Raw genomic sequence first — 111,581 nt, forward strand, 5'->3', positions numbered from 1 at the left:
ACAGAGAAATCACTTCTCTTATTATAAACCTGCTTTCTCATCTATACACTAAGGGGGTTGGACCAAAATATTACTAAGTCCTCTCTAGTTCTGATATTCTAGGATGGTCAACAGCTTGATACACTATCCCAAAAATCCCTGGAGTGTGGCTAAGCATTCAAATTTCAAATGCTAGTGTTAGGACATAGATTGTATATCTTTACCACCAATTATACACTATGTTCTTGGAAACTATGATCAGGTATCCATCCATCTTTAAAGTCTGTTTGCCATTTACCTTGCACAATCATAGTCTAATCATGAAGTTTATTATATGTAACTAAAATTGTGGTTTCTGATTCTTCATTGTCATACTGAAATTAGCAGAGTTCACGTTCTAGGAATATGGACTAGCTTACAAAAAAAAAATCACAGATTTAGAGCTGGAAGAGACCTTAAAAAACATTTATTTAACTCAAACCTCTCACTTTCTATAAAATAACCAACTTAGACCATACTGAATGAACACTAGTAGTACTGTGGTCAAAAGAATAAGACATTACATCCAAATTTAGATTAAGCCAAGAGCTTTCTTCCAAAGTTATATATGTTTAACAAACTGGATGAAGCAATTTAAGTTAGCAGTTCTACAAATAGTCAAATAAAATATAGGGTAAACAGAAGGGAGGCAAATTTATTTTGGACCCTTTTATGGAGATTTTCGATATTTGTGATTTTTCAAAGAGAAATACATGAGGAAAAGCAATGCTAGCACCACATTAACAGAAGTGGAACCTTTTTTCCAAAAATCTGAAATAGCAACAAATTAGGAAAAATTCAATTTTACTCATTAAAGATCTTCACTCTAAACAGATGAGAACACAGAAAATAAATATAACAAGTATTAAACCAAAAAAAATTCATCACATTATTACAGGTTCAGGCTCATCTGGTGATAATTACTTTTCAGGAACAACTATTAAAATTATTCTGCAATCTCCCTGTTATCAACACAACAGTAATTTATTCTTATTTGGCTGTATAGCCTGAGACCTTTGACCTATGCATTAGGTCTGTAGGAGGAGTTGCTTTGGAATGCACAAAATAAACTACATGTGTTAAATTGGTATGTTAGGAATTCATTCCATTAATAAAAAGTGTTTTTGCAGACTTAGTCATTTTTGTTTGAGTAAAATAACTTGTTCCCTTCCTAAGTCTGTTGAGCTCACATGCTAAAGGTTATAACATAGAACAAAAATTAAATTTCTGATATCATGGACTTGGTATTTAAAAAATAAAATGTATGGAATCTTAGTAAAACAAAATTTCACTGTACTTGACTTATGTAACTTAATAACAAATACACAATGACTGAGTGAAAACAAAAATATAATTGGGAGACCATAGGCTTTCAGTTTGGAAGGACTTCTTCAGTGGTTAGCCAATTCAGACTTTAGCTTAGGTAAAGAGAAAGGAAGTGAATTCAGAAATAAAATTCTACAAATTAAAATATGAAAAAAGCTGATAACTGAGCCAAGCATCTGAAGCCAAACACTTTTCTTGGAAAACACCCCATGAAAACCTAGCAATTTGGGACAATTTGAAAAACTGTGACTTGGAAAATCCCAGGTCACTAAACAAGAGTCCAAGCCACTGGATTTGAAGCAACAATGGTAAAGTCAAGGGACCATTCTTCACTAATCTGGTTAAGTCTGAAGAGTGAGTCTTGGTATGAAATCCAATCACAATGATGCAATTTCCTAGACTCCTCAGGTAGCATACAATAAGCCAAGAGAACACAAACTGCTTATTAAAGTTTGCTTCATAAATAACCTAAACACAAATTAGTTGGTTGAGATAGTATGAGCATCAACCATAAAAATTCAGTTTGATTAACACACTTCAAAGTTCTAAATGACTAGTTTTGTCCCCTACCAAAGAAAACATTTAGATTAAATGGTAATATTATAATAGGGACATCATCCCAATGAATTCAGTGTGTTCCTATATGGTTACTAATTTTGTTTATCAACATTCATGTTAAATTCCTTCACAAGTAACATGACATATTTAGAAAGATATTTCTTCATATAAGGGTTTTCGTGTTTACATATGTCCTGGCTACAGTAGCAACAATAAGAATTTACATTTCATTAACAATTGTGCACAGTATTAAAGGGATATTCACAAGGCTGTCCTTGATCCATTTAAGTTCAAACCAAGCTTAATGTAACAAATTTTTCTTTGAAGCTACTTCTAAGAAATTCATAGTATGAGGAAAATAGCCATATTTTATTTGTATTTAAGATAAATTTTTGCTACTTTAAATCATGCCCAAAAGCAGGAAAAAAAAATCTACTCTTGACTACCAGTGAGGGATCTATTGTATTTGTCTTTAGAAAAAGGAAAAGGAATGTCTAGCCTAACTCTAAGACAAACTATGTGGTTAGGATGACAAAGAAAAAGAGTATCTATATAACAAAAGAATTTGAAACTGCAATAAATTAGTTTAAAGAAAGGATACAAAAGGAGTATCCACAATTTGATCATGTGAACGGAGACTTGAACTATCAGCATCTTGTGTTTTGAGCCTAATAGACCAGGGCATGACAAATTTCAGAAGACATGACACTTGAAATACAGAACTTTATTTAGAAACTGTTTAAAGTAGAAAAAAACCCTGTCAAGAAAGACCAGGTGGAATATGGTTTCCCAGTAAAATGGAATTTTTAGGGCAACAAAAGTCTAAAAGGCCACAAGAGAGAAATAGCACCACTGTATTTTAACAATGGCGAGTTACTTGCATTTTTGGCATTATTATTATTAATTAAATTTGGGTTTTCCTCAGAATTCCACACAGATTCATGCACTACACAACAATTTTATCATAAAAGCTCGCCTTCTACACACATTTTAGGACACCAGAATCTACCACCAAAAACAAATTGATACAAGCACATCAGGACTGATCAATCTCAGTAGTAGGTGACTGAGAAATCTGGCAGGTTCCTACCAAACAAAAAGGATGAAACAGGCTGAGGTGCAAAGCAAAAGATGGGAGTGTTTAGGAATGAAATATTTTAAATATTAATATTTAAATTAGACATGGTACTGTATTTTCTGCAAAAAAAATTAACATTTAGTAACACACTCTAATGAAATTTATCTCCAAGGAGATTAGTGCACTGGCAACTATTCAGATACAGTGAGAGCTGTGGACAGCAGGTACCAAAAAAAAAAAAACCAAAAACCCAAGGCCTTACAGATCACAAGGTAATCTCAGCCTTCACAGATCACTCTCCCTCTACCAGAGGTCCAGAAAGAACGTGGAGCATGATCACCTGCCCATGGTATGTCTTGTTCTCAGCAGCATGTTTTAAGGGGCAGAAAGAAGAGACCCCAAAAGGGGAACATAAAGGAAAAGGAAGAATAAAAAGTTAACTAAAAGAAAACAAGACAATCTGCTCCCAAGTAACATTCATTTCTAGGGAGGCGTTTTTGCTTTCCAAAAGCAATCTTTAGGTAATATAAGACCAGACACATCTTGCTTTCTAGAAAACACAATGCACAGAAGATTTGGAGTAACATCGAAAAACTGATACAGAAATGCTCAATGAAAACAATTTTGAGCTCTTCAACTCAATCATACATCTCAGAGCCAAAAGACTCCCTCTGATTGTTAGGCAAAAATCCAGCCTATTCTTTCATGGGGACTACCACTTAGCATTACCAAAAAGCTCTAGAATAAATTTCTTTACTTTGCATTCTGATCAATTTCTATGCCTGCAAGTACTAAAAGAGCACCACAGGCCTTCCCAGACAGTCATGTATAAGGTTAGGCGCTTTCTAACCACAAGATGAAGCACAAAGAATCCTGTCATATTACATTTTATAATTTGACATAAGGAAACATTTTTAAATACTCTTAAGGCATTATTTATTTAGTTCTCTGTTGAGATTTCACATTAGCTAATTCATTTTGTGAGTCATCTTCACATTTCTCTATTCTGAGCCTCCATTTAGTATGTTATATAAAAACAATTTTTCAGGAATCAGTATGTTTACCAGCAACCAAAAAGTGAGCTCTCAAGATCTGCCTCTTTGTTCCCTAAGTGAACCAGCTAGATGTTAATACTGCTTTACCACAAGATAAAAGTTCCTAACTCAATACCCATTGTAAAAGGAGTGAAACTTCTGCAAAGTGCACTTTAAGAAGAGGTACTTTTTGCTTACGAAAAGAAACCAGTGAGTGAGTCCTCTAAAAATAATAAAAGGGAGTATTTTACAGTTAAGCACATGATTTGGGGTGAAGAATTCAGATGTTGCTTCTCTACTGGTACAGTACATGGGTTATTAATACTCTTCTTGCTCCTCTTGCGGACCCCCTTCATCAGGTATCACAAAGCCTTCCTAAAAGAGAAGGAAGGGAAAAGATGCTTTACTCAGAATGTTATATAACTCACATTAAATATGACTTTACATGTTACAGTTATTTTCTCACTCAGCAGTAAGTACTTCAAGAATTATTATTTTATCTGGGACAATTCTGAAGGACTTTGACAAAGAATGCTCTCTATCTCCAGAGAAAGAACTGCTGGAGTCAGCTATAGATCAAAGCATACCATCTTCCTTATTAGTTTATTTATGGTTTTATTGGAGGGGGGGGGGGTTATATGAGTATTCTCTTACAACAGTGACCAACATGGAAGTATGTTTTGCATACTAATACATGTATAATCCAGATCAAATTGCTTACCATCTTCAAGAGGGAGGAAGGAAAGGAGGGAGGAATTTGGGATATTATAATGTCTGAAAACATTAGCTAAAAATTGTTATTACATGTAATTGGAAAAAAATCTGAATAAAAATAGAGGGGAAAAAAGAATTACCATTTTATTCATTTTACAGATTAACAAAAAAGGTTCAGAGATGCAGTGCAATTTGCTAAAAATGACAAAGCACTAATATATATATATGCAAGTCAGATCTTGAATTCAATTCTTCTGGATCAAAATTCAAAATACATATAACAACATTTAAAAACTGCACCAAGCCAACAGTTCTACTGGGTATCAACATTAACAATAATTACAGATCACATTGGGGCAGCTGGGTGGCTCAGTGAATAGAGCCAAGACTGGAGTGAGGAGGACCTGAAATCCAATCTGACCTCAGACACTTCCTAACTGTAACCCTAGGCAAGTCACTTAACTCCAAATGCTTAGACCTTACTGCTCTTCTGCCTCAGAACTGAAATTTAATAAATTTTAAGACAGACGGTAAGGACTTTAAAAAAATTGTATGAAACAAGGTCCCAAGATAACCTCAAGGAACTCCAGAGAGGAGGGGAAGGAGGGAGAGAATCTGACATTGCAAAATGTCAGAAAATAATTGTCAAAAATTATTTCTACATCTAACTTTTAAAAACTATTAAAATTATAGATCACATTTATATATCTCTATAAAGAGAAAAACTTCAAAATTTGAAAAATTATTTATATCAATCATTTCACTTCAGCCTCAAAACAATCCTATGAAGTAGTTGCTATTATCTATTTTACACAAAAAGAAACTGAAGCCCTATAATGAGCATGGGGGTCTCAAGCTTATAAGTGCCAGAGACAAGATTTGAATCCAGGTCTTCCTATCTCTTAAGTCCTGGGTTCTATTTTTATCACAATAGCTACCATTAAAGCGTTCTTTGACTTCAACACCAAGAGACTATTGGGATGAGAAAGGCCTGGAAGAAAAAAATCTTTTTAAAAAGAATATAACTGCTAACTATAAAATTTATAGTCTTAATTGGTATCTGTGTATAGAAATTAAAAGAAAGGGCAAAGAAGTGGTGAGCTATGATGTGGAAGGGTACATATGTCAATTTTTTGGCAAGTTGGCTAATTTTGCTTAACTGCTTTATCTCTCTTTTTCTTTTTTAGAGAGAAAGCTTTCTGGAAAGGAGAGAAAGCAGGACATATAAATGTAAATGCCCAATTTTCCTTGTATTTTTGTGAAAGAAAAAATTTAATTTTATAAATTTTTAAGTTTTAAGTCTTTTGAAGTACTTCAGAATGTCTTAATGTCTTAATCTGTTCTAAGTTCATCACCACTATCAGTAGATAGCTAACATGCTTCAGTCTTCTAGAATCAGTTGGTCATTTTGTTGACCAGTTTTTAGGTTCTTCAAAGTTGTCTGTTTTTATAATATTATCATTTCCAATGTGGCATTTGCCTAAACCATATTATATACTCAGTATGTCTTCCCTTTCTAAACTGGAAAAAAGGAAAAGAGAAAAAAAAACCAAAGACAGCCAATGTCTACAAAGGAGATGAGATAATTAAATCCTCCTTCTTCATTCAACAACCCATAACTGACACTCACATCTGTGGCATAGAGAATCTCCACAATCCTCTGCAACACTGGATCACTTTCCCCTTCGTTTTCCTGACAAATCAATTCAATATTCCTTAGCTTTCCAAAGTAGAAGTCTCTCTCTTTCTCCAAGTCTTCAACAGTGAGTTTCAATACATTGATCTGTATAAGAGATAAAACAAAATAAATGTATGGCATTAGCATGACAATAACACATCTGGTAAAAACTTAAGCTTCTTCCAATCTATTAGTGTTCTCTCCTACAATTTTGGTATTGGATAGAGAAATGGACTTGAAATCAAGAAGAGTAGGATTGTTTTTCTCAATTAGCAAAAAACCCCTACATTCTCTCATACCCACACTCTCCTTCTGAAAAAAGAAAGAAAAACAAAGCCCCTGTAACAAATATGTACCATCAAGCAAAACCAATTCTATCATTGATGCTAATACAAAAAAAAAAGGTTTCAATTTGTTCGGAGTCCATCACCATTCTGTCGGTAGATGGCTAGCATGTTTCATCAGGAGTCTTCTAGAATCAAGATTGGTTATTTTGTTGAACTGAAGTATGTCCTTCCCAGTTGCCTGTTTTTATAATATTATTATTGTATAAACTGTTTTCCTGGTTCTGTTGTGAGCCAAGTTATATACAGGTTGTGATCTACACTGTTGGAAAGAATTCCCACTCCAATGCAATTAGATGACCTTATACATTGACACATTACTTATCTCTTTGTATGTTACTTCTCTTTAGAATGTAAGCTTTGTATTTCCAATGCATTCTTACATGCAGGAGATATTTAGTAATATTTGTTGAATTTAGTTGAAATCAGACACTTCATAATAAATAAGTAAATAAAGATACAAGATAAAAATCTGACAAGTATTTAACTCTACTTCAGAATATTACATTGTCCTAGACTTGAACAATTATGTGAAAACACATGAACTTCCACCCAGCTTAAATGTTCTCAGACCTATCCAAATTCACAACAATAAGCCTCTATTTTAGGAGAGTATGCTACTTGCCTCTCTCCCTGCTTAATGAGCTTCATAACATTCGGTAAAGATACTGAAGTAGAAAGTAGGAAAAGAGAGGCACTCATTCAATGAACAAATATTTATCCAATGCCAGTAATGTATAAAACTGTGCAAAAATAATTAGAACATAGTTCCTTCCTAAATGCAGCTGAGATAGTGCTTGTATATATAAATATAGAATAATTAGGAGCTCAGTGGATGGAGAGCCAGGCCTAGAGATGGGAGGTCCTGGGTTCAAATCTGGCCTCAGACACTTCCTAGCTGTGTAACCCTGGGCAAGTCACTTGACCCCCATTGCCTAGCCCTTACCACTCTTCTGCCTTAGAGGCATTACACAGTATTGACTCCAAGACAGAAGGTATGGGTTTAAAAAAAAAAAAGAATAATTACAATGTAAAGTATTACAAAGCTGTTAAGACATCAAGAAACAGTAAATACTGGTCAAATGTAGTGACCAATCCTAACTCAGAGTTTGATGATGAAGTATATTTTTCCCTTTTCTGGGTATATAAATGGTAGTCTATGGGTAAAGAATAAGGCATAGGCTGTCAGGTGTGATCAATGTATTATTTGTTTTGCTTAACTATACTACTTTTTTATAAGAGTCTAATTAGGGCAGTGGAATTATGAAATGATAGCCATGTTAAAAAATACCAATAAAACGTTTTTAAAAGTATGCTGTAACTATTAAAAGTACACAATAAATACAATTCAGAATAGAATAAATAAAAACATAATGGCAATCTCACCTGTCGTCTGCTGCTACACTGTCTTCTCTTCCTAATTCTTATTTAGGTTCCTGAATCCTCCAAGAGTCACAACATGGTCAAAACTGAATTCATCTTCCTCTCCCATGCTCTTTTCCTCTCAACCTTCTGCTGATAAGTCTTTCTCCTCATTCCTATATAGTCTTAAAGACTTCCTGTCCTTTTGTTCTCTGAACTGTTTCCCCTCAAAAATTCAATCAGTTCCCAAGTTTTAAAAAATTCCAGAATCTCCTCAATGCCTTTTTTCCATTCCCATTGACACTATCCTGATAAGGTCCTCATTATTTATGAAAGACTATTCCCAATTAGCCTCCTAACTGTTCTCTCTACACCCAGTTTCTCCCCTCTTCAGTCTGAACATTTACCCTGCTGCCAAAATTATCCTCCTTATGCATCATTCTAATCATATCACTACCCTCCCTCAAAATGCAAGTCCCTAGAGCTTTTAATTTAAGATTCTCAATAATATAGCTTTATTTCACAAATCCTCTGTTCCTGTCAAATGGCTGCAACAGTTTCCTATTCTGATCTTGCCTCCTCTAGTCTTCATATGATAGCAAAAGTTGATGCCAGTTCCTGGAATGTAATCCATCTTATAAAAAAAAACTTTTTTTAAAAAAGTCAATAAACTGAAGGTGCTAGTTGTAGAAATTTTCAATATATAAAAGCCCCTCATTACTACAAATTATTATGTTTTCTATTAAAAAAAAGAAAACTGATCATCAAATCTTTGACATCTCTCATTTTTTATATTTAACTCCCCTACTGCTGACTCATCCTCTCTTTTCTTTCTCCCTCTATTTCTTATCCCACATCTGATTGTCCTATGCAGTTAATTCAGTAAGAGAAACAGGCTACCACCCAACCTCCTTAACACAGTCAAATTTTTTTTTTCTGATCCAAATTTGTTATTTCATCAATTAAAGGAAATTCCCAGTAGAGATATAATTCCTATCAACTTTTCTGCAGCTTACAGTCTGGAATGATAGTGACACATGAGGTTAGTATTTATTAAGAGGTAGTACTTAAAACAAGCTCATCCTAACATGAAATTGGAGGTTCCCATAGAACATCATTTCTCAAAACTTCCTTGTATCTAAGTGGACATAATAAATGTTTGCTGAATTATAATGAGCATAACAACCTGAATGACAGAATATTTTTCATCCATTTGACTCTTTTCTGTGTGAATAGCTAGGCCAAACCATTTACCTTATTATATATCTCACTTAGGCCATTCTATACTGTTCCAGAATTTGAAGAAATAAGCGCCTATGAATAGGAGCAACTACAAAACACTATCTATAGGGAATCCCTCTTCCATCTGCATTCTACACTGAACATTTTCCATGGCAGTGAAAAATAACTTTGTCAAGTATTACATATACCTGTGTTGGGCTTTACTTGATATTAGTATTAGTAACTAGTATTTACATAGCACTTTAAGGGTTGTGAAGTACTTTACATATATTTTCTCATTTGATCTTCTCAAAACCCCTGCAAAGAAGGTGTTAGTCAACTGTACAGATTTTGGCATTGATTCTAAGACACAAATTAAAAATTTTATTAAAAAATAGTATAGGAATGTTCAAAAGATATCTAAGCATTTAAAGTATTACTCATGGTATTCACAAATCTAAGAGAGCTTGAAAAAGCTTCTACCCTGGAGTGAACAGTCCAGAGAGACAGAATAAATTCCAATTCAAGAAGGTAGGGTTATGTATATTTAAACTTTGTCTCTGACTTCAGGATAGTACTCTTTACTTTCCTTAACAGTTAAAAAAACTCAAAAGGACATTCTTTTGTCACTAACGTCTATATCCTATCGCAGACTTGGCAAACCTTTTAGAGATCACATGCCTAAACTGCACCTTCAAGCTGCTGTCAGCCCTGCATTACCACAGAGAGCAGAGGAAGTGCTCACATTGGGCTGCTGGGCAGAGGGGGGAGGCATGCAAAAAATGTCCTCAAGCTGTGGTAGAGAGGGGAACAGAGCCACCCGATCCTGCTTGCCTGGACACCTGTGCCACATCTTTGCCAACATGGTCCTATAGTGATGATCACAGTGCAAAGTATGTAAAAGGCACTGAATACATACTTTGATAAAAGTGGGAATAATTACCATGACCATTGGTGTCCAGTATCTTTGACATTCAGGTTTAGCCATGAGGCTCTGTAGAGTACTGGACACAACTTATTCTGGGAGGTCCTAGGTACAACTAAAGCCACCCTTGCCCCTCAGAACCAGAAGACAAAAAAAAAGGGAAAAAAGACAAATCTACCAAAAGAAGCTAAGAATACAGTCCAGGAAAAAAAAATACCTCCCCCTCCCCCCCCATTCCAGTACCCCAAGAGCCACTTGCAAACTTCAGGGTCTCAAATCTCTAAACTTAAGTCTCAAAAACTCCAAAACTTGGGGCATAAGTTGGTAATAACATTAAAGCCTCACAATACCAGCTAGCAAACAGAAGATATTTTGAAAAAATTTGAAAAGACCATTGTTAACCTTGCTAGAGACCTAGGAACAATGCCCTAAGCTACTTTTTGGAGGTAGAATTAATGATCCTTTTTAATGTTTTCAGTTTCTGAGAACATGATTTCTGTTCCCTTCTTTACCTGTACTTTATTACTGCAGGAGTTCTTAACCTGGGGTCCATGGACTCCCCAGTGGTCCATGAATAATCTTGAGAGGGGAAGAGACCATGAACTTGGATGGGGAAAAAAGTTACACCTCTATTTTCATTAACCTCTAATTGAACTTAAGCTTTACCTTCAATTATTGAAAGACATTCTGAAAAGGAGTCCATATGCTTCACCAGTTGGCCAGGGTTAACAATCTCTAATTATACATTTGTACCCTAAATGTGACAAGGACCAGAAAGCAAAAACTACTGGTATACTGGTATGAATAGCTTCCTTAAAATTCTCCTTATACAATATCATACTGTAGGGCCTTAGAGCTTCTAAGCATCACTGCATCAATTCTCTTTTTCATGAAAATGAAGTTTAATTATGGAGAGAGCTAGGTCACACAGAATATCAAGCCAGGCCTAGAATTGAGAATACCTGGGTTCAAACGTGGCCTCAGATACTTTCTAGCTGTCTGACTCTGAGCAAGTCACTTAACCTTGATTGTATGGTCCCTGTCACTCTTAGAACTAATAGAAATAAGGTAAGTAGTTTAGGGGAAAAAAAGAAATTTAATTATGGTACATGTATGTAAAATAATTACAATACTGCAAGAAATGCCAACTATAAAAAATTCAGAGAAGCAAGGAAAAGCTTAAAAGAACTTATGGTCACACATTGGATCTCATCATTACATGCATGTTCTACTTCCTTTAAAAAACTCTGGCATTCCTCTATCCATCCAATGCCTAATGTAATTTCATCTCTCTGTATGTCTTACCCTTCCTAAACCCATTATTTCAGGCCAATTAGCCCTTTTCTAATTTTACTTTTTTCCCCCTCTCCAATCTTGACTCAATAGTTAGTCAATTCAATTCTGCACTACCATCATTTAATCCTTGCCAAACCTCAGTTCTAGATTATTCCCAACATCCATTACCTACATCCCTACTCACATGCTAGTGAATGGAGCTGGAAGAAGTCACTCAACCATGCTGACTAGATACATAATAAATTCATGTTTTCCAACTTAAACTGGATTCTCATTACAAGGCAATTCTTTTATTCCTCAATAATGTGATTCCCTATCTCACTACCCCCCCCCCAATACTATTATCAATGCTTAATCTTTTCTCTCAAGCCTCCCAAATCTCTCTTCCTACCCTACCACCCATCCACTAAGGACCTTACCTCTTACTTTAATGAGGCAATTGAGTTATTCAATGTGAGTTCCATTCTCTCCCCTTCTCTTGACATCCTCCTCCATTCTCTTTCCTTTCCCCAAGGCTCAGCAGAGAAGAGGTCCTTCTCCTTGCCAAGGCCAATCTGTCTACATGTGCCTTGGTTCTCTTCTCTCCCACCCTTTCCAGCAACCTCAATCATTTTCCTCCCCCATCTTTTAACATCTCCAGGCTACTTGTTCATTTTCCTACCACCTTCAGACAAGGCCAGGTCTCCTTCCTTCTTAAAAAAACTTTCAGAGGCTTGTACCATCCTGTCAAGCTGTTGCCCTTTATATCTCTATACTTTCTCAACCAAACTCCTAGAAAAAAACTGTCTATACTCAGGGCCTCTACTTTTTCTCTTTTCACTCACTACTCAATCTTTTTCAAAATTAGTTTTGATAATACCAGATCTAAATCGCTCCCTCCAAAGTTACCACTATTCTCCAAATTGCCAAAGCTTATGATCTTTAGCATTCATAACTCCTCTGCTGCATTCAATACTATCAATCATTCTTTCCTCCTGAAAAACTCTCTTATCTAAACTCTAATCACTTTCTCTCAATTTTCTTCTTTCTATGTAACCACTAATTTTCAGTCTCCTTTGTTGATTTACCATAATCCTTTACTATAGGTGTTTCCCAAAGTGTTTCCCTAGGCCCCCTACTCTACATTCTCACTTAATGACCTCATCCTTCCTATGGATTTATCATCTTTATGTCAATGACTCATACAGAGACAAAGATAAGAGAGCTATCTTCAGCCTCAATCTCACTTCCATATCCCCATTTGCCTACTAAACATTTCAAACCAAGTGTCCCAGAGACATCTCAAACTTATCATGTCCAAAACTGAAATCTTTACCCCCAAACTCATCCCCATCTTCCAAAGTTCCCTATTCCTATCAAAGACACCATCTTTCTTTCCCTAAGATTAAAAACCTCTTAGTATTATCCTCAACTCCTCAGTTTCCTTTCATTCACATATCTAATTAGTGGTTAACATCTCTTGCACCTGACCCCCTCCCTCTATTCAGACAGCTACAACCTTAACTGAGCCTCTCCATCAGCACTTGCCTAAATTATTACTGGTTCCCCTGCCTATTATCATTCTAGAGACTGCCACCCAAGAATTTTCCTTAAGCACAGATCAGCCAGATCATAACTCACCCTGCTCCCCTAACCCACTCAATCAACTCCAGTGGCTGCCAAATCTCTAGGACCAAATGTAAACTCCTTTAGGTAAAAAACTATGCAAACTTTAGGGTCTGGTGTATTCATTTTGTTTATATCCCAAGCACCTAGTCTAACCTACACAGGAGGTGCTTAAATACTCGTTGAAATAAAATGATTATATAACAATGTAAATAGGGAAAAGTAGTTATAATGACCAAAACATATGATCCTAGAGAAGACTTGAGGAAATATTTCTCCTTTCCTGCAGAGTTCAGAGAGTGTAGAATATTGCATAAACTGTCACATTTGGCTAATGTGTAGATTGATTTTGCTACAAGGCATGGCTTATCAGGGATAAAAGGAAAAAGGGGAGATCAGATGTTGATTTTATTTTCTTAAACAAAAGAAAAAATTAGTACTGATTTTAGTTTTGGAAGCCACCTTACCTGCTGGATCAATTCTGCTGACTCATCATCTCCATTTCCCATCCCTGGATTCTTTCTGACCATACCAGGGCCTGTCTTGGAAGGTGCTGTAGTTCTCTGTGTAGAAATGGGCCTCTGTGGAGCTGAGGGAAAAAAACTTAACTTTTAAATGGAATGGAAAAAAAAATAAAATCACAACAATAATTAATGGGGGCAGCTGGGTGACTCAGTGAATTGAGAGCCAGGACTAGAGACAAGTGTGCTGGGTTCAAATCTAGCCTCGAAAATTTCCTAGCTATGTAACCCTGGGTAAATCACTTAAACCCCATTGCCTAGCCCCCACCATTCTTGTGCCTTGGAACCAATACCCAGTATTGATTCTAAGACAGTAGGTAAGGGTTTAAAAATAATAATAATTGAGGAAGGAGTATTATAATAACCAATTCATTTATGCAGGTATTCAGTGAACAAAACTCATAGCATAAAGAAAGTCTGCCTAGATGGTAATGAATACAATAATCTCTATTGAAAGCAGTTTTTTTCTTGTAAAATACTCATCATTAGGATAATGGAAGTAGTCATCAGAAAGTACAGCACAGGATTTACATCTGAAAAAGACCTTAAAGATCTCATTTAGCCCAAACTGCATTTTGTAGGGTGGAGAAAGGGCAAATGACCAGACCACAGCCTCACAGCAATATGGCAGAACTAGAATTTGAATACAAGCTCAATACAACTTCAAATCCAGAACAGTGTTCCTGTCACTACCCATTGACACTCTCCCATATCTGAGACACACACACACACACACACATATATATATATATACACGAACTTGAAACTACTCAGCCAACTGTACAAATTAGAAGCAGTTCCAAGGAATTGATGCAAAAAAGTCAAGTGGAGAGAATACAACACTTCTAGAAGCATCTCATGCAAAAGAACTGATCAGTTACCCTGCCAAAATTCTTAATTACCCTCCTGGTTCATAATCACTCTCTTTGAGAATGGCCGGGGCATATTATTTTCCTACAGCAGAGAACATAAAGTCTTGTGTCTGTAAAGCCAAGGATCAGAAACTGAGCCAGAAATGAACTTCACCTAGGTAGATACCAGAGAGGCCCAATTTGAGAAATTAGCTGGTCTCTCTAACATTACCTTCTTTTAACTGCAATATAAAGTAGCATAACCACTCTGAGTTATATCAAGTGGACTCCTTGACAATTTAGCTATATATCTCTCTAAGCCTTTTAGTGATGTTTTAAGTCTTATCAAATCTCTTTATTTAAGTATTCCCTAATTTTGCTATCTGGTCTGCTCTCTGTGAAGACACCAAATACAATGAAAAGAAATAGGAACAAAATGAGAAAGGTAAACAAGAGTCCTATATGAGCAAATCAGATTATTTGACATAATCAAGATAACTGCTTATAAATTTGGAATATTATCTAAGATATTAATTTAGAAGAATCCAGTCTTTTTCTTCATATAAAACTGCTTGATCAGATGTAAAAATAGGCAATGACTACCCTATAATATGTACACTTAAACTCAGAACAAGGAAAAGTTAGGTGCTTTTTTAAAATCCACAATAAGCAAATGTGTTTTCACTCAGCTGCTTTACCCACTATATATACCTACCCTGAATGAGCTAGATTTTTTCCCCCAAATTTCAAAGTTAATATCTGGAATGTTAAGGAGTGGATGAACTTATATAACTTCCTGTTCTACCCATCAGGAGCATAAGAGCACAAAATAATTTTAAGGAACAAGGAAGAGCTTGAAATTCTTTATTACCAGACCATTCTTACTAGAGTCCCACCTAGCATGAGACGACTTGCCATAATGACAACTGTACAGCCTTTGATATCTCCAAGACTTATAAATTTGAACTAAAGAGCCTTATTGTATAACTGATATTCCAAAGGTTAGTGCAGTACAGTAACTCTGCTGACTCAAAGCAGCATCAAAAGCATGTAATGTAAAAAATGGAGATTTGAACTCTGGACTCCAAACCCCAAGAGTCCTTGCTAGCTCCCAGGATGCTTTGTAATCGCACTGAATTCTCACCTGGGCAAGAACACAAGTTATTATTTAAAGGAGTTCTCCGCCTACTGAGAGTCTCTTTTTTACTTCCTCTGCCCGGCAGACGCGTCTCTCATGATGTGAGTGAAATTGAATTGGGCCTCTTGGCCCACCTAGCATGTGCCTTTCTTACTTGTATTTTCTTAAATTCTCAACCTTTAATAAAACTCTAAAAATATAATACTCCTTGCAGAGAGAAACTAATTTCTACCTGCCCCAGCTTCCCCTAAATTTTAACTGTTACAGAACTCTACTCTTACCTGCACCACTGGAACCAAGAGGTTTTTTTGGCTTATTCAAAACTGGAGTCATGAGGGAGGGGGCTACTGCCGTTTCTTGGCCTTGACGAGCTGCTACAGGATCATAGTCTTTCCCATCATAGTTTGCATCAAAAAATTTCTTGAACCATTGAACAAATTCAAAATTGTCTTGAAATTTTCCTTTCACTAATTTGTCCACAGGAATTATCTAAGGAAAAGAGGGGGAAAAAATTAAAATAGTTTAGCTCAAGATATTAAAGAATCAGTATACAGAATCTACAAGGAAAAAAAAAAGTCTTCTAGTGAGATGGACTGCAGGCAGATCTTGCCATAAGACTTGCAACTATTACCTCTAGACCCCTAGGCACTATTATCAAATTTGATGATATACATACACCTTTAAGGACTCTGCCAGCCACCCCACCATTGCCTTCACAACTTCTACACTTTTATTTCATTTGCCCTTGAACTGAATGACTTTTTTTAAATGTATTTTCCCCCACAATTAGAATGTGAACAACTTGAGGGCAGGAGGACATCATAGTTTCTTTCAACTGTATTAGTGCTTCAAATACTACTAAGAAAATAGTAAATACTTTATAAATGTGTTATATTCATTCATTCATTACAGGAATTAAGGATTAAAGCCCTAGTATTATAAAACAAGCAATTAACAAAAAAGTCAAATTCCATTAAAATCCAAGGCACAGGTTATTTCATTAAGCTGAAACCTAATGTATCAAAAACTGCTTGAAGTAAATAGTACCTTTGCTGGAGTTCATTAATTTTTTACCACATAAAGAATTTTATAAAAACTCAGAGCATAAAGGGAGCTCAAAGGTCATTTAATCCAGCACCTGCTAGAAGCATATTCATCCCTAAGTGTTCATCTAGCCTTTTCCTTAATTACCTTAGTGACAGAGAACACATCTTCCCTGGGGGCCATTCTATTGTTAAAAAGCTGTTCCAATATTGAAAGGTATTTTGAGTACCATTAACTCACTGGTCCTAGTTCTGACCTATGGAGTTATAAATAAAGTAATCCTATCCAATCCACGTTTTATATCTGAGCACATCAGAAATTTTAAGACCATAAACTTGTCCCCTCTCTGATTTCTCTCAATGTATTAAACACTGCTTTTATGATATGTAATAAATAAAATCTGACCTATATCTAAATTAGAGGCAAGTTGTTAACAATTTGAAATAATCTTTCTTTTTCCTTCTCTGGCAATTAATTGGTATCTTCACTGATGCTGAATTGATAGATAATAGTTTTACAAAAGGAATTACCATAAGATTCCTTAAAGAAGTAGGCTTCCCTGGCATATTTATAATATTATTCTACAAAAATTAAATTAAATTTACAATCAACTTTAGAGGTAATAACTCAACACATATTTTTCCATTTTCTCTATCCTATGTTTCCATGTGCAAACATCACCCCATTGATCCAAATCCTACCCATTCTCTAAGATACAATTCAAGCGGAAAGCTCTTCCATGTTGTCTTCCTCATTTGCCAGCCATCTCTAATCATCAACAATATATGAACTAACCTTATTGCACTTACCTGAAACACAGACAGAATGTAGTATCTGAATTGTGCTTTACCTCTCCTATTAAATATTAAGCTTCTCAAGATCAAGAATCTCATTCATCTTTGTAGACAGAAAGTACAATGGTATAATTGATTAACAGTAAACATTCACTATTTTCACTCTACTTAGTGCTTACTGAATGGACAAACCCACTACATAAAGAGATATTTGTCCTATAAAATTTATAAGGAGTTCTAATCCTGGGAACCAGGAACTTGGATTTTTATTGGGATGGTTTTTTCTTGTTATTTTGAAAACTGTTATTTCAATATATTTAGCTTCCTTTGTAATTCCACATATTTTACTTTATACACTTAAAAAAGTTGGGGCCACTGAGTAGCACAATGGATAAAGTGCCAGACCTGGAGTCAGGAGGACCTGGGTTCAAATCTGACCTCAGACACTTCCCAGCTGTGTGACCCTGGGCAAATCACTTAAACATAATTGCCTAGCCTTTGCTGATCTTGTCTTGGTAAAAAAAAAAAATCTTGGTAGTTGGTATTCTAAGATAGAAAGTGAAAGTTTGTTGTTTTTTTTTAACCCTTACCTTCCATCTTGGAGTCAATACTGTGTATTGGCTCCAAGACAGAAGAGTGGTAAGGGCTAGGCAATGAGGGTCAAGTGACTTGCCCAGGGTCACACAGCTGGGAAGTGTCTGAGGCCAGATTTGAACCTAGGACCTCCCATCTCTAGGATTAGCTCTCAATCCACTGAGCTACCCAGCTGCCCCCCGAAAGTGAAAGTTTTTAATTAAAAGAAAAAGAAAAACATTACTCTGACAAGTTCATTGATTTCATCAGACTGTCATGAAATACATGGTCTATCTAGAGACACAATAGCATAGTGACTCAAGGGCCAGCCTTATAGTCATTTACTCTGAAACATATTCAGATATGTGACCCCAGGTAGGTCACATGGCCTATTAGGAAGTTAGGTAACTCTTTTAGCATTAATTTACAGACTTGCAAATATGCATTATAAGTTTCTCATACTTGAAATTACAGGTCGGGACCATAAAAATATACCTAGGAGAATCTGTCTCTAACAAACTCAAATATACTAACAAAAAAGTTGTCTGAGAGCAGCTAGGTGGCTCAGTGGATTGAGAGTCAGGCCCAGAGATGGGAAGTACTAGGTTAAATCTGGGCTGAGATACTTCCTAGCTACTAACCCTAGGCAAGTCATTTAGGCCCCATTGACTAGTCCTTACACTCCTCTATCTTAGAACCTGATCCTCAGTGAAGATTCAAAGACAGAAGGTAAAGGTTTGAAAGGAACAAAGTAGTCTGCAAACATACTATTCCATGGAAGCTATTACTCTTAATGATCCTTATTAGGTTCCCTGGTCTCCTTTAACTCGTAGAAAGGCATCTATGATAGCAGGGATGAGGAAAATAATATACACACCATCTGGGCAGCCTTTTTCAACATTCCCAAAAACAATATGACCCATCTAACTTAAGTAAATTGGGAGTCTATCAGATTTAGGAACAATCACATTATTAAAGCCAATAATGTTTTAATATCACAATGACTTTTGTGAAATTTGTTGAATTACATGTCTGCCAAATTTCACTTCTGGGATGAATGCCTACAATGAAGTTGATATGAGTATTCTGCATAAAATAATGAACCTGGGCAGCATGGAAAATTCTTCTACATTTCCATAACTAGCTTACCTCCACCAAATTCACAGATTAATATAGACAGTACTAATAAAAATTAAGAGCACACACTCAAATGAAAAAAAATATGGTTCCAACTTACTTTGTCCACACCCATCCTCTTAAAACCTGCTTGGAGAATCTTGAAGTTCTGAATATATTCATGTTCCAGTTTTGCTTGAAACTTCACTTTCTTCAGAGCAATGGAACCAGGGAAAAGCATATCCATAAACTGACAATAAGCAGCCCCTGACCCAAAAGAAGAGTACAATCATCATTCAGTCATGTTAGTCCCTTCATAAAGCTTATAAAATTATAAAGTTGAAAGAAACTGAAGTTAAGTGGCAGGCACCCTCTCTCTTATTTTTCATTTTTTCATTTTCATTTTCATTCAATTCAACATTTTCAACAACTGATTTCTCAACTTCTTTTTGAGCACTGTAAAAATGGAGATTTGAACCACGGACTTCAATTCCCAGAAGTCTTTGGTAGTTCCCAGAATTCCCTAAAATCTCACCCTGAGTCCTCATCTGAGTGTGAGAACACAATTTGTATTTAAACTGACTCCACCTACTTCAGCTATCTCTCTGCTTCCACTGCTAAGCACACCCAGGCTCTCTACCTAGCAGGCAAGATGTAGGTTGCACGTGCTTTCTTATTTTGTATTTTCTTTATTTTTTAATCTTTAATAAACCTCATAAACATAATACTTAAAGCAGAGAAACTAAATTTTAATTATAACAGCGCTTTCAGTGATAGAGAGCTCATTGCCTGATGACACAGTCTATTATTTCACTTTTGGAGAGTACTATGGAAATTTCTTCCTTATATTTGGCTATAATTTGCCTCTATGAAGTTTTCACTAATTATTCTTCATTTTTCCATTAAGAAAAGAAAAATTTCCATTAACGAAAGACCAGAGAAAGTTTCCCTCACAATACAGGATAATTAAATTTCTTCAATAATCAGATATTTTAACTTATTCACTACTCCCAAGTTATTCTGGACTTACCAAGTATCACATGAAAATAAAACCCAACAGTAAAGTAAAAAGCTGGCTGGAAAAGGAAATAGGTACCAAAGTAAAGGTTTATTAAAAAGAACATTCTGAGAAGACTAAAGGGAGAAAAACCAATTCAGAAACCATGAACTGACTATTCCACTTCTATTATTTTTCAAAGAACAATGACAAAAGGGAGCCAAAAGAATTTCAGGGGCAACAGTGAACTCTTGAAATGAATCCGAGATCAAGAAATTAAAAGTATAGAAATGTCATATGAAGAGATGTCACAGCACAAGAGAACGGCCCAATTCTGTCTAAAATTTTTGCTGAAACAAAATGAATACATTAAAAGCCATCTCCATTAGCCTCTTTGGAAATAATGTAGTTGATGTTCAGTTGTTTCTGTTATGTCTGACCCATCATGACCCTTTTGAGTTTTCTTAGCAATTATACTAGAGTGATTTCCCATATCCTACTCCAACTCATTTTACAAATGTGGAAACTGAGGCCAATAGGTTAAGTGACTTGCCCAGGGTTCACATAGCTAGTAAATATCTGAGGTCAAATTTGAACTCAGAAAGATGAGTCTTGGAGTCATCTTTCCTGTCAGTATATTTATGGTTTTATTGTGGGGTTTTGTTCTTACAATGATGATCAATATGGAAGTGCCTTGCATGACAATTAAAAAAAATTTTTTTAAAGAAAGATGAGTCTTCTTGGCTCCAGACACAGCACTCTTTCCTCAGCTCCAGACACAGCACTTTTTCCTCTGCCCCACAAACCTGCCCTTTGGAAATAATAATAGCAGCTAGCATTTAGATAGTGCCTACTATGTTTCAGGCACTGTGCTAAACTCTTTATAAATATCATACAAATATGAGGCAGTTAGGTAGTGAAGTGAATAGAGTGGTGAGCCTGAAGTCAGGAAGATCTGAGTTCAAATTTGCCCTCAGACACTTACTAGGGAAAGTCACTCAAGCTCTGTTCACCTGTTTCTTGAATTGTAAAATGGTCATAATAATAGCACCTACCTCCCAGTGTTTTTGTAAGGATCAAATGAGTAAAGTGTAAATCACTTAGCAGAGTGTTTGGCACATAATAAGCAATATATAAATGTTAACTATTCTTATTATGATCTTGTTTTAAAATTTTTCTCAACCACCTCCCCCAATGCTATATTATATTATATTATATTATATTATATTATATTAGTTATATTAGTTCTGTCTGATGGCTGAGCAAATACATGACAAAAACTATGAATTCCGTTAACACTTTAAAATATATGTAGATTTTATTAATCATAACATTATACATATCAAAAAAGATCAATACATACAAATGTATTTATTCAATCTACAAAATGGCAAGGTTACACAAAAGGATTCATAGCCCCTTGCAGTAACTCCACAGCCCACAGGTTGGAAACCATTGAATTAAACTATTTACCCTTCTAAGAAGGAGATAACTAGTTCTAATGGAAGAAATGTAAGTTGAGCTGATCCTTAATAAATGAACATTTTTAAAAAGAGGTTATTCCAAATGAGGGGCTGTCCCTTGATAGGGGAATGGCTGAACAAACTGTGGGATATAATGGTGATGGAATACAATTGTGTTATAAGAATTGATAAACTGCTTGATTTCTAGAAGAACTGGAAAGACCTATATGAACTGATGCAGAGTGAAATGAGCAGAACCAGGAGAACATTATACATAGTAGTACCTGAAACATTGTGGGACAATCAAATGTAATTGACTTTGCTACCAAAAGCAATGCAATGATCCAAGATGACTGAGGGACTTATGAGAAAGAACGCTATTCACATCTATAGAAAGAACCATGGGAGCAGAAACACAGAAGAAAAGCATATGATTTATCACTTGTTTATATGGGTATATGATTTGGGGTTTTGGTTTTAAAATGGAAAGAATATGGAAATAACCCAGTGAAATTTTTTGTCAACTCCAGGAAGGGGGAAGTGCAGAGGGGAAGGAAACAATAAAAATCATGAAAACATGGAAAAATTTTTAAAAATAAAATAAAATTTTTAAAATGTTACCAAGTTTACAAAAAGAGGTTATTCCATAGTGAATAAAAATGTGTACAAAGGCATCAAGTTACAATAAGCACTATATCCAGAAAGATTTGCCTAAATGAAGTTTGACTTCTCGTTGTTAGCAGACTTGAGTGGAAACCATGTTGTCTTGAAAGCCAAACAAAGGAATTTAACCTTAAAGAAGTTGGCATTCAAGTCACTAATGGTTGTTGAAGAGGGAGTGACATGATAGTATTTTAAGAAAACTCTTATAATTCCACTACCAAATGAGAACATAAAGAGGGGAAAATTTAAAAGACAGAGACCATTAGAGGATTTAGTAATCCAAATGTAGGAAATGACTGAATTAGGGTTATTACCAATGAAAATGGAAACAAAATAATGGATAGGAGAAACTTCACAAGACTTCAAAAGAATTATAAATAAAAAATAAAAGAGAAGGAAGGAAGGAAAGAAAAGAGAAGGAAGAAAAAATAACTTGAGATTTTTTTTCTAGCCTGGAAAGGCAGAAGGAGGAGCCAGTTAGGAAAGAAGATGCTGTTAAGATTTTGTTATATTTAATTTATGATGACTGAAGAGGAGGGGCAGGCACATAGACATGGAAATAAAAGGCAGGACTAGATTAAAGGTTGAAAATATTCTTGGTACTCAAAATCAACACTCACATATGCACACATGATTCAGACCCATGTAAATCTAATAGAAAAGGAACTAATACATGAATAAAAATAGAACTGACTCTCTAAAGGTGGACATTTAACAACATCGTGTGACCAGAAATTCCATATCTGCCTAGAAATAACAGCACCTTCCTCCATGGCATATGATCATGAAGTAAGACAGATCTTGTTGTTAATCATTAAAAAGCAACTAGAACCCAGCATTTAAAATTTGGTGCCAAGAAAATATTTATTATTTTGTACATTATCATTTTTATCCTTGCTTTTATAAAATTATATACACAGAGAGAGAGAGAGAGAGAGAGAGAGAGAGAGGCGGAGAAAAGAGGACACATATATATATGTACATATATATATATGAGACATATTTTTGTTCACAGTACCTAAGTTTAGAATAAAGCAAACAAGTAAAACTTGGTGTTAGAAATCAATTTTCCAGTACCTAGCCTTTGTCCTTCAAATTCTTCATAAAAACCCGTTTGGATAATAGTATTCCAGGATGGCACTCTGCAAAATATCACAATAGGGAAACTCTAGAATATAATAATGAATATTAAGCTTGCCAGCCTTAACTTATCCTCTCTCCCGAAATGAATAGAAGCCATCTATGTTCATTGGTGTTTTCAGAACTAACCCAGAGTTGAGGTTAGTAGCTGTCCACAATCAGAAAATGCTTACTCACCATCAAAACTCAGAGAAAGTCACTTGTCATTCATGCTTTTCTATATTCAATACTGAAAGGTTTTACTTGTGAAAAGGATCGAGTTTCCTTGAATTTATACTTATCTTTGAAATGTTAAAGGTATATATAACAGTGTGATCCAACAGTAATATTACCGAGGCACTACAAAGCATTCAATTCATTAGTATTCCCTATTTTTTTCTCTTATGTCTATTTATAGGCAAACCTACCAGACCTTTAGCAGAATGCTTCCTTTATGGAAATGTTGTTTCATTTTTGTTTGGTACTACCATACTGGTAGCAAACATCTCATTTTCTAAAAACTACCATAAAACATAGAAAAACTTTCAAGGTATTCCAAAACAGAGAACTAACTACTTATAAATGGATTAAAGTCCATCTATAAACTTCTATTGAAGACAAACGTGTTAACATTTGTATATATAGAAAAATTTCTATTTTAAACAATTAAAAGTATAAAGAATTACCACTTTTATGTATTTCACATATCTCTAACAAAATACTTGCAATTCATTACTAATACTAATATCCGGTAACATGATTTATTTATATATAAAAACAGGCCTTGAAAAGTCCCTGCTACTTGGGGGAGAGGCTTGAATGAGTTAAGAGCCCATCAAAGGCTAAATTGCATAACATGCACTAAATCTGGCAGTATTATGGTGAGCTCCTAGGAGCTAAGGAAGCTTTAGTTTACTGAACTACCTATGGAGGGCTAAACCAATTCAAGTCAGGAAAAACTGATCAAGCTAAAGTTTCCATAATCATCAGCATTTGGATTGGGCCTATGAGTGGCCAGGCCAAAGACCCTGCCAGATCAAGACAGAGAGTAGTAATATCCAAAACAAAAGTATAATCCTATTAGATACCCAACAATCCTGAGAATTAAGCATGACAAGTATTACTATCCTCATTTTTAAGAAGAGAAAGCCAAAGCATAGAGCAATAAAGTAAATAGCCCTCAAAAGCACAGCTAGTCAGGTGCAGAAACCAAACTAGAACCTCGATCTCCAAAATCCTAAGGTCCAGTATTCTACCTACTATACTACTGCCAACATGCTACAAATTCAACTACCCCAAAATGATATCACAACCAAATGTTCTGACATTTCATTTTCAATTAGAAATTTTTTTTTAATTAAAATTGAACCATTTCTATAGTATCAGTCTCAGCTCTGTGTTTCAAGATATACTGAACATCTCAAAAAAAGTGTGTTATGGAAACATGAAGTACTCATATGTACAGACAAATGGCATTCTTGACTCAAGTAAGGAAAATCTGGGTTCAAATTCTGACACTAGGTTTGCTGTCTTGTTGATCAGTTGTTTCAGTCTTCACATCCAATCCTTTATAAATCCATTTTGGGATTTTCTTGGCAAAGATACTAGAGGGGTTTGCCATTTCCTTCTCCAGCTCATTTTACAGATGAAGGACAGATGCAAACACAGTAATGTCACTTGCCCATTGCTTAGGGTGATACAGCTAAAAAGGGTCTAAGGCTAGATTTGAACTCATGAAGAGGAGTCTTCCTGATTCTAAGCCCCATGATCTATCCATTGCACCAACTAGCTGCCCCTGGTCTAATCCTAGGCAAATAATTCAACATTCTAAGCTTTAGAATATCTCATCTGTAAAATGAGAGGCCTGGACTTGTTGATCTTTAAAGACCCTTTTAGCTCCAAATCTATGATCCTAAAAAACAGAGCCACTTTCATTCAATGTTTTAGGAAGCCTTAGTTTCAAACAATGACCCTAAAAGACCTGCACTTTAGCTACTTAAATGTTTCTTGGAATCAAAGACAGAATGGAGGGAGGGTTGATGAACTCCAAAGTCTCTTCCAATACTAAGGAAGGGAAAGAACCATGTCAGTTCTTAATCTGTAAAACTTGAGATTAAAGGACAGTAATAGGATCAACTAATGAAAATGAAGCACAGGTACTACTAACAATAAGAAGAAGTTAAAAATGTATTGCCCTCAGAAAATTACTCTCAAATTTACCATGGAGATGATTTCAAAATAGTTAGAATCCTTTAAAGATAAGCAATTACTGCCCTTTGATCCAGCCATAGCACTGCTGGGTTTCTACCCCAAAGAGATAATAAGGAAAAAGACATGTACAAGAATATTCATAGCTGCGCTCTTTGTGTTGACAAAAAATTGGAAAATGAGGGGATGCCCTTCAACTGGGGAATGGCTGAACAAATTGTGGTATATGTTGGTGACAGAATACAATAACAAAAAATTTATAGCAGCATTTTCTCTTGGAAGTATGGAAATTTAGTGGGAAATAGCTAGAGAAATTGTAGGTAAATGAACAGAGGCATTTGGGTGGCATAGTGGAGATATAGGGCGGTAGAATCAGGAAGACTCCAAATGTAGCCTCAGACACTTGCTAATAACCCCGTGACCATGAACAAGTCATCTATCATCTCAGTCGGCCTCAGGTTCCTGATCAGTAAAAATGGGGATGATAATAGCACCTGCCATGAAGGGATATTGTGAAGATCAAATAAGGTAAGATCAAAAAGAGGTAACATGCAAAGAGCTTTGCAAACCTGAAAGCGCTATATAAACCCTAGTGATGATAATAATTAAGACATATGACAAAATATTACTACATCATAAGAAACACTGACTATGAAAAATACAAAGGTGGCATAGGAAAATTTATATGAACTAAAACAAAATAGAGCAAGCAGAACCAGGGAGATAGTATCAACAATGAACAAAATAGTGTTTCAGCTTGGTCCTAAAAAAGAACGAAGAAAATACTCTTCTTCATTGTAAGGGTAGCAATAAGATACTACATATACACTTTTACTATCAGATGTTGCCAAGATATTTTCGCCTTTCTTTTTAATCTTTGTTACAAGAGAAAAGATTGCTGAGTAAGAGAAGAGAAAGAAACAACTTCTGAAATGGTGATACAAAAACAAAAGGTATCAATTTAAAAAAAAAAGAAAAAACACATATTTGTAAAGACAATCCCTGCTCATGATTTGGTCCTAACATGTAACAGAAACACATATAAATTAAATTAAAAAATGACTATAGAGTATTAAGAAGATTAAAGTTAGGGAAAACCTCTTCTCAAGAATTCACATGGAAGAAGCTTTGAAGAAAAGCAAAGTCCAAAAATGAAACTTACTGATGCCTCTCTGAAAGGCAAGCAAGAGGAAGTACTATAGGAATGGAGCATTTTAAAATACAACTGAAGTGAAATGACAAATATGGTAGATATTTGCCACAATTAACTAAGAAATAGGAACAAAGATTTCCATAGGCTATTACGTGTTTAGATATATGGCTTGACCATGACTGCAAATATTTCAACTACTCCATGATAAACACAGTAGTTGTGTCAAGAGTTTGCAGCATAGTAGGCAATTCATTTCAGAGTACTAACAAAATTAGGTATATAACAGATCAAATTTTATTCATGTTTTATATAGCCTTGACTAAAAACAATCTGTTATTCTGGAAGTCTAGACATCGCTCTAGTTTAGAGGATCTATCATGAGATTCCATAAGGCAGGAAGATGAATTAAGTTATCTTCAAAATTAAGGACTTTACCTTACTTAAACCAAACTTAGAGGTGGCAAAGAAATTAAAGAGAAATTGAAGGGTTTTTGAGACCACTCCATAGAATAAAGGTAATATAAGGGAAAAAAAAGATATCTACTATTTCTTATATCTCAAAAGCACTAAAGCCTTGGATATTATAATACTAATACTTTCTATTACCACTGACAGGCATAAATTCAAATTTCTAAATGATGGTTATTAAACCCATTCATATGTTTAAGTAAGATCTAATATTGTCCTTTAATCAAAAAAGGGAGAAATCTAAACTTTGGAGTATGAATTAATGTAAAACTAGAACAGTAATACAATCAACTTTAAATAAAATAAATCAAATAGAAAAAAAATTGTAATGACATTTTATTTGGGGAGTCAAAAGAGTGTACAGATAGCCTTAGAATGTCACTGCTTCATTATCTGGCAAAAAAATATAATCACCACCAAGACTAAAAGAGTCTATGTAAGAAAGTATATTACAGAACTTGCCTTCAAAGAGAAAGCCTAACAGAAATGGAGGGGAAGAAACATCACAGGATCATAGATTTACATTGGGCAATAACTTCTTATAGGATGCAAACACTTGAGAGAACTACTACAAAAAAAAAGAATCTTGATTATATTTTTAATGTCAGCAGCAAATTAAGCTACTTGCTCCATACTAATTAAGATGATGTCTTTCTTACCTGAACATAAGTGTTCAATCTTTGTCAAAGTCAACTGCAGAGATTCATTGATCCAGGCCAGCATATCATGTCGACTCAAATTATCGCTAGTTACTGAAGTTGAATACACGTTAACCGCCATCTTCTATAATATGGGGAAGAAAAAAGAAAAAGTTTTACAATATGGTAATCATGCTAGTCAGAAAATTTGCTGGAAAATGTCTCACACTTCAGCTTGCACATAATAAAGATTGACTAAACCACTGAATGAATACCTAATTAACTGGGTCCCAATGAACAGGTGTTTGCTTTACTTAAGATTCCAACTAGAAAGTTCATATTCCTACAACCCATATGTACCTAATTTACAGCATGAGAATTGGACTCACAAATTTAGAGCTTTTATCTAGTTCAAACTCCTTATTTTACAAATTAAGAGACTGAGACCCAGAAAGGTGAAGTAACCTGGTCAAGTCCACACAAGTGGCAAAGCTGCAATCTGAACCCAGGTGTTCTGACATCAAATATAGAAATCTTTCCACTATACCAGTATGATTCAAGTTGCTTTTATAACCTGAAATAAATCACATACAACTGATCAATTTGAAGAAGTTAGATTTTGATATGGTCAATTAAAAACCCTAAACTTACAAAACAGTGAAAAAAAGGAGTGATTAAAGGGTTCATGAACTGAAAATGACTAATATCCAAGAATAACTAACATTCTCTACTCAAAAAGTAACAACCAGAAGAAAATATCAGTCCTGTCTTCCTATCTATGAAAGAGCTAATAGCATTTTTTGCAACTAAAGACCCAGAACACTATGTCCATATTGACATATCTAAGCAGAATATCACCAACATGAGCATTTACGGAGAACTCAAACCCAAGTTTTACTTATTATGGCAAGGAAGTAACATTTAGTTTTTATAGGTTATGGCTTTGCAGCCTAAATTATCAGATTAAACCATGCTGGAAAGACCTTATATATAGTTGTTAGATTAGACTGCATGAGCTTTCTGAATACGGGTCTAAAGAAGTACAGAAAATTTTTCATCAGTAAGCTGACACAAGTGAAATGTTTTAGTCACAGCAACCCATAGAAATCAAATTTAATTTAGGATATCCAAACTATCATGGTCACTACCCTACTAGCAGCTACCTGTAAACAGTAAGATGTTTCAGCTAATTAGTTAGAATTAGTCACTTAGCAGTTAAGATGACAATTACAATCTGAAATGGCAATTTATAAAAACAAATAATCTAAGAAGCAATTCTATATAGTATAAATAATGCTGAATTTAGAGTAAAAATGCCTGGATTTAATCTTGCCTTACATACTTAATAGCTGTAACCACAAGCAACTAATTCACTTCTCTCAGGAGCCTCAACTTCCTTATCTATAAAATAGACATAATATTTTGCACTATCTACCTCACTGGGTTTCTGTAAAGAAGGGCTTTTTGTATATTCACATATACTAGAAATGTTGCCAATTAATTTTTTGAATTTTTATTAGTTATTATTAAAATAAATCAAAATAATTTTGATTATTTTCTTCCTCAATAATTAAAGTTGTTATTCCAGACAAAACTAATTAACAAGGAAACAACATAGATAAGGAATGCTTTTTTTTTTATCATATCCCCTCTTAAGTCCTATTAGGCCTATCTTTGCCCACATCTGATCACCTTTATTAGACTACATGTTCCTTCCTTAAAAGCAAGAAATGGGGGCAGTTCAGGGGATAAAGCTGCAGGTCTAGAGACATGGGAGGACCTAGGTTCAAATCTGAAATCAAATACTTCCTACCTGTGTGACCCTGAATGAGTCACATCTCTACTGCCTATTCCTTACTACCCTTCTGCCTTGGAACCAAAATACAATAGTGATTCTAAGGCAAAAGGTATGGATAGTCTGGAGGATACACTCTTATTTACAAATTTATGCCTCAAGTATACAACATGTATGATTCAGAACATCATGCAAGCTTAAAATTTAAGCAGATGAAATCCTTGTCATATGTATTCTGTCCAATATGCAATTAAGTACGTTTTAAATAGCCTTCCATCTTATTTCAGATGCTTTCATCAGTAGTATAGTAATAATTAAGTCACCTGCAGTACAGAACAAACAATCCCTAAATGTAGAGTATTATATTCCATGTATACAAATTCAAAATATATTCAAGTAGTCAATCAATATCTCAAATATGCTGAAGAGAAGGTTAGAGGTGACTGATGACCTGGATTTCTGCCTTGCCTCTGTCTACTACAGGACTTTGCCATTTCTATTTGATTCACTTTCCTTACCTATAAAGAGAAGAGAACTATTCATAGTTGTTCATATTCATAACACTTTATGGTTTACAGAAAACTTTCCTAACAACAGATAGTTGGTTTTAGTATTACTATCATCATTTTATGTCAGAAAAGTTTATATAATGCAGTATAGTGCAATGAGTGCTATAACTTAGTCAGAGGACCTGGGATTAAAATCCAGCATTGTCACCTTTAAGACCTTGAACAAACAACTTCATTTCTCTGGGTCTTAGTTTCCTCATCTGTAAAATAAAGGGGTCAAGATTAAACTACTTCTGTGATTCATTCCAGCTCTAAATCTGTAATCCTATGAACAACCCTGTGAGGTCAAGTAATACAAACATTATCCCTGCTCTATAAAATGGGAAACAGGCACAGAGGTTAAAATATTTGTCCAGGGTCACATAGCAGCTAGTTTTAAGAGTGAACAAAACTTAAAAATAGCTCTTTGACTACAAAATCAATACTTTTCTATATCTGGTTTACTTATACCACTTATTATAGAAGAAAATCATAAATATCAAACATGTAATCTTTTGATATGATTTTGGGATATGGCTAAGAAAATGTTCCCTTACCTTCCTTACATTCTGTAGTATGCCTATTAGGAACTAGTCATTCAAGTCGAGATCCTCCCCATATTAAATTCCAATCATCTATCCTTTCTTGGACAGTCCCTACTCATTCCCTAGAAAGCCTATCCCTTGACTTCCAGTCCCTGACTCTCATTCCAAGGCTCAAGGTTGCCATGTGGCTGAAAAAGCAGTGTGACAATATGGAGTCAGGTCACCACAAAAAACAAAAACAAAAAAACAAAAAAAATAGCCTTGTTCATTACCAGTGTGGCCTTCGTCAAGTCCTTTATACTTCATGAGTTCCAATTTTCTAAACGGTAAAATGAGCTAATTTGTTTAAATCAGGAGTTCTTAATTTGTGTGTGTCATGTACTCCTTTGGCAGTCTGGTAAAGCCAGACTATGGACCTTTTCTCAGAATGTTTTAAAATTTATAAAACATAGACTTTAAAAGTTATCAATATATTATTTCAAGAACTCCAAGTTAAGAATCTGTAGACTCACTTCTTAAATACCTTCCACTTTAAACCATTATGGGTACAACAGCCCCGCCCCTCACCCCCAAGTAATTCCTCACACCCAAGTAATTCCAACCATTTAGCCTCCCTGGGGCAGTCCCCTACCCACCCAAACTGAGCACAGCAAAACAGGATCCTGTCTCATACTTCCTGTTTCAGTTCTAACCTCCAGCAGTGATTCCCTACCACCTAGAAAGAAAACTCCCTTTCATCAGAGCATCAGCCTAGAGTCTCATCCATTTGTACTGCAAGTTCAAGGAGCCAACAATATGGAGTCAGACAAAAAAAAAATCGCTAAAGAGCTCAGTGAACAGGACTAAAGTGGTGATAATCCCTCCGTATGATGCCCTTGTAAGATCACATCTGAAGTTTTGCATTCAATTCAATGAACCACGTTTTAGGAATAGCATTGATAAAGTAAATATTGAGAAGGGTGGTAATGGATCTATGAGTTCATACCAAAGGGGGCTCGACTGAAGGAAATGTGGATCTTTGGTCTGGAAAAGAGAACGCTTAGGGAAGCCACAATAAACATCTTTGAACATCTAAAAAGTCGAAAGTTTGATCTCACCAGGCAAAATTAGGTGATTAACCGGTAAAAGTTACTGAGGCAGGTTTAAGAGTCATAAAAGAAAACGCTTTGCAATAACTAAATCCATCTAAATATGGAATGAGCTGCCTCCCAAGGTATTACGCTGCCCCTCAACAATTGTCTTCAAGCAAAAACTGGTTGACCACTCATCAGATATTTAAATTTGCCCAGGTATGGCCTCTAAGGTCATCCCAACTCTGATATTCCTTTTCTAAAATTCCAATTATGTGATCTAATAGGAGTATTCCCGACAATCCTACATAGCACATGCTTCCTACTGCTATGCTACAGAGGCTGCCTCACTGCAGGGAAAATCCCTTCTCTGATTCCCCTCCCATTCTTCCTCCACCCTCTTCCCCCGCCATTTCCCCCATCTCTCAAAGCCATTCTATTCTGGCTAGTGGCACTCACTACACTTCTACATAATCCACCACTGTCTCCTACCCCCGAATAGATCTCTCTTTCTCTCAATTCCCTTTCCTTTCGAAAATTCAACCTTGCTTACACCACTCGCACGCCGCAGTGCGACCCCAACTTCCGGCCAAAAATTCTTCCTCACCTTCAACCCCTCCCCATTCACGATCCTGCACAGACACCGTCGCGCATGCGCAAGAGAAGGGTCAAGGCCCGGCCCCTCCCCCACTTCCCCCTTCACAGGCTCCTCCAGCGGAGCCTCCCGGAGCCCCCACAGGCCGTGGCTCTTCCCTTCACTTGCTCCGCAACTCGAGCACCCGCCCTCCTCGGCTTCCGCTAACCGACCCAAACAGCGCCCCCGCCCCACATTCTCACCACCCACTCCTCACCGGCTTCTCGAGGCGCCGCGTATCCTCTCGCCAGCCCCCCAGTTCCGTCTAGGTCTTGTTCAAACCGCCCGACCCCGCCCGCGCGATGACCTTATACGCACCCCTCTTTTCCCCGACGCTGCGACGTAACGGTGCGTCGCCCCGCCCGACCGGCTTCTGGGAGGAGAAGAGGAACGGGAGAAAGGGGGCGGAGCCTCAAGGCTCTCCCAACAGAAGCAAAGGCGGAGAGGGCGGGAACAAGACTGTAGAGCAGCGAAATCACGTGGCCCACGACAGCCAATGAGATCCCGACCTCAATGCAACTGTGGACCAGCCCAGAATTCTCACCCTGGAGCACAAGGTGTGGCACTGACCCCTGAATCAAAGATGCTTAAAGAATCCCATGACAACCTTGAAACAATGCCGATTCACTGAAGCTCAGAACTGGAAGGATGCTTGAATATCAAATTCAACGAATTTAATATAATGATATGTTGATATAATAGAATAGAGAAGCAGCTAGGTGGTGAAGAGTTTTTATTGTCTGACCTGGGTCAGGAAGACCTGAGTTCAAATATGACCTCAGATATTTACTAGCTGTGACCTGGGCAAATTACTTGTTTACCTCAGTTTCCTCATCTCTCAAATGAACTGGAAAAGAAACCAGCAAACCATTCCAGTATTTTTGTCAAGAAAACCTCAAATGGGACAACAAAAAATTGGTACTGGTAGGACAATATTAAAAAATGATGTGCTATGATAACATGATTTATTATGGATTATGCTGTTTTATCACATTGTATCACAAATTGTAAAACAAGGAAAGCCAAGTAATTTGATTAGAAATCAATGACAACAAATTTTAAGCCAAACCCTGGGCTAGGTGCTATAATTATGAAACCAAAAGTTAAACAATCCCTGCCCTCAATGAAATTATACTTTGTAGGAATAAATGACTTAGATATCTCCAAATGTATACAGAATAAATGCAAGCTAATTTTGGAAGAAGAAAGCACTAGCAGCAGGGAGAATAAAGGCCTACTCTAGAATAAAACTTAAGCTGGCCTTGTAAGTGGTGACAAAGAATGGGGAAGTTCTAGGAACCCCCCTACAAGGGAAGGAGATAGGATAGAAATTGTATTGTGTGAAGAACAGAAAGAAATCATATAGTACAACACCATTTTATAATATAGGAAACAGACCTAGAGAAAAGTTATTTGCCCAAAGTCACACAGCTAAGAATCAGAAAATCTATATGAAGGCACAGAGAAGCTGGTCTTTAAATCCTCCTCAAAACCTCCTCAAAAAACCTCCTCGAAAGCACAGAGGAAGAGAAGGAGCTCCTTTTCTTCTGGATATTGGAGGTTGTGGTGGTCATGAAGGTGGATGGAATAATTAAGTCCCAGAGAAGGGAATTTTAACTCAGATTCTCAAGTTTTCCAAGTCTGCTTCATTTGAGGTCTTACAGGGAAACAAACCCCTTCGAATTAAAAGCTTATTTAATAACACTACTTTTCTCAGACCAATCCTAAAGATCCCACAGAAGAATCTTTATGAACTCCACACTAAAGACATAAATAAAGATAAAAGAATATGGTATTTGGAGTCAAAAGATCTAGGTTCAAAGCCAAGCTCTGCCTGTAAGACAATAGAAAAGTCAAGAAAACATTTTGGACTTCAATTCCCTCATCTACAAAAAAAGGGAATCACAGAGGTAGTTTCGACTACTCTCCAAGAAGCCTTCCATTTCAATTTCTATAATTCTATATCTATTTCCCTGATATGCTTTTTTTTTTCCAACCCTTACCTTCTGTTTTAGAATCAATACTATCTTTTGAAACCTAGGCAGATTTAAACCCAGGACCTCTAGTCCCTAGGTCTGGCTCTCAATTCACTGAACAACATAACTGCCCCATTATGATTTTCTTTTAAAGGAATTTACCTATATCTTTTGTTATAGGAGAAAGATCTTCATTTTGAGTCCATGTTATAGGTAACGAGCTAAGTTATATTTACCACAATGCAGAAATTATAGAAGTAGAAATCTAGATTTCATAATTATGATCAAGCAAAACCTAGAAATCATTAGTATTCTGATAGGCCAAGTAAAGTCAGAGTGACAGAGAAACAATCCTTTCCATCTTGTACATTCCTCTTAGGCCATAAAAGTCAAAGAAAGGATAGATCTATAATCCCCATATTTCTTTCAATGTCATAAAACTATTTCCTTTAAAGTCATAATTTCAAAGATAAATATATCTGTTCAAACAGATTCTATAGACAGACTAAGTCAGGTTACAAATTAAACTATATTTAGAGAATTCAAAATTGGTTGACTAAGGGAGAAAATTTCTGTCACCAGAGTCAGAGAAAGTTGAGAATATTCCTCTAGCTCCATATCTAAGGAATATTTAAAGCTTTAAGTAAATTTTCACATCCTCTGGGACTTATTTTGGTCATGTGAGGTTAACCATGAATCTTTTTTTCTTTTAAACCCTTACCTTCAATATTGGAATCAATACTGTGATTTGGTTCCAAGGCAGAAGGGTGGTAAGCGCTAGGCAATGGGGGTCAAGTGGCTTGCCTAGGGTCATACAACTGGGAAGTATCTGAGGTCATATTTGAACCTTGGACCTCTGGTCTCTAGGCCTGGCTCTCTTCCTCTCTTTCTATTAAAATGACCTGAAGTGGAGCAATGTTATACACAATGAAAATAAAAAGAACTCTCAAACAAAAGCTAAGCAATTGTGGTGATCAATCTTAGGCTCAAGAAAAGAGATAAAGAGATGCATTGCATACCTTCAGTTGTAAGGTGGGGGGCTTTGGGTATGAAATAATTAACAAGTTTTCAGATGTGGTCACTGGGTAAATTTTTATTTAATTTTTTCGACTAAGAAAAGATTTACTGGGTAGGTGCATGGTAATACAGCATTACAGGGTAGGTATATGAGGGGGAGATCACTAACATAAAGACAAAAAGTATTAAGGATACAATTGCAGCTCTGCCTCTTGCTCCTTGTGCCACCATTAATAAGTCATTTAAATTTTCTAATATTCATCTGCCAAATGAAACTGCTTGCTACCAAATATAGAGGATGGAAAGAGCAGTGAGCTGGCATCCTATTAACCTGGCTTTCAGATCTCTATAATTTAGCTAATCAATGCACCTTCCTTTTTCTTAGATTTCCCATTTATAAAATGTCCCTCTTTTCACTAGGCCACATAATCTCATCTCTTTTCTACCCTACCCTTGCATTTTTCCAGATCCAAAACCAACATCAAATGAATACTACTGGAAATCATCACTACTGGAAAGAATGGAAATCTTCTCTCCTACAGCTGCATTCCCAATGCAAGTAACTTTTCAAAATGTGTCTTTTTGGCCCATTATTCTGCTATGTTATCTTTCCCTACTGGAATAAAAGTTCTTTCGGCTTTTACACTTATATACCTGGCACATTACACAGTAGCTTGCACACATAAGCATAAAATGCTTTTTTCATTCATCCAAATGGTTAGAAATTAAATCACTCAGTCCCTTCTAACTGCAAAGGGCCCTGATCTTAGAAGTTTTTCATAAATGCTCTAAACTCATTCCTTCCTTTCTACTAACTTGTCAAATTCTTTCAGGGTTTTCTTTCTTCCCAAGATTCCCTGTTTTTGTGAGCTAAAAAAATAACCTTCCCTATGATTGAAAAAAAGGGGATGGAGGAGAGGAAGAGAGCTTACTCTCCAAGTAATTTATTATTCAGCTAGGATTTTTTTAACCTTGAGTACTTAATATGTTTAGGCACTGGGTTGGAATGCTGAGGATGAAAGATGAAACAAACCCTGTTCTATAAGAACTTACATTCTATATATCGATATCTTTACACAAACAGAATGAAAAATATTTTTCTTCTCGTTTGCAGAACACTGATGTCTAAAGTAAATCATTCTGAATCAACTTTACTTTTTCAACTAGCATACCAAATACCTTTGGGTATCCCCAAACCAGTATGTCAAAAATAAAACTTTCCTCTACAACCGTTCTTTTTTCTTACTTCTCTCAAGGGTACCAATATTATTAGTCAAGATACATCATCCTGAACTCTTCACTCTCCATCTCCTTTACATTATTCTCATTTCTACCTGCAAATTATCCTGGTCATCATCCCCTTCTCTCCCACTCACAGAATAAAAACCCCAATTCAGTCCTTCAACATTAAGGACTACAAAAAAAAGTAATGCCTGCATCCCTGCTCTCCTCTCTACAATTAAGTTCCTCACAGCTGTCAAACATATTCACAAAATTCTATTACTCAGTTTGAGGAAAGGTAGTTGTTACATATTGTCTCTGGGTTAAAAAACATTCTCTTGTGTCCCTTTAACTCAGCACAACTTAATTCTAAATTATGTTGCCAAGCTTTGAGTATTTTGATCGCCTTCCCACAGGATAATCCAGTGACTTTGCCTACCTGCATTTCCAATACATTCCATTTCCCAGCTGTTTTAGGACAGGCTTATTCCTGTGTTTGGAATTAATTCCTACATCATATGCACATTTAAATTCCTTCTAGGTGTAACTATTATCTTTGCTTCAAGCTCCTCTTGCTTCTACCCTTGATATTTAAAATGCTTTGTATTATGGCGGCTCAGTGGATAGAGGGCCAAGCCTAGAGATGAAAGATCTTGTGTTGAAATCTAGCCTCAAACTTCTAAGTTGAATGACACTGGGCATGTCACCTAACCCCAACTGCATAGCCTAAACCACTCTTCTGCCTTAGAACAATACTTAATATATATTCGAAGACAGAAAATAAGTTTTTCTAAATGCTTTTACTTAATTCGGTATAGGTTTCATTGCTAAAAGCTCAAAAGCCCTTTGAGCATAGAAATTATTTTCATTTATTTATTCCCAGAACTTAACCTACAGTACCTATCCCGTAATAACTATTCATAGTATTGCTGAATGACCATTAAATGGACTTGGGCGACATCTAGACTTCTCTAATCATTGAGCAGGGGTGGGGTGGGGGGGGGGAGAGTAATCTTGTTTCTAATCCCACTTGGTTTATCCTCTTGATTTCTTTCCTTAGTTTGGGTTTTTTTTTGTTTTGTTTTGTTTTTTTGCACCATCTCATTGTTTCTGGCACTATTATGAATGGTGTTATAAGTTTCTGGCACTATTATGAATGGTGTTATAAAAATGGATATCCTTGTTTTGCCTCTGATCTTATTGGAAAGGCTGATAAATCCTTATTAAATATAATGTTGATTTCTTTATTTAGATAGGTAATACTTACCATATTAAAGGGTTTTTTTTAAGTGTTGCATTTTGTCTATCGATAGGATCATGACTTTTTATTGTTCATTTTCTTTTGGTCAATTATGTTGATAGTTTTACTAATATTAAACAAATTACATATCTAGTAGAAATTCAACTTAGTCATAGTATGCAATTCTTTATATATTGGTATTTCTTTGCTAATGTTTTATTTGAAATGTCAGTCTTCAAAAGCAATAGATCAGAGAAACCTAGGAAAACTTGTATAAACTGATAAAGTAAACAGTAATACAATATAGTTTATGTAATAACATATGGCCAAACAACATAATTTTAATTCTGATCAATGCAAAGATTGAAGAAAACTGAAGAATGGTAAACTCAAAATGCACAATGAACAAACTCCTCTGCTTTAAAAGAAAAAAAGGAAAAAAACCTTATATATAGTATATTTCAATAATGGCCAACTCTTACCCCATTTGGGATTTTTAGTAAAAATATTGGAATGGTATACAATTTCCTTCAGCAGTTCATTTTACATTCATTTGATATTTTCTTGGCATGGTTTGCCATTTATTTTTCTAGTTCATTTTACACATGAGGAAACTGAGGCAAACATAATGAGACTTGCCTAGAGCCACACAGATGATTAGCATCTCAAGCCAGATTTGAAACCAAAAAGATGCATCTGACTCCAGGCTGGGCAATCTATCAAAATGAGCTATATCTCAGCCCAGTTATGGAAAACTCACTAGTTATAAAGAGTTCACTATCCCAAGGGAAAACAATTTTTTTTTACCTTGCTATCTTCTCAAATTCTGCCCGTAGCTATGAACTCTGCCCCCCAGGAGTTAACTTGTTCTAAATACTTTCAGCTTTAAGACACAATCTTACCCTAGTAATCTTCTCTCCTATTGCACTGCCAACACCACACATAGAATAATTGCCCACATTATGTTTTTTCTGTGAATTCGGCCTCTTTATGAACTTATGAGGATGAAGGCCTACTTTGGAATCCCCATGTCTCTTCTTTAAAATCAAATATCTCATTATCTTTCAATGTCTCAATCATATAAGGATAGAACCATTCCTAATGGCAGATACTTGTATATTACAACAGGAGGAATGTGTGGTTTTTTCTTTCAACTTTTTGAGCAATAGGTTTGTTAATGTTATTCAGGGACCAAAAATGTAGTTGTGACCTTTGTAGCATAGTTCAAAATTGTTTTGCAGAATGGATGAACAACTTGGAAACCAAAGACAACATTGTTAATGTGCCAATTTCTGACACAACACTGCACCAATGTGTCAATTCAATGCTTTGGGAGTCAAAAAAATCCAAAGTTGCTTTAACATGAATCCATAAAAGTAATCTGGGACATTTTTTTACATGACTGTTAGCTTAGGTTTTCTGACTTTCCATTCCTAAGCAACTGTTGGCTTTAAACATACACGAACTGGGATGTGGCTGTTGTTCTTATACATTCAAATCAACACATGAATCTCTTGGAAATAGAAGATTTTTAATGAATGTAGTGACTAATGAAAATTATAGAGGTCAAAAAAAGCAGCTTGCTACCAAATCCTGACAAAGTTAACACAAATCAAGAAAGGAAATGCAGCATACCAATTTGGACACGATTTCAGGAATATACCTTGGTTGTCTATTAATACTTATTATTATGGTTCTCTCTTCATTTTTGTTGTCCAGTTGGAGAATTCAATTGAACTTCAAATACCTTCAAAGAAACATGCCACTGAGATTCTTCCCATTAAAGTGTTACCATCTAATTTTGGCTGAGTCAATTTGATAATTAAAACTTTACATCCTTCTTTGTTCATAAACTCTTTCCCTACTTATACAAGCAAAAGACAATCACCAATTTGCTCCTTTATTTACAAAGCCATTAATATTTAATTCTTTTATCCTTTTGGAGCTAGACATAACATATGGTATGAGTTATTGGTCTAAATAGAAGTTTTGCCACAATGGTTCTAATAAGTTTTAGTCAAATATTGATTCCTTAATTATATGGCTTTATCAAACTCTAGGCTGTAAAGTGTTTGCGCTTCTGTATTTTGTAGCTGATCTACTCCACCTATCTTCTTGCACTGAGGAGGTTTTTTTGCTTTGGGTGGGAAGAATATGGTTTTAGAATCAACATGTAGGGAAATGGATACCCATTATTATTCAAAAGATCAGAAATCAGTAACACACAGGAACAAAAATATTTATAATTCTCTTTTAAGTGATTGAGAAACAAGTGGGGAAAAGTTGAACAAGTCATGGTATATGAATTAACAGAATACCATGTTATGAGGAATGAAAAAAGGAATGGTTGCAGAAAAGACTAATGCAGAGTATAGAAAGCATACAACAAATGATTAAAAAAACCTGAAAGGCAAGGATTCTGATGCATAGAAAGACCCTTATTCCAGAGGTCTCATTATGAAATATGGCACCCAACTCCTGAAAGGGAGGTGTTGGGCACAAGGCATAGTCGCATATCTGTGAACACTAACAATGTGAAAAAAATTTTTTTTTTGCTTAACCATGCATAATTGCCTCATGGGTTTGGATTTCTGTTTTTGCTAAATAAAGGAGGGGAAGGAAGTATGTGAGATGGGAAGAGAAGTATTTGTTAACTGAAAAAGTGTGGCATAGATATGTTTTTGTTTTTAAATAAACCTTACCTTCCATCTTGGAAAGAGAATCGTTAGTATCATTTCAAAGGAAGAAGAGAAATAAGGGTTCCACAATGAAGATTAAGTGACTTGCCTAGCTATTACACACCTATAAAGCATCTGAGGTCATATTTGAACCCAGGACTTCCCATCTCTAGGCCTGGCTATATTCCCAGATTCACCTAGCTGCCCTGGCAAAGATTGTTAATGCACTGAGGAGCTGAAACATCCTTTCACAGAAGGATCTAATAACACCTCCATCAACTAAAAGCCAAAGACTGGTAATACCAGGATGATTTGGATGTCAGTTCAGCCACCATATTCCTGGATTTAAAGGGAATCAGGAAGTTTAAGTATCCTCTTTTTACAAAATGAGAATACTAAAAACAGGACCAAAAGCAAGTTAAAGGTCACCCAAGCAAAACCAAGCAAAGTATTTCAAACAGACTGGAAACAGCATTTTTAAGAGAATGCCAGAATGATCAATCTGGTTTCAAAACCTGTCTAACGGGGGCAGCTGGGTTGCTCAATGGATTGAGCGCCAGGCCAAGACATGAGAAGTCCTGGCCTCAAATGCTTCTTACCTGTGTGACCCTGGGCAAGTCATTTAACCCCATTACCAAGACCTTACCACTATATTACCAATACATAGTATTGATTCTGAGCTAGAAGTAAAAATTTTAAAAAAGCAAAACCTGTCTAAATGACAGTTCAATGTGCTTGGATAAGTCATTATTGCTTTGAATATTCATTTTCTAAGAAAGGGGGAATAATACTTGAACTTTTACATATTACTACAAGATGTAGCACTTCATAAATGAAAATTGTTATAAATAGGATAAAAATGACTAGATTACAGAATTGAGTTCCTCTAATCTAAAGCTCTTGATTTAAAAGAAACTGAAACAAAACAAAGCCAGTATTCAAGGGATCATTATCTGCAGTTCATAGGGACCTTAGAAATAAAGTAATTCAACCTCTCCTTTTATAGTTGAAAAAAATCAAGACCAAAGTATATATAAAAAGACCTTCTGAATATCATTAGAATGGACAACAGTAGATAAAATTGCTCTATCAAGTGATTATATGACTCTAGAGTGCATAGTAATGCTTTTAAGACATGACCACTGTATAATTTGTTCCACTGAATTATACATGTTTATAGGGAGTTTGGGGGTTTTCTTTCCTCGAGGTGGAGTATAGAAAAGTGACAAGTAGGTGCTAACTTGAAAACAAACAGAATTTTTAAAAAATTAAAAATAAAGGCAAATTTTTAAAAAATTCTTCTATCAGGGCAAGTCAGCATCTTCTCTGAAACTGAATATCAAGTTTACCTATAGTTGACCTATACCACCTCACTTGCCTAGGATCATACATGACGATTAGTGGACGTTGTCTAAAGACTGCAGCAGGTCCTGGAGCAGGGTGCTCATCAAGGCATCAGCACCCTCCTGTAACAAAGGCAATGATTACTAGGTGTTAAGAGCAAAGGCAAAGTCACCGGAGGGGCTGTGAGGTGGCTCAGTGCACTAGGCTTAGATAAGCAGAGGTCCTGGACCGAAATCCGACCTTAGAAATTTCTGTGTTGCGTGATCTTAGGAAAGTCACTTAAAATTCATTGCCTTACTATCCTTCTGCACTTAGAAGTACTGATAGTGGCTCCAAGCCAGAAGGAAGATTTAAAAAAAAAAAACAATAGAAGTAAAAATAAAACATTCCTAGAGACATAGTGAAAACTATGTCCAAAGTCCCTGGAGCAATCGGAACACAAAAACTGTATACACTTGTATGAAGAAATCCAATCATTAAAAACTAGACTGGGAACAATTCTGACCAGGAACAAGGGTATTTCAGAAAATTTTTTTAAAGGACATAAGTCTTTCTCTGGAGGCAGAGTCCATTATGAATAAAACACCTTTTCTCAAAGATATTAAAATGAGAATTAAAATTTTTTGAATCTATGATTAGATGCAATTAGTTACTATCCAATGATCTTTTCCTCATCATTGTAGCATACCCATTAGACCTTAACCTCTCACCTCCAAAGTTTGTCCATGTTCCTTTTTGGGCTTTCGAGATCGTGCTTGTTTGATCTGTTTCATTTTTTCTTGGCCTTAAAAAGAGTATAGTCTGTTGTCTGCACTTGGTATCCAAAGGCAGTAAACATCTCTGATGAGCTAAGTTTGAGGAGAAGAGCTTTTAATTGAGCTAAAGAGGTCATTTAGCTCATTAGAAAAGAGGTATTTGCTCAACATCTCTCAGTAACCTAGAGCTGTCATGGATTCTAACTCCTAAAGGAGTCCTACATTACAAGGCAGACCATCTACAGTATTTTTCCACTGGCAGAATTAGACTCTGGAGGACTGAGCTCTACTAGTTATTCTCTTGGGCAACTATCTTTTCTCCAGAACTCAAAATGAGAGGACTGGATCAATCATCAGTAGATATCAGTTCTGAGGTGTCTAAAGTTGTTTTCCTCAATGTATGTAATCGACCATACACTGCACGGAGGTAGTTGGTTGTAACCTCTTGAAGATCTTCAGTGAAGATGTCACTTATATTGATAAAAAAGGCAACTTTGCATGTTCCTGCATTCATGCACCTGTGATAGATGTATATACCTGTAGTTTTCAAAGCATTTGCTTTTAGAGAGGGGAAATGGAAGACAGAATACAAAGCAGGTGCCATTCCTTCCCATTAGGGACAGACACCCCATAATAATGTGTCTATGAAGCTTAGTGTCCCACTAATAACCCTCTTTCCCTCTCATCTGCCCTGAACAGAAAGTCATATCCATGCATGTTCCCTTCGTATGACAGAAAGAACAAAGGAGACCATAGAGAAATACTGATTTTTAATTAAACCATTATAATAAGGTAAACTCTAGACATTCAGCAATTTCCATTCTAAAAATTGAGAAAACTGTTTAAACAAGGCAGTTTTTCATTTGTTATTGGGCTACTGTTACCAAAAAAATTATGAAACACAACAAAAAAAAGAAAGAAAAATTGTCAACAGTAATGTCCTTATTCTACAAAATAGCACCAGTAAAAGGTCTTAAAACCATTACAATAGCATTTGTGAAATGCTGTTTCCCCAGTTGCTTCCTCCCCTTAAAAAGGTACCCCAAAATGGAATTAAAAGACAGGTGTCATGGCAGATAAAAATTTTCTGGAGGAAGCCTCAGGGTTATTAGACTTTCCATCTTTTAGATGAAAAATAAAAGCAAAAGAAAAATGTGCATCTGAACCCTATATATGACCAACTGTCCAGAAAAAGGTATTGTAATATAGGACAATAGGATATCATGCAATTAACCTCAGAGACTACAGACAATGCACCTGGCAGTTATAAAGCAAAGTGCCACCTAGGTAAGGAGAAGATGAAGATTTTTTTTCTTCCTATACATTTTGAGAAAGCAAGTAAGAGAGCAGAAGTGACAAGGAGATTAGTGATATGGAGAGATATAATATACACTTCATTTCACTGACTGCTCAACCTGGGACCTAGTGGCTACAATATGACACTTGAGATGGACCCAAAATCCTGATAAAGAATAAGTGTGTCTGTTTACTTTTCCAGACCTGTATCCCCCCCCCCCCCCCATTTAGGGCTATCTTGCAGTAGGAGGAGGACAATAAATAATTTGGGTTTAGTTTGTGTCAACAATTTTCTTTAAAAGCACTGGAGATGTGTCAGGACCAGCCCTGCTGGATTCATCACTTTCCAAAATGCCTGGAGGTATTTCACGGGCTTTGACTTGTACCCAAAGCTTTCCAAAAATCATTATTTCTTGGTTATTGTTTTTTTAATATTCTTAGGGTGAGGGAGTTTTTATTTTTTTATTTTAACAAAGTAGAAAATATTTGACTAAAGAAGGACATACAAATTATTCTTAATAATTAGAAAAACCATCATATGCTGCTAACAGTACTTTGAGCTCTATCTGTTCAATAAATCAGTCTGTCAATAGTTTCAATAAGCTACATTTGCATCTTTCCCATCAGGATTATATATTATTGAACAAGGAGCAACAAACAAAAAAAATTTTTTTTAATGAAAAGCTTGACACCTGTGTTGTCTTATTGATTCAGAATATGACCTAACAAGACTTGACATGTACTTTAGCCATCATTTTGGGAGGGAAAAAAAAAGAAAAACTAAAAATTTCTATTTCAAGTGTAGTTAAAAAAAAAAAAAAGCATGATCTTGCCCCACTCAGCGGCCACAAAGTAGTAGGACTTGTCTGTAGGCTTCAGAGAAATAGTTTGCACAGGTCTTCAGAAGGAGTGAGCCTCAAATAAAAAGAGTCCCACTGAGCAAATGGGGAAAAGTCTGAGGTACATGTAATGACTGATGATTTGGGTCTTAGTCTGACCTTATTCATCACAGCAACAAAATCGAAGAATAGCAAAGACTAGAACTTAGAGGGGATGATGAGCAGTTCTACCATCACTGATACTGGTTCTTCCCCAATGTCAACCCTCCACCAATGGTCAAATCCCCTTCCACCTGTAAGTTCCAGCCCATGTGTTATTCACAGGCAAAGTAGTCCTTCAGTGGGGCAAAAAGATGTCGGATAACAGGGACGCTCCAGGATCTGCCCAGCAACTTCTGTCGAGCACCTCGACCCATGTTTGACACGTCGGTGTAATGAACAGGAAAGCCAAAAATTCTGGGAGCAGGAACAAGGCAAAACATGGGGATGTGAGAGGCAGCAAAATGTATTCCCCCGTGACAGGTGCCAAATTTTCCTGGGTTAAGAGCATGGTTAAGGCAAGGTAAGGGTCCCTAAAGATGCATCTATACTAAAATTCCCAAAATTGATCTGGCCAAATCTTAACATGTAAAACACAAGTTTAGAATATCATTTGGAAGTTAACTCAATTGGATAAAACAATTCAGTTTTGTGGGTCAACTAATATCCAATCATTCCCCAAAGGCATTATATCTTATATCAGCAAGAGCTAACAACTAAAATTAATATAGCTCTTATAATATTTGCAAATGCAAATGCAAAGCATTATACAAATACTAGCATTAATGATGGTAACAAATAACATTAACACTTACTATATGCCAAACACCCTGCTGAGCACTTTAGCTATTTTCTAATTTAATCCTAGAGGTAGATGCTATTATCATGTGAGGTTTACAGATAAGAAAACTGAGGAAAACACAGATTAAGAGACTTGCCCAGGGTCACAGAAAATAATTGCCTGAGGTCAAGAGCTCAGGCCTTCCAGAATCTGGGTCCAAGTGTTCAGATTTACCATATCTCCTGCCCACTACAAAAGTAATATACCATAGTATCCATTAAGATATGACTATTTGTAATTGCCTTTTTTGTGACACTAAAGATAATAAAGTGGCAGAGTCAGGTTATCTGGGCTCCAGTTAAGAAATTAATATTCTATAATGAAACATGTCATTTACCTCTAGATAAAGAAGTGGGCTCATTACAGATTAGGGGGGGGGGAGAAATAGTTAATAAGGAATGTTTTGCTTGACTATGCATATTTCTAATGGGTTTTGGTTTTCTATGTTTATCAATGTATGAAAAGAGGAGTGAGAGAAAATGTGAAGTGGGCAAATTTTTTAAAAGGGAGAGAGATATCTATGATAGTAAGCATATCAATTCACCTCCAAGAATAGAAGCTTCTTTAACTATAAAAACAATGTGATTGGAATAAACATCTTCATAAGGTCACTACCACCAGAGATGAGGAGAGATCACATGCTCCTCTGACCCAGATCCAAGATTGATAATATTTTATCTAAAATCCTAGATATCTGCCTAGCTTTAATGTAGTAATGAAGAGAGCATGAAAATAATATGCACCTGCCCTGGTATCTAAACACAGAGAATGATCATCAAGAAATCAGCAGCCAAAGACAAAAAAATGCTGGTATCTTGGAAATCTGTATTTGGTCACTGCCAAATGGGAAGCTAGCAAACAGACTGACTATATGTTAATAAGGCTTAATGCTACTTGATATTTTCTCTTTATATACTTCAAGCAAAATTGGACATCACCATATACTGATTATTGGGTCATTCCCATTTCATCCTTGATCATAACATATATCATATCATATAAGCTCAAATAGAGAATAGGTCTTCATATTACTTGATATTCTACCTTTATATACTTAAAGCAAAACTAGCCATCCATCACTCTACCTTAACTATTGTAATATTCCCAAATTATCCTTCAAATCTTCAGTCTACTTGTCTTAAATGAGGCTTCGTCCTGGTCACCCTGGCTCCTAGGAAGTAGTGATCTAATTAAACACATGTCCAAATATGTACTAGTGATATGCATGGAAGCTTTGTCTTCCCAAATAGGCTAAGTTTCCCAAGAACAGAGACCCACCCAGAGTCAAAGGGGGAAAATAAACTTTGAATGAAAGACAGGATGGGATGAGAAAAGGGAAGCCCAGGAACAGATATGCAAGAAAGTGTCAAGCAACTGGATTTTCTTGCATACATTTCACAAGTGTGTAGGTTAGGAAATCACCAATTCTATCATTTCAACTACACTTGACCCCATTCCAACCCACCTTCTCCATTTCTGTCTGGGCCTTCTACCATGAGTCTGCTCACCTTTCTAGCTCTGTGCACCATAATATATCTTCTTTGCCATTCATGATTACAGGGAATTGTTGATTTTTCCCCTGTTTGATCGAGTTCGACTTAGTTGTTATTGTCTGTACTTTCTTTAACTGGGGAATAAAAACATCAGGTAATGAACAAAGAAGACTACAGAGTGAGCATGGGGGCAAAAGAAGGTCTGATCCAAGTGGAAGACAAAGCTTTATTCGGTTAAAAGTGAGGAAAGTCTGAAAGCATTGTCTGGACAATTCCAGGTCAGGGAGAAAAAAAAAGGATGAAAGCCAGGCAAGTCAGTCACAATCAATAGAACTCTAAACTGACCCAATTTACTGGAGCAGCCAAGACCCTAGGCTAAGTTAAGCCATTTCTGTTATCTTCTCTGATAAAAGAGAAAGAAAAAGCAACTCAGGGTTTCTGATCTTCAAGAAGGTTCTATGTAACAATTCAAAAATTCAGCTCTAGAAATCATTCAGCTAGAAGCCAACAAAGGAGTTAATGTGAAATATGCCTTATTAGTCTGGCCAGACTTTTACAGGGCATACAAAAGAAGTGGGGACCATGGGAAAAAGACAGGGAACTCACATTAAGGAGTCCAAAGGGATATCTCTTTCCTAAGGGAAAGGACCCATAAACATCAAATCCTTAGACCGATGTACAAGGGCACACAGATATTCATAATGAAGTAGATATTGTTTCAGAACAATCTTACCTTCGCTATCCTATTGTACTCCAGGCAGTCCTGAAGCTCGAGTTTATCGGTCTTTGATGCTATCACCGGCCTGGGAACAGGCAAAACTCATTATGTTCTACAACTCACAAATGAATCTACTCTGCTTCCAATTGCTTTCTAAGCCACTGATCGCTTTATAGACTTATAAAGGTGTTAAAGAGTAGCAAGCAATGAAACAACTTGTTAAGGTAGCCCAAAAGCCACATCAATAGAATAGGCTCCAAAAGAAGATGGAAACACACATCAAGAATGAGTCTTAGTAGCAGTTTTTAGAAGACACAACACTAGAGCAAAAAAGAGGAATAAGGGCTGTAAAAAGGACTTTGGGGAAGGGAAAAGAGTGGAGGTCATGGGTAAGTGCTGGTTTTGTTGAATTGCTTGAAAAGATAAAAAACAAAAAGCTGATATATTGAACTACCTCAGACTAATTCTAAATTCCTATCTGAAGGTCTTCAAGTGGAGATTGCATATTCACTTGTTAGGGAGAGCATTCTGAAACACAGAAAAGGTCTGGGACAAAGCTTCTAAATTCTGAAAGAGAAGGAACTATGTGTGGTGCAGGAAAAGGAAATGAGGATTTAGAGTAAAAAGGAATTACACTATCTAGCTGATGATACAAATGGTTCATGGTATGGAGGAGAGAAGCAACTTTGTCCATAGCAAAATATAGGAGAGGGTACTACTACTACTACTGATATGAATGCATATATATATATATATATATATATATATATATATATGCACATGCACACATATCAGTAGTGTATATATATGTGTGTGTGTGTATATATACAAACACATACATATATACATACATACATACACACACATGAATCCCAAGAGTTCTTAATAAAACCCAAAGGAATAGGGAATAATTTGGCAAAAGAAGAAAGAATTTATGAAATCCTGGTTCTGTTCTCAATAAATCATGATGACTAAATCATTCTCCTTACTCAAGGCCTCAGTTACTTCACCTAAAAGCTTATATAAGGTTCATAGAAAATGACATCCAAGAAGCATGGAAGGTAATTTACATGATCCAAATCAAACTTAGGTTGAAAAAACTAATTTTCAGAACATTTTTCAACAATAGCCTGAGTACTAAAACCAATCCCCCAAATTATCCGTTATTTATACATACTAGGATTCTATGACCATAAACTATTTATTCGTAACTGGAATATAAAAGATGCTAATTCAAACTAGATTTTAACACTAAGAAATGAGAGATTTAAGTCTTAGAAAGAATGTCCTACCATTAGAGGGAAATAGCATTGGACATTTACCAAAGACAGGCTTCTTCCTATCAAAGGACAACAATAGAACTCTACACAAATCCAAAAAACTAAATAAATAAATAAAGCTCATAGAACATCCTTCCCTTTTTTGTGATTAGAGAAGATGAACATTCATACTATGTTCTTCCTCTGAAATTCTTAAACAACAAAAGGACCAAAAAGGGGCAACTGGCATAATTAAGATTCCAAAATTCTTAGTGATGGAATAACATTCATGTTTCAGGGTTGACTATTAAAAGTGACAAGCAGAGGGGGCAGCTGGGTGGCTCAGTGGATGGATAGCCAGGCCTAGAGACGGGAGGTCCTGGGTTCAAATCACACCTCAGACACTTCCCAGCTGTGTGACCCTAGCAAATCACTTGACCCCCATTGCCTAGCCCTTGCCTAGCCCTTATAGCTCTTCTGCCTTGGAACCAATACATAGTATTGACTCCAAGACAGAAGGTAAGGGTTTAAAAAATAAAGTGACAAGCAGATCACTGTCTCCAGAGACAATAGCTCTGATATACAGTGGAGTAAAAAATGTGAATCTATGTTACACTTGCAAAACTCTACTATAATCTTCTACAGCTAGAAGTAATAAATTTAATATACCCCAGAAATGAAAGCTGTGTGACAGAAGGGCTCATTTTCCTTAGGCCCAATACTTAGAACACAGTAGGAACTTGTTTTGTTAAATCTCAAATAATAGGCCATTACCTATAAATATCCAAAGATAACAAATATAATAATGAGGTAGGTACTAGGTACTTATTCTTTCTCTCCAAAATAATCACTGTGATCATCACAAATAACATGTTTCACATTCAGCAACAAAATATTGCCCTGTGAGCAGAATATATTTGAAAATTAGCAACAGCATGAGCATTAATTAGCCCAGGACATTATCACAATTCAAATTCAAGAGACTTGTGATCTTTGATCTTTCACTACATTAATCATATAACTCACTGAGACTAAGGATGATATAATGGTCACTAATAGTAAACAGGGCAAAGCTCTATGGATTGCTAAGAACAACTGATGAACTGAATATATTCACTCATCATGAACCATGATGGTTTTGATCAAAAATACTCATCTGATCAATTAAGTAAGGAATTCTCTCCTCATCCTCCCCAAAAATATTTTCTAAAATGCCTGAAGAGAAATAAGATTTGAATAAATCATATTTAAGCTCACATCTATTCCTTCTATACTGCCCACAAAGAGGGTAAAGAAGTAACAAGTTGCAAATGCATCCCATTGAGTCAAAACCCCTGACAGAGGGTCAAACCCAGGAAAAAATTCTATTTGATTAATTCCATCCTCAAGGCCTTACCTTGCCAGTTCACTTGAGAGTTTATTGTCACAGATTAAAGAGCTACAAAATAGTACTGTTCCCTATATTACCAGGTCTAGCAGTTAAAATCGCTAATAAAATTAGGTATAGGAAGCTGACTAATCAAAAATAAAGGAAAAATGGGATGTCAGAATTAAATCAGGGGAAATTAAATGACCAAAAAAAAAATATATATATATATATATAAAAAATTTCAATCCATGGAATGTCACAAAGTCAGGGTAATCCATACCATAATATTATCATAGTACTATTCCAATGATAAAGACTTCTATTGCTGCATCATTTAAGAGCCAACAGTCTTATAATAAAGAGGTAAATTCAGTGGACAACAGATAAAAGTTGGTAGTCTGACACCAAAAAGAAACTCTAGCTTTATTTCAAGTGGACTGTGAAATAATCATCTTTCCCCACCTCTATAAAATTCAATAACCCACACAAAAGAGGTGATGTCTGTCTCATGTCTCTCCTGTCAGAAATTTACCTATTAGAAAGCTAAAATATTCTGCAGGTAATCTAAAATAGTGAGCAGGGAACAAGGAGTGGGAGAAACATGTTTGTATATTTTCTTGAGGAGCCTTACTAAACCGGGAACCTGAGTAAAAAATTCATTATCTGGCCCCCAAGGAGTAGATATATAAAACCTGAGAAGGCAAGAGATAACTGGTTACCTGTTCATCCCAGGCAGGTTGCCCCAGTAATAGCGGGCTCGATGGGCAGCTGAAACTTTGATGGCATCAATCATTACAGGGTTACACTGTAGGTGAATAGGAGATTGTAAAAAAAAAACAAAACAGAAACAAATAAACATCAAATTGGATAAATTGGGATCAATAAGAACTAGAAAAGAAAAGCCTTAAAGGCAGATTCAGGGGCCTCTATTGCTGACTCCAAGGAGAATGTATACACAAGTACTTTCCAACACGGAAATGTTAATAATTATTATCACTCATAGCACTACATAGGACAGGGCATGGAAAATATTGTCACAATGAGTTCTAAAGATTTATAGCTTAAAGTATAACAAGGAAGAGCAAGGGAAATATAAGGCACACCAACTAAACTATTTGTCTTGGGGGTCCAGGATGGAATTAGAGGGATCTCAGAAGAGATCTTCAACAACAGTTGTCCTCTGTTTCACCTTAAAAATTATCAGTGGGTGGAGAGGGGGATATAATGAGGTATATTCAAAGGGCTTGTAAATTTATCTCAAAGAACAAAAGCATATTATAACAAGCATATCTTTGATGGGAAGTAATCTCACCTGTGGTAATTTAAATGTTACATCATCTCTTTGTACCACTAACCAACATCTGAAGATAGTTTAAAATCCCATCCCACAATTCTTTCTCCTAGCTAACTAGATTACTCACCTCTAAAAACCTTGAGATGTCCCTCTTATCATTGACCCTCATGGCCACAACATTCTCAAACATCCAGAAGAAAGGGCGTTCATCCCCTTCTTTGGGGCGAGTATAATTGAGCAAATGGTAGAATTCAAAGAAGAGCCTTCCTGTGCCTTCTGTTGTGGATAGAAGAGAAAGAAGATTGGAAAAAAAGACAGAGAAGATCCCTGAATGCCAGGTCTCTCAATTAAAGAGTTGCACCATCTTTTGTATATGGTAGACTCAGTGAAATACTCTCTATACTTTTTTTTTTGTAATGTTGACTATCTGTCTTAGAAGAACAGTAAGGGCTAGGCAATGGGAAGTTAAATGACAGGTCATAAAACTGAGGACATATTTGAACCAAAGACCTCCTATCTCCAGGATCCACTGATCCACATTCTTAAAAACCTATAATTGTATACCAATGTTTCCCTTCGCAATATAAACATTAGTTGGAAATATTTTAATATAACATAATAAAATTTAGAAACAAAAAGAAAATTAAAGATGATTTTCTCTAATCTTTGGCCATAAAAAAGACCCTTTGACTCCTGAATCTTTTACATATTTAGGAACTATTCCATTGCTCAAAACAATACAAATATGAATCAAGTTCTGGCCAGAAAGAAAGCAAATAAAATAAAAAAGGTAAAATAACCTTTGGCCAAGCTTTCCATTGATTTTTCTAAGTGAGCTTTCACCTCTTTCCTAGGGAATCAATTTCTTCAAAAACAAAATGAAAAAAGGAAATACATCGTTTCTTCCATTTCAAAAATTCTATGCAGAAATAAATTAATGCCTACTTAAGGACCTTATAATGCTACAAGAATTTCTTCAATTTTGTATTTTCTGTTCTTGTCAGATTAGTCCAAATATGAGAAAGTAACATTAAAATTATTATAGTGTCTGCCTTCTTACAAGTCATTTTTTTGGTGAGGAATTTAAGAAGTTAGCTATAGCATTTGGGAGCATTTATTTGTTTGTGGTCCACAGATAGGGGACATTTCATAAATTTTTAGATTATTTTTAAGGATTAGTCCTTTAAATCAAGTATCATATTTTATTTAACCATCTCCACTCTCATCTACAAGGCACTACTTTCTAACTTTTTATTATCACAAAATTGAGTAAATGAAGCAAAAACAAAGAAACCAATAAACACTATGACTACCATAATATAAACTGAAAGAATCACATAATTATGCTGATTTTTTTCTTTAAACATATAATATGGATTATATCCCTGGGAAAGTGGGAATACTGAGAGAAATATTGGGGACAAAAAAGATCAATAAATTTTTCTGACAACTTTAATTGTCATATGGAATGGCTTTGAGAAGGGAAAGGAGGAAAGATGTGGAAAAAAATTAAGCATATAAAAAGCAAATATATTAAAAAACATTTTTCTTTTTAAAAAGAAACTTTGGCCCAGGTAAGAAAAGGGTGCTAAATCTATTAGGGAAAATAAAATTCTTTTAAAATATAAAAAAGGGGCAGTCAAAATGATGGAGAAAACACACAGACACATTTGATATGTTCCAAATTAGCCTCCAAAATCTATGAGGCCTCAGAATGAATTCTGGAGCAACTTAAACAAGGTAAAGTAATTTTTCAGGCAAAAAAACTTAGAAGATGCAGAGGAGAAATAGCCCACCAGTGTGGAGGTGGAGTAAGAGTACCAGGACAGGGTCCACCACAGCAATAGGCCCTTAGGTACAGCTAAAGCACCAGCACTGGCTTCCAGAACTCTTAGCCACAGATGGTAAGAGGGGAGCAACCAACTACTCACAAAGGTTATGACACGGATCACCTTGTTGGCTCTGGAGGAAAGACTCTTGTTGTACTGCCAGTACACAGATCCAATAAACAGTCCTGGGGCACAGACTCAGGGGGAGGAGGGACAACAGAAACACACCAACATTTGGGGCCATGGGGGAGAAGGGGATGCTGGGTCAGTGTTGCAAGGTGGAAGAATGTAGTTACTCAAAGAACAGTCCAAAGCTTTAGAAAGTATTAAACACACTTCTTTCATCATACCATCTTGGAAGAATTGAAAAAGTAGGTAGATAATCAGAATCAGCTTTGAAGTTAGCTACACAAAGAACATGAAGCTTGCAACAGTGTACTGCTGCCTTCATCTCAGTTACAGAATGCAACTTAACAGTTTTTGAAATTAAATGACTGGAAAAATGAGCAAACAACAAAACAAGAAAAAAACAAAATCAATTATTTTGGCGACAAGGGAGACAAAAACACAAACTCAGAAGACAATATTGCTGTATGCAAAGCCTCCAAGAAAAATATGAATTGATCAAGGCCAAAAAGAATTAAAATAAAAGCTCAAAAAGGATTTAAAAAACTAAATAAGCAAGGTAGAAAAAATTAGGAAAAGAAATGAGTGATACTAGAAAATTATAAAGAGTCAATAGCTAGGTAAATTAGGAGGCACAAAAGAAATTAATACCTTAAAAAACATAAGCCATTTAGAAAGAGTCACAAAAATCCAAAGAAGAGAAGAACTCCTTAAAAAAGTAAAATCAGCCAAATGGAAAAAGATGAATAAAAATTGACTGAGAAAAACTTCTTAAAAAAGAGAACTCCTTAAAGTAGAATTGGCCAAATTGAAAAGAAGGTACCAAAGCTCACTCAAGAAAATCAAGCCATAAAAATGAGAATTAGACAACTGGAAATTAATGATTCCATGATATATCAGCAAAGTCAAAGGAATGAAAAAATAATAGAAAATGTGAACTATCTCATTGGGAAAACAATTAACATGGAAACTAAATGCAGGAGAGATAGTTAAAGAATTATTAGACAACCTGAAAGTCATGATCAAAAAGACCTTAGACATCATTTTTCAAGAATTTATCATGGAAAATTGCCCTATTATTTTAGAAACAGATGGCAGAATAGAATTTAAAAGAATGTAACAATCACCTCCTAAAAGGGATCCCAAAATGATAGATAACTCTCAAGAATATTATAGCCAAATTCTAAAATTCTCAGTTCAAAGAGAAAATATTATATATAAGCAGCCAAAGAGAACCAATTTAAATATCATGGGAGCACAATCAGGACAACAAGATTTAGCAGCTACTACATTAAAGGATCAGAGGGTCTGAAATATGATATTTTAGAAGACAAAAAACTAGGATGACTTCAACCAAGAATCAATAACCTAGCAAAACTGAGCCTAATCCCTCAGGGGGGAAAATGGATATTTAATGAAATAGAGGACTTCCATATATTCCAGATAAAAAGAGCAGAGCTGAATGGGAAATTTGACTTTTCAAATACAAGATTCAAGAGAAGCATAAAAAAGTCAACAGGACTACTATTACTAGGTTTAATCTCAAAGAGATTAAAAAGAAAAAAAAGAAAAGAATGTTCCTATATGTACAAAAATGTTTAAAGTAGCCTTTTTGAGAGGATAAAAGAAATGGAAAATGAGGGAATACCCATCAACTAGTGAGTTGATTGGTTAAGTTGAGGTATATGATTATTATACAATACTACTGTGCTATAAGAAATGACAAGCATTAAGAGCTCAGAAAAAGCTGGAAAGACTTACACAAACTGAAGCAGAATGAAATAAGCAGAAACAGGAGAACATAGTACACAGTGAAAGGAATACTATACAATGAATACTGAATAAGTTAGCAATTCTCAGCAACACAATGATGCAAAATTATCTCAAAGAACTCATGATAAAAAGTGCAATCTGCTTTTCCAGAGAAAAAGAACTGATAGTCTAAATCCAGACCCCAAAAAACTTTTTCACTTTTTGTGATTAATATGGAAGAGTTGTACATAATAGTACCATGTAAAATCTATGAAATTACTTACCATCTCTACTAGGAAAGTAAGAGGGAGATTGGTAGGAAGAGGGAAGGAGAGAGAATGACTCAATATTCTTTGGAAAATATTGGAAAAAATTAAAAGAAAAATAAGAAAATTGTTGGGAAATATTTATACCTGTGAGGGGAGAAATTAAAAAATGAACCTCACAAATATCAGCTTTCAGTATCTTTGCCAAGACAGATTCAAGAGGGCAATCTTTGTAATGAACCTCAAACTTTTGACTTTTTTTTTTTTAATGAAACTCACTTCCTTGGGAAACCTACCAACCCACACAGAAAAGTCAAAAATATTGGATCTCACCATACAAGCCCTTCCTGGCAGGATTCACATTGGAAAGATCATTGCATGGACTTCCACCAATAAGCAAATCAAATGGTCCCCATTCATCAATCTGCAAAACAAACAAGTACAGTTAGTACAGTTTTATCAGAATATATCTGAGAAACTGGGAAAAGATTATAACCATAAACCCTGGAAAACAATAGGCAAACCAGGATTCCCTGCCACATTCCATTTCAGAAAGACATATGGAATTCTTTCTTTTAAAATACTGCCCAGGTTCAAACAAGATAAAAAAATGAAATAAAAAATAAATACTGCCCAATATGAACAATTAACATTAAATAAACGCCTACTATGTGTCAAGCTTTGTGTTATAACTAAACAAGAAGCTTATAAGTACAATGCAAGCTACATAGAAAATAAATAGAACCTGGAATTTGGAGGGGTTAGGGAAGGCTTCTTGTAGAAGCTGGGTTTTAACTGAAAGCAGGGAAGTCATTATTCAGTGAGGAGGGAAAGCATTCAGGGTATGGGGAACATCCCAAGAATATGCCCAGAGATGAGACAGAGTCTCATTCATGGAATAACAGGAGGCCAATGTAATTGAATTTAGGAGTACATGTTAGGGAATAATGTATAAGAAAACTAAAAGAGTAGTAAGAAGATAAAGGACTAAGTTATAAAGCGTTTTGAATGCCAAATGGAGCATTTGACCCTAAAAGTAACAGTAAACTACTTAAATTTACTGAGAGAACTAGAGGCAGGGGAGAAAGAGGGTAAAGCAGTGACATATCCCTTAGGAAACTCACTTTAGTGGCTGAATGGAGACTGAATTCTGGAGTGGCAAGAGACTTGAGGTAGGCAGAACCCCCAGGAGGCCACTTCAATAATGAAAGAATATGGTGATGAAGATATGCACTTGAGGGTAATATTATGATACAAAGGGGTTTATAACAAGAGATGTATATGAAACATAGTATTCCTATTAGATTCCAACTCCAGTAACACATATAGACTTTAAAGAAAAGATGTTTCTAACTACAAAGATATACAACTATACACCACAAATACACCAAAAAGGATGGAATACCAAAACACAGCCTTGTGGAAATCCAAGAAAGAAAGCTGGTCAGTTTCTAGATCCAAATGAAAAGTGTCTAAAGATTAAGTCAAAAGATCCTCCAAATAGTCCTACTAAGTTAACTTGAACCTAAAGTTGGGTAGGATGGGGAAGGAGGAGAATTCACTCACCTGACGCTTTGTGATGTTTCTGACATCATGAACATATTTGATATTGCCTTCATGCTTGACTGTTCCAACAGCAATGGAATCCTCACAGATCTCTGAAGCAATATACTTGTCTACCTTGATGCCTAATTCTTTTAGCACTAAGTAGCCTGTCAAAGGCAGAAGAAAACAATGAAGCCTCAATTTCTATTCCTGTCCTACAGGGGAAGGGTTGCATATGATTAAGATAACCAAATAGACCAATGTAGGATAATATAATGGTAGAGCTTGAAAGCCTCACTGGAAGCAGAAGTGACAAGAGGCTTGCTATAAATTGGAGAGAAGATAGAAATCCAAGAAAAGAATAAGTTCTGAATGCAAAGTGTTTCACTGTGAGCCAAATGACCAAGTGGCAATCTGAGGCACATCTTCAACTAATAAACTGCCAAATCAGGAAATTATCTATTAGAACATGACATGTTAGGAGAAGTAAAAGAAACAACCCATAAAAGCACAAAGTAAATGTAGCTTCAAGCTGTAAGGACATCAACTTTTTCTTCCATGATTTGACTATGAACTAATTGGGGAAGCTAGAAGGGCTCATAGCAATATGTATATGGAACATGCCAAATCATCCAAAGAGAAGTGAGAAATTTCTGACAGTTTTTAAGTAGGAAAACATGACCTCTGGTTGCTTGTAGGTCAAATACATTGATACTGGACTTGGGTGACCATGAATCCTCTTGTGCTAATATTTTTCTCATTTATCTAAGCTTCTTCTTGAAAGATAGGAGCATTTACTCAACTAAATTCCAAGAATTCTAAGCCTGCAGCTTGGGAGGGTCTGGAAGAACAAATGTTCCATTAGCATAGCAGAAGCCAAGGGTCACCCTCATGGAGGGGACTATGAGAGTTCAGATCAAGATTCAATTGAGAGTAACCTTGTATGGTGTGCGATTAAGGTAAAAGAGGAGCAAATGGGTGGAAAGAAGGTATCAAATAAGCACAAATATTTCCTCCAAACAGAATATGAAATTCTTCACTTGTCCAAAGGTAGAATTCTTGCTTTTGTCAAGTGTTCCAATTACATAAGAGATCTATATTTGTCTCCTCTTAACTCAAAAGGCCTAGGTCAGCCTGTCATTACTCGTAACCTGGACAAATGTTTCCTGCCTATTAGTTAATACTCAAACATTCCAACTCCTACCATGCTTTACATGGGATGTTTTCCCTTAGGTCTGCCTAGAAAGACTAACTTTTTCAAGACTAAGCTTATGTATACCACATAAAAGAATCCATTTAAATCTCATCCCCTGTCTTTTGAAGGGCTTTTACATGATTGCAAATAACCATCCAATAAATTTTAAGCAGGGATTCTTTACCTACAGTACAAAGGTATAGTACATGTTTAATCATTTTTAAAACTTTTATTTCTTTTCCCTTTTTAGTTTTATTTTTATTTATTTATTGATATTTTTATTTAATTAATTAATTTAGAGTATTTTCCCTTGGTTATATGAATCATGTTTGTTCCCTCCCCCCACTGGCCTCCTATAGCCAACTGGGAAATTCCACTGGGTTAAGACTCTTTTAAATGCAGTTAAAGATCTAATTAAGGACTAGCTAAGGTGTCCACTAATTTTGTCAAGCCTCCTCTGGCAAGCAGGCTAAGAGATATGCCATCTAGTAAGGACTATCTAATGTAAATTTTTTGAAAATACAATGGGTCATTTTTATTACACGCCCTAACTTAATTCACAAAATCCTAAATAACTTCAGATGTTTCCCTCATTTTTGCTAACAAAGGAAGTCTCAAAATTAACATTTTTTTTAATCAGTTCTCCCATACCCACTAATTAAAGACTGGGATTATGAGAAAGAACCAGTGTTCCTACCAAGGGGATAGAGATAAAGAGGTCATCATCTTCTACATCATTCCTATATCAAGAGGAAAAAAGGTCAGAAGCATTTTCAGGAGACTCACCTGTGGCTATGCCATCAAAAAGGGACAAGACTCTGATTGGTCGTCTCCTTGATGCAGGGACAGCTGGATACAATTTTGGAACTGCCTATCCAACAAAATAGTAGCAAAATAATTAAACAGGTACTGAAAACAATTGGGTTGTATGTCTCTAATAGAAACAAGCTACATTCTGAATGACAAGATCCCAGTTTCTTAATCATATTCTCAACCAAATTCCTAGTCTTTTATTCAGTAACTCGTATGTAAGGAAAGAATCATTTTCAGATGGTCAACTCAAAAGTTCTGGTATAAGAAAATCCACATACTGCGTCTTCTGAACAGATACCTGTGAATAAACCAGTATAAATGAACGTCAGGAAAGTTTTTCCCCCTCTTTTCCTTAGATAGGAGCTTTAATGACTAACCATTGTTGGTAGAGCTGGGAATAGGTCCAATCATTTAAGCAAAACCATTTGTAATTATGCCCCAAAAGTTAAGCAAATGTATATACCCTATTGGCTTGATCCTCTGGAATCATGAGAAAACACATTTCCCTCCTCCAACAAAGCCATAATGTACTTTTTCAGACAAGGATAATGTGAGTTTTTGATGATTGACTTCTGCTTTGTTTATGAGGGCAGAGACTGTCTTGTGCCTCTTTTTGTATTCTCAATGCTGAGCACAGTGCCTGGCACAGCACAGAAATTAAATGAATGTTTATTAATAGTATGAGGTAGCATCATTGAGGAAAGAACTACATTTTCCCAAAACTGTGTTTGGTAGGCAAACCTGGTATACCTATTACTTTCCTGAGTTTGTGGTTATTACCTTTTTCTGGTCTGTGGGGTACATTCTGATATAACCAAAGTATATCACTATTATATTTTCTAGAATGATGAATGAGAACCACTCTTGATTTGTTTATTGGTAGAAGTCAATGCAATATCAAATGTGAAATTTGCCAGGAAATGCCCATATGATAAGAACTAGTACTTCTCAGTTTTCTGAGAGATTTGAGAAGTTTCCAGGGAAGTTACACTCAAAGAAAAGTAAAAGGCTGGGGGATTCATTACAAAGGCTACCCCCTTATGTCCCAGCTAAGAAAAATATTAAGAAAAATCTTGTAGAGATCATTTTTTCCACTTTAAAATGTAATTTGTATTGTTCCCCAAACTCTTCAAAAGGGAAACTGTTCTAGAGAAAACCCTGGATCTAACCCAAAGTATAAGACTTAAAAGCTAGAAAGGATAGTAGACCTGGCAGATGCAGATCTTGAAGACTAAAGAGAGCCTGTCTCATTTGTTTGGGTTTTTTCCAACAAAAATCTATACTCTTCCTCCCACCATCTCCAGGCCAATGAAAAGGAAAGAGAAACAAGTGTGGTTTCAGAGAAAGAATCCAATAAAAGGGCATATAGTACAATTTGCTGGAGAAAGCCAATCTTTTTCAGTGTTCCAGATTGCCTCACGGTATTTACACAAATAAGGTCATTTCTTACAAAAGTTCATCCTTCATGTAGATTCATTTTGTCAGAGGAAGGCAATGTCTAACCATTTCCTTTCCCTTAAGATACCAAATTATTCATGTAGAATATTTCAATTTCTTCATGACATTTAACTCTATTTACATACATAGAATGAAACTGAGTGCATACAGCAGAAAGGAAGGTGATAAAAAAATCTCTAAACTTAGTGAAAAAACCAGTACTATGTTTTTAAAAGCCTTACTTTCCCTCTTAGAATCAATACTAATTATCAGTTCCAAGAAAGAAGAACAGTAAAGGCTAGGAGACTGGGGTCAAATGTCTTTCCCAGGTGACACAGCTAGGCAGACTATGAGGCCAGATTTGAATCCAGGATTTAAGGACTCTCTAGTCTCGAGGCGTGACTCTCCATCCATTGAACCATAAAGCTGCCCTGAAAACCAATGCTATTTTCCATCATAGAATCAATACTGTGTATTGGTACCAGGGCAGAAGAGTGGTAAGGTCTAGGCAAAAAGGGTGAAATGACAACCAGTACTACTTAATAGATAACCTTAGCTAAGTCACCTAATCCCTAAGCCGCTTCTATAAATGGGGAGGCTATAAAACCTCCAAGGTCTCTTTTTAATAGTCTCACCTAAAATCCTATGCCATATCCTAAAACAAAGAGTTAATAGTCATTCTCTTTCTACAAACTACAATACACTTTATCCCTTGAAACTATATGTATTTGAAAAATTGTTATGGGACCCGAGTTACATTCAGTTGACTGGATTACTTTCTCCGATGCATACCCATTCTTTAAATATCTATATGAATTCCTAGCCTTTCATTAAAAGCTCAAGAAACTTCAGTGTCAAGGCTAAGACTTGAGGATTCAAAGATCATATACGGCCAAACATGTGACAATAGCTGCCTTGAGGAGTGTGTGTGTGTGCGTGTATCTGCCTGTGTTTGTGAAAGACAGATACAGATCAAAAAACCCCACAAATGCCTTACATATTCCTGAGCTATGTCGTTGGTGAAAAATTCCTGAAGGCGAATGTTCCAGTCCTTTCGACGCTGTAAGATCCCATAGCACCGCTGAGGCAGGCACATGTAACAGCTCCAGGGTTCTTGGGCTTTGGCACTGGCTGAGGTCCCTGCCCCAACTAGCACGTCCAGGCACTCGACACAAAAACACCTAAGCATAGGAGCAAGGAGAGAAAAGGTTTTTGCTCCTAGTATTCCAGCTAGTCAAATATCTCTTGAGCACCCTCTCAGCCAGTCCACTATCTCTACCTGACCAAGTACTCCTTACCCTTCCTCCACCGAGTTCATTGTCAGAAATTAGTTGAGTCAGGGACCCTTCCACTTTTTGATTTATATGCTAATGGGGATTTGTACCTTATTGCTTGACCCATTCTTATATTTCCAGCTAAAAATTCTAAAATACAAATCTACAATTCTTCCTGATATTTCAGGCAAGGTTAAATGTGAAGACCTCCAATGATGGTAGGGAAGAAAGTGGGGTGGAAGGGAAGTAATTTTCCTTTTAAACAACAAATTGTTAGGAAGCAAATATGTTTAAAAGTAAATTATTCAAATGAGTTGCATTTTAACAAGAACCAAAGGAAAAGAAGCCATAAATAAAACCAGGAAAGATAGTTGGAAAGACCATAGAAATCATCTACGCTACAAACAAAACTGGAAAGTATTATCTAATGGTCTCCATTAATTTTTAGCAGGAAAGTTCCATTTTAACTACAAGGTTTGGGGAAACTTACTGCCTTTGTAACCTTAGCTCTCATTTCAGTTTTGCCAAAAAGATACTAGACTACAAGGAACTTTTTAAGTTCTAAATACCTGGCTAAAATGAAAAAGCTCTTTGTAGATATCCTAATTATCTAAAGCAAGTTATTAACTGGCTAAACTTTACAGAAAAACAATTTGGAATGAACGTGAGTAAAGTGTTTCATAGTGAGTAGTGTTTCATTGGCCAAATTCTTTGACCATAATATTTCTTAATTACCTATACCATTCTCAGGCTCCTTTTCCCAGGTAGCCCATTATTGGGAAAACTTCCACATCCTGTAAAATCCCATTAGCTTTGTTACTCCTTATTACTACTATCTTTGAAGGTTGGAGTCATGACTTTCAAAACTTCTATTTTCAAGAGACACCTCAGCTCAGAAAAATCCATTTCTTATTTCACTGCACTGTTCTAGCTATCTTTCAACCTGTTTCCATTCCCTACTTCATGCCTTTTTTTTTCTTTTCTTTTTTTAAACCCTTACCTTCTGTCTTGGAGTCAATACTGTGTTGTGGTAAGGGCTAGGCAATGGGGGTCAAGTGACTTGCCCAGGGTCACACAGCTGGGAAGTGTCTGAGGTCAGATTTGAACCTAGGACCTCCTGTCTCTAGGCCTGAGTCTCAATCCACTAAGCCACCCAGCTGCCCCCACACCTTTTTTATAATGTTGTTTTCATCCCATAAAGTTAAAGGCAAGGATTATTTTCTTTTTTCATGTTTTATTTCCAGTGGTAAGCATAGGGCCTGGCACACACAGAGGAAATACTTATTAAATGTTTATTAACTATTATCAACTCCAGGAACATCTAATATTCAAATGAACAGTAAATTGGAAACAAACTTCTGAGTCATCCAAACAGGAAATAGCTAAACAAATTGTGTGGCATAGTAGAATATTAAGAAATCAAGAATGAGTAATCTATAGAGAAAAACTGAGAGTACTGGGCATAAAATGATTCAGAGTGAAGTATGAAGAAAAAAGAAACCTAATGGAATGGAATGAATAATATCAGTTTAGAGAATAGCAATCAAGTAGCAATTTTAAAAGTTATAATGATAAAAACTAAGCTTCATCTTTAAAAATAAACATATCTATGACACAATATCCCTGCTTCCACTCAAAGAGCAGAGAGCAAACATTGTATACATACTATTAAAAGTTCACTTGTTGCCTTGTGAGAGGAATTTCTTGAACCTCCCAAGACTTGTCAATAACATTATAACATCACTATCCCACCCCTGTATGTATTTTCCTCCAACAATGTAAACTCTATGAGGAGGGACCATCTTATATTTTTCATTGTATACCAAGTATTTACTTAGTATGAAGTTTTATAAACAGTAAATGCATAATACTTCACATTTTATTCATGTCTTTGCCTTATGCAAAAAAGATAATGCAGTAGTGATGTCATAAGTTAACAGAATTTAAGTTGAAGGGAACTTCTCCATGGCCATCTAGTCAAACTCCAATAGATTCAGACTGCTTTTCAGAATGTAAAGAGATAAGACACCAGCAAAGAGCTTACCGGCAACAGCTTGTATTGCTACAAAGTAAGAGCTCGCGTCCCTCACAGCACACAGTACAGTACGACTGATATCCATCATCATCATACATGTAGAACAGCTCTAGAAATCTATCCTGGTTAGAGAAAATGGAAACAAGAGAAATCTGTGTCTGGAAAGAATTGCCTTTAGATACCAGAATACTCGCTCTCAATCTGCCCCCTTAAATATCTGAATAGGAATAAGGGACTGGTTGGTATTCAGGGAATTCAGTCATCCCTTAGGAAGGAGAATGAAGAGGGAAAAGGAAAAAACTCATGACCAAGGAATAGAGTAAATTAGAACAACCTGAGAATCGATATGGAAGGGAAGAGATCAACTACAGAATGGCAAAACCCATGTTTTCCAAGACTTACTCTACATGTATGACAGAGCCCCCCCTCAAAGAGGGGGTGAAAGGAGGGTGGGTTTCTTCTGCCACAGGCTATGCAGCTATCTGTAACACATAAGAGAAGGGAAAGGTAAAATGAAGCCAATACATCAACAAGGATGATATTCACAGCTATGTTAAATGCATTTATAAACTCCCTAATGCAAAAATTTAAACCTGCAAAACCCCAAATTCTAAGATTAGAAGAAACAATCTCCCCTGATATTGTGGAGGGAGAAAAAGGAAGAACTAATCCACTCAACTTTGGAACTCATGCCATGGGTATTCGCTGTCAATTGATAAGAGTGCAAACTTACCTATTCTAGCCCAAGCAAGGCTTCCCTGTTAATCAATTTGTCATGCCTGCTTTTATCTTATCCCTGTTTCCACTTTATGTTTTGGAAACACATCTATCATTTGACTGCTTCAGGGATCACCTTGCTGTCCCTGATTCACCACACCCAAACTCCATTGCCAAAAGAACACTCTCCTATAACGTTTCCTACTATGTGCTGCTTCTCCCTATCAGGATGCTATATTCCTTGAAAAGAGGGGTCCTGGTCTTCATAGAGTTTAGCACATATTAATTCCAGCCACTTCTTACCAGAAGCAGATTGTCGACAAATGAAAATCTTTAGCTCAGAAAAATATGATCTCCCAAAAGTAAAGTAAAACCCCAGACATACAAAAAAGAAAATTCAAAGACAATTATATGAACTGATGCCATGTGAAGGAAGCAGAGCTAAGAAAACAATATAAACCATGATATAATAATGTAAATGAAAGTAAATACCAGGAAATCAAAATGACCAAGGAAGAGGAAAAAATCATCTCTTCCATCCATGCCCTTCAAAAGTTAGCAAGGAGAGGTAAGAAGCATATAGAACAGTAAATACACTGTTATAAGGTATGAGTCTATGGGCCCAAAGAGATGCATACAGTATTATATGTGCAAAAGTCTTCAACAGTTTCTTTTTTTTAATGTATACCTTTTTATATGCATAACTAAAAGGGGGGGGGGGAGAGACAAAATAGCACTTCCAATCACACTAATCATTTATTTGTGCCTTGAGATAAGACTTGGCACTCATACAAAAACAAACCACTATGGGAAATCAACTTCTTTGCTTTTTAGAACCTAAACAGCTTTTCCCTCCTTTAACTTTCTGACTAAAATGAGAAGGTGCTGATTAAAAATGAGGATTTCCAAAATACCATCCTTCAAGATACAGATATAATCCTTTCTAATCCCAATTTACAAATGGATGCTGGAAAGGTTTAGTCTTCTAAAGCTCTAAGAATTAAGAATCCTAAACTCTAAATTAGGGTAGAGAAAAAAAACATTAAATACATGGAATCTAAGACATCTTTTAAGAATGCATACTCCTTGATATTATTTCTTATATTAATATCAAATAACTCACATTTCTGTGGCACTATGATTTACTAAGGTTAGCACTAGCTTGGTGACTTAGTGGTTTGAGGGTGGCTGAGTAGATTGAGAGGCAGACCTAGAGATGGGAGGTCCTAGGTTCAAATGTGACTTAAAGACACTTCCTAGTTCCTGTGTCCTTGGGCAAGTCATTTAACTAATTGCTCTTCTGCCTTAAAACCAACACAGTATTGACTCCAAAATGGGAGGTACGGGTAAAAAAAAGATTTACAACAGTTTTCCTCACAATCAAATGATGGGGAAGGATTATATCAATTTTACAGATGAGCAAACTGAGACTCAAACAGGAAGTGATTTGTTCAGTGTCACACACCAGGGTCCCATGGCCAGATCTCTGGCTGACTCCCAAACTATACTGCCTGAGCACAGAAAATGAATTGCTCAAGTTATCTAAAATTTGCCTTTGAAAGAAACGCAGAAACTCATTGGAGTCTTTATGGTCCCAACAGCTAGCACACATTCTATAACAAACTAGTAATGGAAGTCTTGTTCAATTGAATTCAGATGTTAAAAGACATGATTTTTCCAGAGCAGGCCACCTAGTATCATATGCCACCATATGCAGTCAGCTGATATACATTTCCTAATTGGGTGACCTTGCACAAGTCATTTAACTTTTGTTTGCCTCAATTTCCTGACCTATAAAATAGGAATAACAGCATCTACCTCCCTGAATTGCTGTGATGTGATAAATGTTTAACTCATAATAGAGAAAAAAAATGTGTCACACACACACACACAAGAATTGGATGTATATGAAGATAATTCTTACCCTCAGGGTTGCTTTTGTTGTTTTTGAGGTCAGAAACCATTTTTTCTAAATAAAACAAAAAATTGGGGTAGGGGAGGATAAGAAATGGTTTGGTTATACTGTCTTACAAAGTTTTGTGATATTTAACCTATTTTAGGCAGTAATAGGTCATCAAAGAAATTATAAACCTGTCAAACACATATTTTGGCTTAAAGTTGCTATCCTTCTCTCACCTGCCCCTCCCCCCAGGACACACAGAAGAAAGATATCCAGAGAGAGAAAAGTCAGGTTTCTCTCACCACACTAGCCCAAAATTAACTCAGTCAAGGTAAATGCCAACAACCATCACCTCGGCTTTGGTCTTCCTCTACCCTCTCTTTGTTGTTATTCACACAGCTGGGCTTTAGGCGTTTAGGAGGAGGTAGGCTATCTTGGACAGTGACTTCCTCCAGAGTCCTTCTTCTTTGTTTAGGCTCTATAAAAGATAATTCATTGAACCTGGGAGCCAGAACTGGAAGCTAACACAGACTTAATTGGTTAGTCGCTAATATTCCTAAAGACATTCATACCCATGGCTAGCTCATCCTCAGTAAAATGCAGCTTGGCATCAAACACATTTCTAAACCTACCTATATGAAGAATAAATGCTCAGGAAAAAATAAACTATGCAGTCAAGTCATGGACCATACTGACATATTTCTCTGCAGGAGTGAGATTTATATCACTCTTGCCCCACATAAACATATTTTCCTTCAACAATGACAAGACACCAAAATATTATTCCCCTAGGTAAGCATGGCAAGACTGTTAACTGTGGCCACCAATGTCACAGAACTCAATTACAACCAATGGCTGGGATAATAGTATCAACTTCTATGAGATTTCCTAAAAAGTGTTTTCTCAAACTGTCCTCATCCACAGCTCTTCTTTACACATTTCAGGTTTCTAATACATTTTCAGAGAAGGTTCCACTATGTCTGCTATCATAGTAGAGTTACTTGAGTCAAAAAACCTTTCTTCAATTTGCAAACAGTGTTCTATACACAAAAGGCCCTATACATTTAATGACGGAAACCACACAAATCCAAGTGAAACAATCCCTGAACTTCTACTCAACTCTTGACAAATCCTATCCAGCTATGAGACACCTCATTACAAATAATGTCAGAGATGATCATGGCCTAAAACATAGTTCTTACCTGCTATGACACGTCCATCTGGTTTCTTTTTTGGTTTGAGTCCCTCTTCCCCCATTGGCTGGAAGCCTTCATGAGCCCATTCTAGCAGGGGCTTGAGTTTTTCATCCCATGAGGCACCAGGAATGACTGGGAAAGTCTTGCCTGCTCTGCTCTTGGCCATCTGCAAGGCAAAATTTTAAAAATTAATACCTGGGGCTAAAAAAGCATGAGTTCCAAGAAAGAACAACCATCTCAATCTAAAGTGAATGTTGCAAAATGATCAAAGAACATGCATGGGCCCAAAGAAGAAATGGGAAGACTACTCAGTGCCCCTCAGTTATAGGTGTCAAGGTAATCAGTATGGAATACTGAATATAATTTAAGGATTTTGATATAACTTCTTTTTATCCTTGTTTTTCCCTTAAAAAGCATTCTTTGTTATAAAAGATGGCTCTCTGAAAGGATAGAATCAGAAATACTTATCAAAACATAATATATCACAAAAAAATTACTAAATGATATAGGGAAACTTAGATTCAGAAAGAAATTCAAAAGTAACTTGCACATGAGTTCAATAATGCAATCCTAGTTGTGCCCCAATCTTAGGGTGCCCAAGGCTAGAGTGATCTCAAAACTTAGAAGTGTTTTGTATTTTCCCCCCAGAATATATTGAAGTTTTAGGCACCACATTTTAGAAGGGAAGGTGACAGGATATAGAGTGTACCCACGAAGATAGCTTGTAGACCATACTTTAAAGCATGAGCTAAAGAAACAATAGGAACTTGGTCGTTTGGCAGGGGAAAATGGGGAAAGCAGGTTAGGGAAAAGGGAGGGAAATAAAATCACTAGTTAATGTTCAGAAGTCAATGTGAACTTGTTCTACTTGGCCCCATGACAGAAGTGAGGGACTAACAGACTAACAGAGAGGCAAATATTGGTTCAATATAAGGGAAACCTTCCTAACAGACCTATCTCAAAATTTAATTAAGTTCTAGGGCATGGAGGTGTCTCTGGCTAGAGCTAGACCTGAAGACAATAAGTCCTGGGTTCAAATATGACCTCATATACTTCTTAGTTCCATGTCCCTGGGAAAGTCACTCAATCTCAATTGCCTACCCCCTACTATTCTTCTACCTTTGAACTGATACTTAGCATCCATTCTAAGACAGAAGGTCAGGATTTTTTTTTTAATTGAAGATATCAGTTACTGAAGATCTTCAATCAGATGCTTTGTGAGATCTTTCTAGCACTATCTTTATTCATGCTACTTCCCACAATGGATGCTGCCTCACAAGTTACAGCCCTTGTGGGTATGCCTCAACTTGGAATCAAGTTCTCACCCCACACTCTCATGTGAACACTGACTTCATTCATAGGAGTGTCTTACATACCACTCCTGCAGCTGTCCTTGCAAGGGTAAGGGGGGCTCTTGGGCAAAGGGGAAAAGCAACATGTAAGTTTGAGGATTCCACAAGGGGGTGTGGCTGCTTAGCAGTGCCAACCAGCTAAAAAATCAGTTGGGGGGAATGGTTAGTGACAGAAGACAAACCTCACAGTTTTTCCCCATAAGTACCAATCAGAAATGAGGAATTTGGGGATGGGTCCAGCCCTCCTAGCCAGAGCTCAGGCTTTCAAACAAACATGAGGAGGCAGCCCTAAAACCAACAGGAGTCAACTGTGGTAAAATCATATCATCAGGAACAATAGGAGAGATTGGATAGCAATCCCTTCCAGTCATGACCTTCCGGGGTTCTAAGGTTCTTGGGGGTGGGAGGAAAAGAGTATTGGCACAGTGAATTTAGAAAAAAAAAAAGAATGGATTTAGAGACCAAAATGAAGAAAGCTCCAAAAAGCCAATTGTGAATATTTTTTAGTTTAATGTGAGTGAGTTTACCAATATATAAATGGGGATAAATAACACCAAAAGTCATGGGTTACTATGAGAAAAGTTCTTTCCTAAAAGGTCTTTTCCATCTGTGGTTTAAGGTCCCTCCCAGTTGTAACATTACATGAATGTACTCTCAGCAAGCAGTCAGGGCAGTAATGCGAGAGTTCTCTCATGCCAGTAAGGTTTGTGCAATAGCATAGAGAGGGGGCAGCTGGGTAGCCCAGTGGATTGAGAGCCAGGCCTAGAGACAGAAGGATCAAATCTGACTTCAGACACTTCCCAGCTGTGTGACCCTGGGTAAGTAAGTCACTTAAACCCCCATTGCCTAGCCCTTACCATTCTTCTGCCTTTGAACCAATACACAGTATTGATTCTAAGGTGAAAGCTAAAAATAGCATAGAAAAATTAGAAGCAGTCAGGACAAGTGAAGACCTTGACATTCCTCAGCTTGACACAGCAGTCCAGTGAAGAGAGCAAACAATAACTTTGAAATAACTTTGCTACTTTCTACTTTTTAACAAATCAATTCTCCCTGCTGGGACTCAAGTTTCCCCCTATTGAAAAGGAAGGTAGACTAAATGATCCCCCAGTTCTGAATCCTGTGATGACTGCCTATGATTGTATGATTTCTCTAAATTAAGCAACCCCTAAATCTCAGGCTCAATCAAAGAAAATTCATTACGCTCCACATACCCCAAAATTTCCCTAGTTACAAAGTCAAAAAACAATCTCTCTGAGGAAAATGAATTAGATCTCCCTAAGTGAGTTCAACCAAATGTTTGTGTATACTGAACCCTCCCAGGGCAATCTCCCACAGTTACCTCCAGGGCTTGGAATAAAGCCTTCCTGTAAGATACCAGCTTGTTAAAGGTAGGTAAATTAAAGTGTTGGGTAAATAATGCAAGGCTGACTAACTTGTCTGAAGGGACCTAAAAAAGAAAAAAAAAACATGTTATAAACACGTGCATCAAATGGAATAATCCACTGAAAACCCTGAGCTTTCTCCTTAGCCCATTCACAAACATTTACTTCCATAAAAGAGAAGGAATTTATAGGAGGATATAACCTCAGGTCCTCTCTTCATCTGTGATTCTGACCTAAGATTTCAGGTGAAATTGAATCTGATCTACTTCAACAAGAGTAGTTAAAAGATTATGTGAAGGGGCCAATACACAAAGATTCAGTGAATAAAGGTTATGTCCCATATACTAGGAAAACATCTTTTTAACTCCAGCAGCTCTCAAATAACTTAAACCCCTATTACTTACCTTAAACAGAGAGAAGAGTGAGCACGATGGGCGTGTGAGCAGAGATTAAGGGAAAGGAACGTTAATGTTAATACCAATTCTGGCTGGTTCCAGAGACTCAAGAATTAGTTATAAGGTGGTTGCTATCTCAAATGAGGAAATCCCTATCACCTCCAGGATTACTCCTTTTGGATGATCAACAATGGAATGAGGGTGGGGTATACAGGAAATTGAATGATCAAAAGACCTGAGCCTTCTTTTCAACTTTAACTAAGTACCTTAGTTTGGGCTATTTCCATCTCTGGAATCTCCACTTATATCTAGTTTGTGGTAGATTATTCTTCAACTATATCTTTCATGGGGCAATACATATTTTATTTCTATGGACAAAAATTAGGCCAGCATGGGCATATAAAAAACTTCCTTTTTAATTCAACTGAAAATATTCTATGAAAAATATTCTGGAAAAAATGGATTGATGACAAGGAGGAATTAATCCTGGAACAGAAGGGTCCAACAAGATTAAATAACTGCTTTAATAAATGGAGGGAGATGTTAACCTAAAACCTTATTTTTAAATACTGTGTCCTCATTTAAGATTCCTGAATATATAACCTCAAAATGTCTTCTGCTCAAGATATTAACTGAGGGTAAGAGGGAAGCAGCTCTGAGCAAATAACACTGGGGGGAAAATTTAACCCTTTCCTTCCATCTTGGAGTGAATACTGTGTATTGGCTCCAAGGCAGAAGAGTGGTAAGGGCTACATAATGGGGGTTAAGTGACTTGCCCAGGATCACACAGCTGGAAAGTGTCTGAGGCCATATTTGAACCCAGGACCACCTATCTCTAGGCCTGGCTCCCAATGCACTGAGCAACCCAGTTGACCCCTTGAAGATGTTCTTAATGTTAACTTAACATTTGTTCCGAACAGTGTTTCTCTAAACATGTCCATTTGAAGCCATATGGCTCTATGTGTATAACAAGCATAAAGGATTTAGAGTTAAGAGATATCTTGGCCAATTCTTTTCCCATTTTAGAGGTATAGATACAAACTAGATCCCTTAACTCCTGAAATTTCTATACTCCTACAATTCTCAAACACATATTGTAATTTAATAAAGGGAAAAAATAAGCAATTTCACTTTGAATAAGGAAAAAAGTTCTCTATAGTCTATGCTTAGTCATGATTCTTTGGCCCAGAGCTCCCTCTGGTGGCCCCCAAAACTAAAACCATGACTAATTTCTACTTTATTGCCCCTGGGGTTTTGATATGAAATGCTTCCCAAATATTCTGTGGGGAATCTTTCTTTTAGCACACAATCCCCCCAAAATGCTGATACTCTTTTTCTCTTCTAAGAGCATCCTTCCCCTTCTGACAGACCTAATCCAGGCCAGCTGCTGCTACTACACCCCTACACCCTCCTTAGCACCTTCCAGCCTAAACCACTTATATTTGGAATTCTTATCCAGAGAGCAGATTGATTGGTACATGTAAACACTAACATAGCTCAAAGACTACACTTCAGTAACTGAAACTATCCTGCTATATCACAAATGTCCCACCCCAATTGCCATCTTTCCATGAAAAATAGCAACCAAATCACTGTTTCTGGAAAGGGCTTGGTCAGTTGTATACCTTATTATTCTTTATTACTTTCCAGACCAAAAACCTTCCAGGCTACTTTTTGTCCCCCTGTCAGAACAAGAATGAAAGTTCCCTGGAGGGCAGAAACTGTCATAAATTTTTATGCTTGGACAGTTGACACAGGCAATAAATTAGGGTAATGCCCAAAGTAATGGAACCTGGAGCTGAATTCTCACTCCCTTATCCATGCAATGACTATAAGAGTATCTCGAGCACCAAGTCAGTTGGCACTTTCAAGATCAGGGACTTACCTCAGAGTATTTACCATCGCCAAACCACTGTACCCATCTCATGCCAGGGATAGCCTGGCGCTTTGTGTTGGATTTCCAGGAAACTACAATAGCAGGCCACCAGGAAAAACCTTTAATCTTCCCCCAGACAAGGTCACCAATGTGAAACTCTTTTCCATCCTGAAAATTAATTACACAAAATCAGAGGAATAGTGAACAAAGAAAAGCAAAACCCCAGGATCAGTTCCCTACTACTCCCACTAGCCTGCAACACACTCAAGGTCATCATTTTCAAGAACCTCTAGTTCATGTCCTATTTGTGGCCAAAACTCTTCAGAGCCACAATATGTGGGTTTAAATTAATTAAAATTAATTTTAAAGTTAACATTTGTGATATTGAAATCACTTAAAAAAGACTGATATATATTATTTTTAAGAATAAAATATTTAGCCAAATAAATACAAATACATTACAATATGATGTTAATTTGTGATTTCCTGACTCAATATGGATCTCGCAGAGATCTGCTTCTTTGGGAGCTTGTTTTATAATAATCACCACTGCCCTAGCTTACCTTCTCATTATTTAGGGGGGTTATAGTAAAACATCCACCCCCCAAGTCACAATATGAACTGTTAGAAAAAGAATACTGACTCATTTGTTCCCATTCTACCCTGAAGTCTTACACTGAGCAAGAGACAGGCCCTTTTCATAGATAAGAAAAGCAACCCAAGACTTAAAAAATTATTAGGAGACCTGAGATTGAGTGTCAACTCTGGATAATCACTTCTAGATCTTCATTTTCCAAACCCCTTCCCAGCCCCATTCTATGTACAGTGCCTCAGAATACTCAGGTTTAGTGAAACTGGCCCACTTACTATTCCTATATAGCCTCCCTCTTATATCTATGTCTTTCCCCTGGCTACTAAATGCCTGGAATTCATTCTCTCCTCTTAACCTCTTCCAAGTGCTTAGCTTGACTCATGATTCAGCTAATCTTCCTTCCAATGTTACTGTGTATCTGTTGCATCTCCTTTGTATCTACAACGCATAGAGCTCTGTACATGTTGCCTCCCACATAAAAGGCCATTTCCTTGAGCTCAGGATACTTGGATAGTGACTTAGACCAAGATAGTGCCTGACATATGATAAATGCTTGAAAGTGTTGCCCTTGGTGACCAATGGTCTACTTCACCTCCATCAGTATGATACTGATGTGCCCCTTTCCTGTCAAGTTTCCATACCTGGTATTCCATATGATCAAGGTTCTCTGAAAACACACTTTGAGAACCTAGAGAATGACGACGTCTTTCTCTAGCACTACGCCTGGTGGTTGTGATGCTCCCGAGCTCATCAGTGAGATCAATGGTAAGACACTGGAGACTAGTTGACAGAGTGCCAGTGGACCGTCGCCTATTGCTCTAGATTAAGATAAATCAATATAGGAATCAAGGGATCCAGCCCAACAAAAACATCATCATCAAAAAGTCAAAGGAGACAGCAATGTAGAGATCAATGCTAAGCTAAAGATGGTAGATTCCAAAAGAAAGTTGTTTTTGTAGAAAAATCCTGAAAGGTGCATGTGCATGGGCATGTACACACACACACACACACACACACACACACACACACACACACACACACACACACACACACACACACACCTCAGAAATACAGAAAGATAAGACCAGAAGTATATTAATAGAAAAAACATCCACATAAGGAAGTTCATTTTTCTAACAATAAACCATACTTTCTCTCTCGTGGTTAGAGATGAGGGAAAGAAGTGAAGAAAAATCTGTGGACTAAAGGTTAGATTAAATGTTGATAAATTCGAAAAAAAAATTGGGTGTATGTAAAAGCCCTGAAGAGCAAGACAAATTGAAAACTCCCTAGGTGCCTTGAGAGCAAATAATACTCTAGCCCCAAAGGGCAGCAGATAGGTAAAGGGGCACCAGTCTTGTGAGATGCAATAGGTCTGGCTACTTTTCAAGGTTATTTTGTATAGTCTCAAACCCTGAAGTCCTACCAGCATAGAGCTGAGTAGCTACTATATAAAGACCACCAAAGGTAATAGAATTTACTGACAACCTCCAGGATAACACCCATTGTTTTTAAGAGGTAGAAGATAAAAGAAAAGCCAAATTAGAAGGCATATAAAGGACAGTGACTCCTCTCTAATGGCACAGGAGGCAGAAAGGGGAGGCACTAATCAGGTAGCATGCTCTATAGCCCAAAAGAACTAGAAGAGCTATCCATGCTTGCTCATTTCCAGCACTGAATTCACATGTCCACCAGGAGACCAAGAAAGGCACCAAAGGGCAATAGGAAGAGAAAAATTTTCAAATGGAAGAAAACAGGTACAAATCTTCCTCCCCATGCTCCACAATTACTGTTTCTAGCTTAGAAATCAAACAGAAGGGGGTAAAAACAGGGGACTATATATATCTTTTGACAGAACCAACCCTGGTCACAGGGGTATCTTTGCCATCTAAACTGGCATCTTCATTTTCTTTCTTGCTAGGTTTATTCTGCGAGGCCAGGCGTGGGGGAGGTCTACGTCTTCCCGAATCAGTAGTACTACCATCACTTCGAGACCGGACCTGGAATCAAGAAGAGTACATGGACAGGGTATCAGTAAAAGATCTGGCTAGGACAAGGGAAAATAGGATTCTGCTATTAAATCTATAACAAGAGTGCAAGGTGCTAGGAATCATACCACATTTTTTATTGAGAGATTAAGTTCCATAAAGGGATATATGCAGATATCTTCTAGGTAGGTTTTCAGAAAGAGTCCCCTATTCTCTCTAATAAGCATTAACTGGAATCATCCACCCTCTCCTTCCCTAACAACTACCTTTCCATACAAAATGTCCTATTTCCTAGAAGAAATTTAATTCCCCAGTTTTAAATTGCCAAAACTGACAGTGGTGGCTTATCAAGAGATGTTATCAGTGTCCAAACTGCTGATTACCCATTCACTCTATACTCTGAAGACTAAGAATTCTTTGTGGAGTTTGAGGGGAGTCCAATTGTGGGAGCAATCACAAGAGGCAATAGTTACTTTCCAAGCTGATTGGTAATCACAACTTTAGGAATACCAGCAGTCTTGTTAAAGTATTCTCTAGAAGTGAAACTTTTTCTAAAGAGAAAAAAAAAAACAAGACCTCCAAAAACTGGAGGTCACTTTCAACAACTCTTTTTAAAAAGAGTGCCATATAATTTGCACCCTAAATCAATGGTAAAGTGAGGCTAAATTGATTATAATTAAACCAACCATTTTTTAACCAGATCAATTTTTAAACAAGACTCCCATATAACCAACCTCTTTCCAGGAAGGTTTAGAGGATACAAGACACACACACACCTCCACATGAAACAAAACAAAAACTAGTACTCATATAATCATCCTATCCTTAGTGTTAGGTTATTGAACTGAATGAATCCAGGTCCTCTAAGACTACTGAAACCCATTGCTCTGGGTTTTATACCCTGAGGCGAGACTCAGAGCAAGTCACTTCATCAAGTCTTCAGATTTTCTCATTAGTATAAAGGGGACAATACTATTTGTACCTTCTACCTCATGCTGTCTGAATATGTCCTATATGAATGTGTTATTACTGAATACAATAAAATGTAATGCCGAGAATGCATGTAATACAAATTTGGAAGTTGTGCCCTGGGTACCTCAACCTTTATTGTCACTTTTCAGTTCATATATGCTCATTTAACTGCCCGTGGGTGCAGGTAAATTCATAGAAAATGTTGCAGAGATTTATTGATCAACTCGAGATTTTTTTGCATCATACAGCTCTCTCTGCTTAGAATCGAGGGTGACTTACATTTGAATTTTCTGGTTGAAACTTGGCTTCGCGGTACAGCTTTGGCATCACAGGAATTTCTGATACCTCTGATTCATCAGTCAAGTCCTATTACAGAGAACAAATTTGTATATTTTCATTTTTTAAAGAAATAAGACCCAAAACTCATCCCTAATACTTCCAATAGAGTAACTTAAAGTGACATAATATTAAGAACTAAACTAACATTTCCTTAGTACTCTATGTCCAAACTTATTCCATGAAAATAGGCATTACAATCTGGATAACGGGGTTAGAACATGGATGAAAATTTTCAGAATATGGTTATTAAAAATTACATCTACATGTAATCTGAAAAAAATATAATTAAAAAAGGAAAAAAATCTGGATAAGGGGGCAGTCAGGAAAGATCAGCAAGTCTTAGCAGACTCCATCCACTATGGCATGAGGAAAGATAAATCCAAAGGGTTTTGGACTTGGGATTCAAGAAATCCTAGGGTTCAAATGCTACCATATCACTTGACACTTAACTAAGTATGTAATCAAAGACAAGTAGCAGAACCTTCTAATTCTCTATTTCCTCATCTATAAAATAAGGATAGTAATATCAGTTATACCTACCTCACTATTATATTTGTGAGGAGGCTCAAATAAGAAAATTATAGGTCAAGTGCTTTAAAGCCATTAAGTTACTATTTAAAATGTTAAGCATCAAATATGAAAAACAGCTTCAAACCATTAGGTCAATTTGTAATTAAGTAACAAACCTTTTTCTATGAAGGTCTAGTACTCATCCTATCCTAGTGTCAGGATATAGAACTGAATGAATCCAGGTCTACTGAAACTCATTGTTCTATCTATACTCTTCTTCTCCAAGTTCAGATTTATGGGAGTTGGAATGGGAAGGTCACCTTATCTAACTTATGCCTGGACCAGGAATACCTCTTACAACATCCTTTTCAAGAGTTAGCCAGTCTGAGCTTACAAATCTCCAATGATGGCAATAATGTCAGTACCTAACAGGATAGTCCAACCATACTTGGACAACTCTCACTGTTAAGAAACCTTAATCTACCTCTCCAATACTCCTGGTCTCTCACTTCTGAGGCCAAGAAAAATAAGTCTAGTTTCTCCACTACTGGAAAAGCTCTTTCCAACATTGAAAGAAATTATTCAAACACCCTCACCCACCTAGATACTCTTTAAAGAGAGTAAAAGGATGATATAGACCACACACAGGGTAAGGGATTGGAGGAACTAGGTTTTATTGATTGGGCTGGGAAGGCAATGAAGAATTCTTGGATAGTGAGAGAGGGCATTTGCTACACTGGTTCTTGGGGTCCAGAAAATATTAATGATGCCATTCTCAAAGGGTGAGTAAAAGGCAGAAAGGGAAGGAAGAATCACAGCCATCTCTTATAACCTCCCTGGTACAAAGAGTACTGCTGGAAACTCAGTGAATGGGGAGAGAAGCTTCCCCTTGAAACTTCTCAAGGCAATATGGTCTCCTACCTCATGATTAAGAAAGCACCTGTGTACTGATCCAGGCCCCTGAGCCCCTCAGGAGAAGAGCAAAGGGATAATGGTATAAAGGGCTCATTAGATGGGTACCTCATCGAAGGTGATCATATGACAGAGTTCCCTTTTCGACACTCCCCGTCGGCTTACCCTACGACCTGTGGAAGTAATAAAATGGACACTTTGGCAAGAATAGCTATGGCATATGAATTTATTTTTGGCGGGCTAAGATTTCTCATCCTTTCCCAAAAGACCCTAGAATTCCACCCTTAGGCCTTGTTCCCCAAAGATACATCCTGTGATCAAAGAAAGTCAGTTGGATTGGTTTTGCCCCTTACTTCATCTTTCTTCCTCTGTTGCAACATTTGCAATAAAGGGAATAATAAAGATGGCAGGAGGTGGATATTGGCTCTATAAACAAAAAATAGTTCACAATGAAATAAATGGTTCTTCTCCCAAGGGTTAGTAAGAGGACTGTAATGTAAGCATGGAGGAAATATGGTACAGTAGAATTAATATTTGTCTATAATATGACCCATCAAGTTCTTAATTCAAGCCTTCTATTCACTAACTGTGTGTGTGTGTGTGTGTGTGTGTGTGTATATGACTTCAAGAAAACTCCTCTATGAGCCCTCAACTGCCTTCTCTATAATTCCAATCTTAGTTTTTTAATCATACTAAATAAAATTTTGCTCGACTATGTTTATGGAGCTTAGCTTTAAAGAGGTCCTTTGCAAAATGGAAACATATTGCATGAAAGCATTGATATAAACTATATACCTTGGGGAGAGTAGACAGGGAGAGGGAAGAGAATCCGAATCTTGAAATGTCAGATATTGTCAAATATTGTTTCCATACATAATTGAAAAAGGAAAGGTCCTCTCATCTAGCTTGCCCAATATCATACAAATAGTTAAGTGGTAAATTTGAATGTTTATCCTCTGAATCCAAAGGCTGTTCTTTCTCCCATAATACTCCTGTCGTTTCTTCGATTACTTATATTACCACTTACCTTGGTATGTGTAATTGTCAATTAACAAATCAACTTAATTCCTATACTAAAGGATTCTAAATAATGATGATCTCTAATTCCTAATAAGGGCCCCCAAACCCTTAGCCTACCCAATATAAAAGATCAGGTTTCTAAGGGAGGCAGTACACAATGTTCATCCTCTACCAGCCTCAACATTAGAAACTAACTTGCTTAGACTTAACTAGAAACTCCTCACTTCCTTTGACACATAGTTGAGCTTTTATATTCCAGTTTCTTATCAGGATAATGCCTATGACAAGAGACAATACTGGAGAAAAGTCCAAGCAGAACAGAGGAAAGATGCCTTCTTCATTTAAAACTTCTGTCCAGTCTGGGATTTTATTCACTTTTTAAACTTGCCTAGTAACATCCTGAATTTTTCATAGAAACTGATTAACATTTTAAAGACTACATAGCTACTAATAAACCCTGTAACATACCACAAAATCTGACATTCTCTGCAGCCTCCAATCCTAAAGTAATTCTCACAGGAAACTTTTTTTTATGAGTATGGCTAGATAGCAGAAGTGACAATCCATCTGTGACCTGGAGACTCCCTGCTATCCGAACCAAGTATACATTCAGATAATCTTGCCTCATGAGCACAAAAACAAATTACCTTTGATCTCCAGGCTCCCCACTGCTTCCAGGACTGGAGGAGAGAGAGTTTCATCATCACTGCCATTGACCAAGCTGAAGTCTTCTTTATTAGCCTCCTCACCATTGTATCTTCGTGTGTCTCCTTTCATTGTGCCCTATGGGGGATGGGGTGGAAAGGAGAAACAGAGTAGATGAGGCTAAGGCTAGGATAAAACAGCTAGGCAAGAGTATATCTCCACACCTGAAAGCATTTTTAATGGAGAGACTGGCATCATTCATGGGTCCCAAAGGAAACCTGTCCTCCATTTATTGTTTATACTTGACCCATAAGGCCAAGTAATTCCAACTTCCATTGGACAGCCAAACCCCTACCGCAAGAATCCCCAGGAGAAATTTAGATTAAGGAAGAGAAAGACAGAAAAAGTGGTGGGACCTGAATTAAGCAAACTAATGCTATGGTGCCTCTCTGTGTATATGGGCCAGATACTAGCTTTTCCCTCTCAGTCATGAGAAAGATTCAATCCTATTCCACAAATTTTCTCTCCTCCTCTCATCTCAGTCTTGGCCCCAAGTTTGTCTCCTAGAATTTAAAAGCACCAAAGCAATTTCTGTTAGTTTCAAACCCTTCCTTTTTTGACTCCAGTGAATTATTTTCTTTCCTGACCCTTTTGTTTTCTCTCCTCTCCCCCTCATTCTCCAGGGTCCTCTTCTCTCCTTTCTCTTTCCCCAAAGAACTGCTTTTTTCTCCTCTTGATGGAAGAAACTCTGCCTTAGGCCAAGTCTTCTGGGCCCAATTGGCTAAGATTTTTGTCTATCATTTTCTCCCTCCTTCCTTACCAGTTTTCCCCAGCTGAGGCACTCAGAATTCAAATTCCAAGAAGGGAAAGGGAGTCACTAATGGGCAAGTGGCCAGGAGAAGAATAATTTAAACTGGGAAGAAAAGGCCTTAAAACTATCAACTACCCCTTCAGTAACTGGAGTAACAGGATTTTTTTCCCCCTGCCCCGAAACATCTCCAATGAATAGCCAAACACTCCTGGTTCCCTTTTCCAAGCCCAGTTGTATTAAAATGGGCCCTATGCTATAGATACTACTAAAACCTCACTGACTATGTTGTAGAGTCCAGGTCGCTGCTCAACAACCTTCAATGTCAAAAAAAAAAAACAATTCTTAGGACATTCAAGGCCCTTTCACAACTCCTCTCCCATCCAGCTAACCCAATCTTTTCTCCTTCCTGCCTGCCTTTCCTTTGCTTTCCTGTTTCTCTCACACACTCTACTAAGCCTGGACAAGCTGTAGGTATAAACCCATCCATAACTTTTCTATTTTAAGTAACTCCTTTTTCTCTCAAGCCCACCCAAGACTTTTTTTTCCTCTTGTAAGTGTCTTCTCTTCCAGATGGTCATAATTCAAATTTACATACAATACAAAAGTCTTTTATGATCAGGACACCATTCAACCTAAAACAGAAAGTGCATTTTCTTTCTCTCAGCTCCAAATTTCCCAAAACAACCCAATTACACAGACTCTGGACTTCGAATATTCCTATTATGTCCATGTGACCAAAGAGTCACTAAGGGTAGGTTTTGCACCAAGTTCAAATCTCCAGACCCCCAGGGCAGGGGGCTCTTTCCACTAGAGTAGCTGCCTTTATCTACCTCACTTATCTAATTCACTCCTTTGTAGGGTTTTCTTACAGAAATCCTGCGGGACATAAAGGGAAGACCTTTTTCTGTACCTCTCCCCCATCCCCCCCAAAAGTTAAAGATTAGTAATGTTCAGAATCACAGCCTCCCATTTTACACTGAAGATTAGCTTCCATTCCATTTGGCACCTGCACTCAGTTACCACTAGTATTCCCAATTACTTTACCTTTCTGACCTCATTTGCAAATGAGATGTGGATGTGAGGTCCCCTCCAGACTGGCAGGAATCCTCCTTCTCCAAGGTCTGGATGGCTCCCGGGCCCTTCCCTGGGCTCCTGCCCCCTCCCCCAGCTTCAGTCTACCTTGGCCTAAAGGAGCTGATGTTCCCCACCCAGCTTAGGGGAAAGATTAGGTGAAAAAAGGAACGAAAATAAGCCCAAACCAACCAACCTTCAGGGTCTTAGACCCACTGCAATAGAAGGGCCAGTTTTAGTTAGGGAGTGGCCTTCCCTCACAGCCCTCTGCACAGGGTAGGGGTTGGAGGCAGGAGTGGGGTGGGGGCGGGGAGGTGAAGGATCAGGTTGCATTAATGATTAAATTCACAAGGAGGCGCTGTGTAGCACAAGCAGCAGGAGTGCCAGAGCGCCCCCTGAAGGAAATTTACAAGGATGCCACGCCTCTGACAGATTACATCCCCCAGCCTCCCTAGGCCCAGCCTCCCAACCCTACTCCACAGAGCTCCAAATTTCCACTTAGAATTCAACAATATCCCCATGGGGTTTTCAGGTTTTGTTTTATATAAATGAATCTTTGCACAGACTTCTACAATCAAGAATTTTTTTACAAAATAAAAACTTGCCCTTCCAGGCCCAATTCAAGCAGCCTAAATAACAAAGGCAAACACAAAATAATACCTAAGTGTCAGCAGAATAGCAGATTCCTTTCAACACTGAGATTTTCTTGTTTAAAAAACAAACACCCTAATCTTTGGCCTTAGAATCAGTGCTAAGTATTGGTTCCAAGGCAGAAGAGCAGTAAGGGCTAGGCAATGGGGTTAAGTGACTTGCCCAGGGTCACACAGCTGGGAAGTGTCTAAGTCCAGATTTGAACCTAGGCCTGGCTCTAAATCCACTGGGCTACACAGTGACCCCCTGCTACAAGATGTTCTGAGTGATGCCTAGAGAACAAATTTTAATTTCCAAGTGCCAGATGTAATTCCTCTAAGGCAGAATAATAACTATTTTCTTAAATTTTTCTTTATTTTAATAACAAATTTCCACATGTTTTCCAAAGTTATATGATTTGTGTTGTCTCCTTCCCTTCTCTCCCCAATACTAGAGTTGACAAGCAATTCAGTCTGGGCTATACATATATTATCACACAAAACATATTTCCATATTATTCATTTAAACAAATGATAAATAATATGTTTTCATCTGCATTTATACTTCAACAGTTCTTCCCCTAGAAGTGGACAGCATTCTTTTCCCTAAGTTCCTCAGAATTGTCCTGGATCATTATATTGCTGTTAGTAGTAAAATCTCTATTTGATCATACCACAATATTTCAGTTATTGGGTATTAATATTCTCCTGGTTCTGCACATTTCACTCAGAGCAACAATTTTTCTAAGCCTTATGACCTGGGATAGTTTTCTTCCATCCATTGTCTTCCTAACTGTGTGACTCTGGGCCAGTCACTCAACCCCAAATGCCAGCTCTTACCACTCTGCCGTGGAACTGATACTAAATATAAAGAGTTTTTTAAAAAAGAAAATATAATGATCACTACTGAACACAGAGAAAAATACTCACTGTCTACAGTCATACAGGAACTAAAAACTATTGAAATGCTTATTAGCTTACCACTACCTTTTATTCTGTTAATAAAAAAAAAAAAACAGGCTGGTTTCCTCTGCATTAAAGATTTGCTCCCACAAGTAGGGAGTCATCTATTATTACTGCTGCTGCTACTACTACTACTACTACTACTACTACTACTGCTGCTGCTGCTGCTGCTGCTCCTACTTTTTATATAAGCCTTACCTTCTATCTTAGAATTTTATCAGTTCCATATGCCCAAAAAGCACTAAAAGATTCTCTGTTCTTTGATCCAGTCATTCCACAGCTGGGTTTGTATCCCCAAAGAGATAAGGAAAAAGACATGTACAAGAATATTCATAGCTGCACTCTTTGTGGTGGCAAAAAATTGGAAAATGAGAGGGTGTCTATTGATTGGGGAATGGCTGAAAAAATCATCTCTGGGTGATGGAATACTATTGTGCTCAAAAGAATAATGAACTGGAACAACCTCCAGGAATTGATGCAGAGCAAAAGGAGCAGAACCAGGAGAACATTATAAACAGATACACTGTGGTACAATCGAATGTAATGGACTGCTCCATTAGTGGCAATGCAGTGATCCTGAACAACTTGGAGGGATCTAGGAGAAAGAACACTATCTATATTCAGAGGAAAAACTGTGGTAGTAGAAACACAGAAGAAAAACAACTGCTGGATCACATGAGTTGATGGGGATATGATTGGGGATATAGACGCTAAATAAACATCCTAGTGCAAACATCAACAATATGGAAATAGGTTCTGATCAAGGACACATGCAATACCCAATGGAATTGTGTGTTGGCTGCAGGAAAGGTGGGGAGGGGAGGGAGAGAAATAATGTGATTCTTATAAAAATTCTTGTAAAGAATAAAGTTCTAAATTGACTCAATAAATAAGTTTAAAAAAAAAGAATTTATCAGTTCCAAAGCAGAGGAGACATAAGGGTTAGGCAATTAATGTTAAGTGACTTCCCCAGGATCACATAACTAGGAACTGTTTCAGCACAAATTTGAACCCAGGACTTCCTGTCTCCAGGCTAGGTCACATTACTATGAAATCCTGTATAATTTTTAAATCATGAAAACCAACCATAGCTTGCTATAAATACCTGTGTTCCTTCAGGATAATATACCTTTAAATCTTCAAAGAGGCTTCAAGCCTTGACTTGAATTATCATGAATGAAGCTTGAAGGAATAGTCTTCTGATTCTGGCCTTCTTCGCATATAGCTAATAGTTTCTCTATCTCCAAAAGAGCACCTTCCCTTTATTTCATACTGCCTTTTGTGTGCTCCTCTATCCAGCAGTGTTCACCATTATAGTGTTCACAGTCAACAATGCCAGTCTTAAGTTTATGTATTATTGATGACATTTTTGTCCTTCATATTTTCTAATTACTTATTTTAATTTTCAAGTCTACTGACTTAATGCTTATGAGATGATTCCCTTTTCCCCCTCAAAGAGCATTTTTGCTGCCAGCCATGACAGTTGGTGACTCAGTGAAGAGTTAAGAGCTGGAGACAGGAGGTTCTGGGTTTCAAAACTGGCCTCAGACACATCCTAGCTGTGTGACCCTGGAAAATCACTTAACCCCAATTGCCTCACTTATCACTCTTCTGCCTTGGAATCACATACTCACTATCAATTCTAAGACTGATGGTGAGGGTTAAATAAATAAATAAATGAAAGGATCACTACTGAACAGAGAGAGAAGAACTCAAGTCTACAGTCATTCAGGAACTAACTTAAGAGATGCTTCTCAGCTTCCCACTACCTTTTATGCGCCTACCTTATATCCAGTGTCTGCTTTTCATAAGGAATTTTCATAATTTTGGGGGAATTTGGACACTATTCACAACATACAGTATCTACTTTGCATGAGAAATTTTCACAATTTGGGGGGGAATTGAAATGCTGCCCTTATCAAATTGTCTACTTTGCATAAGGTGTTTTCATAATTTATCTAGGAATGTAGATTTCATTCAGAACTCTTTTAGTTGAATTTGCATATATACACACATACAAGGTTGAATATGTAAAGGGAGAAATGTGTGCACATTTGCATAGATATCATTTCCACCAGGATAAACAAGATGATTCAGCCCTATGGGATCAAGTAAAATATCTCAGTGGATGAGTAAATGTCAGCTGTCCAGGACTAGAGCTGGCAAGGATCAGTCCTGCAGAATTTAAACAAGAGATCCTCACCTCAACTCCTATCTGTTCTTTATTCCCTCTATCACCATGCTTCTCCACTTCATAAGGTCACACAATGAATAAATGTCTGAGCGGGACTGCAGGAACCACATACCAGAGGCTCTTTGATTATTTCGCCACCACCACTCCCCAAGCCCAGCATTTACTGGGTGGCTAATTCATCCCTGTTACCTAGAGAATGAGCCTCCCACTTCTTCGCTTATTTATCCAAGTGAGCCACTTACACAAGGGAAACCAACACAACCTCTCCAAGGTGCTCCTGAATTACAGACTGAGAAAACACTAATCAGAGTAGAATTCAGAGCCAAAAAGAACATCGCTTATAGATGAAGGAAACAGAAGCTCAAAAAAATATGACTTGACTAAGGTCACCCACCAAAATAGTGAGCGTTGGCACAGGGAATCCCACCTGGCTCTAGTCTCACCAAGGTGCCTCCTCACTCAGCTCCTCAGCCATTTCAGAGCTGCCTTACCTTCTGGGGTGGAAGCAGTCATTTATTTCATGCCAGGTTCCCTTCCTGCCAGGACCCTGAGCTAACCCAGCTCATCCCAGGCCCGGGGCCGCAACAACTCCTGGGTCCCGGGCTGTGGCTTTCATTCTCAGCTTTAATTCTCTGTCCACAACAGGAAGGAAGCATGGCCACTTTGCCTTTTCCTCCTCTGAGGGGCGGGGGGAAGGCGGGGAGGGAGGGAAGGGAGGGAAAATGAAGAGTAGTGGCTGACCACAGCTTACTCCAGGCACTGAAGCTCCATATCCCCCCCTTAGCCCCCTCACACAGGCCTCATCCTCTTGCTATACACTCAGGAGGAAACAGGAGCTCAGGTCCCCCCCAGCTCCGCTTCTCTACATCAGAAGGCCTGATCCCTGATGTACCTTTTAAAGGAGACTGAAACTGGGCTGCCATCAAACCACCCACACGCACACCCTTCTCCACCATGAAGCAATCAGGATTAGAGCCTCCATTTTCTAACTCCTCACACAGGGGCCCAGCTCCTCCTGAAGCCTGACAATGATTAACCACCATCCTGCAATAAATAACATCTTACATTCTTCTGCAGCTAACCTCAGGCCTCAAAGCTTCATCCACATTTCCTTACCCAAAAAGTCTGGTCACACAGACAAAGAGCAAGCAGAAGACTGGAATCCAGGTCTCCAGACACCAAACTCCATCGCTCTTTTCATCCTACCTACCCACCTTCAGGCAGACCCAGACTAGAGTGTACCCCCAACAATTTGACCTTCACGAGTTTGAGGCCATTGTGTTTCCATCAACAAAAAGGGGAAGGGAAAAGCCCTGTTGGTCTCAGTTTCCTTATCTGTAAAATAAAATGGAGAAGGAAATGGTAAACCAGGCCAGTACCTTTGCCATGAAAACCACAAATGATGTTACAAGAAGTTGGACGTGACTGAAATGACTAAACAAAAACAATTTAGCTTTGAACTTCATTAGCTCACCAATGAAATGGGGATATTATCTGCCCTACTTTCCTCATGATCTTCCACAAATCATAAGAAAATGCATTCTTTTCATGGACAAAAATAAAAATAAGAACACTTAAGAGACCTTATCTGTAAAATGGGACTCAATTAGTTCATCTCTGCAGATGAAAAAAGGGAAGAGACTTGGCCAAGGCCATTCAAGTAGTCAGTCAATCTCCTAAAGCCAATTCTTCCCACTAAATTACACTATAACTTCATAATTTAAGTTGGAAAGTAGCTCAAAGGGAGACTCAAAACCACTAAAATGCCTTTATTGGCAGCAAGCTGTCACTGTAGAAGAGAAGATTCCAGGTTAAATTAGATGGCCTGAGATCCCCTTCTAATCATGAGATTCTCTTCTTCTTTTGTGATCTACAATAGTAGTAATAGGCAGCAAGGTGGCACCTAGCTGGCCAGGCCTTGAATCAGGAAGCCCTAAGTTCAAATCTGTCATCAGATCTTAGTCATATAACCTTAAACAAGTCACTTAACCTGTCTGCCTCAGTTTCCTCAACTGTAAAATGAGAATAAAAATAGCACCTAATCTTGTAGGATTGTTATGGGTAAAATGAGATTATATTTGTAAAGCACTTAACATACTGCCTGGCACATAGTAGAAATTATGCTGTTAGCTATTACTATGTGTAGGGCCTATGCTTGGGCAAAGGCTTTTGAGTAGCTACTCTCACTTTAGAAATGCTTCCTTGCCCCATATCCCACAAAATAATTCACCAGGAATGGGGATGGAAGGATCCAGGGAAACCCAGAACAGCATCTAGTTTACAAAGAGATAGAGGGGTGAGGTTAAAGAATGCAGTGTTGTTAAAGAATAATGTTGTGGCTACAAAGGCAAATGCAAAGAGCTTTCAAACTTCTTGAGCCCCACCAGGTCGAAGGGAGGGATAACCAATGAAATGAAGACACCCAAGACCTGTGGCTTTGGTGGTTAAGTCCTGAAAAGCTTTGTTACAGAAACCAAGATCGATTTCTTGGCTGATTAGTGCTAACCCCATCTTTAACTTCCTATACACAGAAATAAAAACCCTTGTGAACCCCCAACTATTACGTAAATTCTAGTAAGTGAATGTGATTATAGGTATCCTCCCTTCCAGTGATATGGAAAATCCATGTAAAAATTGTTGGCCTTCCCTTCAAACCAAAGGAAGTCTGAATTTTTTCTTTTTCTTATATGGGGTGTTTATGGAACCTTTCCTAACCTTTATAACTTTAAAATGTGTGACTTTTCTTTTCTTGGATGATATGTCCTCTGAGGCATTTTTTCCCAATACAGGGCAGTTTCATCACCAGAGTATTTATTCCAGTTTGTGTCTACTGGATTTTGCATACTTTTCACACAAACCAACTTTTTGCTTACTTTAACTTTAATGAAATTGTGTATAATTAAGGTATTAAAAGATAAAATACATTGACATTGTAAATTATATATTTTATGCATTTCTGAATTTCTAAACTTTCCTGCATCACCTGTTAGCCTTCACATATGTCATCTACTGCTTCCTCAAAACTCCCAAAATTCCCATTTAATTTCTTATGATTCTGTGGAAATATTGAAACTGCAATGGGAAAAATTATAATGTGGAGAGATACCTTGGGCCTCAAAGCCTGAATTTGTAAAATAGTGAATTAGATCCATTCTGTTCCCAAGATTTTATAGATGGTTCTAATCTAAGATCAGTTTTGTGGTCATTTGCGGATCTAGTCCAAGAAGTCTCTTCAAGAGTCAGCTTAAATTTATGCTGAATTTGGAGATAGATGACAGATTCAAATAAGACTCTGGCTCTAGATGTGTGATCATGAGTGAGCCAACCTCTCTGGTTCTCAGTTTCTCATTTATACAAACTTATAAAAGGCAATAATAACTTTTAAGTAAAGTTTGCCCAATTGCCATCAACACAAAAGATCCCTGAAACAGTTCAAGAAGTGGCTGGGCCTTGAGGTTGTTTCTTCATCTTTAATAGAGAAAGAATACTAATTGCATTCATTACTTATCTCACAAGTGTGATGAGAAAAGCCTTTTATTAAAACTGGCTTCCTGAGTAAATACCTTCAACAGTTCCCCAAAATCTACATTATCAAATATAAACTTCTTAAGCTAATATTCAAAATCTGTCTCAAAACAAGCTTCTAATTTTACCTAATACCTATTCCTCTAAAAAGCACAGCATTTGGACTGGTCTTATTAAACTCATCAACCCTCTTTTCAGGAAAGGTCCTGACCTGTCAAAATCCAACATTCTCCCAAAACTAAATCATACCCTATTCTTTTAAGGGACAGTTTCAGTGCCCAAGAAATAGGTGATCTTCTCTTATTCTACAGCCTTGACTCAGTCTATACGCTTCATGGGGTCCCTACCATACATCCCAGTCTTGCTTGTCCCAAGCACAATTTAACTTCAAAATCCAGAAAAGGCCCGATAGATATACAAATATTACTTCCTGTAAAAGAAACTTACTTATAATTTCCTCATTTATAAAATGGGGACAAATAATCCTGTCCTCAGGTTCACAAGACTGACTGCTTTAATGATGAATTGTACAGACAACTTTGAAATTCTAAATAACTCCCATTTAATGGGATGGCCAATCACAAATTCCACAAGACATGCTCTCTACCCAACTTTAGATGAATTAAAGTCAAAAAATAAGTCTTATTTTTGGAAGTAAATATTATGAGAGATGTTTGACTGTGAATCTGGTAGAAGGGTTCTGCTTTTTCCCATGTGGGGACAGGGGTGGGGAGAGCTCAAGAGGGTAATATGTCTATCAATTGAAAACTTTTAAAAAATTAGAAATCGAGAAAAAGAATGAAATTATATAAAGCACTCTGTAAACCTTTCCTGAGTATACTCTCATTCTCCCAATTACTCTTGCTCTGACCTAACTTCTCTTGGAAGTCTTGACCCTATGTGATTCCTCATCCTCATTTGCCTTGTATCTCATGTCATCCCCTGTCCCCAACTCTGGGTGCCTATATCACCTGTTTTCTAAGCTCTTAAGCTTTCAAGGTAGCAAGTAATATGGATTATGGCCACTACATGATATCTACATGAGATTTTTTCTCCTGAAGACCCTCTTGAAAAACATACGTTATATACAGCAAGAGAAACATTGTTTGAAAAATGATTTGTGTGTGTCCACCTCCAGAGAAAGAACTGATAAAACAGGAATATATCAAAACATAGTCATATGTAACTTTTCTGTCAAATGATGTTTTCTCTAGTATGGGGAGAGGAAGGAGGGAGGAAGATACCTAGGAATTTTAAAGTATTAAACTAATTAAAACAGTAACTTAAAAAAAAAAAAGAAAGAAACAGGGGGCAGCTGGGTAGGTCAGTGGATTGAGAGCCAGGAGGTCCTAGATTCAAATCTGGTCTCAGACACTTCCCAGCTGTGTGACCCTGGGTAAGTCACTTGACCCCCATTGCCTAGCCCTTACCACTCTTCTGCCTTGGAGCCAATACACAATATTGACTCCAAGATGGAAGGTAAGGGTTTAAATTAAAAAAAAGAATCAATGAAACAAATTTCCAAAAAATGTTAATTACTCATGGGAAGGCTGAGCCAATATAAATAAGACAATTCTATCCAAGTTTTCTTAATTCAATGATATACCAATAAAACTATCAAAAATTTTATGTGGCTAGAAAAAATAACAAAATTAATCTAGAAGAACAAAAGGTAAAGAATATCAAGGGAATCGATGGAAAAATTTGTGAAGGAAGGTGACATCATCAACTGGTCCCCTCAATGATAAGACTGGATTTGTTTGACTTAGACCCAGGGAAGACAGAATTAATGAGTGGAAGTTACAAAAAGAAAATCTTAAGTTTACTTTAATGACAACATTCCTAATTATTAAAATTAACCAAAAGTAGAAAGAACAAACTACTTTGCTATGTTGATTTCTCCTTCACTGAAAGTCTTCATCGAAATGGACTGAATGACAACTTGTCTGGCCAGTTAAGAAAAGTGATTCTTGGTTCAATAGAGCTATTCCATAGCCTTCTGGATGGCCCAAGGTCCCAACTCAAGTGGAGATTGTTACTCTGTGATTCAAAGGCTCAGGTGAGTTTGAGAAGATTCCTAGATTAGCATTCCAAGTATCCTAACCCACAAAACAGAGCTCTTCCTTAACCATCTTCCCAGAGGCAGGCCACTTTATCTCTTCAGAAGGAAGCAGCCAAGAGGAAAGGGAAAGAAAGGCTTTGTTCTTTGCTCCCAGAGAATGAAGTGTCCAGAATTCCTACTATGGACCCTTGGGGTTAATAAGAATGTCCCTGCAAAGAATCCAGGAGGGAAGGAAATACCTAGTTTTACTGGGCAGTTTTACTAGACACATTGTCTAGGCTATTTGAGTTTTACAGTGTTTTTATAGCATGATGATTACAGCAACCATATGAGGTCAAGTACCAAGGGCCCATGTCTCCATTTTATAAATGGGGAATCTTCAGGAAGAATTACAAGTAAACTCCTTTTATAGGCCCAAGGTAGCATCTTCTAAGGCAAGACTTCCAAAGAGGGCCAGAAGATGGAGTGTGATGGACACTCAGAAGGAAGGAGTCTTACTCTCTAGCAGGAATTACAGAAGACACCAAGGAATATGAGTTCCAGCAATATACTAGCTCCCCTTGGCACATTTAAGGTTTATATGAATTATTTTGCTCATGCTCCTATGAAATACAGTGCAAATATTATTATGCCCTTTTGACAGATAAGCAAGCAGTTTCAGAGAGCTTATACAAGGCCAGAGCTACTAAATATAGGATTCCTGCCCCCCACACCCACCTTGTATAAAAGTGCTACCTGCCTCTAGAAGGCAACTGCAAGAATTCCAAAGCAAATCACCTTATAAAAACTGTTCCCTTCTCTCCCCTTCCTCAAAAAAAAAAAAGTAGGTAAGGTAAATATTATTATGAACCTCAGGTCAAGTAACTGACCCAGAGAACACACACAGTAAGGCAAACAAGGGCCAGGACTCCCGGAAGTCTTAAAGATAAGGTCAATGCTCTCTCCCCTATACTCTCTATAATGTCTACTCTAGCACAATAGGTTGGTAAATTCATAAAAGGTACACCAGTCTGCTTATACTGGTTAAATGAATATGTCTTGAAGTAGATCACTAAATGAATTCATAACAAAACAATCACACCATACAAAATGCACAAAACCAATGCATACTGTACTAAATACTGGCTCAGCATGAGGGAAGAGAGAGAGAGAATGATATCACAAAGTTAACAGCAAATCCATCCACACTATAACCAATCTCTAATGGGGAGTTTCCATCCTGGGGGCAAGACCGAGAGGGGGTGGGGAGAGAAGAAACAGAAGAATGACTCTTCTAAGGAGACTAAAGGTCACTCCAAGACCTTAATAGTATGAAGGAAAACCAGTGCTACAAAGGCTTAGACTAGACAGTTTTTAATCAAAAAGATATTTAGAACTAGGAGTCATTAGATATTGGTTCAGAGGTCTGACTTTGCTACTTAATACCCTCTTCTGGTTTAGGTTTCTGTAGCTACAAAATGTGGATGTATATTGAAGTAGTGTCCAAAATTATGGAAGTCATAGCCCTGCTAAACTGTGACCTATTTGGACCACTGTTCAGTTGAGTCAGGTGGACATCAAGGAAAATGAAGGACCTTGAGATTCTACTATAATCCAATCCAATGTGCTTTCAAAGCATATGAGAAAGCCAATGTTTCAAAGATGACCTTCGATGAAAGAGAAATCATATATTTAGAAACATCTTGGAATAATTTTATTTAGGAATGTTTTCTTTAGAGTAAACATAGAAATTTCCTCTTGCAGGTTCCACTCATTAATTCTGACTTCTCTGGGTCTAAGTGAAAAAGAATCCAATCCCTCATCAGTGAGGACACAGTTGAGGAAAAGATACTATGTGGTAGCTATTGATAACATGTCAATTAACCTAAAGAACAGAAACTTTATCCCTTCTGCTTGGCTCAAGGAGGAAGAAATAGGAAAAATGGCAAAGCTGCCTGTGAAATTTCCAGAAAGTAAAGTAACTTCCTTATCAAAATGAGAGAAAGGGCTGTTTCAAGAGACAGTTGACTCTCTCCTCATTGGAGATCTTCAAGGGAAACTAGATGCAACTGGATTGATACATGGTCTTTAAGATCCTTCCAGGTCTAAGAAACAATAAGTATTGTTTGAAAATCAACACATTTGAAAATATAACAAATATTTTTAATATAAAGTGAAATGCAAATAAGTTAACAGATGCATTAATAAGTATATGATGAGGGAAGCTAGGTGACCCAGTGCACAGGTCTGGAGATAAGAGGTTCCAGCTTCAAATCTGACCTCAAACACTCCCTAGCTGTGTGACACCGGACAAGTCATTTAACCCCAATTGCCTAGCCCTTATCACTCTTCTGCCTTGAAGCCAATATTTAGTATTGACTCTAAGATAGAAGGTAAGAGTACATATGTATGTATGTATGTGTGTGTATATATACATATATGTATATATATATATTACAATATGATTCTGGGAAAAGGAGCTATCAGGAGAGCTAAGTTCTTTAAAGAAAGCCTGGAGGGCATCAGGGTGGTTCAGTGGATTGAGAGCAAGACCTGGAGACAGAAAGTCCTGGGTTCAAATCTGGCCTCAGACATTTTCCAGCTGTGTGACCCTGAGCAAGTCCCTTAACCCCCATTGCCTAGCCCTTACTGCTCTTCTGCCTTGGAACCAATACACAGTATTGATTCTAAGACGGAAGCTGAGAGTTTTAAAAAAAAAGAAAGCCTGGCTTCAGGGGCTGGAAAAGGTCCACATAAATGCAATGGGAATGTGCCAAGGGATATAGGAGAAAGCAAATGACTTCAGAAAGGTCTCCCTGGAACTCTGGAATGAAAAATACTTAAAACTCCTTATCAGCAACAGCCCCTTACATATAAAGGATGACATGTTTCTTCAAGGTTGTTAGATCTCTAGGTTAACTAGAACAAATCTTTCTCCCTCATCTAGAGAAAACTAAAAAATTAGGAAAGGAAAAGGGATGACTAAAATCAGAGGATTTAAACATGAGTTGAATGTCTAAATTCAGTACAATTTCCACCATAATAAATTGGGTTCTTCAATGTACACAATAACAGCAATATTGGATGATGATTATCAGTGAAAACTTGGCTACTCCCAGCAATACAATGATCTGGGGCAATCCTGAAAGACATTGCAGAGAATGTTATCGACCTCCAGAAAAAAGAACTGTTGGAGAACTGGGCTCTGTAAAGGGGAATTCATGAAATCATGTATATATAAAAGACAACTTTCAAAAATGTAACATAGGGAGCAGCTGGGTGGTTCAGTACATTGAGAGCCAGGCCCAGAGATGGGAGATCCTGGGTTCAAATCTGGTCTCAGACACTTCCTAGCAAGTTACTTGACCCTAGCCCTAGCCCTTACCACTCTTCTGCCTTAGAACCAATACACAGTATTGATTCTAAGACAAAAAGTAAGAGCTTCAAAAATAAATAAATAAATATTAGTTAAGATGTAACATAAACGTCCATTAGTAGAACTGTGTGACTCAAGAGAATGGAAAGTTGCTGAGTTTTGTTCAAGTTGAAGAAGCTCTACATAAATAAACCCTATACAGTAGAAGAGGTTGTCCCAGAAGAGTTGACTCTAATGTGAGAATTTCCCATCTAGAAATGTGGACCTATCTTAGGACAAAGGTTCTCTCCAAAACAACCAGTTCTTCCTCCAAAGGGGAAAACTTCACTGGGCTTAACCAGACAAATGATAAGTCTTCTACCTGGTGCACAGTCTATAGGATGAATGGGTTTGCTTTAAGACCATTTTTTTATGGACATGAAAACTGAGGTCTAATAGACTTAACTTATCTAATATCACAAAACCAATAATTAGATTTAGAATTTGGATCAGTGCCTCTGGCTACAAATGTGATGTTCTTTTCTTGACAGCCTTAGAATTTGACATATTTGTAAATTTGTGGAAAAGGAAAAGAAGTCTTCAACCATAAAAATTTTTAAAAATTTTAAAGCCTTTCTCAAGCTGTTTCTAAGAACCCTAGAGATCCTGAGAGAAGCAACACATCTGTTCCTAGGCTAAGGAACAATGACTGAAAATTGGACAGTCAAGAAGACACACAGCATACCACTACTACTATCCCCCAAAGCCCTCAGAAGTATTGTAAGAGCAGAATTCCAAGAAGTTTGAAGGTCTGAAGGATGCCTTAGGAGACTAGAAGCTACCAGAGGCTGCATTAGGCCCTGAAGACTCTAGGGAGCCATAGAAATAGCATTGCTTATATTCTGTGAAGGGCCAAAATCCATGCTATAATCCCATAAAGCAGGGGTCCCCAAACTTTTTACACAGGGGGCCAGTTCACTGTCCCTCAGACCGTTGGAGGGCTGGACTATAAAAAAAAAACTATGAACAAATCTGTATATGGCTGTCTGAAATAGCAGAGGCTGCAGCGCTGGCTGTGATGATCCTGTCACATTGCACAGGCCCACCACTGCCTCCACATATACACAGTGCAGAATCCCCTCCCCCAGATCCCTGCTCACCATGCTGATGTCTTCTATTGTGCAGCCACACAATTCTTCCCATGGCGCCTAATTCTCATTCAGTTACTCTCAGAACAAGGAGCCACATTATGTCATCAGAAGTAGTACTGTAAGTGAGGGACGCTGCCACATACTGTGCTCCTCTCACTGACCACCAATGAAAGAGGTGCCCCTTCTGGAAGTTCAGTGGGGGGGAGGGGTGGATAAATGGCCTCAGGGCCACATGTGGCCCGAGGGCAGTATTTTGGGGACCCCTTTATGGCATAAAGAATCCAGATCTCTATCATCCTAGATTGAAGGTAACCAGGGATCAATAACAATTGTATATTTCAATTAGTATATAATCAATAACATGGTAGCAAAAACTTGGAAAATGAGGGGATGCCCTTCAATTGGGGAATGGCTAAACAAATTGTGGTATATGTTGGTGATGGAATACTACTGTGCTCAAAGGAATAATAAAGTGGAGGAATTCAATGGGGACTGGAACAACCTCCAGGAAGTGATGCAGAGCGAAAGGAGCAGAACCAGGAGAACATTGTACACAGAGACTGATACACTGTGGTACAATCGAATGTAATGGACTTCTCCATTAGTGGCAATGCAGTGATCCTGAACACTATCCACATTCAGAGGAAAAACTGTGGGAGTAGAAACAGAAGAAAAACTGCTTGATTACATGGGTCGAGGGGATATGGTTGGGGATATAGACTCTAAAGGATCATCCTAGTGCAAACATCAACATGGAAATAGGTTCTGATCAAGAACACATGTAATACCCAGTGGAATTGTGTGTTGGCAAGGGGAGGGGAGGGAGGAATAGAATATGATTTTTGTAACCAAGGAATAATGTTTGAAATTGACCAAATAAAATAAAAATACAATCAATAATGATTGTATATTAAAAAAAAAACACACAAATTTTAAAAACCCTCTCACCAGGACATTGCTGCGATTCCAATGAACCTTCTCTATATGTCCTGTTCCCCCAAGCAAAAAGAAAACTGGAGATTTAACAACCACACTTAAGAAAACTGAAAGAACTCACAATTTCTATGGCAAGGAGAATGTTTCCAAGATCTCTGAACATCTGTGGCCTAGAGTCACCCTGGCCCAGGAACCAAGACATCTGTGATCATCTGATTCAGCCCACTAACATTCCCACCAACTAGGAAAGCAACCTCTAAAGACTTAACATCATCACAAGAAGCATAAGGAATGTGGCAGCATTCTGTCTAGGAATTCACTTGTAGCCAACAATGTCTATTACAGAAAGTCAAACACTTCCTGGCCCTATTCCCTGTTACAACCTCTAGTCCAGAGTTTAGCCACCTCCCATTTTCCATCTTTGGATTCACAAATCAAATCAATCCTATAAGAATGGGCATGCCAATCAATGGACTATTTACCATTCTTTTGATTTCTGAGAGCAAAATAACCTTTTGAGAAAGGACCCAGACCAGCCCACACTTCACCATCAAGCGCCAACATGGGTACTTTCTTTCATCCCTCCAGCTTCTATTTCTATCCCCAGCACTTAACTATAGTGCCTCCCACAAAGAAAGCATTTAATAAATGCTTGTTGACTAGACTTATTCATCTACCATGCTAAAAGCTAAGCAAGACTAAGATCTGGATCTCAGATCACCAGATTCCAAATTTTACAGTCTTCCTACTATATTACCCTGCTTAGTCCCTGCATATAATGGATAGCCCACATTTAAATCCTTTTTTAAATATTTACAAAGTCCACAATCATACCTGAACAAAAACCTAAACACATGTCATAAAGACAAGAGGGCACCATTCCCAGACACATCAGCTTTCCCTTTTGTCCTTTGACCTGGGAAATAGTTAAGTCTGTAGGGTAAAACAAAAAGATGATTAATGGTCAGAAGCCAGTTAGTTTGGTTGTTTTAAGCACAGATGACACCCTGATGACCTTCACTTTTCTTCAACTCAGTTTCTTCCTTTGCAAAACTGGGATGAATTAGAATTTTTTTCCCAATTCTGAGTCTTTATATCTTTCTGAATTTTTAGTAGCTTTCTAGGATATAGTGTGTTATATCTCCAAGAGTTAGGGTTAAATATAATTGCCACACCCAACTAGAAAACTCAAAGGATGCCAAGGTATACCTCTAAGCCTGAACAGTAAGGATGGAATGGGGCTGTTAAAACACTATTGATCTAAATATGAATAACAACTGAACCCCAAAAATACTTTAACCCTTTCCAATAAACCTACTCCAGGATTTCAAACAATCCACCAACAATCCCCCACCTTAGGGTTGATTAACTTGCAAATCAGTATCCATTAGCATATGGCAAAACCCTTCTCACATACCACCCCAACACCAGACTTGGAACTTTCCAGTGGAAGACACAGTCATAGATCCATTTCTCCTTCTCTACTTGTCTTGCTACCTTCCAAGCCTCATCCTACCTTTCCATATCTGGAAAAACTAGAGACCCACCAACCAGCATGCAGAAGATGGTGCTACTAGTTTAAAATGTGGTGTATGGTTGTTCTTTGGTGAGAGACCATGATACAAGAGGGAAGGGGACTTCCTAGGGAAGATATCACTAAAGGGGGAAGGGCAAAACTAGGTGAAAAGATAAGCCCCAGGATGTGAAATTTGTGAAGAAGAATGAATGAAAAAGAGGAGAGGGAATGTGGAAGATACAAAACAAAAAGGAACCCCAGCCCTCAAGGGACTTACATTCCTAGAGGGGAAAATTCAGGAAGAGTGAATATTGGGGAGGGGATATGGATGGAGGATGGGATGGGGAAGCTCTTACTAGCAGGAAAGACAAAAGAAAAATCAAGGTGTTCATACTTGGGGCAGAGCACAAGTCAGTGGATAATAGTTATGGCAGTACAATAGGGACAATGGAAAGAGAAATTCCAAGAGTAGACTATGAAGCATAGATAGTTGAATGAAAAAGTATTTTAAAGAATTTACTAAGATCCAGGCACTGACCTAATTACTGGGAAAGCAATTATTAAAAAGAGAGTCCTTAATCTCAAAGGAGCTAGTAGATTCAAGAGAGAAGGGAAGCAGATCTAGTTTGGAAGGGACATGGAAGCACAAGTCAAAGATGGGAGGAATTCCTTTGAGTTACTATAATCCCATAAGCTGCATTTTGCAGAGGAAATAGGTGAGGAAATATAAATTCATTTGCCTGGCAAAGTCAGGAAAAGAAAGCACTAATTTGAGCAGCTAGGTGGCGCAGTGGATAGAGCACTGGGCTTGGAGTCAAGAAGACTCCTCTTTAAATCTGTTCAGAGATGGGAGACAGATAGCTCTGTGACCCTGGGCAAGTCATTTCACCCCATTTGCCTCATTATCCTCATGTATAAAATGAGCTGGAGAAGGAAATGGCAAGTCACTCCAGTATCATTGCCAAGAAAACCCCAAAAGGGTCAAGGAGAGTCCAATAACCAAAGGACCAATAAGAAAAATGGGTTTTGACTGACTGTTTGACCCACTTAAAATGGCACTCCCATCCAGAGAAGCAAAAGATGGTTTTCACAACCAAGTTTTCCACTTACCGCTGGTGTAACTTTGGGCAAGAAAGTTCCTTTCTTTTCTACAAGTCCAGTCAATAAACATTTATTAATTGCCTGCTATGTGCCAGGCACCAAAAAAAGGAAACTAGATTGTGGTTAAAGTTCTCTTCTAACTTTACTTAATTTTATGATCAATCCCTATAGGCCAGGAATAATTCTACCAAGAGCTTTAAGGCCTGCTCCTGCCTCCTATAAGCCTCAGCCCTGCTCCCACTAGGTCCAGAAGCTTTCCAATATTATTTCTCTTCAACTGGGAAATGGTCAGGAAAGTCACCCTGCTTGCCAAAAAACACTTCTTCCAAAATTTCAAAAAAGCCTACATTTCGGAGACCTCTTAAGTTATCTAGTACAATCCCACTCCATAACTACCTTTTGTTTTACAGAATAAAGAAACTGAGTCCCAAGGAGATGACGTGGCTTGCACAGAGGCTGAGTTCTAAACTACTGTCCTATGACTACAGAGCCAGTGTTCTTTCAGCTTATTTAGCCAAGTTCATTCCTCACAACCTTTGGGAGATGCGTATGATGCAAGCATTATTTCTAATACTTTAAAGATGTAGATACCTGAGGTTAGGAGGAGACACTCTTTTACCGTCCAGGGAAGTCCCCTGGCTATTAAGTATAAAAGGATTGGTCAAGGCAAAATTTGAAATCCAGCCCTTCTGCCACTATTGTTTTTGAAAATAGTTAACAGGTTCTACATTCTACAGTCATGGTGACCTTGTAATTGTAACCTTTCTTTACCTCAATTCTCTTACCTATCAACATAAAATCTAAGCAACTCAATATAATTTTTAAGATGCTGTTTATCTCTATAATCAAAACACTAGCACCCCTCACTGAACAGGAAGAAAAGAGGGATTACTTAATCAGGTTGGAAATGGGTAGGGAAGGGAAGCAAGTCTCATAAATTAAGAAGGGGAAAAGCAATGCTTATCAATGTTTTAGTGAATTTTTATTTTTGTTAAATATTTCCCAATTGCATTTAGTCTGATTCAGGGGTGCTCAATACTTCTGAAACATTTTTTTTTAGTAGATCATACCGACCATCCCAACTCTCCCAAAAAAGAGGCAGCATTCAAATCTTCCTCAAGTCTAATTCTCTACTGAAATCATCTTTCTTTTAATCATCCGTCTCTACTGGTCAATTCTGATGAGAATTTTAAGAAATCTCAATATAATCTATTTTACCCACACAACCAACAAAAATTCTATTCTCGAGAGTACTAAACAGGTAATCATCTTCATTCCATCCTATTCATTACTTAGGGGTGGGCCTGTTTCAATAAGTTCCTCTAAAAAACTGTGCCTGCCTCCCTCTAACTCCACCCCACCCCTTCCTCCCAGTTTCTCTCAAGCAGAACAAACTTAGAGCCTAATCCCTTTTCTATATGTCAGTTATTACAAGACAGCTTCAAAGGCCTTAGCCAGAAAAAAGACCAATTGAAAGTTGTTTAAAAAGGTACAATCCTGGGGAAGACCAAATGTTAAGTCATCAGCAACTAAGTGTGAACTGGGGTGTGAGGGAGGGAAGGGACAGGGAGGGAGGATATAGGCCTGCCCAGCCATACAGTGGACCAGGCTAAAACCAAGACAAACTTCCTGGTTGGTAGTTCACCTCCCCAACGCCTACAAGTGAAGAACATTGCTGGACTCTGGTGAGTTAGTGAATTGTGTGTTTTGGTTCTTTTTTAACTTGGTGGGTCACAGACCTTTCTGGATCCATACTTCTGTCCAAGCTGCCCTTCACTTCCATATTTCTTCCCCTACCCTTCTCCCAAAGTTAGAAAATTAAAAAAGGGGGTGAAGCTACTCTAGAAAATTGATGGGATAAAAACCAGGATCACTCAATTCCATTTATTTCTCTAGGTCTTGAAAATTTACAGGTCCCTTTAACTTGGCGAGATAGACTGTGAAGGATGAGCCATCTAGTCAAATTTAGTTTATAGATGAGGATACTGAGGCCCAGAAATGGTCAGTGATTCAGTAGCAAATAAATTAATGAAACTGATTCCAAAACCAGCACTAAATCAGATTCCAGCACTAAATCTCACAATAGTGCGCTTGTCCCCATTTTATGACTGAAAAAACTTGAGGCTCTAAGTAGTTGTGATATACCCAAAGACAAAACTGGGAATGGAGCCTTCTTTGCTAATTTCATATCCATACTCTTTCAATTGACACAAATACTGCCTACTTCATAGTTATTCTGTAAATTTTCTCTAGATGGGAATATGATTGGGGATGTAGACTAAATGATTACCCTACCTAGTGCAATTATCAATAATATGGAAATAGGTTTTGATCAATGACACATGTAAAACCCAGTAGAATTGGGTGTCAGCTACAAGAGGGAGGGAAAGAACATGAATCCTATAACCATGGAAAAATATTCTAAATTAACTAAATGTTTAAAAATGAGTCCATCAGGAACATATACACAATGACAACAGTGTACACAGAAAGAACAAAATCAAAACTAAATACTCAAAATTATAACAACCAAAGTTGTTAACAAAGATGTGAGATGATACATCCCCTCTCCACACTCATCATATTTCAATTTGCTGTAGAACTTTTTTTCTTTATTAAGGATGGCTCTTTGGAAGAAGGTTAAAGTAAAGGGATATAAACAACTCGAGTTTCTTGCTGTTTCTGATCTAGGACTCTCTAGACAGGTCTCAGAGTTCCTCATTTATCACTTTATCACTTAGCATCAGTGACCCTAATACTATAGGGACAGTCAGTAGAAATAAAAGGTAGGCGCAAAACATTTGCAATGATTAAGTCTGACTTTATTTTGTGGAAAAATAAAACAGATCCATAAAAAGTGAACTGACTGGTTCCAAGTCAAGACCCTCCATTCATTCTTCCTCCAGGAGAAAGAACTTCTGTCATCTTCAAATGCATTGTGACATTCAAATGAAGTGATCTGTTTGTCCTACATAAAAATTAAAGTGCCTAAACTGGGGGCATTGTAATACCTTCCCCATTTCTAGATCTACTAAGACTGGAAACAAAGATTTGAACCTAGGAGGCAGGCTCCTCCTTGTCCAGGACCTAGGCATTATTATATGGTATTATATTGGTATTATAGATGGCATTGTAGATGGTATTATAGATGGCATTTCCTTTGGTGCCAAGTCCCACAACACAGGCTGGGGGGCTTCAACTTTGCTTTTTGTGACCATGGACATTTCATAAACTTCTCTCTGTGCTTCAGTTTCCTCAGATATAAAATGGGTCTAAGGTCACTGCTCCCTGCCCTGCCTGGAATTTCAGGACTGCAAGAAAAGAGGTGAAAGGAGTTAATGTTGTTATTCTGCTCTGGAATTGACCGGAATTGTCATTGAGCAAGGAGCCACTGACTGTGCTTCTGGATCACAAATTCTGCTTCCTAATTGTGCTTCCCTTCTCCTCTATTCTGTTCTCCCTTCCCCAACTGCTTTTTGAAGTTCTGGTTTTATTAACCTTCTTTTTCTGAACTGTTAACAAGGTATGACTCTCTCCAAAAGTAGAAATCAAGAAAGATACAACAGCAAGGAAATATAGGTAATGTAAAAAAGGTATCAATAAAAATTCATTATTAAAAAAATGGCACTTTTTGGAGCAGCTAGGTGACAGTGCATAAGAGAGCCAGGTCTATAGATGGGAGGTCCTGGGTTCAAATATGATATCAGATACTTCCTAGCTGGGTGAGCCAGAGCAAGACACTTACCCCAATTACCCTTACCATTCTCCTGTCTTGGAACTAATCAGTAGGATTAAAAAAAAAAAGGTGCTTTTCTCAGGGAACAATTCTTTTCTTTCCCTAAAAGGCAAGAGACTCCCCAGTGTCCCTGGGGTTTAGGGGCAAGAACCAATATTAACTGCAAGATTCAGCCAAATCACTTTCCTTGCTATACATTTCCCAATCTGCAAAATGGGAATGTTAATCTTGGAGACGACTACCCCAGGTGACCAGGTATGAGGAAAACTATATGTAAACTAGGGTCATTTGGATCCCTTTGGCCTAGCCACGAAATTATACATTCTCAAGTACCTTTTAGTTCTAAGTCCTGAGGCTATATAGTACAAAGGTGGGGGTGGAGGAGGCCTGAGCCTACCCAGTGGGCCTGGGCCGTCCCTGCAGCTTCCACACCAGCCCTGGCCTGCAGCCCATAGCCCAGACCCTGGGGGGGAGGGGTTAGGGCGAACAAAAGCCAACTCAAGAAAAAAATAAAGGTGAGCCTGGAGCAAAGGGGGAGGAGGTGGGATACAAAAGAATCTCAAGGTGAGGCTAAGATGGAGAAATTTTTAAACTTCAATAGAGGAAGTACTAGAAGAGAAAGAGGTCTGGTTAGAATCTATTCCCTAGACATTTTCTATTGTTAGAGGCAAGAGAACATTAACTAGACCCCCTCCTGGCCATCCCCAGCACAAGGCCAGAACGTGCTAATTGGTAAAGACAGGGGTCCCAGTAGGTCACGGGGTAGAGGGCAGTCCAGTCCCTGCTCCCCACCCCCTTCATTCCCCCAGCCCTGGAGGAACTGAGCCAGTAACTCTTGAAGTCCCTTCCTCTTCCTTTTTTATCTCATCCCTAACCCATCACCCGGTGTTTCTTGATTCTTTTCCCTCACCTAACAGTAAACTGGAGCATCCTGGGAGGTAACAACTTTATGAGTCAAGATTCTTTCTTAATGGATGCTCTTCTCCCTTCTCCCCACCACCTGTAATAATTTCTATTCCACTTGTCCCCAGATTAAAAGGGTAACAAATCTAATATCTTATTATCTATTAGTAGAAGAAGACTTTAGCAGCCATAATCTGACCAAGTCCTTCATTTTAAAAAGGAAATTGAGGCTCAGAGCTAAATAACTTGCCATGGCCTCCTCAGGAAAGAGGCAAAGATAGTCTTATATGCTAGGGTATTGACCTTCTTCCTCTAAACTGAGAACAGTGATAAACTGTTGAGAGAAAATAAAATTAAATTAAAAAACAGGACTCCTTGAGGGGCAGGAAATGGAAAATTGAGAGGATGACAAATGAAGAACTTGAGACCCAGAGACATAAGTGATTTGCCCGAGGCTACAAATGTAGAGGGAGAAGGATAAATCAAGTATTTTAAGTATTCTAACTACAAATCTAAAGCCTCTCCCCTTCTCATACTATATTTATAATAAATAGCTTTTAAGTTCTCCAGCTGGGAAGCCAGGTTTCTTTCTTATCCTAGACCTGAGTCAGTCAAGGTTTTAAAGTTGGGATGCAGGGGGTAAGCCTAGGCTCCTAAGAGGCTTCCCAGATCTGGACTTCTCCCAAAAAGATCTCTTTAACCTTCAAACCTGGCAGCATTCCTGCACCCAACTCTGGAGATCAGAGGCTGCACAAAAGCAATTCCAAGATATATATATATATATATATATATATATATATATATGTATATATATGTATATGTACATATGTACATATATATACACATACACACACACACCTACAAAGCATCATATGCTGCTTCCATTCCAAGATAAGGTTGGATACCAACTACCCCTCAAAATTGCCCCCATTCCCCATCCAAAATGGCACTGCTCAAACTTCTTCCAGCCTCTCCTCAAAAACTTTCCCTAAGCAACAAGCACAAACAAGGAGTGATCCTGTCTTCCTCTACTGCCTAAGGGAAGCAGTGTAGTGGAAAGTGGCCCAGGTGCCAAACACCTGAGGTGGGGTCCAGCACCTCATTCCATCTCTGAATCTCATTTTCCTCATCTTCCAAATGGAGACAAATGAGCCTACTATCAAGGTTTCAAAAGGCTGTGGCTGTGATGAAAGCATTCTACAAATTTTAGTAAGTCCTCAAATCCATAAAATGGAGCCATATTTGCACCCCCAGGCAATTACAAGATCAGATTCATGGGCAGATGTGAAAAATGTCCTGTAAACCTTTAAATTCCACATAAATATAACTATTTCTATTAATTGTCAGACTATCTTCTCTTCCCTCTCCCACTTTTCTCAGTCTGTTCTAGGAGTTCCTATATTTGTTCACCCCACTCCAGAGCACATAAGGCACCACTCTACATTCAGAAGCCAAGGGAGTATAAGTGACTTAGTTTGGCAATGTTTTCATAGTCTTAAACTGCAGGATTCACTAGCTGGAAATCTCCTAAGGTCTGAATATTTAAACTCCAGGAGCCCCACCTCCTCCCCTCCCCATCTGAGGCCCCAGGTGTGCCTAAGGAGGGGAAATGGATCAGCCAATAGGGAAAACTGAGACTGGAAATGGTGCTCTATTAAATCTTGACTGCAGCCTACTACATCTGCCCACCTCTTCCCTTCTTCAACCCAGAAAAGACATTTTTTTCGACTCCTACAATTCTTGGAGTACCCTTTCCCCAAAACCCCACTCCTTTCCCTGACCTAAGAGCCCCACACACCAAGAAAAGGATGAACCTTTTCTCCCATATCAGGCTAGGCTCCCCACTCCCTCCAAACTCCATTGCAGATTTCTCTTCCAAATTAATATGGGCTTCTTCTCTTCCCCCACCTCCCCCAATGAAATAGTCCCATTTCCCTTGCCCCCTGAGGGACTTTAGAGGTCAGGGAATGGACGCCCCTCAAAGCAGCAGGTACTCTTTGCCCCTTAGGGCAAAACCCCTTTTTCACAAAACAGTTCTCATACTCTTTCCGTAGGAGAAAGGAGGCAGATATCCCTTCTCTATTCTTTCTCTGGATGGAAATTGCCCATCTTTCCCTGGGGGTGAAGGCAAGCACCCTTCTTCTTCTATCCCTCCGGGTGTAAGTGTAATACCTCCCTTTTCACTCTTCGAAGTGGAGGTGTCAAAGAGGTGGACATACACACCTAACATTCCTGTTTTTTTCCTCGGCTTCTCTCTCACAAGGATGGATGTTTTCTCCCTACTCTCCCTCACCAGCACTTACTTGAGGCCAGTATCCTCCTTTCGGTACCCTCTGGGCGGAAACCCCGGCACTTCTAGCGGGTGGAAGCGGATGTCCCTTCTTTCCCTCGGGGCAGGTACCCCACACCTCCCTCTTCCCACCCAGAGGGGACAGTCAGATAGTCCCACACCACTTCGGTCCCACGGAAAAGGTTAGTCCCACAGGCCACCGCCCCGCCCCCCACCCCTCCCCACCCCCTCCACACCATGCGGGGATCCAGGGAAGTCGGGGGCGTGCTCACCTGCTCCACAGATCGAAGGGAGAATGCGAATGCGGTGTATGTGGTTCGGGACGGTTCAGTGCTACCCGCTTGGCCCGCCGGACTGGGGAGTACTGAGGAGCGCGTGAAGTTTGCAAGATCTTCAGGCTTGACTTTTCCCGGGTCTCGAATCTCAAAGCAACGACCTCGAAGCTATATTTACTTGGCAGCAGGTTAACTCTCCAGGTGCTGGAGTCCTCTAGTCCCTTGCAGCAGGAGGGCTCCGCTAGAGAAGTACAGTGCAGAGGGGGCTGTGCGCAGAGAGCGAAGCTGCGAGCAGGGGGCAGCTGAAGTAGGTGGGGAGGGGGCGGAGTCCCAGGGCCTAGCAAACCATGCCCCGCCTAGCCCCGCCCCTAGTCGGGGGAGGGGGAGCCCCAGCTACCAACCACTCAGCATCCCAAGAGCTGATGGGGCGGAGGCTGGAGGGGAGGGAAAGAGGGAAATTTGAAATAGTTCATTGAAACTTTCCCCACCCCCAGTAAGGAAAATCTCTGCGGAAAAAACCCTTCCAGTCCTGGAATAGAGAAAGAGAGAGAGATAGAAGACTCTCTTAGAGAGTGTTATATAACCATTCTTTAGAACATTTTCGAGCTCACAAAGCTCCTTTCTCCAGGCTTAGGAAGCCTGGTTGGCCCGACCAGTCACATCTCAGAGTAGGAGTCATATGAAATTATTGGCCTGAGGCACAGAGAGGGGAACGGACTCCAGGAAAGTCTCACCGCAGGCCAAGGCGAATGGACACCCCAACAACAACTACAGCAAAAAAAAAAAAAAGCTTATATGCTCAGTCCTTTTACTTGTTACTTAGAAATTCTTACCTAACCCACACACCTGGTCAGATAGAAATAGTTACCACCTGTACTCAGAATGACCATCTCCCCAAAACCTCCCCTGAATCTTCCCTACCAAATTCTGTTTTGTCATGCATTCCCAAGTCCCAGGTATGTTAACTAGTATTTGAACAAGACCAACTTTCTGAGTATCAGTGAATAAATGGAGATTATTCTTATTACATCTTCGGAGTAGAAAGAGGACTTAAATCGCCTATAAAAATGAGATCCAAACTCTTCATTTTACAAATGGGGAAGCTGAGAGTCTAAAAGAGGGAAGCTGCTGATCTTACAGTGAGTTAGCTGCAGGGCAGAAAAAAGCAGCACACAGGGCCCCTTCTGATAGCCCACCTTATAAAGTTTTTCCTAGAACAAAATGAAGATGAAATGCTTTTAAAAGTTTCGTGACAAAGTATAATATTCTTAATAGAGGCTGTTATAATTGTTCTGCCATCTGAGCACAGTACCTGGAAAGGAGGCATCAGAGTATGAGGCCCCTGCAGCCTCTTCATCAGAGAAGGGTCACATGGAAGAGAAGACACTTCTGTGGCTTCACCCACAAAGCTCTAAGAACAAGCCCATAGGTCTTGAGCTTAAGATGAAACTTAGTGTTGTCAAAAAAAAGTCCAAGGCATGGTCATCAAAAGACTTGGGTTCTATAGTCTCAGCTTTCCCACTGTTTTCCCCTGTGACCTAGGATAAACCACACTTCTCTGGGCTTTGCTTTCTTCCTCTGTAGAAAGAGGGCCATGGAGTATCCAGTCTCTACTGTCCCTTTCATCTCTTTATGTTTTTCCACATGCTAAAGGTCCATTGTGGTATGGCTTTCCCTTCCAAGGTCTCAGATCTCTTCCAGCTCTTGAGACTTATGCCTAGGAAGGGTCCATCAAAAAGTCCTGATCCCTAAAAGAGTTGTAATTGTCTAGATCTGCTTCAGGAGAAAGGGGGAGGGGAAGCTCATGAGAAATGACAAATGGAAAGATTGAAAAGTCCTTTACAAATGTAACTCCTTTATCCACAGGATACTATATCATGTGATCAACCATTTCGAGGTAAACATTTCGGTTTCCTCTCCAGCACTGATTAAGTGTTTAAATCTTCTCTCATTTCTAAGGCCCCAGACCATCAGTTGTGAACCAAGGATCCCCCCATTTGTTAAATTGTATCACAGCCCTGCTTACCTCAAAAAGTGAAAGTGGTAACAAAAACTTGTTACCTCTTCAGTCAGCTGCCTCCCTTGCTCTGGCTGGCTGCAAGGGGGGGAAGCCCCAGCAGGGGGGAAGGGAAGGAAACATCTTCTAGCAAACTGGTCGATTTTGTTCAGAATGAAACTGACTCTCAGACCTAACTTTCTAACCAGTTGCTTTCTAACAAAACTCCTTCAAACTGGTTTACCAAGTCATCTTTGTGGTACAGACCACGGAGAGAAGGGAAGAAGATTCTGTTCCCTTGGTGCAGGAAACCTGGTCTAGGGTATAGATGAAATAAGATGAAAAACTCCACAAGCTGTGAAATGGTCCAGCCATTCTAGAAAGCAATTTGGAACTATGCCCCCAAAGCTATTAAACTGTGCATTCCCTTTGATACCACAGTTGGGGCTATACCCCAAAGAGATCAAAGAAAGAGGAAAAGGGTCCATATGTTCAAAAATAGAGCAGCTCTTCTGGTGGTGGCAAAAAATTGGCAACTGAGGGGATGTCTATAGATTGTGGAATGGCTGAGCAATTTAGGGTATATGAATGTGATGGGATACTATTGAACTATGGAATAATGTTGAATTATAAGAAATAATGGATTGGAGAAAAAAAGAACTGATGCTAAGTAAAGTGAGTAGAACCACAAAAAGAATTTGTATGATAGAAGCAATATCGTAAAATCAATTTTGAAAGTTGTAACTGATCAACACATTTACAAACATACTATCTGTCTCTAGAAGGAGAGCTAACAGAGTCAGAGGCCAAACTAAAGCATGCTTTCTTCCCTTTTTCTTTTTTTAATATGATTAATATGTGAATTTGTTTTCAATGACTATACTGTATATATTTATAATAAGTTTTGTATTTCTTGCCTTCTCAGTGAATGAGGGAAGGAGAGGGAGAAAGGAGAGAGAGAGAGAGAGAGAGAGAGAGAGAGAGAGAGAGAGAGAGAGAGAGAGAGAGAGAGAGAGAGAGAGATTTTGACACTGAAAATAAGATTTACTTAATTTTTTTAAATGACAAAAAAAAAACAACCTATCCAAAGCTAATCCTGGCTCCAGTAGTTGGGGTATGGAGTGACAGGAATAGAGAAAGAGTACTTTGTGAGTTGTTTTGCAGTAGAGAATATATCTTCCTTATATCTACCTGGCATCTCAGGGATGCTGGAAACACTTGTGAGTTAATACTTGGAAACAGCAAGTGAATTATTATAATAGTTTTAATAACCTGTATTCATTAACTCATCCTCACTTTTTTATGTATAGAGAGATAAGGAAGTGGGGATAAGGAAAATAAAGAAAAAGGAGATAAGGCCTGGAAAGGAAAACAGGAAATAGGGCTATAGGTAAAGAGTTAGTGTAGAAATGGGAGATGGTGAATGAAGTCTAATCTAGTTTATTTGTTATCTCCAGTGGCCCATTTAAATGTTATGCACAGAGAAGATGCTCAATAATTCTTTATGGTACAGATGCAAGAATAAATTTGGCTACTTTTTTCATCTGGCTCCAGCTTCCCAGAGGTCCAATAGACAAACGACTTGCCTGTCCCCATAAAAGCAGATACCAGCCCCTTAAGGACTCTTGGCTCCAAGAGACTGCAACTACTACTAGTAACTCAGATTTCAAGAATAATGGATTTCTTTCCATATTAATAGGGGCTATCACTTATCTGTAACTACTACTAGCCTTGGCCTCTTGCTAAGGTAATCCTTTGCTCCCACAAAGACAATGGCATTTCTCAAACTCTAAACCCAATCTCTATAAATCAAAAAAGAATCTATAAATCTGAAGATATTAAATCAGCCCAAGAACAATGAACAAGACACAAACTTTAAGAGAGTATAGGGCCTAAAAGGAAAAGTTAAACCTTGAGTAGAAAAAGCAAGAGAGGGATTTCTCAGCCACATCATGAAATCATTATAATCATTGAGAATTCATAGAATCACAGAATATCAGAGCTAGAAGGGACATTAGTTCATTTTATAAGAGAAGACTCATAGTGGAAGTAACTTACCCAAGTTCTTCCTTTTAAACACCTACATGGAATTTGGAGAGTACATGTAGGACATCACTATACACATACATATATACACAAATATGCATACCCTTCAATTCCTCCTTAGGTATTGAATCACAGAATTTTGTTGCTAGATCTTGCCTTTGCTTCTCTTTCTCTCTCTCTCTCTCTCTCTCTCTCTCTCTCTCTCTCTCTCTCTCTCTCTCTCAAAAACAGAACAGAGACTATGAAACACTTACTTTGTACTAAAAATGACTTAGAAAAGTCCAGAGTTGGGATGTCCTGGGTTCAAATGTGGCCTCAGACACTTTCCAGCTGCGTGACCCTGGGCAAGTCACTTAACCCCCATTGCCTAGTTCTTACCACTCTTCTGGCTTGGAACCAATACACAGTATTGATTCCAAGATGGAAGGTAAGGGTTTATAATAAAAAAAAATAAAATAAAAATGACATAGAAAGGCTTTGTAAGCAACTAGAAGAAATGGTGGAAATAGTAGGTCATATTTCAGGCCTGCCCACCCTTGGCAAGATCTGCATTCATATATATATATATATATATATATATATATATATATATATATATATATATACCTACAATCTATCTTTCCCCATTGAGAAGATTTTCTTTTCCATTCAGAGAACAAAAGTTAAATGAGGAAAGAGGAGGATACAAAATCAATTTATAACAGGATTCAGTCACCAAAAATCACAGCACTCTAGCCACTGTACCATACTGCTTTACAAAGAAAGGGTTTTACAAGCCTTAAAGGACTATAAAAATCTAAGCTATAATGTAAGGATAATATTAAGCTTATTGAGAAATGGGAATACTCACTTTTTCTTGTCTTGTCCTGCTTTCTCCCTTCACTTAAGAGAAGTCCTAGGCAACTGAAGGTAAACCTATGGCACAGGTGCCAAAGATGGCCTATAGAAAGCTCTGGCAGAGCTGCTCCCCTCCCCTTCTCCACTTGCCTGACAACATTTTTTCACATCCTCACCCCCCTCTGTCCAGCAGCCAATGGGAACACATCGGGGTAAGGTGGGCTACTCACAGGCAGCAGAGCTGGAGGTGAGCAGAGT

At 37.6% G+C, this 111,581-nt stretch overlaps 2 protein-coding genes and 1 long non-coding RNA gene across 11 annotated transcripts; 1 reads left to right on the top strand and 2 right to left on the bottom strand.

The window, feature by feature from the left end:
- Window positions 1-415: 415 nt before the first annotated feature.
- On the bottom strand, window positions 416-32,933 carry MAPRE1 (microtubule associated protein RP/EB family member 1). Of its 6 annotated transcripts, none has more exons than XM_007474447.3 (7): window positions 32,816-32,933; window positions 27,927-28,050; window positions 19,318-19,463; window positions 15,951-16,158; window positions 13,627-13,748; window positions 6,359-6,511; window positions 416-4,389 (listed from the first exon to the last, which is right to left on the bottom strand). In XM_007474447.3, the coding sequence occupies exons 2-7, from the start codon at window positions 28,045-28,047 to the stop codon at window positions 4,333-4,335; spliced, it is 807 nt and encodes a 268-aa protein (XP_007474509.1). In that variant the 5' UTR covers window positions 28,048-28,050; window positions 32,816-32,933; the 3' UTR covers window positions 416-4,332. The 6 variants fall into 6 exon arrangements, with proteins under 6 accessions (XP_007474509.1, XP_007474508.1, XP_007474510.1 ...); XM_007474446.2 differs by having other exon boundaries at window positions 32,715-32,853; XM_007474448.3 differs by lacking the exon at window positions 32,816-32,933 and adding an exon at window positions 32,471-32,631.
- LOC103100763 (uncharacterized) lies at window positions 32,934-36,139 on the top strand. Its single transcript, XR_458042.3, has 2 exons — window positions 32,934-33,054; window positions 35,958-36,139. It is a non-coding gene; the product is annotated as an uncharacterized LOC103100763 (long non-coding RNA).
- Window positions 36,140-43,214: 7,075 nt separating this feature from the next.
- On the bottom strand, window positions 43,215-106,750 carry DNMT3B (DNA methyltransferase 3 beta). 4 transcript variants are annotated; one of them, XM_056811948.1, is made up of 22 exons: window positions 86,107-86,248; window positions 79,950-80,085; window positions 78,391-78,455; window positions 76,801-76,887; window positions 75,424-75,561; window positions 74,203-74,379; window positions 72,979-73,137; window positions 70,656-70,763; window positions 67,968-68,127; window positions 67,118-67,243; window positions 66,790-66,834; window positions 64,551-64,630; window positions 64,158-64,270; window positions 61,837-62,020; window positions 59,376-59,460; window positions 57,416-57,561; window positions 56,183-56,273; window positions 52,004-52,152; window positions 51,302-51,387; window positions 47,970-48,039; window positions 47,252-47,370; window positions 43,215-45,319 (listed from the first exon to the last, which is right to left on the bottom strand). In XM_056811948.1, exons 2-22 carry the CDS (start codon window positions 80,077-80,079, stop codon window positions 45,178-45,180), a joined length of 2,460 nt encoding a protein of 819 aa, XP_056667926.1. In that variant the 5' UTR covers window positions 80,080-80,085; window positions 86,107-86,248; the 3' UTR covers window positions 43,215-45,177. The 4 variants fall into 4 exon arrangements, with proteins under 4 accessions (XP_056667926.1, XP_056667927.1, XP_056667925.1 ...); XM_056811949.1 differs by lacking the exon at window positions 86,107-86,248 and adding an exon at window positions 82,026-82,154; XM_056811947.1 differs by lacking the exon at window positions 86,107-86,248 and adding an exon at window positions 106,442-106,750 and having other exon boundaries at window positions 43,216-45,319.
- Between the last annotated feature and the right edge of the window lie 4,831 nt (window positions 106,751-111,581).

The sequence above is a fragment of the Monodelphis domestica genome, chromosome 1 (genome assembly GCF_027887165.1).
Source record: "Monodelphis domestica isolate mMonDom1 chromosome 1, mMonDom1.pri, whole genome shotgun sequence".
NCBI classification, from domain to species: Eukaryota; Metazoa; Chordata; class Mammalia; order Didelphimorphia; family Didelphidae; genus Monodelphis; species Monodelphis domestica.

Excerpts from the sequence above, each read along its gene's own strand:
- DNMT3B (XM_056811948.1), bottom strand. The coding sequence starts at position 80,079 with ATGAAAGGAGACACACGAAGATACAATGGTGAGGAGGCTAATAAAGAA. Across the intron at positions 75,562-76,800 it reads TTCAACCAGAAAATTCAAAT|GTCCGGTCTCGAAGTGATGG; the intron begins GTAAGTCACCCT and ends TCTTGATTCCAG. Across the intron at positions 68,128-70,655 it reads CTTTATTCCAAGCCCTGGAG|ATGGCCAAGAGCAGAGCAGG; the intron begins GTAACTGTGGGA and ends TTTGCCTTGCAG.
- MAPRE1 (XM_007474447.3), bottom strand. The coding sequence starts at position 28,047 with ATGGCGGTTAACGTGTATTCAACTTCAGTAACTAGCGATAATTTGAGT. Across the intron at positions 19,464-27,926 it reads GATTGAACACTTATGTTCAG|GGGCTGCTTATTGTCAGTTT; the intron begins GTAAGAAAGACA and ends CTTTTGGGTCAG. Across the intron at positions 6,512-13,626 it reads CAGCAGAATTGATCCAGCAG|ATCAATGTATTGAAACTCAC; the intron begins GTAAGGTGGCTT and ends TCTCTTATACAG.